The sequence below is a fragment of the Carlito syrichta genome, unplaced genomic scaffold (genome assembly GCF_000164805.1).
Source record: "Carlito syrichta isolate Samal-C Ts95f unplaced genomic scaffold, Tarsius_syrichta-2.0.1 Scaffold140504, whole genome shotgun sequence".
Lineage (NCBI taxonomy): Eukaryota > Metazoa > Chordata > Mammalia > Primates > Tarsiidae > Carlito > Carlito syrichta.
In genome coordinates, this window is record NW_007084600.1 from 172,688 (window position 1) to 304,195 (window position 131,508).

The 131,508-nt window shown below is 36.9% G+C and overlaps 1 protein-coding gene across 1 annotated transcript; it reads right to left on the minus strand.

Annotated features, from left to right (window-relative positions):
- Window positions 1–18,715: 18,715 nt before the first annotated feature.
- Window positions 18,716–121,531, minus strand: CUNH3orf67 (chromosome unknown C3orf67 homolog). The gene is made up of 10 exons (XM_021708505.1): window positions 121,456–121,531; window positions 110,850–110,986; window positions 110,015–110,177; window positions 108,512–108,628; window positions 107,255–107,377; window positions 104,169–104,503; window positions 93,694–94,071; window positions 75,502–75,705; window positions 65,276–65,337; window positions 18,716–18,864 (listed from the first exon to the last, which is right to left on the minus strand). Exons 1-10 carry the CDS (start codon window positions 121,517–121,519, stop codon window positions 18,717–18,719), a joined length of 1,731 nt encoding a protein of 576 aa, XP_021564180.1. The 5' UTR covers window positions 121,520–121,531; the 3' UTR covers window position 18,716.
- Between the last annotated feature and the right edge of the window lie 9,977 nt (window positions 121,532–131,508).

A 131,508-nucleotide genomic window follows, 5' to 3' on the forward strand; every position in this document is an offset into this window, starting at 1 on the left:
TCTGTAGAGTATCTGACATAAGAATATCAAAAATTTTTGAAATAATCAAATTGAAAAAGTATACTGTCCAGACTTAGATGCCTGGATAAATTTTAAAATTATCTACATATCAAAAGTCAAAGAAAATACAGGTATGAGGGGGAAAAGACATTCTGCTTAGTAAAATCAGCCCACAAGAGTATGCTACCAATTTATTTGACCAATCATAAAAAGTTTTAATGGAAAAAGGAAGTTCTCTTCAACTGAGTTGCCTAAAAGGGTTGTAAGTTTTCAAGGTTTGAAATGTCACAATCGCTTTTGCAAGTAGTAGGAAAACAAATGGTGAAATTTTGATGGATTTTCTTTAATTAAGATAATCTTTGGTTTAGGAAGCCATAAGGTAAAACTGGAGATGACTTTAATCCCATCTCTTGATTTATTTATAGATTATTGAAACTCCATCATTAATAGAAATTATATTTCAGAATGGCATATTATCAGAAATGAACCAAGTGATTTTTCCTCCTGGACTTCTTAAACCCAATATTCCTAGATGATTTTGCTTACCTCAATTATTAAGGTCCACCCGATGGCTTTGGAAGTATTCACTACAACAAATTAGAGGTAATTTCTCCTGATCCACATGTTAAAATGTTGACAATACTTATTACTATCAGGAGCAAGTTTATAAGCTTAAATCTTGCCAGGTTCAGCATAAACACTGACAATGATAAGTTGGGCTGATGAAAACCAATCGATACCATTTCCCACACTTCACTTTTGTAATGCCTCATGGAATTACAGGTGATTAACTACAGAAGAATATGTCAGCAATAAAAATTAGTGTTATCTCTGGCCCATGTTTATTGGTCATTTAATTCTTATAAGTCAAATTATTTTGACTTAATGTGATTCTAAATTATATTAAAACCATGCCACACCAGAACCAAAATATTCATTAAGATGTAAAACTCCAATATTCATGATGAATGAACTTTCACTTAGATTTATCCTATGTTATAAGTTAACTGTATTACTTACAGTTACAAGTGTGTATAATTTAAAATGTGAGAAAAAATTTCTCCATCTTAGGTAACCAAAGCCTCAGATTTAAGAAATGTTCAGGCTTCAACATAACTTGTTTTAGATGAAAAGTGTCTAAAAAACAATATTGTTACAGCCTAGTCAGGGATCTGTGAAATATCTGAGCAAAGCACAAAACAAAAAGCAAAAATAAAAAAAAACTCCCCACCAGACACTCCTACCCCTACCAAACAAACCACAAACACACACACACACACACACACACACACACACACACACACACACACACACACACACACAAAACCAAGCAAGCAAGCAAACAAACAAACATGGGGGACACATTTCTGTGACTTCTGGTGGAACCCAGGGGGCCCAGGCCATGGGGAAGTGATCTACAGCTGCATTTCTCAAAGCAGTAAGGACGGTGGATAAGACCCTTGAGATGCTCTACAGCAAAAGGGTCTGTCAACAAGTAAGCATGAGAAGTGCAGCATAGTCCACTCCTCCATCAGAGAGTCCCCATGCATGTGAGTCTATTAAAGCCATCAAGAACTTCCCCAATAATGACAAATGACCATTTCCACTTCTCTAGTACTTTCCACCTTTGTTTGACCATGGACCTCTTCCCAATTCCCACTGCGTTTGTTAACATTTAATAGAAGTTCTGTTTTAAGGAAAACATGTTGGAAAACGCTGATCCTTGAGGTGTTAAGGTTGCTAACCAAAGGAAGAAACAGTTTTCACATAAAAGAAAAGAGAGAGAAGGAAACACTAAGTGAAAATCAGAGATTCTGAACTCCTGGCAGGGTACGAGTGAATTCTAGTGACCTCTGTACAGGGTCTGTGTTGTCCATCTAAATCTGTCATTTCTTATCCTAAGTCCCTCAGGGTGGGAACAGAAGTGCTCAGAAGTGAGGAATCATGGGTTCTATTATCCCCTCCACTCCACAACTGAATACCTTTGCACAGTTAACTTCCCAATCTAAATTCCACTTTTCTCAACTGAAAATTCAGAGTTTAAAGAAATGATCTTCATTACCCTTCCTAGACCCAATTAGATGATTCTATCTCAACTAGTATAATGGGAGAAAAAGAGAAAATAGGATTTTCTTGACAAGAAGTCTCTTTATGACCAGATTTTCTGGAATGCAAAAATGAATGATGTATGAAACAAGCCTATGATAAAAGCCTATGTGACAGGTGATTCTTAATTTTCATTATTCTAGTCATTTTGATTGAAGATTGAGAGTCACAGGATGTAACCTAGAATAAACCAAGTTCTGGTATTTTGCTTGTTGTCGTTCCACAGTTTTTTGTTTTGTTCTGTTTGGGGTCTCATTGTGTCACCCTCGCTGGAGTACAGTGGTGTGTTAGCAGCCACTGCAGCCTCGACCTGCTCAGGCAATCCTTCCGCCTCAGCCTTCCAAGTAGCTGGAACTACAGGTGAGTGCTACAGTGTAATCAGGTGAGTGCTACCACAACCGGCTAGTTTTTTGACTTATTGTAGAGATGAGGTCTTGCCAAGTTGCCCAGGCTGGTCTCGAACCCCTGAGCTCAGGCAATCCTCTCATCTCAGTATCCCAAAGTGCTGGGATTATAGGCTTGATCCACCATGCCTTGCCTATTCCACAGTTTTTAAAAAAGAATAGTCCAGAAACTTCCAGCAAGCTAGATCTTTAATTAAAGCCATGGGGCAATTTAAAAATGAGTCCTTTAATTAATTGTGCTTCGGGTTGTACATTCTGTGACTATACTGTTCTTGGTTATTATACGTAGTTTGTACTTCAAAAAAACAAGATGTGATCAAAAAACTGATTTAAATGAAACTAATCTCAAAATACAGAGGAAGACAATAGGGCAAAGTGCTATTTTTGCATAAGTGTCTATGTATTATGCATATGTCAATATTTTCCCTTAATAGAAAATAAAATAAAATTAATCAGAGAGAGTAAGAACTTATAATTGCCAGGGAAACTAAATCATTGATCTGATGCCACATATTGCTGACAGTTGTTTTTCCACGATTCCCATTAACTGGGCTCTGTAATTAAATAATAATTTAGAGATTGATGACTTAAAGTCACTTGTAAGTTGCATCCTGATTATACGAACAAGAAACTGTTTGAATCAGTCCCAAAATTGATACCAAATTATCTTGAAGTGTATTTCTGTGTTGAATCAATCTATTGTTTTTAGTATGCTTTTGCAATAATTCCAAATATGAATGTTTGGTATACATTTGATAGAAAAGTCAAAATTAAGGTCTTGAAAATGGAAACTAATAACATAGACCCTTTTCCACAGGTACACAGGCCATTAGGCAAAGTTGCTGTCCTCTCATGATGCTGATCTCATTGATAGCAGCGGGTCTCAGCCTTGACTGCACAATATCATGGCTGGGAAGGTTTTAAAAATTCCTGATGTCCAGGCTGCACCTGAAACCTATTAGATCAGACTTTCTAGGCATGGAACCTAGGCATAGGTAATTTTTTTTTGAAACTTCCCAGAATAGAATATGCAGTAAAAATTCAAAACCAGTGAACAAGTATCACCCAGTTAATGAATTTCCAAGTAAACTGGCTATACCATTTTTCTATTTTCTCAACTTTCCTGTAGACATCTCAATAGAAATGAAGATACCCCTTTAAAAAAAAGCAAATGAAAAAAAGAAAAGGGATAATAAGATCTTATGGTAGACCCTTTTGGAATGTCTGTTTGACTCACAGGATTCCTTAAGTGGCTCCTTTCCTCATCTATGGAAGAAGGTACCAGTAGCCACTGGACCAAACTGAACCAACCAAAATTCCAACTCTGGAAATTCCTTCAGTTTCAATTTTTGAATCGAGAGTATTTCTGTATGGTTGGTGATTTGGACTTTGGAGTGGCTGAGTGTTCTGGCAAGTGCACCGAGTAGTTGAGAGAATTATAGGGAGAGAGAGAGAAGAAAGAAAAGAAGAAAAGAGAATACAAGAGAAAAGAAAAGAAGAGAGGAGAGATGGCCAAATGAATCTGAGATGAGCGGCAGAGACATTTCCAGACTCCCAGGACACATATATGTTGTTTTTCCTGCCTGGCATCCCTCCCCATTTTGTTAACCATGCCCTCTTCTCCTTCAGGGACTATCTCATCCCCATTCTATGTGGTCCTGGGGATAACTGACAAGGCAAGCCTACTAGCTTCTTGGTCCTCAAGCGGAGAGACCAGAGGCAGAAAAGTTGGCGTTGTCATTTTTATGACATGATAAAGCTGTTAGTTATTGCTGTAGGGATTCCTGGAGCTGCTCTGATCCTGAGCTTGATTGTTCAATAAGTCTTTACATTCTAGAATCAAGAATATCTGCTGCTTGCCATTCAAGAATCTCAACAGAGTTCTCTATGGTCCTCTAGGTCCCAGCTTGACTCTATTTAGAGGCATTGTAGCATTCTGTTTAGGGGTTCAGGAGACACTCTTGTATCTTAAAGTTTTTTTCTTAATATAGCTCATATATTTTTGATATTTGTAACTACAAACTTTTAATTGAATCACCTATTATGTGGATGGTCCTGAGGCTTTTTAAAGTAGGAACAAGCCCTTCCAGGCCCTACACCAATCAAGATAACTCCTTTATCATTCTGCATGCATTATGAAATCTCATTTATTCATTTTCATTTTGTAAGAAGTTCTTGAGAGAAATTCATAACAAAGGAATACTTTGTGAACAACAGGATTAAAAGCTTATCGAACACATATATGGTCCTAAATAATGTATGACTCTCTGAACAGGAGTCCAAACCTACTGCAGAAAAAAAGAGCTCTTATTTCCTCTATCAAGCAACATTAAATGAAATTATAGTACTACCATGAAATCCAACTGTACAACAATAATTTTCATTTCCAATGGTACTCTTCTTTATTAAAAAATCTTTATTAAATAACAAAATATGCCAGCCAATATAATAAGTACTTCCTCAAGCTCAGTTTAATATAGTTGACACACAATTCAAGGTCGTCTACTCAAATGCAGGAAGCACATAATTTTTTACTTGTGATGTAGCAACCAGAGTTACACTGACATAATCTTAAAAGCCAAAGAAAGCCTCCAAGATTTTTCCAGGTCCAACTCACAGTAGTGAGGTGGGGGGAGGGAGTGTCCAAGGGGTAAATTCTTGTTAAATCTGGATCCATGGAGCTAGATGTGGAACATACTATTAGAATTTGGAGATAATTGGTAAAAGTTTAACAACAAGAAAGAAAAGTACAGTGCTAAGCAGCTTAAATGATTAACAATGCTGTGATCCTTGGCAAACTCTGGATAAACTATAATGAAATGGATATAATGGGACTAGTGCCAATAAAATGTGATCATAAAGCCTGATTAGTTCACAATGTTTCCTTTTGTAAACGTCTAAGAAAAGAAAATATCACCTAGAAATATTCTGGTAAAGAAAGTAGGGTGAATGAAAAGAAACAGTTTAAAAGGCATTCTTCTGACAGTCATATTTTATTTTAATACAAATATGTCATAAAATAAAAGGTACCCAGACATCTTTTTTGAACAAGAATACATTTCTCTATATCAAGCCATCATTTACAGATAAACACGGCAACAAATTTGAATGAATAACTCGTAATTCTTTTAAACTAATATGAAATAAACAAAATTTTATGTAGAATGGCAACAAACAGATCAGAACCAGTTCAAAAACTTAAAATCTCGTCTCTGTCAATTCCTTCAGTTTCAAAATCACACACCTCTACAAAAAGAACATAGGTATTCTTGACGCTGAAGGTTATTTTACCAAATGAAGTCATTTCTCTCAGTTACTGGTGATTCTGCGGACCTGTCCAACACACAAGTTGTGGTGACTCCTTCGTGCCATTCTGCGCTGCTATCCTGTTCCAACTAGGATGGCCATTCTCTGCCCTGGAAGGAGGGATTATACCAACTCATAATATTTCCCAGTCTGAGGGTCAAAGTAACAGTTCAGACATGGGTCATACAGCAGAGTGAGCACTTCCTCGTCCTCTTCCACACGCAGGTCTTCCTCACCTGTGGGGAAGGGGAACCACAGACACATTAGCTGCTGGCCTGGCCCAGGGTTCCTAACCTGTAACACAAGAAGGGCAACAAAGCAGGAATCACCATCTCTCCCAGGGGATCTTCTTTATGTGGGTAGGATGTTTAGGTTGGAAGGGAGGAGCACTGGGAAGTGAGTAGACTCTACATGTGGTAGATAGAGATACAAAGGGCCAGCTTCATGATAAAGGACAAGAAAACCAAGTGTGGAGAACTGGCAGGGAGGGGAAAAAAGAAAGGGAGAGGGCCAACAGACTCAAGAGTTATGTCCATTAAGATTAGGAAACTTGGGCAGGCTTCAAAACTTAATTTTCACAGTTCTAAACTTCTTCATGAGCCAGAGCTGTATGAAATGGAAGACAGTGCTAATTAAGTGATAAGATAGAGAACTTGGATCTCTATTTATACATCCTAAAAAAGGTTACCAAACAAATATGAAGTAAACAAACAGAACTATAAGCTACATAAAGCAGAGAACACACATTAAAAACAAAATGTCAGGTCGTTTTTAGTTCTATAAGTGGCGGGAGGGTCTGTCAGGCTTTCTGTAGGTATAAACACAGCTTGATATTTTTTCTTGTGACAGCTATTTATATGGCTTGAACAGAGAGGACTCCTACTGTCTAAACATTCCTAAAGCTTGCTGGTTTCCAACAAATGGCATGAAATGAAAAAAACAAAAACAAAAAAACTGTTTCATAAAGATGTTTCCTGAGCACATTTTATGTGCCCAGTGTTGTGCTAAGTACTTTCAGATTCACAAGTGAGTCCATGTGATGAGTTCAGAGGCTGAGAGGCCAAAATCTTCCCAGAGAAGATCAGAATAGGCTCAGGAAAAAAGGAGTGAGTAAGACAATACTCCTCTCTTCATAGCACAGGCTTTAAGGACCAAAGAAAACCGAACCTTTGGCCTATGAGTTCACCATCGTGAGCCTCAGGAGGAATTGGACGGTGGGCATGGAGGAGAGTGCACACATAAATAGAGGCTCAGTAAAAATGAAATGTTTCTTGAATGTGTGAATAAAAGTCCATGATCTTTTTTTTTCTTTTTTCTTTTAAAGATGTGGGGTACAATTCAGGATTAGGTATACAAGTGGTCATCATACAGGTAAAGTTTGGGCCTTCCTTTAGTCACCATTTTGCCTAGTTTGAGATCAGGTACCCTTATTGATGGTGAGATCAGGTACCTGCCACCCTCACCTTGGTAGTATCCTGCTACTGCCAATCCTTTTCTTAAAGTATTATGGTAATTGTTCAGGGTCCACTTATGAGTGAGAACATGTGGTACTCCATTCTTTGTTTCTGTGATAGATCACTGAGTATCATAGACTCTAAATCCATCCAAGTTGCTGCAAAGTTCATATGTTTGTCCTTCTTTATGGCTCCATAATATTCCATCATGTATATGTACCACATTTTTTGATCTAATCCAGTTTCAATGGGCAGCACAGTTGGTTCCATGTTTTTGTGATTGCGAATAGTGCTGCAATAAACATGTGTGTGCAGGTATCTTTTTTGAGTTCTTCCGGATATATTCCCAGTAGGGGAATTGCTGGGTCATGTGGAAGGTCAATTTCTAGTTCTTTCATAAATCACCACACTGTTTTTCAAAGTGGTTGCACTAGCTTGCATTCCCACCAGCAGTGTAGAAGTGTTCCTTTCCCCCATATCCTCACCAGCATCTGTTGTTGTTTGTTTTATTAATGATGGCCATTCTTTCTGGGGTCATGTGGTATCTCAATGTGGTTTTGATTTGCATTTCTCTGATGATGAGTGAGGATGAGCACTTTCTCATGTGTGTGTTGGTTGCCCATATATCTTCTTTTGAGAAGTGCCTATTCATGTCTTTTGCCCACTTTTTAATGGAGTTTTTTTCCTCTTGGCATGTTTGAGTTTCTTGTAGATCCTGGATATTAGGCCTTTGCCAGATATACCAGTTAAGCCCATGATCTTAATTGTCATTGCCTAGTGTAAGGGAAGTTGTCACTGCCCTGCATAAGGGAATATGGTAGTAATGATGGTGAGATTTCATTTCACCTAGCCAAAATCAGATCAAGCTGGCACATGGACACTGCCAGGTCACTGAAGAGCTGGAGTTAAATCCAAGGGAGTGGTGCCTGGATGGTGGAGTGGGAGTTTGAAACCGTACCACAACCGTTCCTCTGCCTATCCTTCTTCTAACCATCCAAAATACATTGAACATAATTGTTTCAGGAACTGGGCACTGATGCAGGTGTTGGGAACATAATGGTTGTAAGCTGTTTTAATAGAGTGTGCAGACACTTGGGTGAAATGTTAAATCAGCTGACTCTTGTGAATTGAGTGCAGTGCTAGCAGTCCTTAAAAAGTGGAGTTTAACTGAGGAATTGTTCTGTCTTCCTTGCTCATTAATACCTCAATTGGTAGAGCCCTTGATGGTTTAGAAAACAGTTTTTCATGCAGTAGCTCATTTGGCCTCATTATCCTGTGAAATAGGAATTATCAGACTCATTTTATAGATAAGGAAACCAGGGTCTACAAAGGTAAATAGCTCATCTGAGGTCCCTTCGTGAGATAGATGTAGTTTTAAGACTGAGTTTAGTATTCTTTCTATCACACCATGCTTGAAATTTTTGTTAGGAGTGTGGTGTAATATGTTTCCTTGGGAGCTATTACATTAAATACATTTAAACAGGAAAGACTAACAAAAAATTTAAAGGTGTCCCAATTTAAAAAATCAGGAGTGAAAACAAAAGAAATTTGATTTCTTATAGCTCAAAAACGATTGGCAAAGACGAGACAGTCTATGGTCATTCTTACTGGGATTATGTGGTATCTCAATGTGGTTTTGATTTGCACATGTTTTGATGTGCAGAAGCAAATAACTGAATAAGCCCAAGAACTGGGTTTATTAACTCCAGAAAAGAGCTTAATGGAGGCGACAGCAGTAGCCCCTCTGGCTTCAAAGATCTGAAGGGTGGCATATGAGTGAGAAGATTCTGTGGGGTTCCAGGAGGAAGCAATAGGATCAACAGGTGCAAGAAGCACAAGAATTTTCTTTGCTTAAGAACTGACCAGTAAATGGAACATGTATTCTAGGAAGGGTGAAGTGAAGATTGGCAACTATTTGTGCAGAATTTTGTGAATGAACCCTGCCTAGGAAGGGGTCCAGATCCAAAGACCCCTGCGGTGCTTCTGATAAGCTTTTGTGATGCTGGTTGCAGTGGTTTATGTTCTTGAAGTATGACAGGACTTTGCTAACCATCACATTAATATTGGTAGCTGACCTGAGCACCCTGCACAGTTTTTCTAATTAAGAACAAGCACTCAGAGAAGGAAAGCTGCTTTCCTTATTTTCTTCTGTTGCCTTAAGAGTGGTGCCCAAGGCCCTGCTTCTACTCTTCTTCTGACTAGGAGAAGTTGAGAATGCTCTTCAAATGGTCATTCCATATCGAAGGTGATCACGTTTAGGTCACTTCTGTACATCAAAGGAGAGTATGTACATCCTTTGCTTTCAGATATTCATCATCTCTTTAGCATTTGGGTTACTTTAGAGAACTGAATAAAATCAGTTTATCGATAAGTATCTACTGTATGCCTGCTATGTATCCCTGCTAAGCTGGGCGCAGTCTAGCTGTGAATGTGACACATACACACACTGGTGAAACAAAAGCAGCTACTAGAGATGAACAGAGTCAAGCTGCAGAGTGCAGAGTGGCTAAGAGCACGCACAGGATCCAACACACCTGGGAACGCTCTGCTGCTCACTGCTCGAATGATCTAGGGCCGGCTGACGTTATATCATCTCATTGGACCTTGATTTCCTTGCTTATAAAATGGGAATAACAAAGCCTATTTCATAGGGTTTTGTGGAGGTTTAAATTGGACACCAGTAATATGGATAGCGTAGAGCACAGTAGCTGTTCAGTAAATGATAGTTACTAATTACTATTATGAATGATAATAAAATGAATCATAAACTATAAGCTGTAACTTTTCTAGTAACTCAAAACAGAAATATTAATATAGCTTAAAGTATGAAGACAAGGCTTCACAGAGGCAGGCAGTATGACATTTAGATAATGGAGTCAGACAGACCTAGATCCACGTCCCATTTCTACCACATTGCAGCTGTGGGACATTGGGAAAATTCACCACTCTGAGCCTCAGTTTCCTTATGTAAAATAAGGATAATAATAGTACCTGTCATTATTCCTGTGAGGACTAAATAAGATAGCACACACAGAATGAGTACTCAATAAATGATAATCATCATCATGGAAAATGCAGGATGTCTGAAGTAGACACAACAAAGGTACATGCATTTATAACCCCTATGCCAAAACTATATCTGTTTGATTTTTTACTACCAAAAGAAAAAAATAATGGATTTGAATGAAGCAAGAAGTTCCCAACTACCTTTATATAGGACATTATGCTGAATTCATGTTTATATAAAATGTATTCTTATACCAAAAATCATATATGTTTCAAAAAGGAAAACTAATTTTTTCCATCAGGTATAATGTTGAAATCACATATCTCTGAGGTAAATGATTACAAGCCAAACTCTTGTAGGGCAATGCCTTTTGATTTCTTGTCTTCTCTCTATAAACGCATGGGGGGAAACTCTGATGTCTGGCACATAAGAGTTACATGCTACATAATTGTTATAAGAGGTTGAGTACAGTGGCTCGTGCCTGTAATCCCAGTGCTTTGGGAATCTGAGGAGGAAGGATCACTTGATCCCAGGAGTTTGAGACCAGCCTGAGAAACATAGTAAGACTCCCATCAAAAAAACCCCAAAAACAAAACAAAACAAAACAACCCCAAAAAACAGAACAAAACAACAACAACAAAAAACCCAAAACATTTAGTGCATTCTGTGCCTGTATTTTCCAAACAGATACATTTTTAAGCTGGTGCTATGAAATTAGAAAATGTAATATATTTTACAACCAGCCAGGGATCTTTCAAATGAAAATAACCGTTGTAATGGGCCATGGGTCTTTATCATCCGACTGCAAAGGGATCGGGGTAGATCCAATTCATTAGTAGAGGTTTTGCTACATAATGCATACAAACTGGGCAATCACTGCTACATAAATGCATTCGTTCCAATACATATCACTATAGAACTGGAACCTCATGCATTATAACCACAGGGACTGAGATAGGTTTTGTGGCTTTTAGTACCAAAGCATTAAATGGATGAATTTTAAAGCTACCAATAATGACATTCATACAAAAATTGGGGGAGATTATGTATAATTTTATGTTGAAATAAGTGCTTTAAACTTACATAAAAGGTTTTGTTTTCATTGTTACTTAATTTTCAAAGCCTCCAACTTACATCATTTTGCCATTGTAATCCCTACGTAATGAAATTATAATATCATTAAACAATTACCACCATGATGTCAAGCACTGGGAAATGTTTTGAAAGGTAATTATCGTGCATGGGTATGGGGTAATTTTCAATTATATTCTTGGATAGAGCAGAGTTTGTTTCTCCTCAAAATGCAAAATTGCTCCATTTAAAGACTGGCTACAGAAACTCTAGAAGGACAAATTAACAAATAAAACCATTTTCTGCTACCAGACTAAGAGCATCTGGACAGGGGTCCAAATTACATTTTTACTCTTCTCCACATAATAAAGCCATTTCTAGTGAAATAAAATTACCTTTCAGATAATAATCTATTTACAAACTTTCAGCCTCATCCACTTTGAAATTGGTTAACAGCAATAACAGAAGAAAAACCAGTGGAGCCAGACCAAACGCAGCAATATTGGCTGCCCTCCTCTTGGCTAGATCAGCTCGGGTAAATCCCTTCAGTTCACTCTATGAAAGTCAATTAATAGAAATGTTTAATTATCTATATTTAATGCATTTTAATTGCAGATAATGGAAAACCTATACATGCAAGCAGTCTTCAAACTTGAAAATAAATGATGTGGCTCTCGTTTATCAGATTTAAAATCTCTGAATCAAGACACTGTACTTGATTTTCGATTTTCTGACGCTGCCATCTAGAGTTTTTTTTTAAGTTAATGTATTTTCTCTCCTATAGATCTTGAGAACTGATTGACTGTATTTTTATGTGCATACTAATACACTATTGTTTAAACAATTCAGCAGTGAAGGATCACCATTTGGAGCAGTCAGTCTTAAGATCAATGAAGATGACAGTTTAGATAAGCTTCTGCTGAGTATTAGGTGCTTGCAAACTCAAAATATCCCATAGTAGGACAAAATTAACTTGCATGAATATCTGAGACAGTCTGCTGTGAACTGCTGAATTCTGGTCCTCAGCAAACACATGCCCTCAAATGGGAGAAAGATAACCAACAATGGAATAAAAATGATGAAGGAGTACTTTCCACTAATCAGAGAGCTATATTGTTTTTGGAAGGCAGATAACATGTCATGCTTTCAGTTCAGGTTTTATTTGGGAAACAGGTCTATTGTTCCTTTTGTAAAAATCGGTGGCTATATTTTACTCAGTAAATGCCATTTTAAGGAACATGTTGAAGGACTTAGATGATTCATTAGGAATTATTGCAATTTCATTCTTTCCAGGTAGTCTCTACTTATGAATATGCAGTGATTCAAATGTGCACTTGTAAATGTGCGGTTTACAACTCTAAATGCACTTTGTTACACATAAATGAAGGTCTCTAGCCAAGAGATTGAGCTCTGAGGCCTACAGAGCCTATAGTCTCTGAAAAGCCCGATTTCAGGCAAGGTACCAATGTTGAACTATGGGAAAATGCACCCAAGTTTCAGCAAGGGAAGCTGTAGGGGCCAGGACTCCTTCTAGGTTGCACTGGGGGATAAGTCAGTGGGGGTGGTCCTGGAATAGGGGAGAAAGCGTCAGACACTAGCAATATGTTTCTATCTCTACCACAGAGTTCACTTCCAGTGCCCTGAAAAGAAGGCTTCTTTTGATACAGTGAAGCACCGATTTCCCTGCTCTCTAGTCAAGACATCCCCTGGACCCTTCTAGCTATATATGAGAGAATGTCACCCTACCCCACAGAGGAAAGCACAGGGGCTCTGCAATCAAGAATGTCTAAATATGATGAATCATTTTATAAGCTATGAGTAAAGGTGAGGGTGGTACAGATCTAAGGAGAGTACTAAGAAGAATACTATTTTATTGAAATATCTTCAAGAAAAGAGAACTTCCTAACTTAAAAAAAAATTGCGGAGGACATTTCAGTTGTGCAGTTCTTATTAACCAAATTAGGAATTCTGTGGTCATGTAGCATGGGAGTTAGGGTGGAGATCCAGGTTAGACAGGCCTGGGCCAGTGTCCTTATCTGCACTCAGTGTCTGTGACCCTGGCTAACCCCTTGCATCACCTGTAAAGTGGGGACATATCGCAACCCCACGCTGGGCAGCTGTGGGCGGGAGGGGTCCTCGTGAGGTAACGTGCAGAAAAATCCCACATGATACTGAGCACACAGTGATGCTTTATTAACGCTGACTTCTTATTTTTACACATCATCAATCTGGTTTTTTGGGGGAAGTGTCTCCTTTGCATCTTAAATCAATCTTCAAGGTGCAAGGAAGATCGAAAGAGTACATCAAATCGTTTTAATATTTCCCATGGCCAGGAGATTCACTCATTGACTCATCAAATATTTACAGAATGTTTATTGTGTCCTGGACACCACATGGCCATGCTAGGCACTGGGAGTACCATAGTTGTTCAGTGACTTTTAGAATCACAGTGTTAGATGAATGCCAAATAGTTATGTGGCAGAAAATAGGAGGACAGTGGAAGGATTCCTCTGTTGGAGAAAAGCAGGAAGCCAGACACCCCTCTCTCTGGTTACCTGTGGAGAGTATAAGATTTCTGTACATTCCTTACTGGTAATCTGGATATTACACCTATAAAATAAGCATCTGCTACCTACTTGTATTTTATGGGAGATTAATAAATGTTCATAAAGGAATATTCTATGTGGCTTTGCCATGAAAAAGTTAAGAGAATATTATTTTTACGAGATTCTGGCAACTCCAAAAACCCCTTTGAATACCTTTCTTACTCAAAATCTATGTAAACTGTAAGAGAGGTCTCCAGGCCTGAAGAGAGAGGTTATTATTATTCTATTTGGAAGCTGGTAAGCATGAATAATTTAAGGGTCATATCTGTAAAGGAACAAATGTCAAAAACAAATTGACAACTATTCTTCAAGCAAAGTACGGTTCATTTTCAAAAGGTCAGTTTGGTAGGTTTTTCGAGTAAGTTCTGAAATCTTAACTTCTCATTTTTACATTTCACACGAGCTCCAGGAAAACACATTTTAGTAAGTGTTAAGGGCACCATGCCCGTGGTAATTGATATTCAACAAGCATATTATAGCCCAGGAGGAACGGTGAAGAGCTGACCGTTCCCCATCCAGTGAGATGGCAGGGATCTGAGTGCAATGCTTTTCTCACTGCTGGCTGGCTCTGCTGGAGACGGGGCTGTTCACTTGAAGGTGGCATTCATGAACCTGAGACATTGTAGCTGAGCAGAAATTGTCACTGTGACACAAATTCCTACTGAATAAAGTTGGGATGGGAACCTCTGACTCAAGGACCAGATATAACTCATGTACCTATTTCTGTGCGGCCTGGTGCAAGTTTTCCAGAATTATGTATTGGTCAGGCTATCCTTCCCTGCTGTTAAAATGCAGTAATATTCCCAGCTGCACAAACGCATCTTGGTGTCTCCATGTGGTGTGGTGGTTCAGCACATCACTGTACTACTAACAGTCCCAGTGCATGTGGAAGATGGGGATAATAACCATACCTCAGTAGGCTATTGTGAGAACTCAAGTACACATGTATAAAGTACACAGAAGACTAAATAAACACTACCTTTTATTATTTTTATCTTAGAAGTCCAAAGATGGGAGATCGCTTTGTTCTGTGAACAAGCCCTCAGGAACCACATTCACATCCCAGTGAAATGGTTCTGCAGAAAGGGCACTGATGTGGAGGCAACCTGGATCCTAATCCTAGCTGAGCCTCTGATTGGTATTTGACCTTGGGCAAGTCGTTTACCTCTTTAGGCAAGTTGTGGGTGTTGGACCACATCAGTGCTTTAAAAAAATTTTTATATGTATTAACTTATTTTTTATTATAAAGATACGGGGTACAATTCAGGGTTAGGTATACAAACGTTGATTATGCAGGTACCCTTGCTGATGAGGTATGCCCCTCCCTCCCCTAGCAGTTTCCCTCAACTGCCAATCCTGCCCCCATCCCCTGACAGTTTTCCACTACTGCCAATCCCTTTCTTATAGTATTATAATTGTTCAAGTTCCACTTATGAGTGAAAGAACAGAGTACCATATGTTCTCACACATCAGTGCTTTTAAAGGGTTTATCAGAGCCCCAGGGTAGGATTCTGACAGCTTACCTCCCCCTTTAGCCAGATAAATTCTGCTTTTTATCTCTCGTTTACATTGGAATTCCATATGAGATTTCATTTGAAGGAAAAGTTTTCACTGCTTATAAATAAAGTTTAAAAGCGTATGGTGATGGTCATTGCTTTGTTAAACTCTGTATGTCTATACTGCTCTTTGAGCTATGGTCACAGTGTTTCCTAGGTTTGACCCCCTCCCCTACCTTGGGAAAGTGGTGAATTTCCTCTCTCTTTCTCTCTCCAATTTACTTTCTAAATATATTTTCCAATCTAAAAAAAGAAAAGCATAAGGTGATGCATAACTTTTTAATTGCTAAAATATATGGGTGTAAGTTCAATATTCTCATACTAAATTTTAGAAATATACTCAATCAACCTAATATGCCAAATTAGGTATATATATATATATGTATATATAAATTTTAGATATATACCTAATATACCTATTGTACTAAATATATCTAATATGCCAAAAAAATTGGAATGTAATATTGAAAAGTCAGATTTCAATGAATTGCTCTATTCCTTTTCCCTAAAGTTATAATTTTTTAAATGACCAGTTAAATAATATTTCTCATCACCCTCCCCTCCCTTTCTCCCTTCTTTGTTTCTTTCTAGTAAGAATTTGGAGGATCTAATATATGCCAGAAATTGCATAGGGTACCAGAGATCCAGCAGTGAGCAAACTGACGAAGTCACTGCTCTTAAAAACTCCTGGTCTACTTAGGAAGAAAGACAGTAAGTAAACAAATCAAGATTTACTAACTGTGAGGAAAATGTTGAAGGTGAAATGAGAGAACACAGTGAGAAGGAAACTGATCTACTTGAGAAGGACTGCTTGGGAAGGCCTTTAAAGAGACAGGCTACATGCAAATGCCCAGGCCCAGCAGATCCATGATCCACTGACCTTGCCCTTCATTCAGCTATTCATTCCCTTGGCCCTGCTCTACCTCTGGCCAACAATGGCTACTTGCAATTTCCAACAAGCATGAGTGGGAGAAAAAGGCAGGTCCAGGACTGAACCAGGCGATCAGTCTTTTTTAAAAAAGAATTTAGCCAATCAACTCTTGAGATGTTTTAATTTGTTTTTCCTGTCTGTCTCTCTCTCTCTCACTAAAATTTTTTTTTTCAATACTTGGTTTTACATATTATTATTTTTTGAATAGGTAATCTACTTTTCAAACCTTACAAAGCATAAGAATATAGTGATTGGGCTCTGGGGCTAGGTTGCTGGGGTTCAAATCCTAGCTCTGAGAGTTAGTAGTTGTGTGATCTTGGGCAAGTTATTTAAGAATTCTGTGCTTCAGTTTCCTTAGCTGTAAAACACACAAATACACCCACACCACACACACACACACACACACACACACACACACAAATAATGGCTTCCTACTGGTGGTGTTGTGAGGGCTGAGTGTAATGACTTAGCACAATGCCTGACATAAAGTATGTGCTAAATGAATGGAGTTGTGCATCAGGAAGCCAGGAAGAGTCCTCGACTGTCCACAATCATGCCTTACTTCCTCTTCTGATGATCTAAACTGGAAACTTTAGCCCATCATTTTTATTTTACAAACACTTTATAATAACAGATAGCAAGGCCTTCTCATCATTTGGTAATACTAACTGTTCTATGCTATCTAAAACTATGTCATCAACATGTAAAGATTAACCAAATAGGAAACCCTAATTATTGATGGTGTTAATTAACTACAAGCCACCCAAGCATATCAGAAAAGGGGAAGGTGGGCAAATAGGAAATACTAGTTTTTGGTGACATTAGTCAATTATAAACCATACAAGCAAGAGAGAAAAAGGATGGAGACAGCTGATAAAAATCTAGGGTGACAGATAGAAGGAGTGCTTAATCTGGTTAACACTGGCCAGCACATTTCTACCATCTTTGAATTTAGTTTGTTAATTTGCCCTCAATGGAAGTTCTGTTTACCTTCAAAATAATTGAGGTCCTGCTGTCAGAACCCAGCTTGGCAATGGTGACTTTAAGACATCCTTTCAGCCACTTCTCACTCATATATATCTTGGGTGCCTTTGCTCAAGGACCATGATCTTGGTTCCTGTGGCTTATTTAGGACACTTAACATAACATATTATTTGTTCCCTCACAGCAAGGTCTCCTCCTGACAGCCAAGATTCTATTTTTCTGTCATAAGTAATTATAAATGTACACCTCTAAAAAGATTCCCAATTTGAGGGGCATAATCTATTTCTGACAGTAAATCACAGAGACATCTCCATCCCTTGGGCGGCCAAAATGTACAACTCAGATGTATGAGCTCTCACTCTGAATACTCCATACCTGAAGAAAAATGGGATGCTCCACTTTTTTCCCTGGGGCAGTTAAGAAAAAATAAAAAACTGGCACTTTTGTTGGAGCAATTTATATTGGCTTCACTTTCACTTTTTTAAAGCTTCAGCTATAGCATTTCCATCTTCAAAATTCAACCCGGGAAACTGTCTCAGAGAGTCCCACTCAGGGGTTATTTGTCACTCCAATTATGCACTTGAGATTACCCCCTGCCCCTGCCATTTCAACCCCTCTGTTTTCACCAGAGATTCTTTTCTGTTCCTTCTCCATACATTCCTGACAGTCAAGTTCCCTGCTCACAACCAGAAACTAACAGTTCATCTTTATGGCTTGCGCCAACAAAGGAAACCCCAGGCAAATTTTCATTCCTGCTTCCTTCTAATTTTTATATTACTAATACCTATCGCACCTACATGACAGCCTTTGCTTTAATGAAAAGACTGTATCTCTGTATTAATGAAAACAGGTATTTCAGTGAAGTTGGAATACTGGGTCTGCTTTATAATAATGCCAACAGTTGGTATTTGGTAGGCACTATTCTAAGTGCCTCATATATGGCATCTCATTGAGTCTTCTCAAGAAACGACTAGGTAGGCACTATTATCCATATTATTTTATAGATGCAGTAATCAAAATTCATAAAGGTCACAGCAAGAATTGGTAGAGATGGAATTCAGATGAAGGTCAATTTGACATCAAAGCTGTACTCTTATGCCTTAAACTATATTTTGCCCTGGTATTAACCTTTAGAAGAACAAGGACAATTTCTCTCTTGTATTCTTTTTAGCTGTAAAGAACCCATCATCCTAAAATATGAGGCACAGGGTGCCTCACTTTGGGTGTGTAAGCCTAAATAATCAGCAGTTAATGAAAACAGTGGCATCTCAAAGTGACTGATTCTCTCTATTTATAGTAAATTATTTTTTATTTTCTTATGCATAGCATTTTTCATATTCCCACCTTGAACACTCAGACTTCCAGAGGAATCCGGATGTTGCTCAGCTGGCTGCTGACTGGGAGGAACAATTGGTGGGCTCAACATGTTTAACCAGTCCCTAAAAAGAAAACAAAATGGATGAACCACATGTCTGTAACTTCATACATTGATTTTACATTTTCTCTGGACTTTCAATTCCATAGGGCTTTCACAAAGAAACATTTTTCCTCCTTCATATTTCAGGAAGACAAGATGTCCAGATATTAATATTCTGCTTTATAAACTGGTTAATATGGAGTCAATCACTTAACTAACTAGTTGTTTGCTAAATACATAGACTAGATGAGGACGATTCCTCTTAAAAGTTTATGATTGCTGCTATTAAATTGTAGCAAAGTTCTTCTCACATAAAAATTATTTCAATAATGCAGAAGAAATGCAGTATGAAAGAATCTCCTTATGATCTTTGGGTAAGAAAGCTTGACATAGTCACATACCACCTGTCAGGTATGACAATGCTCCACTAAGTGACTCAGAGCAGAAGACAGCCTTGGACCTGTCATGGAACCACTGCAGTGTTGGGAGTAAGTATGCATTAACTGAGGGCTTTAGAGCAATGGAAGGCAAAAGAAGGGGACGTGAGGGCATTTCCCTATCTCTTTTCATCCTCCTCCATCCTTTCTCAGTCTCCTGATCCCTCAAGTAGATCACAAGGTGGGTACAATTCAAGCCAGTGACACCCAGAAGGCCCGAGTCACTGTGTGTTCTACTTCAAGTCCTTCTCATCTCTCAACCTGCTACTGAGCTTCTTTTAGTAGAAGGAAGCAGGCAGGAGACTACAAAAGATTTTCAAATGTGAATTCTATTTCTTGCATTGATACTAGTGCCTTGTATTATTTACTTTATTCTTCTCAACAGGAGCATTTCCTCATGACTAAATAATTTCTTTCTAAATTTCTGTATTTCCTTCCTACTGTCTTTATCTATAGTATGAGACAGTCCCAACTAACAGTTAAGAGCACCATGGCTCTCCAGGCCAATTCCAGCTCCATGTTTCCCACAGTAAGAACTTGGCCAAGTCACTTAATATTGCTAACTCTCATCTGTGAAATAGAGGTAATGACAGTGCTACAGAGCTTGATGTTAGGATTAAATAGAAAAATGGATGAAAAACATTTGGTATGGGTCTTGGTACAGAGTCTGCACTCCATAAATTCAGTCACGACCACTATCATCTTAACTACCAATGAAGATCATGGTGTGGTGGCCTTACCTACAATGATAAACCAAGGTGGGAACTAATTTTGTTGGAATTAAACCGGTAAAGGATGGCTAAATGGTTACTACTCTATACAGCAGAGGTTTTCCTTACAAGGCACTCACTCTTCCAGTATAAGAAGTATCTTAATGCACAAATTACCTAATTCCTATTTGTTATATTTACAGATACTTTCAGTCACTGCTTACCATAGCTATCATCAGATTACGGCTAGTGAAATAAGCAAGGTGAGCATGCTGTGTAATTGAATTTTGTAATAACACATTAAGGGCATCAGAAAGGATTTGTCACAGACTTCTAAGCTAATGGGGCATTTTCTGATAAGCACCTTTTATTTAGTCCACTTAATTATAGCAGACCCAAAAATTCCTACATTACAGAAAATTACAAGGTTATAGACAAATTACTAGCCCAGTGACCTCATTACTCACTAGGAGTGATGGAGAGCAAGAATGAACAGGAGAAAATAATGTTATCATATGATGACGCCCCAGCCACATGTCAGGAACTCTACATAATGGCAGTAGGAGCTCCTACTTAGGGTCCTCATAATGGGGGAAATGTGGGTGGGGATTGTTGTGTGAATGTTATTTGAAAAACAAGACATTCACTTCTTAGGACAATGATTTGATTGATGTTTTTCCTTCTCAGCAGTAGCTATGAGACGTACAGGGCTATTCTTTTTGTGATTTTAAAAAATGAGATTTATAGAAAAGGTACAAGAAGGATATAAAGAACTCCTGTATATCCTTCACCCAGATTTCCCAATTTTAACATTTTATCATATTTATTCTCTATCTCCAAATCTACCTACCTACCTGCTTACATATCTATCTAAACAGGGGTTGGCAAACTAGGGCCCATGGGTTAAGTCTGATTCACTGCCTGTTTTTGTACAGCCTGCAGAGTAATAATGATTTTACATTTTTAAGTGGTTAAAAATTAAAATAATGTTTCATAACACATGAAATTCAAGTTTCAGTGCCTATAAATAAAGTGTTATGGGAATACAGCCATGCTCATTTGTTTAAGTATTGTCTGTGGCTACTTTTGTGCTATAATGACAGAGTTAAGTATTTATTATCTGGGCCTTTACTGAAAACGTTTGATGACCCCTGATCTACAACTGCGCTCATATTGATTCTACTAATACTAACCCAATATCACGGATTCATTCTCATCTTTCTTTTTTCTGTATTTGTAACTCCCTTCTAACAGTGAGAAAACTGGCGCCTATTATCCTCAATAGATTTACTTATTTCCTGAATTACAGATTATACCAAAAGTAGCTTCAGAATTGCTGAGCAAAGCAAACAAACCAAAAACCCATCCCAAACCTATGTTGAGAGTTCTATATTTGTTTACAGCGATTTTTCTTCTTTAGTCAAAATTCCACATTCAAGATTAATTTGGGTTCTTTTTCCTTCTCTTCAGTGTGATTACATTATTCATTCGAAATACAGGTAGAATCATCTGCTTCTGTTTACATTACATTTTAGCTCTTTTTTCTATTCTTGTTGATTCGTATTACTTTTGTTGAGGTTGTTGAGTATATACAATGTTAACAATTAAAAGTCAAAACTATACAGAAAGGCACATTTAGGTAAGAATCACATCCTTTCATCCCTTCCACTCTGTCCCATGCCCTCATTACTTCTATTCCATCCCCACTCCTCTCCAGGTAATACATTTTGTTAGTTCTGGTATTGCTGTTCTGTGTTTTGCTTTGCAAAAAAATAAACAGATACATTTCTATTTTTTAAATTACCTTTCTTATGTGAAAGGGAATAGTTATTCTTTTGTACTTTTATCTTTTCAGCTTACAATAAATACAGGAAAGCACTCCATACTAGTTCATAGGGGATTTCTTCATTCTTTAAAAAAATGTTTTTAAGCCGGGCTCGGTGGCTCAGCCTGTAATCCCGCGCCTTTGGGAGGCTGAGGTGAGTGGATTGCCTGAGCCCGCGGGTTCGAGACCCGCCTGGGCAGGCGAGACCTCATCTCTACAATAAAATAAAAAAAAATTAGCCGGGCGTGGTAGCAAGCGCCTGTAATTCCGGCTACTCGGAAGGCTGAGGTGGAAGGATCGCCGGAGCCCAGCAGGTCGAGGCTGCGGTGGCCGGGAGCGGCCACTGCACTCCAGTCTGGGCGAAAGAGTGAGACTCCAACTCAAAAAAAAAAAAAAATGTTTTTATTTTATTTTAAAATTTTAACTTTAGGGGGTATATGTGGAGGTTAGTTACATAGGTATACTGCATGATGGTGAGGTTTGGGTTTCTATGAACTCTGCCATCCAAATAGTCAACGTGGTACCCAATAGGTAGTTTTGTAACCCTTTCCCTTCCTTCCCTACTTAGGAGTCGCCAATGTCTATGGGCCTCATTTTTATGTCCACGTGTTCCCGGTTTTTAGCTCTCATTTATAAATGAGAACATGCCATATTTGGTTTTCTGTTTCTGCATTAATTCTGTATCCATGTTGCTGCAAAGGACACAATTTCATTCTTTTTTATGGCTGTGTAATATTCCACAATGTACATGGACCACATTTTCTTTATCCAGTCTACTACTGATTGGGAACCTAGGTTGGTTTCATGTCTTTGCTATTGTGAATAGTGCTGTGATAAAAATACTAGTGCAACTGTCTTTTTGGTAGGACAATTTGTGTTCCTTTGGGTATATACCCAGTAGTGGGATTGCTGGGTCAAGTAGTAATTCCATTTTAAGCTCTTTGTGAAATCTCCAAGCTGGAGACCTTCCTCATTCTTTTTTTTCAGCTGCATAGTTCTCCACCATATGGATCACTATCATTTATTTCACCACTCTTCTATGTTTGGGCATGCTTTCAATGTTTTGTAATTATTGCAATTGAAAATACTTTAGTGAGTAACTTTGGGCATATCTACTTTTATATACTTAGAGGTATATCCTGAAAAGGCAAATTTCTAAAAGTGTAATTCCTGGAAAAAGGCAAATGCATACTTGGTTTTGTTAGATATTGACAAATTCCCTTTACAAGGGCTGTACCTATCTTCACTCTTATCAGCAATGTTTGAGAATGTTGATTTCTCTGGAGCAATGTTACAGGAATTTGTTGTCAAGTATTTTAGTGCTTTCCAATCTGAGAGGTGAGAACTGATACTTCAAATCAGGTTTGATCTGCATTTGTTCTCAGCATGAGAATTCTCTTATGTTTAAGGCCATCTATGTAACATACATGTATACATATATGTACACGCATGAGATATATATATGTTTGTTCACATGTTTTGCCCCTCTTTATCAGAAATTTTCTCTTTCCCTTACTCTGTCGTTTGTCTTTGCTTATGGTGGGTTTTTTGTTTTTGCCATGCAAAAGTTTTGTATTTTTGTGTAGTCAGATGTATCAATTTTTTTTATTGCCTCTGTATTTTGGATTATAGTTACAACCAGGTTCCACAGAAATTCACCCATGTTTCCTTTCAGTTACTTGCATGGTTTCATTTTTTACATTTAGACTTCTAATCCATTTGAAGTTTATTCTGATATATGGTGTGAGTTTATTCTGGTGCAAAATACATCAAATTTTACCTTTTAAAAATAACTACAGTGTTCTCTTGACAAGTGATATTATTTTAACATACACTTAGAAGATTGTATACAATTAAGAAATTTGTAATCAAGGCAACTCATTTGCTTTAGTTTTTTTACAAAGTAAGCATTTACAAAGTATAATTTTTGAAAGAAAGGTTTCCATGTTAACTAAATTATGGAAAACTTTGGACTAAACAAAATCAACCAGGTTTTTTTTCCCCTTACAGGGCTTTGCAGAGTCTTTAAAACATTGACTCTTCCAAGAGGAGGCCCCAATTTTTGCATCTAACCAACTGTTACATCTCTTGAGACCACAGAACACAACTTGAGAAATACTGCTCCAGGCTATACCATTTCCTCACACTGGTGGTTTTTTTTTGGTTTGTTTTGTGTTTCATCTTACTTTATGTATATTTTAAAATTTCATTTTTTCAAGAGTATTCTTTTTTGATGACTTGTTAATAAGCTGAAATGTGTAGTCTAGCATCTGCATCTTAGGTGTTTACGTTTTAACGTGTGGCATTCAATGCTGACCCACTGTCTTGATTCTTGCTCAACTCCTTTAAATCTCCATGCTTTCCCCCAGGTGAGCTGCAAACATTTAGCAAATGGGGAGCTCTAGCTCAGGCTCATCTACAACACATCACCTACTTTTCGTTCTGAACCATGTCCTTGGCCTAGCTATCTGTGCTCCTAAATCTGTTCTTATATGTTCTTCCACCATTTCCATCCCTGCCTTGCCCCTTGAACTTGATACCCTAGGAGGTTTCCTCAGTTCTGACTGTAAGCCTCTTATCCCAAGGACCTACTCTATCTGCTTGTTATGAAAAGCCTCCAACTCCTTTGGCAGCCAAGCATCCTTTTCAGTTAGGCCTGCCCTTGGAGCATGCGCAGGAGCTTCCTCTTCTTCTTCCTTAGAGGATTCATGCATGACTCCACCCTTATCTCTTCTCTTAAAACTGGAGAGAGAGGGCACCTAGGCACACCTGTACATGTTGAGCACTATCACCAGAAAAGGTGTTATATTCAAGAGTCAAGATAATGGGTTCGTATTAAACATCACATATGAAAATATAGTATAGATGAATAAATACTATCTTGTACATTTTTACAATGGCCAGATTGATTTAATATTCAAATCTTGGCCAAAAAGGCATACCATATTGTTTTCATTCAACCTGTGTGCTAGGCAGTGAACATTATCTGAACAGAGCTAAATCAGACATTTTTAGAACTGAAGACAATGTCCTCAGTTGAGATAGACTATGGCTTCAAGTTCCTTCATCTAATGATTTTGTTTGCAAGACAATTGTACACACATTTATTTCATTTTTACATACATTTATTTCATTAATGTGTTCTCAACTGCGGACATTGTGTTCAGTGACTCTGCCCTAGAGGTAGGAGTATGAAGTAGGCAATGATCAAGACTCTCATGCAAATTCTTGCCAATTTCCCTCCTAAATACTTTCTGAATCCATCTTTCTCACCACCTCTCCTTCCACCACCAAAGTCTAAGCAACCGTCTTGGCTTGTATGTCATCTGTAGCAAAAGCTCTTACTTGATCCCCTATTAACTCATCTTGGCTTTACTTCTTTGTTCTCCACATTACCACCAAAATTACTTCACAGCGTGTCCAACTGTTTAAAACTCTTCAACGTCATTGGGAAACCAGCCTATGTGGGAGAAAGACCAGCATCCTTACTATGGTCTCTGATGCTTTGCATAGGCTACTCTCGGCATGTGTTTTTCCAACTTTATCTGGCACTATGTGCCCTCTCACCCTCTAGGCCACAGCCACACTGCTATTTTCTCAGTTGTTGGAGTGTGCCACCCTCCCCTCTGCCACCAGTTCTCTGCCCAGGCTGTGCCCCCTTGTGTAGACCACTCTTTCCTTTTGTGTTCCTGTCCTCCCTTCGTCTGGTGAATTCACATCACTCCGTATTTTGGCTGAAGCATAACACTCTTGAAGTCTTCTCTGACACTCTCTTCAATCTAGCTGAGTTCCTTTCACTCCTTCTCATAGAGTAACTGTGGTCTTCTCCTTAAGAGCTCTTGTCTCAGCACACAATTACATCCTTATTTGTTTGATCATTTGTTGAATGTCACCTCCCCCACCAGACTCCAACATCTGACAGAGTGCCTGTCAGAGAATAGGTGCTCCCTCAATATTTTTCAAATGCATGACTACTGAAAGAGTCTATTAGCTTAGAATACTGAGTGCCACTTGGTATTGCAAGTTTTCGTAACAATAAATAATGCTGCTATTGTAACCCACTCTGTATTCTACCCCCATCTTGCTCTTTGTCCACTTGCTAGGAGCATGCTATTGTTTCCTCATTATGTGTTTGACACACACACACACACAATTTGGGGTGATTTAGGGACATACACCTGCTTCTTTATAGCTAAGAAGAAAAAATTAATTTTCTACCCTAGAATACAGAATGCTGATTCAGAAATTTGTTCACTAGTTTACAAAATTAAGAAAATACATGTTCCTTTAAAAATAAAAGTGTTCAATTGTGGCAATTTCTGAAAGAACTAGAAATTGACCTTCCATATGACCCAGCAATTCCCCTATTGGGAATATACCCAGAGGAATTCAAATTATTCTACGAAAAAGATACCTGCACACGTATGTTTGTTGCAGCTCTATTCACAATAGCAAAAACATGGAACCAACCGTGTTGCCCATTGAAACTGGACTGGATAAAAAAATGTGGTACAGATACACAATGGAATATTATGCAGCCATAAAGAAGGACAAATATATGGACTTTGCAGCAAATTGGATGGATTTGGAGTCGATCATACTCAGTGATTTATCACAGAAACAAAGAACTGGGTTCCATATGTTCTCACTCATAAGGTGACCTTGAACAATTATAATGCTATAAGAAAGCGATTGGCAGTAGCGGAAAACTGTCAGGGGAAGTGTGGGTGGGACTGGTAGTTGAGGGAAACTGCTAGTGGAGGGAGGGGCATAGCTCATCAACAAGGGTACCTGCATGATCAATGTTTGTATACTTAACCCTGAATTGTACTGCACATCTTTTTTTTTTTGAGTTGGAGTCTCACTCTGTCACTCAGACTGGAGTGCAGTGGCCACTCCCGGCCACCGCAGCCTCGACCTGCTGGGCTCCGGCGATCCTTCCGCCTCCGCCTTCCGAGTAGCCGGATTACAGGCATGCACTACCACGCCTGGCTGATTTTTTGATTTATTGTCAAGATGAGGCCAAGTTGCCCAGGCAGGTCTCAAACCCACGGGCTCAGGCAATCCACTCACCTCAGCCTTCCAAGGTGCGGGATTACAGGCTGAGCCACCAAGCCCGGCTTCACATCTTTATAATAAAAAATAAATTAAAAAAAATAAAATAAAAATAAAAGTGCTCAATAATATTTCTTCATAGAATTCTTCTCTCATTTGAAATAGGGAGCTTAAAATATTGGTTGGGAACTCCTGTATGTCTCTTAAGACACACTTGACTAGTATTAAGATGCTGGTGTTGAATTTTGGTTTGTTTTCCTCAGTAGGTCTCTAATCAGATTGTTAGTGTTGGAAGAACAACTCCCGTGTACATTCTGAAACCCTTCCACAACATTCCCACAAGCGGTTATCTAAGCTATATTCGATTACAATCAGTGACTGTGTACCTACTGCTTTCAAAAAATCACATTTCATCTTCACACAGCTTTGACTGTTAAAGAATTTTTCCTCATGTTGAGGCAAAATCTGTTTTCCTTTCACTTTCACTCACTTCTCCTACCTTTACCTCTTGGGACCAAAGAACAATTCTAATTTCTCTTCAAGGCATTGTAGGAGAGAGCTAAGGAACTGTTGTAGATGTTTTCCTCCTTGGCACAGTCACCTCTGTCCATGGCTTTCTGGGGGTTACCATATTCCCACATGCACTCACAACCTCAGTTGGCGGGCCCAGAGGCAGACATCTGGCCTAATATGGGCCAATCACTGTGCTTCTCTGGAACTTCTCAAATTGGATATAAAAAAAAGAGAGACAGCCCTACAATGAAGATGAAAGCCAAAATAAGTGAAACTCAGATGTCACTGGTGATCACATTTCCTGTCACAAGGAAGAAGCCAATTTGAAGAGGGAATGAGGAAGTTGAGTCTAGACTCTATGGGAATGAAACAGTTTTGGTATCACTGAATAATTTGGAAAACTGAGGAGAGGAAATCTGTTTGGGATGGTGGAAGTGCTTGGTTTAGCACAGGGGGAATCTGAGGTTGTGGAAGTTTCTGCATGTGAAGATGTGCTGGAAATATGTAGGGATCCATTATTAAGTCCTAGGCTTAGTTCTCCAATATGTTGACATAGCTGCAAACCCATTGTCATTATCCTAGCCAACAGTCTGGCACTTCGCCCTTGTTCGTTCCCTAGTCAATTTGGACTCCCTATAATCCAAATTTTGAACTTTGCTCTTAGGGTAAAAATTCCAAATCACTACATTAGCTTAAAGCTGTGCATTTTTTGGGTACCTTTCCCTTATAGTCACCACCGTGCTACACTCAGGCTTCGCAGCATAGCCACATCCTTAGTCCCTCTTCTCACAGTGGCCTAGTTGACTCTCTTTATCCTTCAGCCTTCAGGTTTCAGTGCAAATATTACTTTAGAGAAGACTTGCTTGCGTTCTCAGTTTACCACAAGTTCTCTAACAGTCAGCAATCCCGGCAGGAAACACTTGGTACACTCATATTAGTACGATTTGACAACAGTTTAAGAGAGGGCTTGTTACAAAGATAGGAGCAGGTATAGAGGAACCATAAGTGACAGTACAGAATCCTAGGGCTGTTGCCACTCCTAAGCCTCAAGAGACAAGAAAAGAGGAGTAACCAGACCCAGAAAGAAAAAGTCATGGAGAAAAGTCCTCCTTGAGTAGCTGCGACCTTGGGCCAAGTTTTGCAGTGAGCTTGAGTTAGTCTGATAGGAAGTTGGGAAAAGCAACCCTGACTTTCTTCTCTGATTTCCATTGGCTGAACCCTGTCAGAAGCCAGAGGCCAAGAGAATCTATTGATGTAGTTCATGTCCATCAGCTTCTCTGGGAGCAGAAAAAGGCTGAGAGACAATGTCTGCACAGAATCCACTGTGTCTTTAGAACAATCATCTCAGGGTGTAACGATCTACCCATTTATGTGACTAAGTCATATCTGCCTTTCCAGCCAATTGTAAGCTCCATAGAGCAGGTAGTCATTTCTTTCTTCTTCACATACTGAATTCTCAATAAATGTTTGCTGAATGAATGGATACTTGCAGAAAGGTCAGGGCTATAAGAGAAAGACACGCAGATAAGAGCAAAAGATGGGAAAACAGATGAGTTCTCTGAGGAAGACCTAGTAGAAAGAAGGTCAAGAGAACACTCTCTGAGAGCTGCGGGAGGAATAACAAGAGTCTGAAAAGGCTGCTAGTTGAGAATGACATGAGAATTATGCTTGCCAGACATTTCTTCTCCTCCCCTCCTAAAAATGCTCCCTGAGGATGTTTACATTATGGTGACATCTGGAATAGGATCATGTCTCTCCCATAGCAAAAGTTGGGAAACATACTGCATAAAGAAATGCTACTGTGTTTTCATCTCACATTAATCCAGGTTTATTTGGAGCTCTGCAACAAATACTCATACAAATGAGAAATCATACTCTTTCTTCTGGCCTGTACAAAATCTCCTCTCTTGCTTGTGTCTTCTTCAGAAAATCCATAAAACAGAGAGGATCCAGCTCCCTCCAAGTGCTCAGTGCTCTAAGAAACTACAAAAATCATTACTTTCTTTATATTCTGTTAAATATATTTTATATGTTTTCTGCAGAATATATTTCTGACTGTCTTTCTTGTTTGGTAGTATTCTCCTGTAGGTTAAGAAAATATTAATGACATAGCATCTTGGTACCATTTTCTAGACACTGACCTATTAGATACGGTAGACAATTCAGCTCTGGAGGTGCAAATTCAGATATCAGACATCAAATCAACTAGAACATGTGAACAATAATATCCTATCGACTTGAGACAACTTTGAAGAAGGCTGACATTCTTTTCCTTCTCTAGACTGTTATCAGTATAGTTGCTTTATAATTTACACTTAACAGGTATTTACTGAGCCCCTGCAGTACTGTGGATTTTCCACTGGGTACTGCAATAAGAAAGACATGGTTCCTGCCCTTGAGAAATTCTGTCTACCAGGAACAGATCCATTAGACCAACAAGAGAGTGAAGTAAGTGTTGTTAGATAGAGATAAGCCTAGGGAACCTCTTTTATTTAGGAGAATAGTACAACAGAATTCTGAATGTTCTCTAGCTGGGGCCTGGCTTTCTAGCCTGGCTTATCCTGAAGAATGATAATTAAGGAGCAAGAGAGTGAACAGATGGAAGAACATTCTAGAAGGAACTGTGGCAGAAATGCACGAGAGACCTTGGGGTACTTTTAGCAGTGTGAATGTGTGTGTGTGTGTGTGTGTGTGTGTGTGTGTGTGTGTGTGTTGAGAAGACTAGTCAGGTGCTGAAGAAGTAGGATGATGGACAGCAAACTAAGGAGTTCTTATTTTACTCTGAAGGCATTGGGGATCTAGTGAAGAGTTTAATGCTAGAAGAATCTGGGACTGTATTTTAGAAAGAACACAGTGATAGCTGTGTGGACAATGGATTGGTGGGGAACAACAGAGGGATCAGGAAGATCAGCTTGTTGTACAATCTAGGCAAGAAATAATGGTGTTATTCTGGAAATTAAGTACATAGGTGTATGATAATACATATAAGAAATAGCTACAGAACCTCCCCCTTGACAATGTTTATTTCCCATTGTGTCAAAATAAAGTTGTAAGAAAAGGGATCAGAACACACCATCCCAAAATATGTGACCGCAGCATGTTGATTATTTAGAGCTGGAGGTAGCTGAGAAACAGTAAATGCAGGAAGGGCTTGCTGACCTTTTACTTTCTACCTACCTAAAAGCAGGACATACATTTCCCCTGAGATATCTGTTCTCCTTGTACTAGGAAGAGGAGAACATTCTTATGACTAGAGATGGAAGGTGACACTGAAATGCATTTATACAAACAAACCTTACTAAACCCTTATCTTGCATTAGTTTCCCCCATATATTTCTAGTCACTTTCCCACAAGTTACTTACTGCCTGTAATCCAAATCTCTTTTTCCTTTGTCTTGTCACGTTTCTACAGTTTCTCTCTCTTTGTTAAAATGGTATATAGGCTCTGAACCTAGCCTTTCTTTGGGTCTTAATTTATTTTCTGTGAAGACCTCCATGCACATATAAAAATTAAAATATAAACATCAAATAAAATTTGCATGCTTTTCTCCTATTAATCGCTCTTCATCAGTTTGATTCACAGGCCCCAGTTAGGGAATATAAAAGTATAGAAGAAGTCTTTCCTCTCTTTCATAATAAAAGAAATTTCTCAAGAAAACATCTTGTTTTTATCATTTTGTGAGAGTGAAGATCTCTAGTGATGGGTGTTTTCCTCAAGGATATTATGCTGTAAACAGAAATATTTCAGATTCTTTCTGTGTGTCTCAAGTACTATTTAAGTTAAATTGAAATACTTTTTGAGTGCTATGTGCCCAATACTGTGTTGGATACATAAGGATACTGAACAAACACAAGACACAGTCGCAGAAAAGTAGGCACATATATGAATAGATGGGTCAGAAAATAATGTAAACTTCCCCTAAAATATGAAAATATGCTTGACCTTGTATATAATTATGGAAATGCAAATTAAAATAATGAAATACCATTGACACATAGTAGCATGGCAAAAGTTCTCAAGCTTTTAAAAAATGTGTGTTTTTAGCTGGGCTTGGTGGCTCAGCCTGTAATCCCGCGCCTTTGGGAGGCTGAGGTGAGCCCCTGGGTTCGAGACCCGCCTTGGCAACTTGGCGAGACCTCATCTCTACAATAAATCAAAAAATTAGCCGGGCGTGGTAGCGCAAGCCTGTAGTTCCAGCTACTCGGAAGGTTGAGGCGGAAGGATCGCTGGAGGCCAGCAGGCGAGGCGGTGGTGACTGGGAGTGGTCACTGCACTCCAGTCTGAGTGACAGAGTGAGACTCCAACTCAAAAAAAAAAATGTGTGCTTTTTAAAAAATTGTTTTGTTGCCCAGGCATGATCATAGCTCACTACAACCTCAACCTCCTGGGCTCAGGTGATCTTCCTGCCTCAGCCTCCTGAGTAGCTGGGACTACAGGCACATGCCATCATGCCCAGCTAAAATTTCTGATCTTTTATAGAGAAGGGGTTCCATTATGTTGCCTAGGCTGGTTTTGAATTCCTGGGCTCAAGCAATCCTCCTATCTCGCCTCCTAAAGTGCTGGGATTACAAATATGAGCCACCGTGTCCAGCCTATTTTATTTTAGATTCAGAGGGTATATGTGAAGATTTGTTATACAGGTATATTGAATGATAGCGAGGTTTGGGTTTCTTTTGTTTTTTTGTTTTTTTTGTTTTGAGTTGGAGTCTCACTCTGTCGCCCAGACTGGAGTGCAGTGGTCGCTCCTGGTCACCGCAGCCTCGACTTGCTGGGCTCCGGCGATCCTTCCGCCTCAGCCTTCCGAGTAGCCGGCATTACAGGCGCGCGCTACCACGCCTGGCTAATTTTTTGATTTTATTGTAGAGATGAGGTCTCGCCTGTCCAGGCGGGTCTCGAACCAGCGGGCTCAGGCAATCCACTCACCTCAGCCTCCCAAAGGCGTGGGATTACAGGCTGAGCCACCGAGCCCGGCTTGAGGTTTGGGTTTCTAATGAGCCCCACCCAATAGTGAACATGGTAGCTGACTGGTGGTTTTCCATCCCTTATTCCCCTCCTCCGTCCCCCTTTTACTAGTCCGAGTGTCTGTTGTTCCCATCCTTGTGCCCGTGTGTTCCCCATGTTTAGTTCCCACTTATGAGTGAGAACATGCGGTAGTTTTCTGTTTCTGTGATAATTCGATTAGATCGATGGCCTCAAGCTGTATTCCCGAAGCTGCAAAGAACATGATTTCATTTTTGTTTTTTGTTATGGCTGCGTAGTATTCTATGGTGTATATGTACTGTAAATCCTTTATACAGTCCGCCACTGATGGGCAACTTGGTTGGTTCCATGTCTTTGCTATTGTGAATAGTGCTGCAATAAACATATGAGTGAAGGTGTCTTTTTGGTAGAACAATTTATGCTCCTTTGGTAATATACTCAAAAAGATAGTGGGATTGCTGGGTTGAATGGTAAATTTATTTTACTTCTTTGAGAAGTCTCCAAACTGCTTTCCACAGGGACTGAACTAGCTTACATTCTCACCAACGGTGTATGAGCATGCCCTTTTCTCCTTAGCCCTGCCAACATCTGTTGTTTTTTGAAAAAGTTCTCAAGTTTGATAAAATACACTGTAAATTAAGGAGATAGAACACTAGAATACACATAATCTATTGCTAGAAAGTAATTGCAAACACATATTTGTCCAACTACATAAAGATATGTGAATGAGGATGTTTATTATAGCACTGTCTACAGTGTAATAAAAAGCTGGAAACCACCTAAATGTCTATTACCAGGGAACTGGCTGAAAAAATTACTGTACATGCAAATATGAAATAATATCTAGCAGTTAATTAAGAATGTGGTCAGTCTAAAAAATTTAAAAAGCAAGTTGTAGATCAGTATAATCATCCTTTTTATATAGAAAACATATATATAAAATATATTTTCTAATATATGCATAGAAAATTGCTTTAAAAGCTTTGCCAAAAAAAATGTTAACCATCACCACATCTGGCAGTAGAAATCTAGGGTTGGGGGCGAAAGACCCAGTTTTAACTTTTTACCCTGGTTAAGGCTTTTTTTTTTTCTAACTATTTTTAAAAAAGGAAGATTCTCTGTCTTTAGAAGCTTCCAAATTTGATGAGATCTACAAGAAACCCTTCTGAAACACAGTTTCAAAAGATCTTAAAAAGTGTTTTAAGTGACAAGTGCTTACTGGGCACAGGTGCTAGATTGGTCCCTCAACCAATGGAGGAAGAGAGAGGAACATGGGTTTCTTTCCTCACACCAACTTGCACTGAGTTGAACATAGCAGTCTTCCTCATCAGAAATATAAATTCCAATAATAAAAGTTCAACATTTTGGGTCTTAACAAATGTTGCTAATGTTCCTGGAAGTTGTCAAGTTTTCATTTACATAAATAACAGTTGCTTTATATACTGCTATAGATATGACTAAAAAATATAGGTAGTGTTTTTTTTTTTTTTTTTTTTCTAAACACATCATTCATGAACCTTGTCTATTAAAAAAATAGTTCCTGGGTTGAAATCTGATATGTCAGGTCTGACAATTCAATGATATAACTTGACAGAGAATGGTTGCAATGGCAAAGTTGGACCGCTCTACAACAGAGAAGAAGCCACGCTAAAATCTCAAAGGGAACACACAGACTTGTTTTCACTCAAGAAGACATATTCATATGAGTATGTGAAAAGAAGCTTAATATTATGTTTTTATTTTCTTTTCAAAATTTTTAAAAGTTGTTGGAGGATAAAAGGTCTGAGTCTTATGGAAAACTAGGCAGTGACTTACTCTTTACCTTTCACTGGAGGGGAATCATTTTGGGCTGAAAATTCTCAAGGAAGTCAGTTTATCTACTCAAAACAGAAAAAAACTAATCAAGCATTGTCTGATTAATTAGAGACACTTGGAAAAAAAAAATGCTATCACGGCCTACAGCTGTAATCAATTTAATCAACATGCAAAGAGCCAATCTACGGTTTTCTTGATTAACAAAGCTGAATGTTAAATGGAGAAGTGTGACATTGTAGTGCCATTAGCTAAAGCTACAAATTAAGCATTTTCCCTAAATATTCAAAGTCAGGTCAGGATAAAATGAAGAGTCTTTCATACTTTATTTCTTATGATGAGGGCCATGAGTATGAAAATTTCAATTCTTTCCCTTGATATTTCCGTGTAGAAAAAATAAGCTTCATTTAAGTAGTGGAAATGGGTTGTAACTTCAGAATGCTTTAATAAAGACACACACAAAAAGTCAACTACCTGGAAAGATCACACAATAAAAAATACAAGCCCAAAATGTGATGTGAGATTTCTTAGTTTAGTGCCATCCAAGTTGGTTATGGAATTCATCAGGAACAGACATGCCATACATAAAGAGATGAAATGTCCTTATTACATTTTTAAGATGTGAATGTGAACTGCATCTCCATCGTGTCTGATGAGTAAATCAGAAAATTCAATTTTCTTATTTTATTTGCATGAAGTCAATTGAAATGTCAAAACGTCTAATAAAAGATTGGTTTACTAATGGTTTGTTTCTTGCTCTTAAAAATCAGTTTAACTATAAAGTGATGATTATATTTTGTGTTGCCAATCTTTGCAACATTCTGGAGTTTTATCTATTAAAACAGCAATCATCAGTCTTTTGGAGAGTTAAAATACACCCTTTTTTTTGTTCTTGGAATTTAGTAAGAGCACAAATAAACCCTTGCTAACTGTGCTGCAATTATATATTACACATATTGCATGGATTGTTACCTCAAAAAATTTTATTATGGAAATATGCAAATAATTCACCTAAAAATAAATTGAAAATAATTCAAGATAATCTCAATACCATTCATATGAATGTATGCTTTCTTAAAGGGAAGTGGGAGGAAAGTGGAAAGTGAAGGATGTACATGACATATAGTAGTCACTCTACAAATACTCATGAAGTGAACTGCCAAAGAGTTAAAGCCTATCCACTGACAATATTTTATGGCAGCTGTGATTTGGGTTAGTCTAACGCATTTTTCCTTTCCCTCTTATGAGAACCTAGCTCGCTCTTCTTTCCTATGGGCAACTCATCTCAAGTGGTTTGAGTGGCTAAGCCCCCTTAACTCCCAGTATGGGGGTAGGCATGAGACTCAAACTCGGCAAGAGTCCACTCTTGGACTTTTGCTGGTTTTATGAGCAGTGAGCCTGATGTTGTGGGAGATCTGAATATGTTTCCCCCAAATATGCCTCTTTGATATAAGGACTGTTGAGCTGAAGGCAACTGAGAAGAAGCAGATGCAGAAAAGCTCCCCGCCAGTTCTCTATTTGCCTAAAAGCAGGACAGAGATTTACAAAGACATAAAGGATCGTGCCCCATGTTCTACCGGGAGGTGGGGGTGGGGTGGTGGGGTGGGGGTGGGTGGGGGTGGGTGGGGGGGAGGGCACAGAAGTTAACCACTGAAAACAACTTTAGGCCTTACTGGCCTGGAGATGGCACCAGAGGAATCAACATGAACAAGTGTATCTAATTAGCCTTTATTTGCCATTTATTTGCCTCCCCACAAATTGCCGCCCCTAGAGATCCAAGTTCTTTTCCTTTATCTTATTGCTTCTCTAAAAATTTACTGTTCTTTGTTGGAGATAATACATAAGCTGGAACATAAAGCTACTTCTTTGAGAGCTACTAATTTCCTGGATTTCTCCTATGCATATATGAAAAAATACATGTTAATAAACAACTGTTTTTCTCTTGTTAATCTTTTGTTACAAGGGTTCATTCCAACTAAGAACTTAGTCTTTTGTTACAAGGGTCATTCCAACTAAGAACTTAGGAGGGCTGAGGAAAAAAATTATTTTTCCTCCCCTACAATGCAAACAGGAATTGCCCAGATGCCTGGTTAGAAAAAAAGGCAACAGAAAGAGAGCAGCAAAGAGACGAAGAGACAAGTTCCCAGCCCATCATTTGAGTTCTGGGATCCAGTCTTGCTTGCTGATCAACCTCTGGGTTCTTCCTGTATGGGAGCCTATAAATGTCTCCCCTTTCTAGGCTAGTTTGAGTTGAGTTTGCGTGACTTGCAACTAACAGGGTCCATCAAAGTGTGCACATGTGAATGACATCTATTGAATATATTTTCCCAACAGAAAAATAAAGTTGAAGAAAAACCGTATGAAGCACTGATATTTCTCAAGAGGTCCTATACAATCTCCAGACTTAATATTTTGATCTTTTTTTCTGGGTGTCTAAAGCAGCTCCCTAATGTGGGAAAAGAGTAAGTAGAGACCCCCACTGGTCTACTTTCCTGCTCAGACCCCTACCATCCTAGCCATTGGTGAACCCCTCAATCCTTGTGGGGCCCTGACACTAACAAAGGAAGCTGCCTGGAGACTGTGCCAAGGCAGAAAGAGAGAGAGAGAGAGAGAGAGAGAGAGAGAGAGAGAGAGAGAGAGATCACACTGGGTCCTACAAATCCCTGAGTCCTAAGGAACTCAGGTGCCATTTTGAGAGCATAGCCCTTGCTGAATTGTGTCCTTTCTTGCCCCTGGTGCCGAGGTGGGAGCCAAAGGCAGGTTCCTGATCCTCTCCAGCAGAGGGGGCTATACATTTTTACATGCCTGGAGGACAAATTCCACTGCTCACGGATGCTGTGGAAAGCTACAGGACTGAGGCACGAGTAAAGCCTGCAACCCCACAGCTGCCTTCCTAATGGCTGCCTCTATATCCCCCAGTAGCTGGGCCACAGTGCAACTGTGACTGCACCCACCTGAGTACTCCATTGGTAGTGTGGGGATCACCCTGCCTTTTCTTATCAGAGTTAACATCTGCATGCATCTGCAAGCACCACTGGTTACATAACCTGAGGGCAAGTCTGCCCAACCTGGTTCTAACCTTCCTCAGAAGCCAAGCATTGTTGGGAGCTGGCCACGGAGGCTCACTGAGCATTAGAGATCAGGAAGGGCCATTGACCCCGAGACCACTAGGATGCATTCGGGAGCTATTGACCCCATTTCCTCCCCTTTTCTACTTAGCACTATAACCAGAAAAAGCTCCTGTAAGTTCAAACATAAAAACTCTGAGACTGGGATGAACACAAGCTAACTTTAGAAGCTCATTATTCCCATTCTTCCACAAACTGTGGTTTTGGCTTTCACACAACTTACAGTTCAAACTTGGGTCACATCTAAGAGCCTTAGTATTGGTCACAGCCTTCTGGGTCATGATTTTAGGATTTACTGAAGTTGAGTAAGGTGTAAATTGTAGAATATAGTTTTAGAAATATAAGTTTAGACAGTCATTTTGTTGAAAGAATGTGGCAGGTTACTTGCAGGTAGCCCACTGTGAACTTCGGACTGGGCCACATTCCAAACATTCTGGGATGGGCCACTTTAGGTTGTAAAGTAAGTATTTAAGTCTCTATAGAATTGTTTAACTTGGTATTAGTATAAATCAGCATAGGATGAAAAAGGTTTATAGGATAGGTCAGTCATGGATTAAGGTTAACATCTGTTATGGAATTTTCTTCCTCATACCTGAAAGAACATCTGGTGGGTGGGGGACACCCCTTACGCACCTGGCTTTGTGTTCACATGAAAGACATGTGAGACTGACTGTGCAAAATTTGGGGATAAAAGACCCGTTGTAATTTCCAATAAATGACTTCTGCACTAGACAGGAGTCCAGCCTCTTTCTTTCTCTCTTTCTCTCATTCTCACAATCGCTAACACCATCTCCACCTTTGGGAATCTCTGGACTCTGCAGGAGCTGGACTCTGGCAAAGCATACCTTCTAGGGGCTTGAGGATCTCCCAGCCCAATCCATCACTGGTAGCACCTGAACACTTCTCCTAGAGTTTGAGGTTGGGCCACTCAACGTGACACTATCACCACAGCTGGCACCCACTTGCATGTACCACCTGTGGGTCTGGGAACTTTCTTCCCCCTCACAACTTATCATACCAGCATGGATCATTTGAGTCCTACGGGGTTATTCCAACACAATACTGACACTGCCCAGGACATGCCTACTACCCAGGAGTTTGAGAATCCACCCACTTGCCTGACCCACTGCTGCCATTCCCAGCACCTGAGCAAGCCATCTAGAGGCCCCAAAATCAGCCTGCCTGGAACCACTAACACCAAGTATAAGGGTAAACTACCGAGGAAATCTCAGACACCACTGACACTGTTTGTAGCTGAAGAAATCATACAGAGACTAGACTACTGCATGTACCCAGAACCAAAACCAAAGTACCCTACATAATCAGCAGCATAGATACATTTTCAGAAAAATGTCCTTTGTTATGAAAGCAAATTCAAAAAATTGGAAGAAGTGACAATTATAGCAGATATGCAGATATCAATGTAATGGTATAGAAAACATGAAAAAGCAAGATGTTATACTTCCAAAGAAATACAATAATTTTCCAGCAACAGGTCCCAATAAAAAAATAAATTCATTAAATCCTGAAAACAGAATTCAAAATATGGATACTAAAGAATCTCAATGAGATACAAAATAATTTTGAAAAACAATACAAAATATCAGAAAAATAATTCAGAATATGAATGAGAAATTTACCAAAAAGATAGATACTAGCCAGGCATGGTGACTCATGCCTATAATACCAGCACTTTGCGGGGCTGAGAAGGATTGCCTGAGCCCAGGAGTCTGAGACCAGCTTAGGCAACATAGCAAGACATTATCTCTACAAAAAATAAAAATAAAAAAATTGCTTGGGTATGGTGGCATATGCTTGCAGTCCCAGTTACTCAGGAGGCTGAGGTGGGAGGATCACCTGAGCCCAGGATGTTGAGGCCACAATGAACTGTGATCATGCTACTGTACTCCAGCATGAGCAACAGAGTAAGATATAGAACCCCCCAAAACCTAAATAATATAAAAAAGAATTAAATAGAAATTCTAGAACTGAAGAATTTGATGAATGAAATGCAATAGACTAGATCAACCAGAAGGAAGAATCTTAGAAATTAAAGACAGCTCTTTTGAAATAACCCAATCTGACAAACACAAAGGAAAAATAATAGAAAAGAATTAGCAAAACTTTGGGGCCTATGGAGCACCATAAAACAAATAGTCAAATTTTTGGTGTTCCAGAAGGTGAATGGAAAATGAAAGCATTAGAAAATCTATATAATGAAATAACAGTTGAAAACTTCTCAAGTCTAGCAAGAGATTTAGACACCCAGATTCAAGAAGTTCAGAGATCTTCAAACAGATACAATTCAAAAAGTTCTTGTCCATGGCATATTTTAGTCAAAACTCTAAAAATCAAAGACAGAGAGAATTCTAAAAACAGCCAGGGAAATGCAGCTAGTCATTTAGAAAGGGAATCTCTATCGGACGAATGGTGGATTTCTTAGCAGAAACTTTATAGGCCAGGAGAGAATGGGATGATATATTCAAAGTGCTAAAAGAGAAACAAAAGCCCTGCCAGCCAAAGATTACTATTGCCAGTAAAATTATTCTTCATAAATGAAGGAGAAAGAAAGTCTTTCCCAGAAAAGCAAAAGCTGAGGGAATTCATCACCACTAAACTGGCCCAAGTAATGCTTAAGAAAGTCCTACCCCTGGAAGTGAAAGAACAATTGCTACCGTCATGAAACACATGAAAACATAAAACCACTAGTAGAGCAAACACACAAACAAGAAAGAAAAAAACACTCATATGTTATGTCTGCAGAATACCACGAAACCACAATGATAAACAGTAAGAGAGAAAGAAAGGCACAAAAGCTGGAGGCCTGGAACAGCATCATATGTCTTGCATTTGGCATTAATCAATGCAGATGTTAGTTGGGCCAGAAAGAATAATCCAGAACCCTGAAGCAAACTGGGTCCCAATAATCAATACAAGTTCTACTCAGTAAATGTGGGTTGCAGCAAACTGAACAAAGAGGGTCAAGCCTTCTAAATGAAATGTTTCATTATAAAGCTGCTAAGAATGAAGGTCTTTCAGAAGCTATTTGCACAATTTTCCACTTTAGAAAATACTTCTCCTCTAAATGCATGAAATCATGTTAATGTATTGTGCTAGGGATTACACTGATTAATACATATCTGAAACTTGAAAAAGACAAAAAAACCTCAAGATGGATTGAAGACTTAAATGTAAGACTCAAAACTATAAAACTACTAGAAGAAAACATAGGGAAAACACTTCAGGACATTGGCCCAGGTAAAGATTTTATTGTGCAAGACCTCAAAGGCACAAGCAAAAACCAAAATAGACAAACAGACAAAGGGTACTACATTAAATTAAAAAGTTTCTATGCAGCAGAAACAAAACAAAATAAAGCAACAGAGTGAAGAGATAACCTGTTATTTGAAAGAATATATTTGCAAACTATTAATCTGACAGAGACTAATATCCAGAACATACTAGACTGTCAAACAACTCAACAGGAAAAGAAAAGTTACACTAAAATGTGGGCAAAGAACATAAATAGACATTTCTCAAAAGAAGAAATACAAATGGGCAACACATATATGAAAAAATGCTCAACATCACTAATCATCAGGGAAATGCAATCAAAACCACAATGAGATATCATCTTACCCCAGTTAGAATAACTATTATTAAAAGACAAGAAATAACAGAAAATAGAAAAGAAATGGAGAAAGGAACTCTTACACTGTTGGTGTGAATGTAAATAAATACATCCACTGTAGAAAACAGTATGAAGATTTCTCAAACAACTGAAAACAGAACTACCGTACAATCCAACAATCTCACTATTAGGCATTTTCCCAAAGGAAAATAAATGTCTATCAAAGAAATACTTGAACTTGCATATTTAGTGCAGCACTCTTTACAATAGCAAAAGTATAAAATCAACCTAAGTTTCCACCAATGAACAAATAGTTAAAGCAAATATCACACACACACACACACACACACACACACACACACACACACACACACACACACAAACACACACACACACGTGCGCGCGCGCGACTACTATTCAGCCATAAAAGAGAAGGAAATCATGTCATTTGCAGCAGCATGGATGAAATTGAAGGTCAATATGCTAAGTGAAATAAGCCAAACACAGAAAGACAAATTTCACATGCTTTCACTCATATGTAGAAGCTAAAAAAGTTGATTTCATGGAGGTAGAGAGTAGAATGATAGATACTAGAGACTGGGAAGGGTGTATACATGAGAGAGGGAAATGAAGAGAGGTTGGTCAATGGGTATAAACATACAATTAGATAGAAGGTATAAGTTCTAATATTTGAAAGCAAAGTAGAATATAGCTAGCAACAATGTGCTATATATTTCAAAGTAGATAGAAGAGAGGACTTGAGATGACACCAAATATTCAAGGTGATGGATACGCAACTAGCATGATTTGATCATTACACATTCTATGCATGCAAATAAAATATCACACGTATCTCATAAGTGTGTAAAATATTAGGTATCAATAAAAAATATTTTTACCAAACAGAAGTATACACATAGAATGAAGACTTCTCAGATAAACACGGTACCACTGAAGATGCAGTGGAAATAACCTCCTTCCACATAACAGGTTTATCTTCATACTGAAGGAAACCAAAATGTTATCCCAAAATATGCCTCTTTATTCTAAAAATTATTTTTGAGCTGATGACAATGAAGTAGAAGCAAACACAGGAAAAGTTTCCTCTATCCTCTCCCTTATCTGCCTAAAGGTAGAATATAAATTCTCCTTTACCCTAGACAACTCTAGACTGTCACAAGCTCAGAGCTGCCATGCAAGGAACCTGCAGTAAAACCTTACTCCATTCGTTTCTTCTCATAATTACCTTCTCGCAATTTCTGGCCCTTGGAAGCCTACAAGTGCTTTTCTTTGTCCTGTCATTTCTCCGCACATTTGCTGTTCTTTGTTGAAGATGCTATGAAAGCCAGAGTTCTAAGTCAGTGCTTTGAGTAACTTTTCAATTGAAGTTTCTCCCACATGATGTGTGCTGCAAGTGTTACTAAACTTATTTGTTTTTCTCTTGTTAATCTGTCTTTTGTTAGAGGGTCCATCTCAACTAAGAACTCATGAGAGTTGAGGACAAATTATATTTCCTCTCTAACAATATTTTTGAAGAATATTAAAGAAATTACTTGAATGTCTAACTCTATGCTACTTCATACCTATGTTCTGGGTATTGACAATAGAGTGCTATCCAAAAAACACAGAGTCCCTGCTCACATGGAATTTACAATCCAAAGGTGGAGAAAGACAATAACGACAGTAATCATCCCTTGCCTGAAAAGTGGGCCATCCTCATACATGGGTTTTGCCTCCCACAAATACTGTGTTTTCCATCCACATTTGCTTGAAAAAAATCCATATATAAGTGGACCCATGCCGTTCAAACCCATATTGTTCAAGGGTCTACTGTAATATAATATACATAAACTCCACACAGTGTCACACAGTAAAACTCACCATACAGATGTGATAGTAGTTATTATTTGAAATTAGTAGAAATTATTTGAAAAAGTTTCACTCACAAGCAACTTTATATAACACCTTTTAAAAAGTTGTAAGACAACCACATGTTAAATACTTTGTAACTAAGTCATTAGCAAATCAAGAGCATAAAACGTTGCAGCCTTTTCTAGCTTTAACTAGAGAATAATTACCTTAAAATTAGAATACGGAATAAAACCATCTACATCTATCTATGGAATGATGGGACTTAATGGTACAGAAAGTGTAGGTGGAGTTTAATTTAATGCTTTGATTTAGCTTTCTGGGTCTTTGTAAAGAATAACTACAGGGTATCATTTTCATCATTAAATGTGTCAGATTATCAGATACCTTATTTATGTACTGATTTCCATTTTCTTTTCAAACTTTGGTTATACCTTTATGTTCAGTAGTCAAATAAAACAATGATAAGCTAAAAAGAAGCATATCATTTGTGAGGCGAATGACAATTTAATTTCCTTCCACTGTTGGCTGGCTGTACAAGAAAATAAGGAACTGGAGCAAGATGACAGAATCTTTAGTTGACTAAATTTATTTCCCAGCAGTTGCAGGGTATGCTAATTGTAATGTTTCAGTTAATAAAAAATATTGTGATAGAACACTGATATGGGTGATAAACGGACTTTTGAACAGATGCAATGGTAAAATATTGTTTTAAAAACATTGGAAGGAAATAATCAAAACTCTTTTGTTACTTGAACCATTCTTACACATAAATTGAGCTCATCAGGAGGGCAATAATTTTGTCAAATTTCCAAGCTACCATCATCATCATGACTATTCACGGTGCTACTACAGCTGCTATTCAACTTAAGTATGGTCCTCATTCTACAGAAAGCTTACATACTTTATAATTAAAAAGGTAGAAAGATACAGAAACACTGAAATATCAGAGAGAACAAACTGACTATATTAGGCTAAGAATTATACTAATTATCCTTATTAAAATCTTCAATAAATTATAACATACATATAGAAAAGTACACAAATAATAACTGTAAAGCTCAATGAATGATCCCAAATTGAACTGTAACCACCATCTAGGTCAAGAGATAGATGTTTCCCTTCCTTACCCTTCTAATCATTACATGCTCATCTCCCCAAGGGTGACCCAGTTGGTGACTTTTAACACTGTGAATCAATGTGCCTGTTTTTGAATTCTATATAAAAGGAATAATACAATATGTATACACACATGTATTACATTTGCAAAATTCATTCATGGTTTTGAGTGTAAATAGTATTCCATTGTGTGAATATATCAAAATTTACTTATCCCTTCTACTACTGAAGAAGAATGGGTTGTTTCCAGTTTGGGACTATCATGAATGTGTTTATTTAGGGAGGAAAAACTTTTTCCTCTTCCAACTTGGGTCCAGTGGTGGAGAGCATGAAAACAGTTGACAATAGACCAAGTAAGAGGAGAAAAGAAATGTATTTACAGTGAATGTGGGAGTTTCACAGTTATGAATAACTCACTGAATAGCCAGATATATTATATACTAAACAAAGAGAGGGGTAGTGTTTTAGAGCTTCAGTGGGGAAATATGGAAGGTTCTATTGGGCTTTTCGATGCTAATACAAATGGGTAGTCTGTCTCCATGCAGCTGAATTTTCAGAAATCTCCCTTAGAGAAAGGTTAATGGCAGTTGTATTTTTGGAAGGCTCTGCTTTAGTCAGATAAGGGAGGTTCAGATACAATTTCTTTCTGCATCTTCTGTAGCTCAAATGCTTTCACTTTAAAATAATCTTTATACACATTCTGGGGTTTGGAGTGGGTCTTCACGGTTTATATATAATGTCGGATGTATGAGGGAGGACTCAAAAAACACAGAATTATCTTTTGGAGGGTGAGCTCCTTATAATACAGGTTTCCCCCACTAGGTAAGTGTTTTTAGAAACCCATGGGCATCAGTGTACTAGCTAGAGTTGTTGTCAGAGGCTGCATTCGGCTTCAGTGAATTTTTTTTGGAGAGTCAGCGTGTTTGTTTGTTTCATGATGGGTGATTTACAAGCGTACCTGCCCATACCACACTGACTGTTCAGTGGTTTTTGACCAAAAACAGTATGACTCCCGTGCCTCACCCTCCCTATTCACCTGATCTCACCTCAAGTGATTATTTTTTGTTTCTCTGGATGAAAAAAGCCCTCAAAAGAGAAACATTTTGCTGATGTGGAAGAGGTGAAACAAAATAACAGCAGAAGCCCTAAAAGGCATCAAAATCCACGAGTTCAAAAACTGTTTTGAGCAGTGGAAAAAGTGTCTTGATAGATGTATTGCATGGAATGGAGAGTGCTTTGAAAGTGACTGAAGCACATAAGAATAAATACACACAGTTTTATAAGTAAATTCAGGGTTTTTTGGGTTCCCCCCATATAAATATGTATGCATTCTACTGGCTATACATCTAGGAGGGTAATTTTTGGGTAAAAGGATATGGTATATTTATCTTGTATAGATACCAGCTAAACAGTTTTCCAAAGTATTTGTATCGATTTACATATCCACCTGTAGTGTGTGAGCCTTTCTGTTGCTCCATATCCTCACCCAAATTGGAGTCTTACCTCTTAGCCATTGTGATGGGGGTGTAGTAGACTCACAGTGTGTTTGTTATTTGCATTTCTCTAATGCTTAATGAGTTTATGCACATTTTCATATGTGTACTGGCCTTTGGATATCTTCCTTTGGGAAATGCCTGTTCAGGTCTCTTGGTCATTTTTGGTTTACTTTGAGTGGCCTCTTTTTTTCTTACTGATTTGTGGTTCTTTATATTTTCTGAACATGAGCTTCTTCTGTGTTGCAAGTATCTCCTTCTACTTTATTGTGTACCTTTTTATATTCTCAAGTGGTGTCCTTTAATATGTTCCTTATGTATATGTGTATGTATCTATTTATTTATTTAGAGTCGAAATCTTACTCTCTTGTAGTGGCATGTTAATGGCTAATGTACCCTCAACCTGCTGGGCTCAGGTGATCCTTCTGCCTCAGTTCAGTAGCTGGAACTACAGGCACACACCACCATGTCCAGTTAATTCTCTGATTTACTATAGAGATTAGGTCTTGCCAAGTTGCCCAGGCTGGTCTCAAAACTCTGTACTCAGGCAATCTTCTTGCCTCCGCCTTCCAAAGTGCTAGAATTATAGGTATGAGTCACTGTGCCCAGCTAAATTCCTTATTTTAATATAGTCTATTTTATCAATATTTTCCTTTATAGGTAGTGAAATTTCAGACCTGTTTAAGAAATCTTTTCCTACCCTAAGTTCATGAAGTTATTCTTCAATGTTATCTTCTAGAATTGTATTGTCCAATAGAATAGTTGCTAGCCAGAAGTGGCTATTAAGCACTTGAATTGAGATAGGCTGTAAGCTTAAAACACACGCTGGATTTAAAGGCCTTAATATGAAAAAAGAATGAGAAATCTTATTCATAATATTTTATATTGATTATGAAGGGACCAATACACCACTAGAATGGCAATAGAGACTACTTTAAACTGAAAACATCTGGACAAACAGCACATGCAGGAAGAAATCTTATCTGAATTTCTCTTATCTGACTACAGTAGAGCCTCTTAGAGTCAGCTGCTAAAAACCTCCCCTCTGGCTAGGTCTCTAGTTAGGGAGGCAGGTGACCTTTATTGCCTGGACATTCCAAGAAATTGTGTAAACAAGTCTTATCAACCTTTCATCCTTTCCCACTGAAGCCATATCCCCCAGCCCCTTATTAAGGTGACATTCAAACCCTTACCCTAGTTGTTTGGAGAGATACTCCTTATAGAATGCTGCCTCAATGCACATGTAATAAACTACTTCTCCTATTAATTTGTCTGTGGCCAATTAATTTGCAGAGCTCTGATCACTTAAACTTAAGCTGGTAGATAAAACATTTTCCTCCCAACAATTAAATGTTGGAATCAATATTATTTAGTTTATAATGAGTTAAATGGTGAAATGACTGGGAGGGGGGCCAAAATATCCAGAATTTACTGATAAAAAATTGTGTATTTATTCTTACATGTTTAAACTTCAATCACCTTCAAAGTACTCTCCATTTGATGCAACACACTTCAAAACAGTGGAAGAAGCATCTCAGTTGCTGAGCATAGCTGTCAGCACCTCATGAGCCTGGGGCTCATGAAGAGACGGGGCAACAGTAAGATGCTTCTTCCACTGCTCAAAACAGTTTTTAAACTCGTCAATTTTGATGCTTTTTAGTGCTTCTGCTATTTTTTGTTTACCTCTTCCACATTGGCAAAATGTTTCCCTTTAAGGACTTTTTTCATCTGACCCTCTCCCTCCAAAAAAGTAGCTAAGGATGAGTTTGGGTGAATAGGGAGGGTGAGACATGGGTCATGCCATTTTTGGTCAAAAACTGCTGAATACTCAGCATGGTGTGGGCAGGTGTGCTCATAAATCATTCATCATAAAATAGGCAAATGTGTTGAAAGAATCTCCAAAAAAAATCCACTAAGCCAAACACAGCCTCTCATAGCAATGCTAGCTGGTACACTAATGCCAATGGGTTCCTAGAACACTTGGGTTTCCCTTGTATGTAGATTATACTGAATGAAACAAAATTCATTACTAAAGTTAATGTTACCTGTTTTTTACTTTTTAAATGTGGTTACTAGAAAGTTAAAAATTACACATATGGCTCACATTCAATTGGACAGTTGTTCTAGATGATGTTTTCTTCTCCCAGATGAAATTTCTTTGCTTCTGGCAGACAACTGAGGCAGAGTCAGAGTGCTCTAATCCAATCAGCAAATAAGATGATTCAAAATGTGTCTTCAATCCTCCAAAGAGCTGGTCTATTTCTGGTTCACTCTTTTACCTAAGAGGTAGTATGTCGAAACTTACTATTGCCCCATCTCGTCATGAGCCCCAGGTTTATGAGGTGCTGATGGCTATGCTCAGCAACTCAACTCCTCAGTTACTGCTTTCTGAAATGGCATTTTTCTTGAGAAAAGTGGCACAATGTATAAGGCTGTCTTTCCTGGCTTCCCTTCTCTCCTGGATAGAGGCCCCATAAATACTCATAAAGACTTGGAAGCTCTCCAATGGATTCAAGCAGATGATTTTCATATTTTGTCTGGCTTTCCTGGTTGTTCTCAGATGGAAGTTTTGTGTGAAACAACCAAATCTGCCATTGCTAGAGGCAAAGAAATCATATTAATTAATTTAAAAATGTATCATGCTCATCATTTAATGCTATAAGATTTCAATCACAGTTGATGTGGAAAACTGAGTCGGGGTGTGAAGAAGGAGCAGTCTTAATCTCACTTCAGTCAAGGGGGGTTTTACAGAGGAGGGTGGATGACTTTTAGATTAAGAGACATTAGCAAAATAACTTCAGGGTTAGGGAGTGTCATGTATGGCTAGGAATAAATTCCATTCCATTGCCTAGTTTATTAAATGAATAATGGAAATTCTAGCTCAAAGAAGACAAACAGGTTATAAATCACAGCTAATTCTACTTGGTAGTACTTCCTGGAGTACATTATTGAGAAGGATTTTAAAAGTTCAGTGAGCAAGAGGATTGTGACCCACCAGCAAAATCTGTCATGGACAGAGAATGAGGGAGAGCTGCACATGACTGACTCATAGTATCCTGGAAATTATAGGCTAGTGACTGAGTTATCATGCATCAAATGTGCAACAGGATTGGACTGTTTATAAATTAAAATTATTTAGATTCATCCTATTACTTTAAATTGGCTGTTGATCAGTATAAGATCTTGGCAGAAGATCTTTAATGGAGGAACAAAGAGCTCTATCTTCAAATACGATCTATCTAAGGTTATCATCAAGGTCCTATGTAAGTGAACATGCATTTCAAGTTTGTGGAAGACACTGGGGTGAAAGACAGAATAGGCTGAATGACAGAACAGAGATTCAGAATGATCTTGATTGTCAAGAAAAATGGTTTAGACACCAATATTTATTTCACAAGTATTAACCATGACCCTGGCACAAAATGCAATGATGAGTTAAAGTAGATTTCCTGTCCTCTTACAGCTTACTGTATAGAAGATGAGACAAACATCAATCGGATAATCACACAAAAACGTACAAATGCAGAGAAGGCAAATTGTGTGATAACACATGAACTCCAGTGTTCTCTAGGGGAAGTGATGTTGAAATTCAACCAGGCAAGGTATAGGAAAGGTAGAAGGAAAGGCATTCTAGGATGAGGGAATAGTGGGCAAAAGTTCTGAGGCAGGCAGGTTTGAGAAAAGAAAAGAAGACCAGTATGGCTAATGCCCAAATCTCCAGAGGCGCAAAATAAGGTTGGACCGGAAGGCATGGGTCAAGTCACTGAACTCTCAAAGGCCATTAAGATTTTGGTTTTTATCCTATGAGCAAAGGGGTGCCATTGAAGGTTTTAATATGAGTGTCAATGTTAAATCTGTGTTTAAAAAAGGTTAATCTGGTTGCTCCATGGGGGAAAAGCAAATGTGGTAAAAAGCAGATGTAGATGCATGGAGACTCCTTAGGAGGATTCAGAAGTAGTGCAGTAGAAAGACTGTGATTGTTTTAGGTGACCAAAAGCCAAAGATAAGACAGTGGGATATCAGTACAACAAACAGAAATGTGATTCAAGCTACGCTAATATATACAGTGTCCTAGTCAATGATCTAACTGTAGTCTGACTTGTTTGGACTACATCTAGATTATTTTGTTCAATTTAGAGAACACCGATTTAATAAACTCAAAGGTGTCTACAGGAAGGTGATTAGGACTATGCGGGACCAGGAATGGCAAAGTAGACTTGAGGTTAGAGTGAGAAAATGTGAGAGACTGAAGGGAAAAAATAGAACAACCCAGAAGTGACATAAACAAATTTCAAGGGTTATTATGTGAAAGAGTAATGGGTCAACTTATTATTCTAAAAAGAGAACTTGGACCAATAGGAAGAAGTTATAGGGAAGCTTATGTTAGCTTATTGTAAAACAGGATTTCCCATGGCTGGAGTTGCCCAATCTTGGAATGGACCGTCTTATGCTGCACTGAGCCTGTTACCCTGGCAAAGATGTGTCGAGTCTGAAGAGATGCTGGGCTAAATCTTCTCCATAATCACTTCAAACTCTCTAAGATTCCCTGATTCCCTCCAAGCATGATTTTTTTTCCTGAGAAAATGTATTCCTAATATTACTGTTAATATCCCTACCACCACTATCATCACTTTCTATCATTTAATGAAAATACATATGCCAAGTCCTGTGCAAACTTTTTACACATATTATCTCATTTAATCTTTGGAATAGCACTATAAGTAGGTATTAAAATACAATCTCTATTTTTAGATAACTTAATTGAAGCCTGGAGAGGTTAATTAATTAATTTCATACGAATCGGCCCAGCCTTTTGATTCCAGACTGTGCTTTTAACTAGTGCAGTATACCACTTCCTAAAATCACTTATTCTACTATTTGCCAATGAATCTCACACTGAGTTCAACATTTTAGCCAATTTCTCACCTTTAAATATAAAAGTACATGAAATTTCACATTCCCAATGACAAAATATGTTCAGTGTTACAGCTAGTAGCTGTGTCAGTCAGAATAAAGATAGGTTATACTTGATAACAAATAACCCTCAAATCCTAGCAGCCTAAAAACAATAAATGTTTATTTCTTGCTCATGGTAAATGTCCACAACAAATCATTGTGGGAACTGTTTTTATCATAGCCATTCTCACAGTGTCAGAGGAAAAGAGAATCTGAAGGGTTTCATACCTGCAATTAAATGCTCCAACCAAGTAATTATATGGGCAATTTTGCCCCTAATTAATTGGCTAGAACAAGCTGGGCCAATTGGCTCCACCTCAAACCAAGAAAACTGATAAGTGCATGTATTTGGAATCTAAAGAGCTGGGAATATTTGGCAAATAATGTCAGTAACTACTGTTGATAATAAATATTCAAGGAAGTCAGAAAACATGCAAACAACTTCTACTGCATATATTTCAGAATCTCTACCAAGAAGAATATGTACTACTACTTTACATTAGCTGTTTACTTATCCCAAGCTGAGAGCATTAATGTTAGAAGAGAGGAAATGTACAAAACATGCTGAATTCTAGTAAAATTCTTCACTGTTTATGTAAAACATAATTTGAACCATAATCATGTCTGGATTGAAGCCCTGGGCATGTTATAGTGGTATATTTATTTGCATTTGGGTGGCTAGATACGCATGTTGAGGCAGTAAATGTAATATTTTATTCCCTTACAAGTTTCATTGTACCTTATTATGTAAAACTGAGAGAAGATAACATGAAACAACCCGTCTTTCATTAGGTTTAGCATATTAAGATATTAGAATAAAAAGTATTTAAATGCATCATAGAAATTTTATTCTGAAAATTCAAGTCCATTATTGTAAATTAACTAAAAGTATGTGATTAAAATCTCAATTTTATTTATATAAAATATAAACCTTTAAAAAGGTTTTGCCTGCCGGGCACAGTGGCTCAGGCCTGTAATCCCAGCACTTTGGGAGGCCAAGGTGAGGGGACTGCCTGAGCCCATGGGTTTGAGAACAGCCTGGGCTCCTTGGTGAGACCTCATCTCTACAATAAATTTTAAAAAATTAGCTGGGCATGGTAGCATATGCCTGTAGTTCCGGCTACTTGGAAGGCTGAGGTGGAAGGATTGCCTGAGCCCAGCGGGTCGATGCTGGGTTGGCCATTAGCGTGCGTGCCAACTGCACTTCAGCCTGGGTGACAGAGTGAGACTCCAACTCAAAAAAAAAAAAAAGAGTTAAAAAAGAAAAAGTTTTGCCTTCTGATAAATATTTATAATAATACAAAATAAAACAAGCAATTCACCTTATTTCTTGCAATAAACCAGAGTATCCAATTCAAATTTGAACTACTTTTACCCACTATCTATTGGAAAATATGGTAGTTTATTCATAAATATGCTATGATCAATTAAAAACTAAAAACTTACAATGAAACTATAAAGACAAATCAGTGGCATATTTGAAGCATTTTAAGGGAAATAGTTGTTAGAAGATAACAATTTCTTGTAAGCAATTTAAATACCTGAAGAAAAAGTACATATGGTGTTACTATGCTTAAAATATAATTAAACCTTGTATTGTAAGTGCTAGTTTAGGAAAAAATTTATTTTATTTTATTTTTTACTTTTAAATTTTTTATTTTAAAGATGTGGGGTACAATTCAGGGTTAGGTATACAAATGTTCATTATGCAGTACCCTTGTTGATGAAGCGGACAATTATCATAATACTATAATAAAGGGATTGGCAGTAGTGGGAAACTGCTGTGGGGGGTGCAGACACACCTCATCAAGAATTGATTTTAAAAGCCAATGGTGTTTTCCTGTAAGGATATTAGCTGTGGTATTTTAGATGATACCCTTTCTAATTTGAAAGCTACATATTTTAATAGAGAATGGCTCAAAATGTTTTTAAGGTCAATGGAAACATGTTGATGATTTAAAAATGCAAGCTAAGTGCTTTATTATATTATACTACCAGAGTGTTATTGTAGTTTAAAAATATCATTAAATCAGCACAAACCCACACTTATCATTTTCTGCACATTTTTCACACCAAGCTGCCTTCTGACTATGAGTAATCTGTTAATCTACTCTTCGCCTCACAATCCGTCAAAGTGACAGATCATTCCTTCACTAATACATAATATCTTCATTTACTGTATGCTTTGCTGTAACTTTCTTTTTTGCTAGCCCTGAAATTTAGAAATTCACAAGCACATTTAGTGAATGTCACATGGGTGGTTGTTCTCCATTTCTTTTGTTATCCCAGCAGGAGAAACCAAAACTTTTCTGGATTCATAATGTGAATTAATAGTAATTCCAAAATGAAGACAATTTCAAGTTTCAACGAGTGTTGTCAAAATGGTTGGAAGAGGATATATGGTAAAAAAAAAAAAACAGTGAGTGTATCCCTCACTAAGTCAAAACACTGACATGACAGAATTTTCTTCCAGTGCCAGTGGTCAATGAATAGATTCTCACTCTTCACCCTTAATCCTTATTAAGGTACAAAGGAAAAGGTATTATTCCTTTGGTAGTTTGGGAATGAACTGCCCTGATAAAAGATAGTTTTATTAGCATAACATCACCACCTAATTGAAAGCAATACTGTGATTTTATTTAAGATGAGAATTTCATTTGATCAAAATGTTGACTGATTTCAGGCCAGGCTAGATCTCAGGTTTCTTGTTCATTGCTATTTTGATAATACAAATGGTTCTACTGCTTAAAAATTGCTCATTACTAATTCAACAGAAAATATCTTGCTCTTCCTTTCTTGCTTTGATTCAATTGCTTATTAGTTCTTCCAATAAACAAATTAAAGACAAAATATATGAGAGTATACAAAATTCTAGCTCACACTCTCATCTTAAATAAGAGATAAAGTACATCATCTACAAATCATCATTTGGCTTTTCTTGTTATGGAGCCAAGTGTCTACACAATAATCCAAAGATTACTATTGTTGTTAACCTCAAAAGTCAAAAGCAAATAGGTTGTTCACAGCAAAATATGAGAAGTGCTTTCTAACTAGTCTTGTTTCAGAATATATATAGTTTTTTTCTTTCCATGCATACCACCAACACCCAACAGCATTTTCTTGTCCCAAGCACCAAATTGCATCTGATTTGTCTTAATGAATGGCAAAGGAGCTAAAGGCTTTCAAAAACCAATGGGCAAGAAAGAGTCAACAGAACAATAATGACAGTGCTAATTCAATCAAATCAACTAAAAGTTGTTTGCCTTTTCACCTTCAAGTCATTTAAAACGGGCTAGACATTTGACTTGTATGGTATTTATTATACTGAGTAGGTTTTTATGCAGTAATGATCAGCATAATATGAAGCTACAAATGCTAGTAAACATGATATATTGCTAGAGTGAAAAATTATGTTTTAACTTTAATCAATTTCAAGATGTAATGATTTTCATTAACAAGAGAAGTAAAAAATTACAGAAGTCACCAACCGCCAAGAAAACCAGAGTCCATGAGTGGGCACAGGTTGTAGATTCTCCTGTGCCAGGCTTAGTACTTGCTTCCACTCCCGTTGGCATCTTCTCTAAAATGCTCACATACCACCTAACAACATGCAGTGTGGACTTACCTCTGCTGGAAGCCCACAAGCTCATTGAGGAGAACATGTTAAAGTCACACAGTAGGTACTTCAAAAATACTCATTGAGTATTGCTGAAGGTATGAGCTACAATACTCTTAAGTCATTTTGTGCTTTAGGGGTTCCTTGTTTAAACAAGGTACACTATTCTGCATTCGGTTACAAAATGATTGATGAGACAGTGAGTCTATGGATGAGACTGGCTGTGGTTATTTAACAGTGACTATGGTCTGCCATTTCTTAGGTTCATGCCATTCTCCTGAACCTCAGCCTGCATCCTCTCCCCTCCAGACAGAATGAAGGTGAATATTAGAAACTAGAATCAGCACTTCAACTTTTTAAACATTGTCATTACTCTAGAAGGGGGAGCTGAATCTTTTAATTAAAAGCTGAAACTGCAAAATGTTAGAATGGTAAATGATTGCCTTTGGTAATTACCTTCTTTATACTGGACTGTGGGCCAAAGGTAATCTGAGTTTGGATGGATAACAATTCCTGGGGAGGCCTGAGTAATTTCAGGAGCCCCACATTCAGCTAGTTAAAAATGCTAAGATTCTTCAGGGATCTGTCTTTTCAGACTAAGAAAGATGCTTTTGGAAGGTGCAGGGAGAAGACACAATCTTTTGCTCTGAGTTTCCTGTGGAAATCAGTTTCACGAGTTTTGGAAAACATGACAACTAAAATATTGATTAGTCCTAGTTCTAATGCCTTCAGATTACCTCAAGGAGTACAACAGAAAAACTAGAAGATTCAGGTGGAAGCGCTAAGCCCCAGGAAAGACCTGGTGAGAGAGGAGGCAGACATTTCAGCTGAGGAATCTGGAGACTGGGGATTGCTGATGCTCAGGCAGGCAGGTCTGGGATGAACAGTGGAGAGAGTGAAGAAAAAGGAATCTTGGGTAAGTGGGCAGGGTTGGGCACCAAGTCTTCTGTTGTGCTGGCTAGTTAGAGCCTGGGACAGGGTAACTGAAGCAGGGGTACAATCTGTGCACACTCAATCAATGAACAGAACAGGAGTCAAAGGAGGCTGGGCAGGACAACAACTGCCAAGAGCAAAAGAGGACAAAGAAGTGATGGGGCAGGGAACCACCAGCTGCTTGACACTGTCCATTCATATTATATTGCTGGTGAATTGCTGGGCCCCTGGAATTGTGCAAGGTGTGGTCCTGGGTGACAAGTGGTCAGAGGTGAAAGGCAGGATGATTCTTGATGAATTTGCTTTGCTACTAGGAGTGCCTAGTAAAACTGGGACTTTCTCTGAGGTAGGGTTAGAGAGGCTAGAAGAGTCATTCCATGGCCTGGTTTCTGCTGAAAGAGGCCTAGTTGGAGACTTTTTGTACCAGGTGTTTTAAAAGTATATTTTAAAGATAGAGCAGTGGACTAAGGGCCTCTCTAGGAGTAGAAAGGGCAAAGAGTCACTTAATTTAAGAGTATACTAGCACCATGGGTTTTCTCTCTCTCTCTCTCTTTCTGTCTCTGTCTCTCTTCTTTCCCCCTCACACACCTTGTTTTATTGTGCTTTACAGATATTGCATGTTTTACGAACTGAAAGTTTGTGGCAATCCTGTGTTAAGCAAGTCCACTGGTGCCATTTTTAACATCATGTGCTCACTTGTCTCTTATGGTATTCTGGCAATTCTGTCAGCATTTCAAACTTTTTCATTATTATTATGTCTGTTTTGGTGATCAATGCTCAGTGATTGTTGATGTTATTATCGTACTCGTAATTGCTTTGGGCACCATGGACCATACCTATATAAGATGGCAAACTTAATCAGTAAATGTTTTGTGTATTCCAACTGCTCCACTGACCAATCATTCCCCATCTCTCTCCCTCTCCCTGGGCCACCCTATTTCCTGATATACAAAAATATTGAAATTAGGCCAATTAGTAACCCTACAATGACTTCTAAATGTTCAAATGAAAAGACACATCGTTTACTTTCAATCAAAAGCTAGAAGTGATTAGGCTTAGTGAGAAAGGCATATTGAAAGCTGAGATAGATCAAAAGCTAGGTCTCTTGCACCATAATCAGCCAAGTTGTGGATGCAAAGGAAAAGTCTTTGGAGGACTTTTTTTTTTTTTTTGAGTTGGAGTCTCATTCTGTCGCTCATACTGAAGTGTAGTGGCACAATCATAGCTACCACAGCCTCGACCTACTGGACTCAGGCAATCCTTCCATCTCAGCCTTCCTAATAGATGGGGCTACAGGTGCACACCACCATGGCTAGCTACTTTTTTGATCAATTGTAGAGACGGGATCTCATTATGTTGCCCAGGTAGGTCTCAAACTCCTGGGCTCAGGCAATCTTCTTGCCTTGGCCTCCAAAAGTGCTGAGATTAGAGGTGTAAGCCATTGTGTCTGGCTTCCTTGGAGGCAACTGAAAGTCTACTCCAGTGAACACACATGTGATAAGAAAGTAAAACAGTCGTAATTGCTGATACGGAGAAATTTTAGTGGTTTGGATTGAAGATCAAACCAGCCACAACATTCCCTCAAGCCAAAGTCTAATCCAGAGCAAGGCCCTAACTCTCCTCAATTCTATGAAGGTTGAGAGAGATGAGAAAACTGAAGGAAAGTTTGGAGCTAGCACAGGTTGGTTCATGAGGTTTGAGGAAAGAAGTCAAAGCCATCTCTATAATATAAAAGTGCAAAGTGAAACAGTAAGTGCTGCTGAAGAAGCTACAGCATATCCAGATCTAGCTAAGATCATTGATGAAGGTGGCTACAGTAAACAACAGATTTTCAGTGTAGAGAAAACGTTCACTTGTTGGAAGAAGATGCTACCTAGGACTTTCATAGCTAGAGTGAAGTCAATGCCTGGCTTCAAAGCTCTCTTTTTAGGGGTTAATGCAGCTGGTGACTTTAAATTGAAGCCCGTAGTCATCTACTGATCTGAAAATTCTAGATCCTTAGGAATTAAACTAAATCTAATCTACCTGTGTTCTAGAAATAGAGCATCAAGGCCTGCTGATGGCGCATCTGTTTATTGCCTAATTTATTGAATATTTTAAGCCTACTAATGAGACCTCCTACTCAGATATGAAGGTTCCTTTCAAATATTACTACTCATTGACAGCGTACCATAACACCCAAGAGCTCTGATGAAGACATATAAGGAGATTAATGTTTCCATGCCTTCTAACTCAACATGCAGCCCATGGATCAAGGTGTAATTTCGATTTTCAAGTCTTTTTATTTAAGAAATACATTTTGTAAGGCTACAGCTTCCATACATAGTGATTCTTCTGACAGATCTGGGCAAAGCAAATCGAAAACCTCTAGAAAGAATCCACCATTCTAGATGTCATTAAGAACATTAACAATTCATGGGAGGAGGTCAAAATATCAACATGAAGAGGAGTTTGGAAGAAATTGATTCTAACCCTCAAGGATGACTTTGAAGGGTTCAAGACTTCAGTGGGAGAAGTTACTACAGATATGGTGGAAATAGCAAGATAATTAGAGTTACTAGTGAAGCCTGAAGATGTGACTGAATTGCCGCAATCCCAACTTGAACAGATGAGGCTTTGCTTCTTTTGGAAAAGAAAAGTGTTTTCTTGAGACAGAATATACTTTTGGTGAACATGCTGTGAACAATGTTGAAATGAAAACAGAGATTTAGAATATTATCTTAACTGAGTTGATATAGCTGCAGAAGGGTTGGAGAGGATTGAGTCCAATTATGAAAAAAGGTCCACTGTGGGTGAAATGCTATTAAACAGTATTGCATGCTACAGAGAAATCTTTTGTGAAAGGAAGAGTCAACCAATGTGGGAAATGTCATTGTTACCTTACTTTAAGAAACTGCCATAGCTTCTTCAACCTTTAGCATCCACCCCTGGATCAGCCGGCAGCCAGCATTGAGGTTAGACCCTCCACCAGCAAAAATATTATGACTTACCAGAGGTTCAGATGATTGTTAGCACTTTTTGATAAGAAAGTACTTTTAAATTAAGGTATGTACATTTTTTAGACATAATGTTATTGCACTTATTAGACTAAAAATAGTGTGAGCATAACTTTTATATGCACTGAAAAGCAAAACAATTGTGTGACTCACTTTATTGTGATATTTGCTTTATTGCAGTGGTCAGAAACTGAACCTGCAATATCTCCAAGTTATGCCTGTGTACATATAATGTGTATATATGTATGCATATGCATATAAATAATGGTTTTATTTTTTTTCATTTGCTTATTCAGATTCTGTTAGTCTAGTGAGGGTTGAGGACACCTTCTGCAGCAGTGGCAATCGTAGCAGATTTCTAGTAAGTGACTCCCTGACTCCCTAAAATGATTGTGAATAAGCCAATTCAAATAAGCAATTGTCAATAAGAATATAGGGTGAACACACAAGTCACACAAGTTCAATTTTAGATCACTGTCCCTATTTAAAGATTTTGAATGATACATTTACCAGAGACTTTAGATGGTGGATATCTTCTAGGGATTCCTTTAAAACAAATTCATGAAAGGGGCTTCATTTATTACAAATGGGAACAGAGCCAGGTACAAGATACCCTCAAAGGAGAAAAGTATACAGGTGCTCATGGGATCCAGCTAGCAGCTAAATACACAGTGATGTAGCTAGTGTATAGAAACAAGGGAAATTCATTTTTGTGACGTGAAACTCACTGAATTCAACATATTTTTTAAAAAGTGTCTCCTCTGTGCTGAGCACTGTTTGAGGAACTGGGGCTATATTGAACAAGTGAGATAAGATCCTCATACTCATGCAGTTTACATGCTAGAAGTATTTGAGAGGCAGGAGTGTGTGTGTATGTGTGAGTGTAGAAAATAAACAAACAAAAAATATCAGTTACTGAAGAGTACTATGGTAAAAATGAAAAAGAGAATGTATTAAAAGTGCCTGAGGGCTATTTTAGGGTGGATACTAGAAAGGGCCTTTCTGAGGAGTGGACGTTTATTTAGGTGGAGATTCCAGTGACAGGAAGAGGCAGCTATGCAGAGACCTAGGATAAAAGAACTCCAGGCAGGATTCCTATGCTGGAGCCAAGCCTGAAGTATTTGAGGAAAAAAGAAGGAATCATGATGTTTAGTATAAGGTGAGCAAGGAGCACAGTGGTATAAAACATGGTGTGAGAGGTGGACTTCCAGGGCCTCAAAAAACAGAGTAAGAAGTGCAGTTTGATCCTAAGAGCAATGGGAAACCACTGGAAAGTTTTACATGGGAGAATGCCTGGATCTGATTTAGGCATGACAATACTACTCTGACTACTAAGCAGAGAACAGACTACAGGCTCAGACAAGCAGAGAACACAGTTGGGATGTTATGGCATTTGCCAGGATAAGAGATGATGGCAACCTAGACTTGGATTGTAGCAGAGCAAAATAAAGAAAAGAGGTTGGATTTGGCACATACTATGTTTGGAGGGAACACCAATACTACTTGCTGAAGCTAGACATGGAGGTGGCTCAGAGAGACATAGCAGAGATTGACCCTGGTTTCTGACTTGAGTGAAGGTGAGGGGATGTTAGTGGCATTTTCTGAGATGAAGAATAATGTAGAAATAATAGATTTGTAGAACAAAATCAAATTACCTTTTGAATGCTTGGATCTGAGGTATGTTGGTAGCTAGGCAGATGAGTCTGGAATTAAGGGAGGGTAAGACTGGAGATATAAATTTGAGAGTTGCTGGAATGTAGAAATATTGGAAGCTATTATTAGTTATTATGCCTTAAAGATTAGGGCCATTCCAAAGGTCACCAGTGTCTATGGATCTCTGGATTGGCAGGGAATGGTGCATGCATGGAAATTAGAAGGGCCTCTCATAAAGACACAATTCTATCTGATTGTGAATAAAGAAATATCAACATCCTCCTATTTTCAGGAAAGGAAAGGACAATTCTTGCAAAGACATAGAAAAAATCAGAAATATAACTGGCTAACATTCAGGATGAAGATTTTTTTTTGTTTTCCATGAAGTATATACCTACTCACACATTCACTCCTCCACTCAACTCAAAAGCTGACGAAGCTCCCACCCTTGCCATATGTGTGCTGAACAACACAAGGAGGGGAGAGAGAGAGAGAGAAAAAAAAGTGAGGGAGACAGAGAGATATCACCCTTCCCTAGAGGAACTTGGAGAACAACCTGACCAGTCTTCAGTCCATGAGCTTTGAACCAGACCTGTGTGCTCTAAACATGGAGAATCAGCGTTCTTAGAAGAGCAGGTGTGCATCTGTGGGAATGGGATAATGAAATGAGAGGTACTGATATCTTTTGCTAGTTAAAGTTAACAAGAGAAATGATAAAAATAAAACCGATGTCTTCAGTTTTATAGTCAAATCATGATTTAATGCAAAAATCCAGATAATAGGAAACGATAGCAACATTACATTTAGAGAAGCGAAACATATGCTTAGTTAATAAGGATCTCTTCTGTCATGTCTTGGTCTGAAGGAGGAATATTTGTTAAAAATCCAGCTTACTTGTTTTAAAATGATGCAAATTTAATCATTCAAAAAGGAACATCAAATACAAGTTCTGTATTTTATTTTATTTATAAATTTTCTGTCTTTCATGCCTGGAAAATAAAAACCTTAAGCAATAGAAGAGAACTGGCAATTGACAATTGAAGAGGAAAGAAAAACGATGCCACTATCATCAGTCTAGAGTAGCCATGTAGATTACGATGACAGGCCAGACTGCCTCAGCCAGGCCAGCTGAGCCAGCGGAAACTGAGGTCAGTGGTTATTAATCATTTGTCAAAGACTGTAAGGCTTTATCAGATACTTACAGTTATAAGTATGTTTATGTTACACAAATATGTGGCAAAACTGCAAAGGAGTCAGGCCCTAACACAATCCGCAATGACATTTTAAAAAACTACGGATAAGCGATAAATCATAAAGCAAACACTTTAGAAAATCATGCCATTTATTATTCCTTGGGCATTCTAGAATTCTTTTCTATGTTATTTATTTCTATGAACATTAAGAACCTTACAAAGCCTTTAGCTACATTCCTTCTTCCCCCTGATTTTCCAATGAGTTGTAAAAATAGCGAGGATCATCAACATTTGAAATGAATGACTGGCAACTGACTCCATCCATACGAAGAGACAACCAGAACATAATCTCAGTTTATTTCATAAAACCTATTCCTGAGCAGAAATATCTTATGCTGTTCTGAAGAATCTACATAAACATATAAATAGATATGCCTAAGGGACAGCCCTAAACCTTGTAAACCAATAAATGGCATTTTAAAATAAATGACTTAAGGCTACAAACAGCATCCATTTTGCTCTGTTTGGCAGCATGCAAGTTTACATGCTAGGAAACATTTCTCAACATGAATGAACTGTGAAATTGTTTCCTACTATCCCACGCTTCTCTAAATTGTGTGAGATTATGTTAGCCATTTCTGCACCTTGCCATAGAGGCTGTCAGTGCCCTGAGAGGCAATGCTTGGTATATACTGGAGGCAAGAACCCTAGCATCTGAGATGCTGCTTAAATATCAGCGTATTAGGAAAAAATAATGAAAAATATCACCCCATGCTTAATAATGCAAGGGAAAATGGCTTTGTTGTAAATCTAGACACACAAGAGAATATGATGAGGTGAACCATATATATTTCAATTCTTAAATTGTACGTCGCAGGAAAATGATTATCATTGTATTCCACCTTGATCCAATGTCAAGTACTTCCCTATGAGTGTAAGTGAATTATTTTACCACGAGGAAAACAATATATGAATATATACAGTGTTTTAGCTATTTTCATACTAGAGCCAACTCTTTAAAACCCAAATTTACCTGCTTTGTGGACTGCATACTGTCTTTAATTTTAATCCTACACTCACAGAACTAAGAAGGCAATTATGTTGCAGAAATAAGAATCTTTCCAGAATAAAAATGTGAATGAGTCTGCATATGATGGCTCATGTCTGTAATCCCAGCACTTTGGGAGGTCGAGGTGGGAAGATTGCTGGATCCCAGGAGTTCAAGGACAGCCTTGGTAACATAGAGAGTCCTTGCCTCTACAAAAATTTAAAAAATATTAGCTGGGAGTGGTGGCACATGCCTATGGTACCAGCTACTCGGGAGGTTGAGGTGGGAGGATCAATCACTTGACTTCAAGGTTGCGGTGAGCCTCTGGGATTGTGCCACTGCACTCTAGCCTGGGCGACAGAGTGAGACCCTGACTCAAACAAAACAAAGCAAAAACAAAAAACAAAACCCAAAACAGAAAAACCCTTGGGTTCTTAGGTCTCCGGAGTAGTTGCAGATATTTCACTGAAGCACATGTGGCTATTTCACTTCTCAGAGGCCACCATCATGCTCTTCTCCCTGTGGAAGTGCACACACACACTGTCCCATCTCTACCACGCTGGAATTACTCTGGTCACAACCACACTTCATTCAAGAAATCAAGAGCCCGCCTGATTTTCATGTGTTGTTCAGAGTCTCCACATGTGGAATTTTCCATTTAGGATTCATGTTACATGCTTGTTTAACCAAGAGGGCAGGTTTTAGAGACTTAACTTCTCATTTTTTGTATCTTTTTCATATAAATTATCAGTATCCTGTAACTTTAAAGCTTAATTTTAAAGTTCTATATTTTAGGGGCTAAAGCATGGAGTACTACTATTAGAAAATATAATAAATATGAGTCTTAAGAAGAATCAGAACTTTCAATTTTATGTTAAATTACATGTGTTACATGATTCAATTCATCTCATTTTTATATGATGATATATGCTGACCTCATAATTTTATCATCTTCTGTATTTATGGCCTAATAATGCCTTCTTGCCAATTCTCCAAGCTGCTGAATTTATGAGCCAGGAGCCAAGTCATGTAATCTGCAGGTTTTCTGAACAGATATATAATAATTTTTCGGAAACTGGTAGATAACCTGCTGGCAAATGGGGCTGATTTTTTTTTCTTTAGAATTTGGCTTTTTCCTTTCACTATGTAGAAATGTAAGTTAATTTTTCTTAAATAAATGAACATTTTATTGGTTGTATAAGATATACTGTCTGTTTAATTGGTGAATTATCTTATGTTCTATCTTTTTGATAGTCTATCCTTGGGGATTCATTTGTAAGGCAGGTATCTAAAATTGCATGCTACCACATTTAAATATTCATTCACTCATTTACCCATGCAATATTTGTGGAGTATGCTTTCTATGCAGGACAGTGAAATAAAAGTAGTGTGATCCTTCAAAGGTAGGACTGATTTTTCAAAGTGAAATCTATAATGAGTCACATAAAAGTCACAGAATCATAAAATTGGACAGAATGTATACAACTCAAATCTTTTACATATGAGGGTATTCATAGTATTAAATAATGTCTGAAGAGGTCAAGAGGCTCGCCTAACTTCTCATACTAGGTTAGTGGCAGAATCAGGATAAGAATTAGGTCCCTTTTCTCCTTTTATTGAAACAAAAGCCTCTGCTTTCTAACATATCTCACTATCATTTTCATTTTTTCAGACTACAAATTCAGAATTTGTTATAATTTGGACCAAAGTTGGATTTCCAGTTACCTTGAAAGCTTACACACATAGAAAAAAAGAATTTGTTAGGCAAATCTAGATGAGCTGTAAGATTATAAGTGACATGTTCACCTATCAAGAGACAACTGGTGCTATGAATGTTAAAATACCTTCTTATCTATATTGAAATTCCACCTCAATTTCAAACATATCTATTTATAATAGTGGCAGTTCCTCCGACTAGGTAACATAAAAGAATGACCAGATCAGGTGTATGGAACAGGAACACTTAGAAGAGTTTACTAATAAAGAACATTTACTCTACCCATATCATGCATATTCTGGACGCCAATAAAAGTCCTATAATTCATTTAGGTGGTCTCCTACGAGCTATGTTAGTTTTGACTTGGTTAAGTGTTCTTTGCTGATTGGATCAGAAGTGATTACGTGACCCAAGCTAGGCCAATCACATTCTCTCCCTTGGAAAGTAGAAACTGGGATTCAGACATAGCCTGCCAGTCTTTGAACTGTAATATGTAAATTTGAGAGCTGTCAAGCAGCCATATGTGGACAGGGAAGCACAGAAAGCTGTTGCTTAGAGAGAAAAATGGAGCAGACGGGAGGAAGCAAGCAGAGACGGAGTAAGGAGACTGCCCTCCCTGCTTTCTGCTTCCTAGTTTCAGACCCATCCTGAGGTCTGGCTTCTCCTGGGTTCTAGGATACAACCTGTATATTATTTAGCAAATCCCTCCTGCCCCTCTCACTTTCTCCCTCTCTTTGTCTGTCTGTCTTTTAATACTGGCCCTATTGTTTTTTATTATGTGTAACTGAAGAGTCTTAATTCAGTCACTATGTAACAGATAACACACCCTTGAGCAAGAGCTACAATGCTATCCTTGATTTTGGACCATTCCATGGGACTACCCACAGCACAGGTTAAATAGCTTGATAATGAGATGCATTTGGATAATGAGATGGATAATGAGATGTATTACAGTAACTAAGATCTGTGGATGGAGTTCACAATAGACCAATTTTTCAATGAATAGTGATAAGGTAATATTGATTTATATGGATAAACTAGCTTATATAACTATTTATCAGAAAGCCACATATACTACATGTATTTAAAAACTCAAATTCAGATTTGCTTATTCCTAATGAGCCTAAAATAATGAGGTTTTCCTATATTGACAAATGACTTATAGGCCATTGACATTTTAAAAATAATGAAATAATTTCGAGATTATGAACTTTTGAAATTATTAAAAAAGAGAATGGCCATGTGAACTCATATATGTGATCTTGATAAATCACCTGAAGGTACCAGATTATATAAAAAAGATTTATATCTAAAATGTATTAAATATTAAATACCTATTAAAATGAAATATTTATGCAAATAAAATACAATGAGCAAATTAACACTTAAAGAGAGCTCACTATGTGCTAGGAACTGTGTTAAGAATTTGTCATGTATTAGTGCATTTGAACCATCCCAGAACACTGTAAGGTAATTATTATGCCTGAATTACTTTGAGCTAAATGACTTGCTCAAAGTCCCATAGTTAGTAAAAGGTAGCTGTCTAAACCTATGTAGACTATTACTACTACTTCACAATCTGAATAAGAATGGATGAACTAAGACTCTGAAAGAAAGAAACTTTGGAAACTCTTTGGAAGTTTTGGAAAACAATTTCATGAAAATTTCATGAAAACAATTTCAAGAAAAATGCGCAATCTTCTAAATAACTTGTCTACAAAAAAATTTATACTATTAATGAGTCTTACCGGGGATTAGAAGGAGAAGGTGGATGCATTTCTTTCTGATAGTGACGACCCTGGTTAACAGGCTATAAAAGAAAAATCATTTGTGAGTTATTAATCAGCATAATGCTGTATACATATATTTTCACATTCAATTTCATTACTGTAATTTTTTCCTGAGACACAATCCATAAGAAGAGGATGACTTTATTCTACAGACAAGTCAAAGGCTCTTCAGGAGATCCAGCAAACAGCAGAGTGGTGTGAATGAGAAAACACAGGTTATTTTAATGACCAGTCACTGGACTTGATAGCATTTGTGATGCAATTAAAGTTCATGTGTTGAAATCCTCCTCCTTGTGGAATTTTTATGCTGTTAACATTGGTTGATATTTCCAGATATAGCAAAACAAAGCAAGACAGCTCATGGAAATAATGCTGCATTGCAAGCATTGGTAATAACCCAGAGATACAGAAAATATATTTATGTCTCAATGTTGGTACATTTGCAAGGATAATTTCTATTACCACTACTGAGAATTACACATGTAAATCTTAGGTCAAGGTGGTCATTTTCCTCAAGTGTATAATACAACCTCCAGCATTAATCAATGAACTAAAAAAAGTGATGCCAATACCTCACAAAAATGTGAAATCTAAAATTTTCTTACCACAAGAAACCTTTAAGTTACTATCTATATCAAAACATAGCTAAATAACTATACCCCATGTAGCCTTAAACACTTGCCTTCAATAGAACTTGATCTTTTTCCTTTATTGCATAAAAGGAGATGATTCCATTCTGTTTCTGAACATTAGTGCTAAGTATTTATGTGGTTAACAACAGTGCAATTCCAATATGAAATCATTGTTAACATTCTCATTTTATTACAAGTTAGAGTTTGGTATACATTTTAAAATTGCACTTAAAGGGCTTTAGCTACTTCTTTACCCAATGGGGCTGGTGTTAAGGCTTTCTCAACCATAATAATGTGGCCCCATAGTGCTGAGGAAAACAGTGGTGCTGCTATATAGAGAGTCCATATGCCTTATTTTCTACATATTCGTTATTTTAATGGGTCCTAAAATATTAATGACATAGGTGATAGGAATTCTTCAGAGTAAACTGTCTTCCTCTATAAATAATCTTTTGGAAGTGCTCCTTTAACTTAAATCAAACACCCCATCTGATAATCACAGTCACTTAGCTTGACTACCTGTGATGCACCATGAATTTAAATGTACTCAGATACTTTGGTAATTGAACCAATATCAATGCATCACCATTTCAGTAATAAGAAACAACAGCTGGGAGAACAGTGGAAGGAAAAACATGTCATAAGACATATTTGATCTCACTAGAGAAATAAGACTTTCAGCAATTTGCAAGTGAAATTTGGTTCTATGATTTAGGCTTTATTATTTAGCAGCAAAAAAGAAATTAGCAAGCACAGGGCCTAACGGATTCTCTGGACCAACTCACACTGGTATAGAAATACTCCTGATAATAAATTCATTGGTATTCGTTGAGTATTTCAGCTGTATTTAGGCCTCCAGTGAATGGACCTCTGCCTATTTATTTTCAGAGGTATTTCCATAAATCTACATGCATAACCCATAACTCTATAAGCATAACAGTCCTGATATTCAGTCAAATTTCCATTCTTTAATTTTATACTATTGATTCTATTACCATCATTCCCAAGCCCCTATTCCAAATGTCTTACTCTATCCCTTGTGAAATGGAAATGGTTACAGAATCCTATCTTGTTTGTGACTCAGCTCTCACTTTAGATTATAGAGACTGGTCCCTTTCCATCTTTGCTCACGTTGATATAAAACAGCTTCAGTGATACAAAGAGTAAAAAACACAATCAATAAAGGAATCACATTCATAGTGATTTTTCAGTGTTAGAAATAAAAAAATAAACAATGGAAACTTTCCAAAGGAGGAAGAACTATCAACATGAATAGATGCAAAGGTGAACAACTGGTTGTCTGAAGCCAGATGTCCCATCCACAAATGATACCCATTGATGGAGTTCAGGACATACTACTCCAAAATATGACATCTGAGTATGTGAGAAAACGGCAGCAGCAGGAAGGTCATTCTCACATCCCTCGTTCTTCTCCCCTGAAACTGGTTATAGAATCTATTTGGAAAGATTTTTCTGACCTTCTCCTGGAGCAGGTCATAAGACCCTCATTTGAAAGGTGCCCTCCCTATACCTGGAGGGAAGTTTCCCCCAGTTTATTACCATTAGATCATATTCCCTTTGTCCAATCCTACTTCTCCATGACTTCCCACTCTTCATCAAACCTAGCATAAAAATATACAGGTTGAACTATTTCTCTGGTTTCTTCATTTCCTTATGTGTCACATAAAACTTACATCAAATAAATTTGTATGTTTTTCACTTGTTATTCTGTCCTTTGTTATAGGGGTCTTGGCTATGAACCTAGGATGGGTGAGGAAAGTATATTTTTCCTTCCCTACAATATGTTTCATACATATGTAGCAGTAAACCCATTTCTAGGTAAGTAACACTGTGTAAAAGTACCAGTGAAAGCAGTATAATTTATCATTTGATTTTGGAACTCAGTCATATCTAGATAATACTGCAAGTAGAGGCAAAAGGATGGCAACCAATCTCTACAAATAACTATGTCCATCATCATATCTGTGGTGACTGATATTTATTGAGCACTCGCTCCCTACTAATTCTTGATAGATATGATCTCATTTGATCCTCATAGCAATTCTATGAGATAGGATGAACAAATCCGTATAACAGAAGAGGAAATTCAGACACTGGTTGTTAATCCAGGATCTTGCCCGCCAGGAAATAGTGGAGCCAGGATTTGAATGCAGGCCTTCTGATTCCACAGCTTATCCTCTTAAACACTAGCCTGAAGTGTTTAATCCAGCTTGGGAGTACATCTATAGTATTGAATATCTAAGTTTTTGAATAACAATATGGCAAAATCAGTTCTGTTTGTGGAGGAAAAAAGTGGTCTTGAAATACACTTATTTGAAATATATATGACTATCTTCTTACCATAAAGTAAATCCATCTGATTTCATTCTCATGACATGTCACTATACATTTAAAATTGATGAAAATAAGTTTTGCCACATTACTACACTTAGAAGAAGCATAAGATATAATAGAAAGTACTCTGAGAATAAAAAAAGCATATGTCATGGGGTGACTTTCATAGTCACTAAACACAGAATAACTTGCACATTTCAATATTTTCTCCTGACAGCACAGATATTATACTGACTTTAATATCAGTTTTAGTATATCATTTCTATAGTTGTATAAGAACATCTGCTCATCTGATTTATCTGCAGCTTAGCATAATCAACTACTTACCTTTTTAATTCAGGAGGATTAAGAGAAAACTCATTACGCCAAAAAAAAGCTGAGAAGTTAATGAATCTGTAGATCAGAACAATTAAAACCTATTAACTATGAAGAGCCTGAAATGCCAATATATTATTTTTTTTGAATACCCAGCAGCCAGGAATATCAAGCAAAATGCTGATATCCTATTGAGCAAAGAAAAGAACAGATCCTGGAAACTCAGGACCTTGTCCTTTTGGTGGCGCTGTTGCTATGCACTAGTGCCAGGAAACCAGCACTCATGAAATTAACTACCACTGAGCACAAGAGAAGCTTTTCCACGATCAAGCTACTAGAAATTTCAGGGTGAGGGAGAGAAATGAAAGCTAAATAAAAGAAGAGGAGATAAGATAATCCTGTCATGGTAAAAGGTAAAGACAATATTTTTATCTTGCTATGTAAAACCTATGAAAATGGCAATAATGTTGTTGCAAGGTTAATCAAGACCATAAATAACTTGTCTGAAAAACCTCACCATATGCTTGTAATTTTATTAAGTGTATTTTCCCTCATTATTCTCCAAATATTATGCTCTGTAACATGCCATGTTGATGGATGTATGCAATGAGCTTTTCTCCCCCCCCCTCCACAAGCTGAGGAGACTTATGTGCTTCATACTTGGTTATGATAATTCTTTCTTTCTTTTCTTTTCTTTTTTTAAAGAGATGGGGTCTCACTATGTCATCCAGGCTGGCCTTGAACTCCTGGGCTAAAATCCTCCCACCTTAGTCTCCCAAGTAGCTTGGACTACAGGCGTGTGCCACCACACCCTGCTCAGGTTATGGGGATTCTTAACTTGAAAAGAATGACAGCTTTGGGGTATCTGATCACAGGGTGGCTGCACATTAGCATGCTTTTCTTGAATCTAGGTTTGAGGAGGGAGAGAAATAATGAAATAGTGAGAGTTTATTTGTAAGGCTCTGAGAGGGTCAGTCTGAATGCCAATGGTTGAACTCACATCAAAACAGGCACAACAGAATCTCTGCCCACTCTTACAGGCCTCAGTAGGCATAAAAGAGGAAAACGTCCAGAAATCTTTTCTGATCATTCCAGTGGCCCTTTGAGGAGAGCAACCTCAGGGGAACAGTGGTTTACAGTCAGTGTGAGCCTACTCTGCTAAGCACTGGGCACATGAATTCTATCTACTCATTCACTTGAGGAAGACCCTGTTCCTATTCCCATTTTATAGATGACTGTGTCAGTAAATGGCAGAGCTGGGATTTGAGCTCAAGTTTGCTGATCTAGAGTTAATATTCATTTGGTCATCACAAAAAGTAGTGTTACTGATAGTTATTTCTTTTCCTTAAAAGAAAATCACACACACACACATACACACACACACACACACACACACACACACACACACACACACACACACACACACGGCGTAGTTTTATGCTATTGTCAATCAAAATCCCTCACCAAGATAAAATTCACTTAAAAATCCATTATTACTAACTCCTAGCTCCCTTCCTAAGGCTGCCTAGAGCCCAGTTTTTGAATAAATCTCATGAGGGCTACACCTAACAGAAACTCTCCAAAATTGATTACTTGTAGCCTGGTTTCCACAGAAGTTGTAAAGTATTGTTTTAATTGAATTTGGTTCTAAGTTAGAAACTTTGAAAAATTTGTCTGTCAAAGGCCAATAGATTTCTCAGTAGGCTTGATTTATTTAGCAAGAGATGCCCGCAAAAGCCAATTTGCTATGAGAAATATGGTTACATTTAATTACACTTTTAAATGACTAATTTATTATATCTAAACACCTTTTAAACAGTACATATTATTCTGAAGTGTACAGATGCTGAGGAAAGCTGAGGAATCAAAGCTTGTGGTAAACAATAGATTTTGCTAAAGACTTCGTTTTACTCTGTATGGGCTTTCTGGTTTCAGACTGCAATGTGTACAAAGTCACCATGTGAAAAGGCTAAACTGAATGTGACCTGACTAAATCTCTTTTTCTTACTATTGGTAATCAGGCCTTGTTCAGGAAGAGAGTTTTCTTTTGGGTGTATATTTAATATTCATTTACCAAATCTTGAGTATAAAATATTGCCGGCATCACTCAGAATTTATTTAAGCAAAGCAAAGCTGATGTTTATTTTGGAATTTTGATGAAAATTACCGTATTTAGAGTAAAAAAGAAGTTTTCAAAAATATAACAAACTGATTCATTCAACCAATGACTGATAACCAGCCATGATGCCTCATGCCAGCCTTTGAGCTCAACATAGAAAGTATAAAAAGGTGGGGTTTTGCCTTCAAGGAATTTGTAAGCAGGCCTGGGGGATGTTAGTAACAGAGGTTAATTGATGTTATAAGTGTTATAATTGAGCCAGAAGATAATAGGAATCCAGAGAAGGAAGCAAATAATTCTGTGTAGGGTGAGTTGAGAGTTGAGAAGGGTTTCATGAAGCAGTGACGAGTGAGTTGGGCCTTCAAAAACAAGTAGAGGGATTAACAGGCAGAGCACAAAGGATTTCCATGTCAGTGGATAACACCGGTAGATACTTATCATTATACATCAGTCCAAATCCACAGAATGTGCAGCACCACAGTTCACTTAATGTGAACTATGGACTTTGGGTGATAATGTGTCAATGGAGGTTCATTAATTGTAACAAATTACCACTCTGGTTAGTAGGGGAGGCTGCCATGTGTTTGCAAAGGGTACATGGGAAAATCTCTAAACTTTCCTCTCATTTTGCTGTGAACCTACAACTGATCTAAGAAAATAAGGTCTTTAATAAAAAATATTGTGGCTCAGCCTGTAATCCTGCACCTTGGGAGGCTGAGGTGAGTGGATTGCCTGAGCCCACAGGTTTGAGACCCGCCTGGGCAACTTGGTGAAACTTCATCTCTACAGTAAATCAAAAAAATTAGCCGGATGTGGTAGCACGCGCCTGTAGTTCCAGCTACTTGGAAGGCTGAGGGGGAAGGATCGTCGGAGGCCTGCAGGTTGAGGCTGCAGCGGCCGGGAGTGGCCACTGCATTCTAGTCTGGGTGACAGAGTGAGACTCCAACTCAAAAAAAAAAAAAATCAGCCAAAAAACAAACAATACCCCAAACCCAAAAGCTGTGATCTAGGTAGAGAACAGAGATGGAGGATCATGCCAGGTAGAGAAAGGACATGAGTAATGGCATGATCTGAACAAAGGGTAAGGCTCACCGAGTGATGGGTAAGTCACACAGTGTGGCTAGAGGAGAGAGTGGTTTTCCTGTACATGTTGGATGGGGAGGGGGTGGGTAGTGATGGTGAGACAAACAAAACTCATTTCAAGTCCTCTTCAGGCTGATGGAGAAACAAGGGCACTAAGAAGAGGTTATCTTGCTGAGGAGAGACTCTACCGTCCCCTCCACAGACTTAACTCTGTTCCTTTTCAGAACTTGGAATTCCTTTCCCCTCTTGTCTTCACGGTGAACTTGAACTTATTCTTGAACTCTGGCTTACTGGTCACCTTCTCTGTGCAAGCATCCCTGAAACTCACCGGTAGAACAGCTTCCTCTCATGTGCTCCCTTAACTCCTTATTCTCTCATCACTCATTACCCTGAGTTACAGTGAGCTGTTTGCCTCTGCTTCCCTCCAAAACTGTATATATCTCAAGATTGGGCAAAACCTTATTTGCTCCCCTGCATCCAGTCTAGCTCACTAGCCATTGTATCAACTCAAAAATATGTATGGGATGAACTAATGTGAGACAGATAAGCAAATTGTTGAGAGAGTTATTGTGGAGCTATTCCTGGCTCTCGTGGTAAAGAGAAGGTGTGTCCCTCACAGTTAGGCCTGGAGAAGGGCTACAGTGGCTTTGCAGTTGAGTCTTAAGGATAATCAGGTGCAAGATACAGGGCTATGTGCAGAGTGCATTTAGGGAATTACAAGTGGGACTAAAGCATGGAGTGAAAGGTGAGAGATAAGTGAGAGATGGGGCTGAGAAGGGGCGGGTCTCAGATCATGGGATCCCTGTATGCCAAACTAAAGAGGCAATGGGGAATCACTGAAGGGCTTCACATAGAAAATATATCAGATCAGATCTGGGCTTTAGAAAGATCACTAAAATGAATAATAATGACAGATAACCTTTATTTATTAAATGCTTACTATGTCTCAGATACAATGTCAAGTGTAAGGTCACAGCTTGAATCTGAACCATGGCAATTTGATATTAGAACTGACGCTCCTAACTACCAGGCTATGGTGCTCGGACTAGAAGCACAAAGATGTTAAGGGACAAGAAAAATAAAGTGCATAATCTGTCATGGGTTAAGGAGGAAAAAAGTGCCAAGGTTGTATTAGGGATTAGGTAGGGAGGTTAAGAGGTAAAACGGAGAAAGGATTCTCAGGATGTGGAGACCAATTGGATGTGGGACGAAGAAGTGAGAAAAGTAAACATGTCTTCCAAATTTCTGGCTAGAGCACCAGGGTGGATGGTGACACACTGAGATACAAGAGAGCAGATATCATTGTGATAAAGAAAATTATGAGTTCTTTTACTTGTTTTTCACTTTTTGTACACTTATAAAGAGAAAGTCATGATTTCTTAAAAAGACCACAACAGTGCTTGTAAAATTATTCTATTTAAACCCTTTACAAGCAGCAAGATGTAGAGTTCTTTAAGGAATACAATTTTCCATTTGGTGATAGTTCTAATGTTATATAGACTGAATTTGATGCAGTACTAAACCTATCTTATGAATACCAAAGGTAGGCTTTTCAATATTTTCTCTGGCTTAAAAAAATAGACTTTTTAATTTCTCATTTGGTCAAATAGAGGGGTTATTAAGTTCATTACCTGGTGTTATTTTGGGCTGTACACTTTTAGAGCAGAGTAGTTGTCATGCAGAAGACTTCAGTCCTTGCTAGAACAGGACAGTGATGAGAACACGGTATCCAGGGCAACCAAGAGTTCAGCCTTTTCAGTCCATAAATAATCATTCCTCAGCTTGCCCTTTGTAATGTTGGTCTCTGAGCTACTTCATGACAGAATGAGCTCGATCAGGAGGCCACTGTTCTCTTTCTTACTTGCAGTTGAAATGACTGCTGAGGAATATTTTATAAGGAAGGCAATGCTTCAATCTATTGCAAACTGTGTTGGCAAAAATCTGCAACTGACTCTTATGATCTTAGCTCTGGCTACAAGGATAGTTACTCTGTAACCAGAGTAACTAGAACTCAGATATTTTTCCGGGGGCGGGGAGAGTGGTGGTGGATGCTCTTTGGCATCAAGGCTACTAAAGGTGTTATGTATGCTTGATAGCTGTGTTTAGTGAAAGCACAAATGAGGCAAGAGAAACCTGTAGAGCGTGCAAGGCAGGTATAAAAACACTAAAGAAAAACTGGTATCAACCCCCACCCCCCGCCCATCTCCTTAGAACCAATTTGAATATCTCCTCCATGAAGACTTGTAAGTTTTTTCCAGAGCACAGAAATCTCACCTTCCACAGGATATCTGGAAATCCAATGGACAGCACTAATTTGACAACTGAGTCATAAATGAAAAAAATCACCATATCATGGAGGTTAGGAGCTCATACTCAGGAGTCAGGCCAAATTAGGTCTGAATCACCTTACTTATGAGCCTCAGTTTTCTCATCTGGAAGTGGGACTCTAACAGTGCTTACTACACAAAGAAGCCTTAGATAACACATGTAAGGCATTAGGTGCTAGGGCCTCTGAGATTTCCAATATCTACAAAGATGCTGGAGACCTGGGAAAAATTCGCTTTAAACTACAAAAACAATTGCAAATTATATTTATTTAATTACTTAAAATCTAATTTATTCACTGTCAACTACACTTCAACTAAATCTTTATATATAGTTATATATGAGTCAAAATTATATGATTTTATATTTCCTTTAAAAATTATATAGTAAAAAAGTTATATTCATTTTTAGATGAAAGTATATTTTAGTCTGTCTGATATGATGTTGAATGTGGCCTTATAATTACATGTTCTTTGGGCTATGGAGGTAAATGGCTAGAGGTGCTTAAAGAAATGGTAGCTCTAATTACCATTTTAATAGCAATGATTTTATTATTTTGCTTTATGATATTTCTCATGCTGTCTCAGATTGTTCTGTTGGTGTTTGTACTTTGAGTTTCCAGTTAAGCTGTAAGATCCTTGAGGACTGTATTGTAGAGAATGGACATGGGGCTCCGCTTTGGGTTCCACTACCAACTAAGTGTGGAAACTTGGATCCAGGCTTCAGTTACTTCACCTGAAAAACAGGAAGACTAAGACCTGTTCCAGCTCCTCTGCTGGGCCATAGTAAGGGTAATGGGCCATATTTTAAGTGCTTTAACTATGTGAACATACACGAATGTAAACTTCTGAAGCATCCACAGTGCCTATCAAGGCCCCTCACACACTCACACACAGGGATGCGTCAGCACACATCTGGTGACTTCTACAGAAAGTGTTTTCTGCCTTTATATCCAGGAAATAGTATATCTAGTCTTTCCCTTTTTATTTATTTATTTAACTAATATTTATTTAACAAACATTGGGCCTCTTTTATGTGTCAGGGGGCTTATGCTAGGAACAGGGAATATAATGATATACCCAGAATCTACAGTGAAATTATTTTTTTTCCTTTCAATTATGGGTTTATACACCACCCTATATACATTTTCTGAAGGTAAATAAGACAATTTAAGACAATGTCATCTTCTAATTTCTGAACCCCATTCTAAAACACAATTTCAGGATGGCCTCTGAGCATTCTTATAGAGAATGTTTTCACTTTGGCCCAGTTTTCCCAGGCAAGGCTGCACCTTGTTAGAAGAAGCTTGCTTCTTGTTAAATAAATGAAACAAAGAGGTAAAGCCCAGGACTCACAGGTGGCAGGCAGGAGTTCCAGGTGGTCGTGTCATCACTGCTGGTACTTATGCTGACATTACAGTTGTCAACCTGGGATGCGCTCAGGCCATGGGAAGCCCCAGCATCCTCCAGTTCTTCATTCTGTTGCCGTTGTAGGCTTGCCAGCATCTGCAACTCAGATTCACTCATCTGGCTGGGTTGATAGTTTCTCCAGTCATATTCCTGACCAAAAGAGAGGAAATGTCAGAGCAAAGGTCACCCGCCCTTCTTAATTCTAGAGCTACTCCACAGACTTAACCCCTGGAATGACTCACCACTAACAGAGATCCAAATTCTTAACATGCTTCATGCACTACTTACCCGATCAGCTACATCTTGTCCTTTTGTTCCTGACACACCAGCCACACTAAGGTCCTCAAAAGCATCAAACTCCTGTCTGCCTTAGACATTTTAGCCTCCTCTGCCCTGTGTTCTGGCTAACTCTTAGGTGCCTTTCAGGTCCCAAATTAAGTGTCACTCCCTCAGGTAAGACTTTTCTGACAACCACAAACTGGGTCAGCTCATCTATTATGGACTCTCACTTTTGGCATTTATCACCTCTGCAGTTATGTAATTGTTTTTGGAGCTCATAGGTATCTACAAAGGCAAGTACCATGACTATCTTACTTCCACTGTATTTCCCAGATCTGGTGCCTGGAAGGTGCTCTGGACTGAATAAACAAGCAAAAATTCAAAGCAGTTTTTTAAAAAGAAAAATCACTTTCCATTAAAAAAAAGCCCAGGTTATTGGGGACTTGATGAATTTCATCATTGTGAACATTATGACCAAATATATTCAATTTACAGTAAGATTGAGAATGACTTCTTTTGGTAAAAGTCACCAAAAGTAATCTGAATGTAAGATGGCAGCATGTAAGGTCTGAAAGTTGAAAGACTTTGTAGCTGCAACCGAGGTGGACTATACTATATATGTAATCTGTCAGACATATTTTTTTAAAAGATCACAGCTATTTAGGTGCTAATATAATAAATATACGGTTTCAATGTACAGGACTGAAATTGGCATATGGAATTTTCAATTTTTTTCTTTTCTTTCTGTCTGACCCACAAGGTTTGATAGCAAATGTCAATTTCTACATTGTTAAAATATTAGCATCACATAACAGCAGTGTGATTTATCCAGAACTGGCATATAACTTAAAAGCAATTTGGAAATTTTCTGGTACATCTAGAAAGGCTTGTTGTACTCACAAATATTGTTTTCTAAGACACAAGAATGCTTAGATATTCATACTTCTACATATACTTTCTTGGAGGACCCTTTGAGACAACTACTGCCTTCTTTTGCTTTTTTTTCTGCCTCACAGGGATGTAAAAAGAAAATACAATTTTGAAAAAAATTCTTGGCATTCCTTTGCCATTAACTGCTTTTTAATAAAGCATTATCATCGTCATAATTTGAGGTTTATAAAAACTTGTTATCTGATAATCTGATGTGATGATTTTCTGGAAAGTTGCCAGTGTAAACTCAGTTAAAGCCTTATATTATAGTTCATGGTGCCAGCAGCTTGGCACCAGGAGAGGCCACGCGATTTTTAAAAAGATATTTCATGAGCTATGCTTTGAGAGTTCTTGGGCAAAACAGATACAACAACAAGAAGAACAAAATTTACATTCCAATGAAAAATACTAAAATGAAAAATGAAATAGAAATAATTTAAATTCAAAATAAGTAGTTGAGGGGACAATAAACACATAAAAAAGATGCTCAACATCTGAAATGCAAATTAAAACCACAGTGAGATATCACCTCACACCAGTCAATTACTATTAATAGAAAGTCAAAGAACAACAGATTTTGTATGGTTGCAGAGAAAAGGGAATGCTTATCCACTGGTGGAACTGTAAGCCAGTTCAACGTCTATGGAAAATAGTATTGAGATCTCTCCAGTAACTAAAAATTGAATTACCATTCAACCCAGCAATCTCACTACTAGGGATCTATCCAAAGGAAAAGAAATCAATATCTAAAAAAGATACCTTTACTCATATGTTCATTGCAATCCTATTTACAATAGCAAAATCATGGGACAAACTACCCACACACAACTAACTAGATAAAGAAGATGTGGTAGATATACACCATGGTATACTACACAGCCATAAAAAAGAATGAAATCATGTCTTGCAGCAACATGAAAGAAACTGGAAATCATCATCCTAAGTGAACTGACTCAGAAACAGAAAACCAAACATCGCATGTTCTCATGTATGCGAGAGCTAAATGGCAACAAAGATGGAAACAATAGACACCGAGGACAATAAGGCGCAGGAGCAGGGAGGGGAGTTAGGGCTCAGAAATTATCTATTGGGTACAATATTCACTATCTGGGGAATGGTCCATCTGAGACCCAATCTTTACCACTACATAGTACATCTGTGTAACAAATGTACACATGTGCCCTCTTAATATAAAAGAAAAAAAAAGATGCTTTACATCCTCGTCATTAAGGAAATACAAATCAAAACCACAGTGAGATAATCTTCACACCCACTAGGATGGTTATAATAAAAACAGATAGGCAATAACAAGTAATGGCATGGATGCAGAGAAATTAAAATCCTCATACATTGCAGGTGGGAATGTAAAATTTTGCTGCTTTGAAAAATAGTTTGGCAATTACTAAAAATGTTAAGCATACAGTGGCCCAGCCATTCACTCCTAGGCATACTCCAAGAGAACTGAAAACACATGTTCACACAAAAAATGGTACATAAATGTTCATAGAAGCATTATTCATAATAGCCAAAAAGTGGAAACCCCGAATGTCCATCAACTGATGAAAGGATTTTTTTGTTTATTGATATAATGGAATATCATTCAGCCATAGAGTAATAAAGGACTGATGCACGCTACAACCTAGATGAACCTTGAAAACATTATGCAAACTGAAAGAAGTGAGACACAAAAGGCCATGTAATTTCATTTATATGAAAAGACCAGAATAGTCAAATACATAGAGACAGAAGGTAGATTAGCAGATGCCAGGAACTAGGAGAAAGAGGAATGGTAAGTCATTGCTAATGGGTATATTCTTTCTTTTTGGGGTGATGAAAATGTTCTGAAATTAGGTCATGATGATTACAGAATCTTGTAAACATACTAAGAACTCTTGAATTGTACACTTTAAAAGGGTAAATTTTATGATATAAAATTATATTTCAATTTTAAAAAGTAGTGTGGTAATCAGATGTGAAAATGAGAATACCAGCTACTTCACTTTGGATGCGACAGTATACAAGTGACTTGATGTCCATTAGTTTTTCTGTCAAGAAATGGAACTAAACATTCTAATATGTCACATAGGTATGTTATTTGGCTTGTCATTGCAAATATATGCTTTACAATAAAAAGACACTTTATTTTAATTTTCACAATTTTTCTTAAGAAGAAAGCTTTAATATATACTTAGTATGATTAATTCTTCCATTCAATTTATTTAACCCACAAAGTCGTATAGTGCAGAACAATCTTGGGTGCTAAGATAGAAAAATAAGAGAGGATGTGGCAGTGAAATGAAGTGTGGGCCTTTCATTCCACCATTTACCTGTCATATCCGACTTGGAAAACTACCTAAGCTCTCTATGGTTCAGTTTCTTCATCTTTAAGATGGGGACCATAGCATGGGATTTTTGGTGATCTAAATGAAACAATATTACAGCAAATGCTTAGCATAGTATTTTTTTTAATTTTAAGGATGTGGTGTACAATTCAGGGTTAGGTATACAAATGATCATTATTCAGGCACCCTTGTTGATGAGGTGTGCCTCCCCTCGACAGTTTCCCACAACTGCTAATCCTGGCAGTTTCCCACTACTGTCAATCACTTTCTTATAGTATTATAATTGTTCAAGGTCTGCTTATGAGTGAGAACATATGGTACTCTGTTCTTTGTTTCTGTGATAGATCACTGAGTATGATAGATTCTAAATCCATCCAAGTTGCTGCAAAGTGCATATGTTTGTCCTTCTTTATGGCTGCATAATATTCCATTGTGTATTTGCACTGCATTTTTTTATCCAGTCCAGTTTTATTGGGCAGCACAATTGGTTCCATGTTTTTGCTATTGTGAATAGATAGTACAGTATTTGAAAAACAGCTATAATGAGGGCTCCAAACTTAAGATTTGTGCCTTTAATAGTAAATGTTTGGATATGTACCTTCTAATATGCATTTATTTATAAATCAAATACATGTACAACTATATTAAAATAGTATGTATAGTACAAAACATACACAAATAATAGAAATTAAAATGAGATTTTTTAAATGGAAGTTGTTTTAAGGTTTTCTTCCTGAATCTGACTCAGTTACCTTTGATCCATGCTTTCTGGAATAGGCACAATCCTCTTCACATATCATGAGTTGGCAATCAATACATGTACTCTCTGGTATTTTTTTCCTCTCATTTTCTCTGTCCCCCTCCTTTTGGTCTTTCATCCATTCTATACCATGCTAGGTACTGGGAGCACAACAAAAGCAATGAAACTGGGAAATACCTCTGTTCTCATGGAGCTCACAACCTAGAAAGGGGTTTCCCTTTCTCAGGAAATTATGATGTACTGTGATGAATAATACAACAGAGACAGAACTAAGATGTCGAGAAATGCAGCACAGATGTGACTAACTGCGCAGCAGAATTATAGAAAGTCTCACAGAGGTCTAAGGTGGCATTTGATAGTAATTACATTTGTTGACAAGTGGAATAATTGGCCTTCGAGGGACTCCTCCACTGGCAGGCAACCCTGAAGCAGAGGCTGGGGGAATAGCTAGATGCAGTAATCTGCAGTAGTGGAAATTGACCGATTCATTAATTTATTCCACAGACACTTACTGAGACCCTATTATATGCCAGGCACTGCTGGTGCTAAGTTTGCTTGGAACTCTATATTTCCATGATTTTATTTGATACAACAGTAAAATATATTCTGACAACACCCTGGAAAAGGAAGCCAAAAATGAGAAGAGAGAGGAAGGCAACTTTCTCCAGGGTCATGAATAGAGCAGCCAGTGGAGGAGGCTGGTAATTAACTTAGGCCTCTGAAACGTTTTTGATTTGCAATCTCTTAAACCATTTCAAAATCACCAGAAAGCCTAAATCATTTATTAGTTTTTTTTTTTAAAGAAGGCTTGCAATAAAATCTTCACATTAAAGTGGACTCAGCACAAGATATCATCTAACTAAATTATGCAACTGCTGAGAGGCAAAATGCCTTATGTAATCCTATCTCTGAAAGGCTTGAAATGTTATGTATAACTCAATTTCACCTCAAAATATCCTTGTAGGAAAGAGGGGGACATTATCAATCAGATATGTTTTAGAAACAAGGCAATAGGCTGCAGGCTATACAATTCAGCTGTGTTCAGACTCCCAGGCAAGTCCTTGCTCACTAAGTCATTCAGGTTGCTCATTTTCACTGATTTTTTTTTTAAAGACATTATTTGGGGCCTAAGCCAATGAGGATACAAAAACAATTAAGATCTAGCCCTTGCTCAAATAGACCTTACATCTAGCAGGGCAATTGAGAGCAACATAGCAATGACTCTATGTATATGTTGAGGTGTGGTATTAATAGTCACACAGAACCTTGATAATGATTAAAAGAAAATCAGGTAACTCTAGCAAAAAGATAAAACACAATACATGAAAATAATTTTACAACTTGATGTCCTTTGCCCAATCTCTATTCTCAAGATTTTAAAGACAGAATCAATCAGATATCTGCCTATAGAATTTTGTGAGTCTCAGATAAAACCAGTTACGTTGAACTGCAGGTGACATGAGGCTAAATCTACAGCGATGGTGTAGAGAAAAATAATATATGGCCACAGGATAAGATCAGGAACACCATTCTGTTCTTTATGAATGGGAAGAGAACAGAACCAGGAGGAAATTGGGATGTTACATTTTGGAGCCTATAAAACCTGAGAGACTCTCAAAATCAGAATTGCATTATGACAGTTCCTAATCCCATGGCACAGGAGACATCATGTTGCAAAAACTTTAAATAAAAGGACTATCAAACAATCCTTGTCTCTTTGCATTCCTTTAAAAGTGTAACTTAAAAAAAAAATACTACTACAAAGGGAATGGTGGTTGTTAGAAAATAATAGAAAAAACAACGGGAGAAGGAAAATATACAAAATTGTCTTTCATTTCAGAAAAGAAAGAGAAGGAAAATAAAATTGTCTTTCATTTCAGAAAAGAAAGAAAGCTGCTTATGTAGGAACAGCTAAGCCTTCAGGAGGAGATAGTCCCTAAGCTGGGGTTCGAAGAAGAAAGGTAATATGGCAGCATAGTCCAAATGCTGGGCAAATTAGTAGAAGGGAGCTATGTTCAAAAGATATCACTAAACAGACTAGAAAGTAATACGTATACATTACTGTTTTAAAATGAGATCAGTAATACTACTCTAAAGTAACAGGGATGAGTCACCTATAATTTAACTAAACCTACGTGACCAGATGACTTCTCTTTCCCAGTCCTGCCTAAGTCTTATTAAAAGTCTAAGTTTTACCAAAAAGTATATTCTTAATAGCTTCCAAACTCTCATCAACAGTAGAATGGATAAATGAATGATATTATATACACACAGTAGAACACTGCACAGCGATGAAATGAGTGACCTGTGCTAAGTGGGAGGAGCCAGACACAAAGGAGTATATGCTGGTAAAACTAACCTTGAGGACAGTTAGTTGTGAGGAGACAGTGATAGGCAAGAGTAAAAAAAAAGGAATAGTGACAGGGAGGGAGCACAATGGGGGGGGTTCTGAGGTGCTAGTATAGCTCTTTTTTAATCTAGATGATGGTTACATGGGTGTGTCCAGTTTGTGAAAATTTATCAAAGTATATGCTTATGATATGCATAATTATCCATGATCAACAACAAAGAAGTCTAAGGCTTAAAAAAGATTTCCTAGGGAGTGAATCATTGGCAACTTACTCTGGACAGTCTCCGTGGGAAAAAAAAATGCATTTTGTAAAAGTAGCTGGGGAGTTAGCATCACGGGCAGTTTCAAATGTATATTTATTATGAAGAGTTTATAGCTGTAATTAGGAAGTTTTGGCAGTTTTTTTGGACCCCCACATGACAGCAAGAAAAGTACTAGAAGTCCTTTTTTTTTTTTTTGAGTTGGAGTTTCACTCTGCCACTCAGACTGGAGTGCAGCCTCGACCTGTTGGGCTTCAGCGATCCTTCCGCCTCAGCCTTCCAAGTAGCTGGAACTACAGGCGCGCACTACCATGCCTGGTGAATTTTTGATTTATTGTAGAGATGAGGTCTCGCCAAGTTGCCCAGATGGGTCTCAAACTCGCGGGCTCAGGTAATACACTCACCTCAGCCTTCCAAAGCGCAGGATTACAGGTTGAGCCACCGAGCCCGGTTAGAAGTCCATTTTCCAAAGCTAATTTTAAACTTTAATTGCCATTTAAATTTGAGGATTAATCTCCTCTCTATTGCTATTTTCAGACAGTGTTTAATCTCCACATTGACATTTTAAATAACAGCTGATGGTAAATTAGTATTCTAGGGCATTTTTTTTTATCAACTAGCATTCCTGAAAACTTGTTTCAAATTCCTAAGCTACATATTACCTACAAGAGTTTAAGCTAATTCACTGGGGATGCAGGCCTACTAACAATAAGAATGAAGACAGTAGCCACAAACATGAGCTATAAGTGACACATATTTGTGCACATAGCTCTTTTGCAATTTATGGTAGATTTCAGAATGTGTCTTTACCATGCAAAGGGCTAAATTAAAACTTGAAGACAAAGTCACAGCACAACTTGAAAAACTTTGCTAAACTTAAGGAATTCTGTGTTAACTTACATAGCATAAATCAGAAGTTAGGTCATTCACAAGAACCAACTAGTCAGAATCCAGTTTTATGTCGATGGTGGTCAGGTGGATTTGAGACAAAATCAGACCCAATGCTACATTTGAAATGTCTATCACAAACATTTCAGCATGTGACAGGGGAGACGCTTCATTACCCTGACTCAATTTGTACTTCATTATCTACACATATCAATCCCTTAAGAATGTCTCAGGCGGCTAGGTGTGATGGCTCAAGCCTGTAATTAGCATTTTGGGAGGCTGAGGTGAGGGGATTGCCTGAGCCCACGGGTTTGAGAACAGCTTGGGCAACTTGGCGAGACCTCATCTCTACAATGAGTCAAAAAATTAGCTGGGCATGGTAGTGAGTACCTGTAGTTCTGGCAACTTGGAAGTGCTGAGGCAGAAGGATCGCCTGAGCCCAGCAGGTGGATGCTGGGGTGGCCGTGAGCATGCCACTGCACTCTAGTCTGGGTGACGGAATAAGACTCCAACTTAAAAAAAAAAATGTCTCAGGTAGAGATTTCTTAGGTAATTTAACCCAATAATGGCAAAATTCCTTGCAAAGAGATAGATAACTTTCCGTCTCATACAGGTATGTCTTTTTTGGGGGAGGGACATTAGAGGATTTTTTAAAAGACCTTTATATTAATGCCTCATACTTATTTAGAATAAATTTTTAATCCAAGACCTAAATAGAAATATACTTCCATACATTTTGCCTTGACAATCAGCTTGTTAATTTTCAGAAAGAATTCCCTGACAAATGGAGCTGAACTCTTATTTTTAACCTTAAAGTGAGTTGAAAAACAAATTTTCCAGCATCTATCTTCTGAGTTCAGGTACTTCTCAAATTTAACAATTAACTATATACTAGAAAGAATCTAATAAAACCAAGTTGAGCAGGTTTCCTATTATATTCAAGGATATTCTAGTTAGAGGGCAACTGTAGCCTTGTACATGGGCAAATACAGTAGTCATTTAATAAACGGTAGTTTAAAGTATTATTTAAAGAACCAGGAGGAAGATAATTACTGAGACTTTATAGAAATAAAAATAGCAGAAGTCAATTGATGTTTCTGGAGTGGGAAGATAATAACTAAGTAAGCTTGAACTGTTTTAGAATGTAAAACAGGTTGGTTGCAATACAGTAATGACAGCTATACCGACATTTCTGTGTACTTTTGCACATTAAAATACTTTAAAGCTTAAAGTGGCAATAGAAGTTAAGTTGCCACATGATCATGACATTTTCTCAATGTTCCCTAGTCAGGAGTGGTGGCTCACTGTGGTGAAAGGTGCATGGGCTGTTCTGGCCCAAACTCTTGGGTTTGACACTTTGCTTTGTCAATTACTATATGTGAGCAAGGTAAAGCTTCTCTGCTTCCTTGTCTGTCAAACAGGAATAATAGGGCCTCTTGTGAGGGTTGGAGATGGCCACTGGAGATCAAGTGTAGAGTATTTCGCAGAAGGCCTGCCATATAGAAAATACCTCAGATGACTAAAACCACATAAAAGGTTCTTCGTCAAAGACTTTAGATCTCAGTTTTTAGAAAATACGGTGAGGCTTCTGCCGCTTCCATAAAACAGGTAAATGGCAAATATAGCTTGCTCCGATTTAACACTGAGAAAACCAAGACATAAGAGAATATAAACTTCAACAAACATTTGATGAGTAGGATGCTAACCTTGGCATTAGAATATTGAAGAATTGACCGTAAACTTTGAAGAGCGTTTGCCTAAACAGTCAATGTATTTTCATTGACTCATACTTCTGATAGTCCCTTAATTTTGTCAAGTCTTTCTACCTGTAATTTCTAAAACTTCTGGGAACTTGAAATTCCTCCTCTTCATTAGAGTAATTGGCATATCAATTTGTTTGCATACTGAGCTACTCATCAATGAAGACATCAAAATGTCCTAATGACTTCTGTAATTCCATATCATTGCCCAAATTTTGGATCATAATTGCATTTTACTCAATTCAAAATGCTTCTACTCCAGATCATTTGCCTTGTCAACAACTAAACACTAAATACAAAGAAAGTGATAGAAACATATCACTCTGTAGCAACAGCAAGCATTTAAGACTGAAAAATATTTAGAAAGGAGGCAGAGAGCTAGGGGCAAGTTACACCTGGGCAATTTCTATGACTTTTTTACTGGCAGGGCAAATGTTATTTAATCACCAATTTCTGTAGTTTCAGCAATATTCCCAGAAGTATATTGATAGGACTGATATAATGACCTTGTCTTTTCAGAGACAAGGAAAGAATGTAGTTCTGACAAAAGATCAAATATCAGACTGTTTTTCAAAAACTGTTAGTTAGTAGAAGTGTCTAATTTAGTAAATGAAACATCTCACCATGATTAGTACTATGGTTTATTAAATGATGCTAGTTTTGCCCAAATTCAATTCAATCCATCAACCGCAAAGCCACACATTTATGATTTAGCTCTGTGAACAAGAAAGACTCAAAGATGGTGGTCTCTGGGGAATGACCAAAGAGATACTACCACTTCTTGCTTAGAAATATTTTTCTCTCTTCAGGGTATCACTGAGAACACGCCTGTATGTTATCTGGCAGAAGGGGCACAGTAATTCATTCTGTGTTAGCATTTGATTCAGTATAATTGAGAATAAGAAACACATAACCATACAGCTACCACTTGTCAAATACTCTCTATAATTGATTTCTAGAGTTTTATGAATTTGAAAAGAATTTATTTGCTTTAGCATTCTAGGCATACTGGTTTACATTTCTTTCTTTTTTTTCTTAATTTTTATTTTAAAGATGTGGGGTACAAATCAGGGTTAGGTATACAAATGGCCATTATACAGGTAAAGTTTGGGCAAACTACTTAGCAATAAGTAGAAGAAAGTATCTTTTGGGTTGTGGGTTAGGTACTCTACATGCACTATCTCATTTAATACTCAAAGCAACGCTATGGGATAGGTATTATTTTCCCTGAGTTTATAGAAGAGATAACTGAGGCTCAGAGAGGTTAAGAAGTATGTCCACGTTCACACAGGTAAGAAAGAACAAAACCAGGAATCAAATCTAGGTCCATCTGACTCCAGCTGGTGCTCTGAGCCATGGTGTTCACTGCTCTCTATTTTTCAGTTTTGAAGAATGAAAATGCAGATAGCCTTGACAGAGGGTCCTGTATGGGGAAGGCTGTTCCCCAGGGCAGCATGAGGCCAGTGGGCACATGTGGTGAAAACTGCCAAAGGAGGGAGAATCACCTCTAAGTGAACCTGCACAGTTGGGCAAGGGAGCTGAACACATGTCCAATACACGGTGCAACCTGACCCTCAAACAGGTGTTTCAAAACAATGAGATATTGTTGTAGCTAAAGGAAGTGAAAGGTCAGAAAGACATTTATGAATTCTTCAAACTATGAAGTACTGTTGGAAAGACAGCTGCAAATGGCATATTTAAGTGGTAAACTGAAAGAGAAACAGATGGCTTCCCTTTGAACCAAGAATGATATATACCCTAGAAAATGCAGAACTTTATATATTGGAACAATGCCTTTAAAATTATAAAATAATTTACAAATTTATTTTCCTTTAAGCTTGAAGAACACAAATTGCATAGACTTTTATTACTTTATAAAAATATAATGATAGATATTCCCTCCTCCCATACTGGGTTCAAATATATCAGGGGGCAATGAAACAAATTCTTTTACATTAGCCAAAGGAAATAGCTTGATAATTAAAGGGGAAAAAATTGCCCACATTATACTATGGCATAAAATATCTTTAAAAGTGTCCTTCCATAATTTAGTTTTGATTTCCAAAAATGGAGATGAGAAGATGATTAAAGTCAAAAGTTATATGATTCATTTTATAATTCTTTTCCTATAAAATGTCTTGTTTTTTTCCTAAAGAGAATATTTGAGTTTGTAATTGGTAGTATGTTTTGTCTTTCTTATGAAACTAACCATTCTTCAATAAACTCAAACTTTTTCTGGCACTACAAAGACTGTTATATAAATATTTTGTTTGTTTATTTGCTCAAAAAAGCACATAATGACGCTTGCAGGTTTAAAATGATTCATTCAAAATTGTTTGAATGCAGTTATATACGTGTGAAAAAGTTTAATTACCAGCTATCTACATGGTTGCAATATTACCCAGAGGGTTGTACTTCATTCTTAATTAAAAATATTTGAACCTAATAATAGAGAACTCTATTAAAATATGAATAAAACATTGCAAGAAAGAAGTTTACCAAGCAGTTAGCAAATCATTTTAGTTGGCATTCCTTAAGAATTACTGGTACTCTTCCATATCAGGGTATTAGAAGGACAGTTCTCTTGTACCTCCTTTTGTGAGAGCCTTTAATTTTCCTTTGCCATTAAGTCGCTTCACACTGACTCTTTGTGAGGGCACAGATTATCACTGGTATGTCCACTTAGAAATCCTGATTGTAGCACCTTAATGGCTAAGTTCCTTCTGTGGTCTTTTATAGTCCTTTTCATGGTTTATAATTATTTTATGTACTAGCTTTACTGGACATCTCCCAACAGGTATGTAAGCCCTAAAGAGAGAGATCTTATCTTAGTCAGTGTTGTATATTATGGCACCTGGGAGAATATCTAGCCTGGTGGTACTCAACAGAAAAGGGGAAGTCCTACTTATTCAGAAGTAGAGCCAAATTAGCTGTATTCCATCACTTGGAGGGCCTTCATTTTAGAGACAAGGCTTAGGTAACAGAAATCCCTAACATGTTAGTGCTCTAAATGTATAAACTACAATGCTAGTCAGCACAGGTAATTTCACATCTGTATTCATATTAATATTGTAAGGACTTTTAGTCCAAGAATAATTTTCAAAATTTTCTTCTTGCACCAAATACATTTCCTATGAGTCATACTAACAGTATTCTTCTAGGCCTGACTGAATTAATCATGTCTTTGCTACAGTTCAATACTGGGGACATGATAATTAAAGCATTAAATCTTAACTATCTTGAAATAAGCAAAAATTTCCACTGAAATTAAATTCATTTATGGGATTATTAGTCAAAAAAAAAAAGGCATTCAGATTGAAAAATAAGTAAAACTATCCCTATTTGTGATGGCATGATCTTGCATATAGAAAAAAATAAGAAACCCTCTCCCCCCAAACAAATTACTAGAAGTAATAAGTTCACCAAGGTTGCAAGATACAAAATCAACATACAAAAATCAATTCTATTTCTATACATTAGCAATGAGCAAATCAAAATAAAATTAAAAAAGCAATTCCATTTACAATAACACAAAAATAATAAAATATTTACAAATAAACTTATTAAGAGAAGCACAGGCTTTATGCAATGAATATAAAACATTGCTGGAAGCAATTTAAAAATGCTTAAGGCTGGGCTCGGTGACTCAGTCTGTAATCTCAGCACCTTGGGAGGCCAAGGCAAGTGGATTGCCTGAGCCCGCGGATTCGAGAACCACCCGGGCAACTTGGCGAGACCTAATCTCTACAATAAATCAAATATCAGGCTGGCGTGATAGCAGGCGCCTGTAGTTTCGGCTACTTGGAAGGCTGAGGCAGAAGGATCGTCAGAGCCCAGAGGGTCGAGGTTGTGGTGGCCGGGAGCATGCCACTGCACTCCAGTCTGGGCGACAGAGTGAGACTCCAACTCAAAATAAATAAATAAAAATAAATAAAAAGTGCTTAAAAACTGAAAAGACATGCCATGAATTGAAAGGCTTAGTATTATTAAGATGACAATTTTCCCTAAAGCAATCCTTACCAAAAATCCCAGCTTTCTTTCTTTTTTTTTTTTAAATTGACAAACTGATCCTCAAATTCAGATGGAAATGCAAGGGACTCAGCAAAAGCAAAAACAATGAGGAAAGGAAGAGCAAAATTGAAGGATTCACACTTCCTGATTTCAAAGCTTACTACAGAGCTACAGTAAGCAAGGCTGTGTAGTATTAGCATATACGGATTAATATACAGATCAATGGAACAGACTCAAAAGACCAGAAAAAACTCTTACATATATGGTCAATTCGGGGGAGGAAAGAAAAGTCTTTTGAAAAAATGGTGCAGGGACAAGTAGACATTCATGCAAAAAAAAAAAAAAAAAAAAAAAGTAGGTGGATCCCTATCTCATACAAAAAATTTGCTCAAAATAAATAATACAACTACATTTAAAAGCTACAATTATAAAACTCTAAGAAGAAAACACAGAAGTAAATCTTGTGGCCTTGTAGCAGGTAATTGTTTCTTAGACATAAAACCAAATGTATAAGAAACAGAAAAAGGACTTCATAAAAATTAAAAAACTTTTGTGTTTCAAAGAACACTATGAAGAAATGAAAAGACAATCCATAGAATGGAAATATTTGCAAGTCATAATCTGTAAAAAACTTTTATCCAAAATAAATATAAAGAATTCTTGTGCTTGAGCAATAAAAAGACAACCCAATTTAAAAATAGGCAAAGGATTTGAATAGGCATTTCTCCAAAAAAGATATACAAATGGCTAAAAAAGCACATGAAAAGATGCTCAATATTATTAGCCATTAGGGAAATGCATACCAAAATCACAGTGAGATACTACTTAATATTCACTTGGTTTACTTTAATACAGAAGACAGATAAGAAGTATTGATTAGGACATGGAGAAATTGGAACACTCATACCTTGATGGTGGGAATGAAAAATAGTACAGCTACATTGGAAAGCAGTTTGGCAGTTTCTAGAAAGTTAAATGCGGAGTTTCATAAGACCCAGCAAATCCACTTCCAGGTGTATATACCTGAGAGTACAGAAAATCTGTGTCCACATGAAAACTTGCATACACATGTTCCCAGTAATGTCACTCACAACAACCAAAAAGTAGAAACAAGCTAAATGTCCATCAACTGATAAATGAATAAACAAGTAAGGCATGTTCATACAATGGGTTCAGGCATAAAAAAGAATGAAGTGCTACAATATGGATGAAACTTGTAAACACTATGCTAAGTGAAAGAGGTCAGACGTGAAAGGCCACATACTGGATGTGAAATGTCCTGAACAGGCAAATCCATAGACACAAAAAGTTTGATTAGTAGTAGTCAGGAATTTGGGAGCAGGGGTAATGGGGGTATCTGTTACGTCTTTTAGGATGAAGAAAATGATCTAAAATTAAATAGTGGTGATGGTTGCACAACTCTGAATATACTAAAAAACCACTGAATTGTATACTTTAAAAGAATGAATTCTATATTGTGTGAATTCAATCTCAATAAAGTAGTTATTAAAGAAAATCAACCCATAGTCTCTGGGATCTGGGGGAAAATCCCTTTGTTAGTAAGCATACTCATTTTCATAGACTCTTGGTCGTAAATACTAAGTGGAGAAAATGCCGATTATTGGAACCCTTTCTCTACAAGCATGAACTTCCTTTTTAAAGATGTCTCTGGAAGAATACTTCATTCCCATTGTAAAATCACTTTGAAATGAGGAAGACTGCCTTATGTCTTTCATAATTTTATTCTTATTAAACTAAGATGATCACATTCATAAATGTAAGTCATAGATGGTAATGATCATGTGGATTATTAAAGATAACAAACTTTTTTTTTTTTTTGAGTTGAAGTCTCACTCCGTCACTCATGCTGGAGTGCAGTGGCTCACTCACCGCCACCCCAGCATCCACCTGCTGGGCTCAGGCGATCCTTCTGCCTCAGTTTTCCAAGTAGCCTGAACTACAGGCACACACTACCATGCCTGGCTAATTTTTTGATTTATTATAGAGGTGAGGCCCACTAAGTTGCCCAGGTTTTTCTCGAACCCATGGGCTCAGGCAATCTCCTCACCTCGGCCTCCCAAAGTGCTGGGATTACAGGCCTGGAGATACAACATTTCTTAACTCTGAGTTTTGACACAGGTCAAACTTCCTTGCATGAATTTTTATCTGTGCCTTTATCCCTCACCAAAGCTAAAGCTCCTATCTTTTCTTCACTTCTGTGAAGTGATTGTTCTAAGTCAGTCTCTTTAGCTATAAAATGGAATTGTAATTTCTTCCAGGGTTCCTGTGAGGAAGAAGAGACATGCCAGGCTTGTGTTTTGTAATTTGCAGTGAGCAGCTATAGAAAGGCTCTCCTGAAATAATCCAAATGGCTTCTGGGAACTGTCTTATCCTAAAAGCTTCTTCTTTTTTTTTTTTTTTTTTGAGTTGGAGTCTCACTCTGTCGCCCAGACTAGAGTGTAGTGGCTGCTCCCGTCCACAGCAGCCTCAACCTGCTGGGCTCTGGCGATCCTTCCGCCTCAGCCTTCCAAGTAGCTGGAACTACAGGCATGCGCTACCACGCCTGGCTAATTTTTTAAAAAATTTTTTTATTGTAGAGATGAGGTCTCGCCAAGTTGCCGACACGGGTCACGAACCCGCGGGCTCAGGCATTCTACTCACCTCAACCTCCCAAAGGCGCGGGATTACAGGCTGAACCACCAAGCCCGGCTCTAAAAGCTTCTTAAATGAAGAGAATGGGTGAGAGCAAGTCCCTGGCTCTCCATCCAAACTTTGGTCTCTTTATTCCTTTTATTATTTCTGGTATGATTAGAGAGCACTATTTTATAGGAAATGTACTTTGTTGAGTGGCTATGTAATTCAGGCTCATTTGCGCCTGAAGTTTCTAAGCTTACTTTTGTGTATTGGTTTCATTTCTACAGAAAAATTAAAAAATATTGAAATAAACATTTTTTTTTTATATGTAGAATGACAGACTCTACCTAATAGAAGCTGGTAGCCAAGAAACAGGGGGAAAACTGAGTGGAATAATTCCAAAGACTTGCTTTGGTTCTGTTTTTGGCAGCCCAGTATTAGCTGCAGTCCAATGAAGCAGCAGTGTAGAAAAAAAACCCCAAAACTATAAGGCTAGTTTATTAGCTACATTCAAATACTTTAGCACAGCCAAAGAGAAAAATTACAACTAGGTGGAACAAGAACATTTGTTTGTTGTAAAAATATCTTCAAAAATGAAAAACATGCAAAAAATTAATGACAATTTTCATCCTAAATCACCACAAAGCAAATCCATTTTCATTAGGTTAAGTGATATACTATTTTCTTGTATATACACACACATACACAGGTGCACACACGTATGTGGTATAAAAAAAGTTCCATTTTATTTTTAGATGTTTCCATTTTATTTTTAGATGTTTCTTGAGGAGAGGACATCACTTTTATAACACTTAACACGTTTATGTTGCATAGCCATGTTGGATACAGGCTGTGTAAGTTCCAGAGTCAGACAATCAGTTGTACCTCCCCAACTATCTAGCTGTTGTCCTTGAACAAACTGCACAACCAAACTACATAGTGGTGATATTTGCATAACCCTGTGAATATACTAAAACCTCAGTTTCCTCATCTATAAAATGGTGATAATGATAGTCCTTATCCCTCAGGGTTGTTGTGAGAATTAAATAAAATACTCCATGGAAAAGGGCTTTTTACAGTGACTGGCACAAGATAAAGTTTAAAAATAATTAGCTATTTATTTTCCTAATGATAATGATGTATATGTCTATTACTTGTGTTAGATAACAATGAATCCACCCTAACCTGCTTAGAACATTAACTGGACTAAAGCTTTACACTGTAATACATACAGAATATTTGGGACATGAAACATAAAGAAAATCTTTAATGTTTAACAAAATGGAACATATGTGTCATTTGTTCTGCATAGTTTCATTTATTCTCGAGTTTCTCAGTGCAGTTTATAGGGGAATTGAAGGAAGAAAAGCATTAACACAGGAAGGAAAAAAAATCAATCTGATGGACATGAATACTGCCACCAAACTAGCCTAGGGATTTATTCGATGACACTGCTTTACTGTTAACCTTCATCCATATCATTTATTATTTGGGGGAACTGCTGCAGAGAGACCAGAAAGAAAATAGAATAATAATGTTTTTATGGCTCCTAATGTAGATTGTTATTGAAAATCTGTCAATTTCACTGGCAAGCTTTTGGCTCAAAAATAAGATCTTCATTTATAATTTGCAGGCAGTGATAACTAAAATTATGGGAAGTAACTAGGAAATAAAAAATATTGTGATGAAAATTACATAATTATCGTTCTCATTAAAAACATGAGGTATTCTATTATTCTTGGAATGTACAATATACTCTTTAATAGCTGCTGTTACCAAACTAAAACACATCAGAATGAGAAATAAAATACACTACTGATCACTCAGATGATAAAAAAAAAGTACTACTAAAAATGTGTGCAAAGTGGAAGAATAGAACCTAGCAGGGTGTATTGCCCACATACGTAAACCACAAACCACTTACAGATACTTCAGGGATTGGTCTCAACTTGTCCCCTGAGATTTTTTTAAGGGAGGTTTTGTTTAGTGAAGCTGGCACTTGATAGGCTGGTAAGTCCTTCGCTTTGATTAGGGGCTCTGGAGTTTTCTGAGTGGATCCACACCTTCGTCCAGGGGGAGAAAGACATGCTGTAGGCAACCAATTTGTTTGAAAGTTGTTTCTATCTATTTGCTTCACCAAGGAACTCTGGCTTTCTGCGGCTCCTGCTTCTGTGTAGGCACTTTTTAGATATCCTTTACTTGTTGGCCTTACAGCGTTCCCCGGCATGCTCTCTAATGTTAACTGAGTTAACCCTGAAGGACTAGTTGTTGGGCCTGGTGAATCCTGGATACTGTGGTTACCCTACATTGGGGAACAAAGTAAAAATTATTTTGAGCAAAAGTTTGTGGTTACTAAATACAAGTTCTCAATAAGTTTATATATTCTACGAATAAAGCAAAAATATATATGTTTTTTACTTTACTCTGCAAAGAAAAATATGAGTAACTAAAAATAGCAATGCAAATAGATATAAATCATTTGCTAAAATGTCCTGCTACATGGTATTTGGTCTGGATATACCATATTTTTTACCCATGAATAACAAGACAATATTTAAGAAATAGTTACTCATATCATTCTAAAAGATATATCATACTCATGTCTAAAACAAGAAAATCTATAGGAAGTTACCTAAAATATCCAAGAGTAACGTATTTTGATTTCTTGATAAGATAACTCCATGGGAAGAGAAATAAGTAGAACTTATGATATTTAGAGAAACAATACTGTAGAGAAACAATACTGTAAATACAATTGTGGCTAGCAAAGTATTTTGCCTCATTGTAGGGCAATTTTATTGTGCAAGAGCAATAAATAATGGAACATGTTTTATATTTTTTTTGCAAAATATGAACTTCATTGAGTATAATTATTTGGAAAGCTGAGGAACTTCATTAAGTATAATTATTTGGAAAGCTGAGAAAAATTTTACAAGTGCATAGTTCTGTGATTACCCATAGAACAGTAAAGTTAAAATTTTTAAAATCTGAAAAAAAGAAATCATATACATAAAATCAATGGCCATGAAAGTAAATAATGGGAATGATAAATGTAGGGCCATTTCAATTGGTAGACTTTTATGCTGTAAAATAATACACTTAAAGAAATAACTGTGTGACTATTGCATGTACTTGACATGGTAGATTTTCGCAGTCTGACACATCTATTTAAATATATAAGTAAATGAGTGTTAAACGATAAACTTCAAATAGAGAAAAAACAATAAAAGTAGAGTACATTTTAAAGACAATATTTGGTGTCTGACAATGTATATCTTAATGTGATGTTGGTTGACAATGTATATCTTAATGTGATGTTGGTTCTTGCTTCAATTTTAGCAGATGGGTGTTGTGGCTCATGCCTGTAATCTCAGTAGTTTGGGAGGTCAAGGCAGGATTATGACTTGAGCCTAGGAGTTTGAGACCAGCCTGGGCAACACAGAGAGATCTTGTCTCTACAAAAGTAAAAAAAATTAGCTAAGCGTGGTGGCACATTCCTGTAGTCCCAGCTGTTCTAGAGGCTGAGGCAGAAGGATCACCTGAGTACAGGAGGTTGAGGCTGTGGTGAACTGTGATCATGACGCAGCACTCCAGCCTGGACAACAGAGTAAGATACTGACTAAAAAAAATTTTTTTAGCAGAATGCATGTTGCTCTGATTGGGGCTCTTTTCAAACTGATGTCTTATCCTTCTTAGCACCTCAAAGTAGATCCTGTTCAGATATGTTATAAGAAATTAGTTCAAGTTTATTTTGGTGCAAACAGTTTTTTGAAATCATAACACATATTTTCCATGGACTTTTTGAAGTCCCTTTGTACACTTGGGTCTTAAAACCTCTCCCAATAGCTTATATATAGTAAGGGATGAGAACTGCAGACTGTTTAAAGATCTTTTACTAACATTTCTTTTTAATACTCATTCTGGGCATAAATTTTCTTTGCCTATGTTAGCTTTTTCTTTTGATACAAAGACAAACACCCCCCCAACATATTTATTTATTTATTAATAATGGAGAGATTTATCTTTCAAAATCCCAGACAGAGTAAAGAAAAGATGGTGATTGGGTGTCAATTCATGGGCTCTTACTTTGTGGCTTAAGTGAAAAAATAAGAAGGGTAAGAATATTCCTGCATTTGCAACAGTCCATGTGGCCTCAGTTGCAGGCTTTGGGCAGTTTCTCTGCTCTAGGCCATTTACTGAGTGAGCTCATTCTTCTCCATCATTCTGGGTACCTCAGTGAAGTTCATATGGTTGAAAAACTTGCCTTTAGGCAGAAAACTGGAGAGACTACCAGAGATACTTGGAAAAATGCCCAGTGTTCTAAATTACTAGGTAATAGTGTGGTGACTCTTCTAATTTTTTCAGAGATAAATAAAGAATTAAATTTTATTGTTGTCTAGAGGAGAAGGTAGACAAAAAATAGAGAAGACATCCCACAAACCTTAGTTCTAAGAAGGCATTGGTGGGACTAGCATATATGTTTTTTAAAATTTGGTCTGACTGCTAGACAGTGCTAGCTCTTCTCCAATTAAAAAAAAAAATTCCAGTTTAATTTCCTATAATTGTTATATACAATTAGCAGTGGAATTTCTTAGATCAAAGACTCTCTACTCATTCATTTCCATCATATTTTCCTAATAAAAAGGGACATACTTGATACATGACATAGGAAGAAATTGAAAACTTTTACAAAAAACTTTAATTCTTTAAGCTTCCACTCTGTGAAAGGCATTTTTAAGACACTACAGAAGATAAACAGGTGAGAATGACATAGACTCTGCCCTCAAGAGGTATAAAGTCTAATGGCAGAGAGAAGATTCCTGAAAAGTAATAATGTCATAAAGTAGAAGGCAGTAAATGTCATTTAAAGAATTTCAGATGTACTATTTTGGGAATTTGAAGGGCTTTATGGAAACACTATATGTTTGCTGCATCATCCAGAAAACATCTTAAAAATCAATCTATTTGGTAAGAAGTCTATTTGTCTATCTGTGATGGGTCAGAATATAGCATTTTCTTCCAGTAGTTTACTCAGGTATAAAGTATTTCTCTCTGCCTGGCATGAGCAGTGGTTATACACACAGAGATATTCATGAGTATGTATATGGACATTCATCTTGCAGTTTTCTTAAGATATATTCTGGTTTGTATGTTAGGCGAGAAGCAGATGGATTTAGTTGTGTATCCTGGTGAGCATTCTCCTGGTTGTATTGCTTTCCATGGCAATATTTTTCCATGATATTTTAAATATATAGAAGGGACAAATAATTGAAGAATCTGGACAGGGTACAAAAGGCTTGTTTACCTTGCCCCAGAACTATAAATTCTGGTTTACCTCAGCTTCTGAAAGAGGAGTTGAGATGAACAAGAAAGGCAAGATGATACACGAAACTAAATTTAAGTAGTATTTTAATTGCATTGGATCTGCTCCTCATTTAGAAAGGAAATAAATGGAGAATAAAAAATACTATATACAGTATTTACTAGTGCACTGGCGAAACTCTGTTCCTTTCTTTAGTTATACTTTTGCTTTTTAAAAAATAAAATAGAGATGATGTTTACTGATTGCACATATGTAATTCATTTCAGCTCAACATGTTTTTGAATGAATTTTCTTCCATATAACATATAAATTTGTTATATGCACGAAATGTTAGCTTACTGTGATCTGATTGAAAAAACCAGTTTTTTTCCTTCTGGTTTATCATTTAGCTACTGAAAACCTGTATAGCAATTGAATATAATTTGTCAGAGTAGCAAAGAAATTGTCATGCCATTTTCACATTCCAATCATCTGTTCATCTGTTTCTCAGAAGAACAAATATAAAATGCTTTTGATTTAACTTAATATATTTTTTTAAAAGTCCCAAATCTCTTGAACCATTTGTCTTCTGGGCTCAGAAACTTTTGTTTGTTAAATATTCAATCACGCCCCAGTGCCAGGAACATCAATAGAGTTTGCCTGATTAACTGTAGCACAGCATATGTACGCCAAAGATGAGAATGATTTCCCCAAGGAGCAGCACTTCCTCTGTTGAACTACATTTCTTAAAAGGACATGCAGATGGGCATTTGGACAATAATTTCTGGCTGCACAAAATGGATTGCTCTTGCTGAGATGTAATTTTAAAAAGATAATTTTAATGACTCTTGAGGGCCACCTACTTGGAGCAGATGGGACCCAGTCTCTTTGTACCATAACTTTAATGTTGAGAGACTCAGGATAAAATTCGATTTCAGCCTTTGTAAAAATGGACAATCATATTTACTTATATTTCAATTGAGTTTTTAATTCAGTCCACCACGAAAAAAGTTTTGTGTAACATTCTTAAAAGCTCCATAACAAAACACATCTGCAATATTCAAAACACACTTTTGATGGTGGTTTTGAATTTGTAGTTGAGATTAAGTTAGGAGGAGTTTTACTTTTACTTTTGGCTATCATTTTATTGACAAAACATGTGAACTGACAGCACCTATTAGTTGGACAACAGCATTTGCAAACAACACAGTACAGGTAAACTTCTGTCAACTAAAGAATACAGTTATTTTCACAAATACAGTTCAAGAAAGTCATACCAGATTGAAAATAACATTTATTCTCTGATGATAACAAGGCTTATCATTCAAATGTATCTTAAATATATTCATAACTTCCCCAAGAAGTACTTGTACTTCTGTCTCTTGAATGTTATAGTGAAAAGTCTGAAAAATCCATGTCTATATAGCCTATAGAAATCTATACAAGCTTGCTAGCCATTTTAAGTTACTTGCAGTTGCCTGCTTGAAAGAACACCCTCCCCCACCACATAACCACAACTGTTCTTGGCCTTTGAACTGTAACTGATAGCTTCTTCTTTGAAATCCCTGACCCCACCTGCATCCTGTTTCAAAAAATATCTGTTTTGCAAAAATGTCCCTGGCCAATGGCCAAGTAAGTAAACATAAAACAGCAAGATTAGCAACAGGACCCCTTCCCTATTTTCTGTTCCTTTTCGATATGCAACCTTTAGTTACTATAGTTACAGAAACTGTGTTTTTCAGAGCTGTGTTACATATATAAACCCCCTGCTTGCTTCACTTGGGGCTGAGAGATTTTTGGTGGCATTAGCCCTCTCTTGGTCGCTGGCTAGTAAAGGACCAGAATCTGACTCTCTGTGTCTGTTGGCAATTCATTTCTCACACTCCGGTCATGACAACAGGAAACTATGTGAGAGGACATACATGAAATCAGTAAAGCCAAAGAGCAGCCATTTTAACATTGCTTAGCTTTGTCATGATTTTCTAGCAGTTCACTTTAACTTGTCTTCTAATTACTAGCCAAGGACAGAACTGGCTTCTCCGAGGTAGCTATTGATAATTGTTTTACAACCTCTCCCCAGCTTGTTTTGTAAACAAGTTAACCTAATCAGCCCCTCATTACCTTCATGACACAGACCCCAACAACATGGCAACCATCCCATCTGACTGCTGTCCATTACCTGACATCGGTTCCTGTGCTTACTTGCCCTCCTGTGATGACATGGAGCAGATCACCACAATACCTTAACGACCTGCCCCCATTAAAGGGAACGTTTAAAAGGATTCCGCCTGAAGCAGCCCTTTGCCATTGCTTTGCTAAACTCTGGTGTGGTCATGTGCTTTTTAGAGCTATGGCCACTGCCACATTTTCCTAAACTTTGGCCCCCTCCCCTACCTTGGGGAGGTGAATCTCCTTTCTCTTTTCTCTCTCTAATTTACTTTATAAATAAACTACATTCTCTAATCTAACTTCTGTGCAATTCTTTGCATCTTTCAAGCAGCACTGGATCACAGACCAGACACACCCCAGTGGGCCTGACCTAACATTTGGAGGCCCTAATGGGATTTTAACCTAACATTTTGGGAGGTCTCACCAAGATTCTGGTACCTAACACTATGAAAGTAATACAATTCTGTCTGGGTGGCAAAGATGAATGGGGGATTTTAAATGTCTATAACTATAAATGAAAGGTTTGTAGGCAGACATAAAGATAGTTTTTCTAATTATTCTATAATTTCTATATAGAAATGATTTGTATGTTTTTACTAACCTTAAACTTGACTATATTCTGCTTTTAAAATAAATTTTTCCCCCAAAATATGAATGGACATCATTAAAAATAAAGCTATAGAAATTTCACACATCAGTTCATTTTACATGGGGAAAAGTTATCATAATATATTAATTTTAAACAAATATTTCCCCAAACTATATTCAGTTTGATTTTTAGTAAATTTTTTACCTTTTAATGAATTTACTAATTTATAAGTTATATTTGTATTCTAATAATTCCAAACAGAAAGCCTCTTGTAAGGCAAGTCCCAATACTAATCCATGATTCACTATCTAAACTTTAATTGGCACACCTCTTGAAATTCTGGGACCATATGCACTTTACTAGTTTGTAAACAAATAAAGTGAAAGGAAGATGTGGCAGTTTTTAACAAACAAGTAACCTGCAGCATGCCTAACATTAAAAAGCGTTGGCCAAATTATTTTTTGCAATATCTTTACCTGTAGCCAATGATGCTTTATAGACAAATCATAGCAGAGGTTATAGGAACTGTATTAGACATGCAAACATCATTATATGAGTGTTAAGGACAAATGATGAGACTCCGCTAATTATTCAAGACAAAAATATATGTTTCTATAAGTCAGACTTAATGCTCTTTTAACTGACAACACTTTAAGATTACTTGCAAAGACTTCTATCCACAATCAGATGTTTATCTTTTAGCAAAAATGGTGGAAAGGTAAGATTTCAAGTAGATAAGCATTATGTAGCCTTATTCACCTGCCATAACAATGTAAAGCCAAATCACAGGGACCAAGAGACTTGTGACTTTTTCAGAGGACATGTAGATGTAAAAAGCTTAAAAGGATTATTCATGTAGAATAAATATTAAATTTGCCTGGCAAGTCTAGAGGGTATATTATGTTATAATTTATAAATACAGGAATAAAAATGGAAGGAGAAATATTCAAAATACAGTCTGTCCATTTTTTCCAACACATTCACTGACATTTAAAAGTATTTAAAGGCTACACGGCAATATAAGAAGCCTCATGTAGACTAAACATCCTTTCTAGTAGAGTATATAAATGTGTGTGAGAAAGCAATAAAAAATCATTAGTCAAGTATAAAGGGGTGAATGGGTAATAGTTCAGAGACATATGCTATCAGGGAAAAATAGAAAATGAAATAGTTTAACTACTGAGTGCGAAAACCTTGAAAGCAACAACACCAGGAAAGCTGGGAGGCAGTAGCTATAGCAAAAGAAAGCACATTAAATAATTCCTTTAATCTGTTGTTTGGATATTTGTCCTTTGAAGGCTTCCATAGAGTTAGATGGAGGGAAGAGATGTAAGCTTTCTAGCTAATCTGAATATATAGGTAGTCATTCCACATAATTTGTGTCCTAATATGGTTAGTTTTAGGGGTCTAAATGCTCCAATTTAAACTGGCCTTGCAAATTACCTGACCTTGCAAATAACTGCTTCAGCATGTAAAAGAGAGTTCGGGGCAATATGTTATATTTTTATAAAAGTAGTAGGTTCTGTTGGGCAGATTCACAGTAATTTTAGATTAAAAATTAACATAAAATATAAAATAGAGTCAATAATGTAGCATGCTTTTGTTTCAGATGCTGCAATAATGTTAAAGGCACTTTGTTTTAAAGGTTTTCCTAAGGTAATTCATTTTACATGGTAATCTTGATTTTATAGCTCATTATTACATATTTCTGTAATGTGCTTTTCAAATAAGAACAACTTCAAAATTAATTAATTGAATATCAGAAATATTTAGTATATACAGCTGCCTATGGAATAAAATATACAGTAAAACAAAGAATAAGACAAGAGCATATGCAAAAAATGATACTTTTGAGGCTTCTACATTAAGATTGCAGATGTGAATTAATTATTAGCAACTTAAATTACAAAGACAATATATCACTGAAAGCTTGTTTTCATTAACTGTTACTATTGTATGTTGTATATTGGACTTTTCCCTTATCATAATAACATGATTTGATTTTGCCTAGTTTATACGCTACTAAATACACTTAATTTCCCTTTAAAAATACTCAATGGTCTAACATCAAATAAAGTCTCTTATTACTCATTTGTCCACCATTATTTACCAACATGACATTATATTTGCCTTAAGTGCAAAAGTATAAAGATATAACGTTCTAAAATAATATAACTAATAGTGAGGATGTCTCAATTATCTAGATTGATTTTTCTTCAAAGACTATGTGAATAAATATTGTAAATGTATAGCCCAATATTCCACTGATTTATACAGTTATTAAATGGGAGAAGTTATCCTATAGGAAAAGAAATCACCAAAAATTTAAAAAAAGAGGAAAAAAATTCTTTGGTAAAGAAGAGATCATTACAAATTCTAGAACTTTTTAAAATAAGCCTAGCATTTTCTTTGGTCCTATTTTTGTATCATAAGTTTAATTCTTGTTAGTCTCTCTAACAGCAAACCCCCAAAGTTTAATAATGTGGCAAGCTTCTGCTCTCTCTCTCTGGCTACCACTCTTAGTAGGCTCTGACTAAAGATGGTCCAGGGCAAGTGTTAGCAATGAGTTAGACTTTAGCCATATGCTACTGATCACCTTGATGGACATGGCACAGGGGTGACCAAATAGCTGTCAGTGAAAGCTTGGGCAATGCATGATAAATTTGTTTTCAATTTTATGTAGTTGGTAATAAGTACATATCTGCAAAGTAAATACTGAAGGATGTCATAAGTAGAGTAGTTAATGCAAAATAAAGCACATTAAGAGATACCAAATTAAAACATTCAGAGTTGGTATTCTTCATTTTCCCATGAAACTCTATGGCTGCTTCTCAAGGATTATTCTTCCCACAGATGGAAGAGGTAAGTTCCTCACATGGTGTTATTTAAAGGAAAGTTCTTCGAAATACTTCCCTCTTAGTTTTCCAGAGAATTTCCATTTCCCAGCTGCCATGACATTTCCAATATTAGAATTCTTTTGGGTTGGGTATGAACGATAGGAAGGGAATGATATGAATTAATAAAATGTTATGAATTAGTTGATCAGATTAGCCAATTTATACCATGAAAGAATTAATAGCTAGGAGGGAGACACTTCTAGATGCTGAAGACAAATGTCCATTTTAGCAGTTTTCACAGCTTAACATCATTAAAGGTGAAAGGGACAAATGTATCCATCAGCAATATTAAAAATACTGGCATCAAATGGACTATTTATGTATTAAGGGGCTTGCAGTAGGTTTATGTTTGGATATGACTAATTGTTTCATCACACTCAGAAGCAAGGATACTGTGAAAAAATGATACTCCTTGCATTTAGTTAAAGAAACTTATTAAAAGTTGCACAAAAACATAATTACTGCCTAAACTATCCCACTATATTCTCAACTGGTTCTGAAGGTCAGAGCTGTGTTCTTAATCTGTGTCCCACTGTCCAAAGGAGGATTTTAAATGTCTATAACTATAAATGAAAGGTTTGTAGGCAGACATATAGTTTTTCTAATTATTCTATAATTTCTATATAGAAATGATATGTATATTTTTACTAACCTTAAACTTGACTATATTCTGCTTTTAAAATAATTTTCCCCCCAAAATATGAATGGACATCATTAAAAATAAAGCTATAGAAATTTCACACATAAATTCATTTCATATGAGGAAAATTTATAATATATTAATTTTAAACAAATATTTCCCCAAACTATATTCAGTTTGATTTTTAACAAGCTTTTTACCTTTTAATGAATTTACTAATTTATAAGTTATATTTGTATTCTAATAATTCCAAACAGAAAGCCTCCTGTAAGGCAAGTCCCAATACTAATCCATGATTCATTATCTAAACTTTAATTGGCACACTTCTTGAAATTCTGGGACCATATGGAAAATAATGAGTCCTAATAGGTCTAAGGTGAAAAGATGGCAGGAGAGTAAGGAAGCCAGAAAACCATCAATTCAGAATGTTTAGCAACTGCAACACAATTTCCCCAGAGATTTAGAACAATGTGTGTTCTCAATGTTTTATTGGTCTTGCTATCAAATAAATAAACTGCATATTATTTCTCATTCTATAGGATAAAGATTAAAATGACAAAACAGAAACAAACCAAAAACTGGTTTCCATAATTAAAAATGAAATTGGCTGACTGTTAATTTTTAAAGAAGACAGCAGTTTAGAGTTACCATAACAACCTGATGCAACTGTTGACTGACATGGCAATCTGTTATATTTTTATAAATAGCAGTTGATTTCTCTGCTTTCATTTCAACTAGTTTTAGTGCTTATTGGGGCTAATGGAACAACTGTGCTTTAAGACTATTTCACTCATCAGTGTACCTCTTCGCTGCTGTCACTGCTATAAAAATCATCCTCCAATTGAGTGTCTCTCCTTGTCACACTGTTATCCTCTTTTAGATCCAAAAGGAATAGGAGCCCCTCTGGGGACATATTCTGAGTTTTTCCATGAGGTGCTGATCGTGGTCTTGATGAAAAAGTGAAAATATCCTTTGGAACAATCTGTGTTTCTTCTGCCTGTTGGTCATATTCACTTTCCTTGCTGGCTTCTAGCAACAGGTGTGAAGTGTTGCTGGAGTCATCATCCAGAAGTAGGGATTGTCTCCTGGATGCCAGACGGGGAACGTGATAATCATTTCCAGGAAATATCCACTCATCTGACATTTGGGGAGAAATGACAAAAATTAGAATAGTGTTCCATAAAAGTGTTATTTTAGGTAAGTAGTTGGTTTAGGCTAAAATTTCTTGTTGTTGAAACAGATTTATCAAATAATGCAAAAGCCAAGGAAGGCAATGTATCTACCATCTTCTAACCTGCTAAACATTCAACCCATTGATCAGTGCCTATAGCTAAGGGCAACTCATTTGCACTTCCTCTCCAACTAAGCTGAAACACTGGCCAGGACATTTATAAGTCTGAAATAATTATCACCTGTCTTGCAGCAAGTTTTTTATAGCATAACCTCATTAATTTGACATTGTGGAGGAGCATCTTCCACATTTAAAAAGGGTTGAGTTATTAAAATCTCCTTCAGGAGGACAGAGTACTTAACCAGTTTCTTCAAATAAAATGTCTGGTCATTGTTTGGATTAGAAATTATGGAGAAGAGAAAATAATGAAAAGGTTGAAAGTCTTTTTCTCTCTATTCTACTGACTGAAACAGGATAATTTACAGACTAAACTGAGTAGACTTTTCAAGTAATAGTAAATCCACAGAAATATTTGTTTATCTTAGTAGTGAATTCTGCTGGATGAACAAAGACCTTTATGTTTTAACTTAGAAAATATTTTGACATGAAAATCTTTTTGCACATCTTTTGTTTTCTTTAAAAATATTGTATGCTACCACCAAGATATTTTTATCAAAACTTCTTAAGATGTCAATCTTTTATACCAAATTGAGAGATTTTATAATTATGTGACCCAGGCAAGTTGGTATAGACAGATCTTCATAATGATATCATTAAAAATCATGTGTTTGGCCAGACGCAGTGACTCAAGCCTGTAATTCCAGCACTTTGGGAGGCCGAGGTGAAGGGATTGCCTGAGCAACAACCTGGGTTTGAGAACAGCCTGGGCAACTTGGCGAGACCTCATCTCTACAATAAATAAAAAAAAATAGCGCACACCTGTAGTTCCTTGTAGCTACTTGGAAGGCTGAGGCAGAAGGATCGCCTGAGCCCAGCAAGTTGACGCTGGGGTGGCTGTGAGTGTGCCACTGCACTCCAGCCTGGGCGACGGAGTGAGACTACAACTCAAAAAAAAAAAAAAAAATTATGCGGGCTTTCTTCTAAAAAATGACAGTAGGAAAAATTCAGCATTTTCTCAATTTAGTCTATTTTTCTTGAAATTTACTTTTGTTTTTGCTGCATTTTTCAGCGGCAAAGTCTTGCAGAAATCAGTTCTGCAGATCCATAATGTGAACATGTAATTTTACACCTGATTCTTGCATCCTATTATATTTATGATCATGATAAAAGTAACAAAGAGAGATCTAAGATTTGCCAACTCTAAAGCCTATACTGCAAAGCAAAAGCAAAAAACAAGCAAACCCTTCCCAAATTATCCTTGATAAAAATAACAGTTATCAGCAACCCCCTCGGGTCCCCTCCCACTGTGGGAGCTTTCCTGTCCTCTCAATAAATCCTGCTTAAAAAATAAGTAAATAAATAACATTGATGGCACAAATAAAATATTTTATAACCTTCATCAGTTTCTTAGCCCAAGTTACCGTTACATAACTTGCCTGTAAAAAGTGTGATCAATGTACACTTCTTAGAGAAAAGTCTACCAAGGACAAGGCCTTCATATATCCAGGGACAGTTTGTAGGTATATGCCCAGTGGTTGACTGAATCTACTACTTTGCAGGGGTTGTATCTGTTCCTGAGTTATTGTAGCTGCAGGCCAGTGAACTGCACAGATTCACTAGGCGCTCCTATTATGGACAGTAAGCCGTTTTGCTTGGTGTTAGGCATATAGCAGGTGCTTTATAAATACAGTAAGTACTCTATAAATGCTTTTAAAAAAAGGACTAGAAAAACCAAAGCGTTGCATTATGTACATGGATATGTGAAGAAAATTGGAGGAAAATATACTGGGATTCTTCGTTAGGCATTTAGATAATTTGTATGACCTATTGCCAAACATATTATTAACTGTCAGAAAGTCAAAGTAGAAGGAGTGTTTTACACCAAACTAACTCTAATCTCACTACCACATGCATTTTTGGAATTTGTAGTTTTACCTCAAGTATTTCCATATCAATTGTAATGAATAATTTGGTGTGTTTTCTCAGGAAAATATGTAAATTACTATGTAATCACAATATTGCAGCAAACAAGATAAATGCAAGAATGATCACCTAAACATCTAATTAGTTTTTCTACACAGTCAGATTTATGCTAGAGACACTAATTGCACCTAACATTTTAATGAAGGTTTCAACATTGCATAAATAAGACTGACAAACTACAAACAATTTTCATTTATTTTCTTTTTTCCCTTGCTCAAAAACAATTCGCCTTTGTAAAAGTAGCACACACCTGCTAGGCAAGATATGTTGATGGGCTCAATGCTCTCAGTTCCAACTATCTCCATTATAAAGAGGACTGGAGAAATGCAACAACAGATTATCTCTGGGGAAGGTAACAGTGTCATGGGAAAATGGCAAAGTTTTAAACTTCTATTCTGAGCAGGACAACCAGTGCATTAAAATTTGAAAATAAAAATACTCTTTCATCCATTAAAGTTTGACATAAAATTGAGGTTAAATAAGGAGAATGACAAAAACTTACACATTTTAGCAAATGGCTGTATCACAACTTTTCAGAAGGACTGGATTTGATATATTTGGCATATTTATATTCTATGAGTTATGAACAAATATGGTGTAATAAAGATGCCAACCTGCTTGATCAGGAGACGGAAGACCTGGAGTGCTAGGGTTAAATGTCTTTGCTTCTTGTTGGGACACAGTGGTGAGGACAGTTGTTGCTTTATCTTCATTCCTGTTATTTCCTAAAGAGCAACCTTGATGGAAATAAATATTTTCCACTCTTATTACATCATTTGAAATTTATAAAAAGTAATTTTTGAAGAATAGTTTAATTTGGTTTACTTTTCTATCTAATTTCTTAAAAACAGATTGGAGGTAATGATGTAAATTATATGTAGGTTTTTTTTCCCCAGTAGAATGTTTTAAGATGAACTCAGCTGCATTTTGATAGAGGTTCATTTTAAACTTCTTTGATATTTGCACAGGGGCATTTTAGATTTAAGTTTTACAATATGTGATAAAAATACCAAAACCCATATAATTTTTAAAGGGTCTTATTTTTTTCTTAAATTCCACATAAAATTAAGTGTGTTTTCTTTAAATTATAATTCTTACTCAATGTGACTCATTTCAACCAAGCTCTTTCCTTCAGCACCTTAAGAAAATGGATGCATGCATTATTGCAGAATTAAATTTTCTATCTACTCTTTAATAAAAATAACATGAAACGTAGCAGGCTGAATTTCAGCCAACCCAGGAACCTTGCATTTTTGAGAAATTATGGTAATAGATGTGTGCATGATACACTTTCAGCTGGATTCAGGATAGGCTGATATATATGTATACAAATCTATACATACATCCCTCAAATCCAATATTTAAATAAATAACTATATTTTTTGAATGCTTTACTGGTTGCAAAGAGTTTAATTTTTAACCTACATTATATCATCTGGCAAAGAACCCAAAGGAAGAGACAGTAAATATAAACAACAATCTGAAAAGAGCTCAATTTAAAAAGAAAAAATATAAATGAAACACGAAGAATTATAATAAAATTTAATTTTAGTAAAGTCTGCAAGCAGGAAGTTTTTCTATCACATTTGGACCATTTTTAAAAAACAATAATTTAAGCTTATTCAGCCTTTGAGAGTAAAAGTAGGAAGTCCTTTATTTCTGTGGTACTGTCTATTTAATCCAGCAAATCTCTGTTAGGGCTCTAGAGCAATTCTTTTGCAGAAAATTTGATTTCCATAATCCCTGTAGAACAGGCATTTATATTTTAAATGAATTGGTTCATAATCCTTTGAAATTTACAACCTGCAGAGAGAGATTCCATTGCCCTGAATAATATACAGATATAAGATAGGATTGAAATAGTGCCATACCGCTGGGTGTCTCTGTCCTTTCTCTGCTGGTGCTTTTTAACCGTAATCTTCTTCTGTTATTATTCTTATCTGCTGATAGTTCTTGAGGGGGATGCGGATGCATAATATGTAGATTGGCTGGTACATTTTCATATCAAAGAACAAAAGCCAGAACAGAAAGTACTATATGGCTTGAAGTAACTCAGCAAATATAATTATTGCTATAATGAGAATATTCATGTATCATTTTGAAATAATGGGAAGATGTATCAAAAACACAACTTATTCCTTCATAGAAAATAGGCATTTATTCCTATTCCAATATTAGGATTTTATCAGATTTTCAAAATTACTGATACATTTCATTCATGTATTATAACCTTATACAGAGCTACAGGTAATTTGATTAACATTAATCACACAACATACTATATTAAAATATTTTTTAAAAAATGAAAATGACAGACAATACAGAAAAATTACTTCTTCCTCCAAAAGAGGAAGTGTGACTAAGTATGCTTTCAACAAGAGCTTAGAGAGCAGCTTCTGAAAGAACCCAAGTCAAGCCTGTAGAATAATTTTTAAGTATAATTTAACTCTGTAGTAATAATATTTATAGCAGTATTTACATTTACTGAATGTTTAATTTATTGGTGCAATACAGAACACTGAACTGGTTTTTCTCAGTGAATTCTTACTCTTTGAGATAGCTGCTATGTATTATTAGTACTAATGCAAGTAGTAATAGTGTCCTCATTTTCAATAAGGGGAAACTGAAGGTCACAGAGTTTAAGAAACTTGATCAAGGCCTCATAAATAGTCAGCTGGAACTTGATATCTATGCTACTTGCTTCCTTATCTAAGCTTCATACTCCATGGAGGATATTGTCTATAATAGTGATCATTAATTTCTAAATCAAATCAAATGAATTCAAACGGTCCCCTTTTCAACTCTCACTGAAGTCAGGCCAGTGAAGGTAGAAAAAATGACAGGGAGTTCTAAGTCTTGAGTTCTGGCCTTAATTCTTTCTAATGATTACAAACTTTACCTATTTGTTAGCCTTGAAATCTCTCTGTAAAATGGGACAAAAGTCCTTTCTTCACTCACAGGGTTGCTTTTGTATCAATGAGAGAAACGAAAGCATACTTTATAAATGGAAAAGATTAATTAAAAGATAAAATTAAGCTAAAAGATAAAATTAAGCTAAGAACACTTAAAATACACATGGAGTTTACAAAATATAGTGATAATGAGATGCTATTTTATTTTTGTATCAGTTATCATAAAGCCATAGGGCACTATAGCAATTTGAAATAGTGGGGTAAATAGAATGATAGGTTCCAGAAGCTAATATGTGAATAAGAATTCTAAGTATATTTTGAAATCTACCACCCTTTTCATTATTAAATGATAACTCTCTGGACTTAAGATCTAGACATAAATATAACGGCTGATTTATCTTAATAAGAACATTTCTCACTATTTTCACTAGTTATCAATCTTTATGTATGATTCATTCTTACCATGAATAGGTACTGCCTGCTTCATTTGGCAAATATTTTCCTTATCTCCTTGCCCCTCAGACTCAGCTATCAGCAAGGCTGACATTTCTGTACTGTTAACACACTTTTCTATGGTGGATTGCTGGCATGATCGGTTATTTTTGGACCCAACAGGTCTTATTGTCTGTAAGGAAAAAAATTTAATCAGTACATTTAAAAATATAGAAAATATTTTCTGTAGAAGCTACATAGGAAAAGTATTATTTCGATAAATAAAGAGTAAGAAAAAAAGTAGAGGAAAAAGATTAAAAGTGATGGAAAGGGAAATTATTACAGGAAATTAGAAATGGAAGGATAAAAATAATGAGATAAATTAGGAGATAAACCAGCCTCCTAGACACATAAGTTAAAATGTGCTTATTTGCTACACTCCATCTTCAGTAGCTAGAAGTGGAATTAAAAATTACAGTATATGTCAGAAAATTCAGAGAAAATTTAAAATAAAAAAATAACATTTGAGAATTTGTTCATTGTAAGGGGTCTGATCACAATCCAACTCCATTTTTGAAGAAGATGGCAAAATGTACCCACTTATATTTGCCTATAAGTTTTGTGAACATTTTTAATGACAAGAATACTAAGAATGCTAATTATGTTGACATGACAAATATGAAACAGTTTTGAAGTCTTTTAGAATCCAGAATTTCTGTTCCAAATTTATTCAAGCCTTCTGCTTTGGCATGTAGTGTCTGTCTGTCTGTCTGCCCGCCCCTCTTGCTCCTCATACACAAAGGGAAGAAACCTTCTCTTACCATGTCACTCATGTTTAGATAAGATCTTCAAATCTTGCTCCTACCTCGCTGGATATCCTCATGTTATTCCTTCTGCCAGAGAGAGGTGGTGGCCCAAGAACTTTGGATCCAAAGGCAATATGACAAACATCTTGATTTTTACTGTTTCGCACACTACTCGTTCCTCTGTTAATGAACTGATCTGTTTTGTTAAGGGAAGGTAATAACATTCCATTAATGGGCGTAATGACAAGCACTACAGGGCATTCTTTCTGAAAGTACAGTTCAGGAGCCATGTGATCCAAATTCTCAGCACTTATTAAAATGCAGATACCGGGTCCCAACATCAAAGCTATCAGATTTATAGAATTCAAATATTGAGGGAGGAGCCAGAAAACTTTAAAATTCTCCCAAGTAATTTTTATACTCACCATAATTTGAGAACCACTACCACAAATGTTCTTCTTCAAAAAAAGAAAGTAAAGCTACTAAAAATACATCTTATTTCCTCTTTAAGAAAATAATTTAAATAAAATTAATTCACTTAACTGAACAAATATCTACCTGAGTATTCTCTCAGGCATTTCTAGAGGTTGTTAGTGACATTAAATGCATAAGACCTATATTGCTTGCCCTCTGGAAGTCTGGAGGGAGGTGACAAGATAAGTAAACAGGTTACTAACATAATATGGACCAGTGAGAATGGAGAAAAAGTGACCTCTTGATGGACCTTATTGAATTGAATAACTGGTAAGATTTTGAGAATAAGAGGAAAGTGCCTGAGTAAAGGCTTGGAAGAGGGAAAGAGTAGGGTAAGTTCAGGGGTAATACAGTGACTAGCTCAGTTGGAAGGAGAGGCTAAGATCACACTGAAAAGAACCTTAAAATGTGGAGAGCCTATTCTAAATTTGCTATGCAACAGGGAATCTCCAAAGGCTTTAGGAAGAAAGCGAGCAAACTAGTGTCAGCTTCAGGAAAGGGCATGTGTCCTTACAAAATCCTGCTGCCTTTCCTTCTGCACATACAGCTAAATTAGGTTTCCGAGCATTCCTTGCAGTTATATGGGTCATATGACTGAGTTCTGGCTAATGGAATGTGAGAAGTGTCAGTCAATTCCTGGCTCCTAAAGCCCCCTGCAGAATCCCCTATGCTCTCTATTCCCTCGTCTCCTGATAAAATGCAGACGATCTTATGGTGGACTTTAAGGTCCTCAGGGAAGCAGCTAGATGAAAGGTCTCTGAATGGCCACATAGAAGGATGTTCAAGGAACTCCTGATTGGACTAGGACTGCGGGGTTCTTTGTGACTACAATTAGTTTCCTGATGGCCCTTAACTCAAAACACTACCCACTATCTGGAAATCCTTCTGCTGTGCCCCACTTGCATGACAGGACCAATTTAAATATTATGATGATGACCCCAAATAAGTCCACATTTGTCTAGTCCTGGACATATATGAGTTACTGACCACTTCCTGCTTGACTTACTCCCCACAGAAATTTCTGTAGTTAGCTAGTTGGACTCATTAGTCTCTGCTGTGGAGCTGTAATTTTACATGTGGTGGGATTAAGAAACACTACTATGTAATAGGATAAAAAAGGCACACAAGTTTGTGAAAACATACAATACTCAGGAAGCTTCAAATATTTAGTTTTCAGTGGAAGTAATGTGTGTGGATGCTTGGGTGTTATTTGGGTCTGTTTTGTGTTTGTAGTAAATAAAACTGAAGAGATAAGTAGGGGCTAGACCATTGAACTGAACTGAAATAATTTTTGCTGAATAGAAGATCTGAGGGAGATGATTAAGTGGTGAGGAGGTATATACCATTTCAATTTTCTTCAAATTCCTGAAGCCCTGTTAGGTAGAAGACAGATTCCATTTGTCTGAGGGGCAGAATCAGAACTAATGAGTATAATTTGCTTCAGGAAGCTTTTAGTCCAAACATAAGAAACATCTTTCTCTAAACATGTCTGGTTGTCGAGGTGGTGAATTTTCTGTCATTTTGAAGGTGTTTAAGCAGAAGTCTGGATACCTAGTCTGGATATTGTGATGACTCTGATGTATATCTCTTACCCTAGTCCTATTTTCTGAGCTCTACTCTTTATAGTGACCTTCTTGACCAGCTCCTCTTCAACGTCTCAAGGACACTTCAAATTGAAAACATGGTCTAATGAATCCATCTAGTCTGAGAAGTCAGAATCTAGGAATCATATGTGACACCTTCCTCCATTCTCTCCATATTCAATCCATGTCTACTTCTTTCCATCTACTTCACCAGCACTGACTTTCAAGTGACCATTCTCCTTCTCCTGGATGACCACAAAGCCTCTCAAGTGATTTACTGTCTCTACTCTGGTATCCTGTTCCATCCCTCCTCCATAAAGCAGCCAGAGAGGTCTTATACAAACAAAAATCCAACTGAGTCATTTCTGATCTTTCTCTTAGAGTTCTTCAATGGCTTTCCTGCTGCTGTTAGGATTCAGAAGAATGCCCTTAACATTGCTTGCAAAATCCTTCATGTTCTGACATACCCCAACCCCTTATACCTCCCGTTTTGCTTTCTTAATAGACTGGCATTCTCAGTTCTTCCTGCTTACCAGCGTGTTTGCACCTGCTGTTTCCTATGGCTAGAAGGCTTTTCCTTTCCTAATGGCCTTTATGTCTAAGCTCACAAATCACTTCCTCAGACAAGTCTTTGCAGACCTTCCTGATTAGGATAAGTTCCCTCAATAGAGGCATTTCCATAAACTCTCCCTTATCTACAATATGTCAGAATACATTAGAATTGAACTTTGACATGTGACTATGAGATATTCTAATTAACACGTGCTTCAGTAGATATAAACTCAGTGCCCTGCTTTTGTCACCCTGAACTGTCAGCACCTAGCTCAGTCCTTGACATAGAGTAGGCATATAATAGATCCTTGCTGAGCAAAATGAATGAACTATTAAATGAAAAGAATCAGAAGGGGAGTTGAATTAAATGACTCACGTATTTCTAACTATCGTTAGAATCTCATTTGAAAAAAAAATATACCTGGGGGTTTTATGTGTGAATTGAGAAGGAAGACTGGACAGGGATGGTATAAAGATGGAAATAATATACACTGGGGATACTAAATTAGGGAAGGCGGGGAGGTTAGGGTTCAGAAGTTACCTATTGGGTACAATGTTCACTATCTAAGGGATGGGTAAACTGAAGCCCAATCCTCACCAGTACACAATATGTCCATGTAACAAACATGCACTTATACCCCCTGAATCTAAAGCAATAATAAAAAAAATCTGCCTGAGTGTTTTATGTGTGAACTGAGAAGGAAGACTTCACAGGACTGGACAACTCCAGAATGTGGGGGATGAGAAAGAAAGGTCAATAATATTCAAGATGTTGATATTCATATAAATGGTGACCCTTTCAGCAGCAGTGCTATGGCACCACAAGCAGATGCCTATTCAGGTTATGTTTGAAATTTCCTAGTGTTACCAAATAGACTTGGCTATGTGTGCATCTATATTTTCCCAGTCATTTATAAATATCCACTTGGAGTAAACAAAATACTGTTAGTACCTCAGGATTGATAATAGGAAAAAATAACACTCAAATTCCAGGCTAACTGGAAAAACCTATTATAGACATCAGTTGTGCCTTTTATGACTACGTAGAACAAATTCAAGACTATTTATTTTGTTCTCCAACATTGATTTTTTCATAGAAAATAACCAATAAAGATATGGAAGGGTTGTATGGGTTATGGCGTGGGCTAGATGGGAATTCTATACCAGCACAGGATCTTTTTTTCCCTCTTCCAATCTTGGGAATTATTCAGCGATAAACTATTTTCTTATGCAAATACTTTACAGGGACAATTTCCTTGATACATTTTCACAGTCCTTATCTGTATGCAGGTTCTTTCTCAACCAACTTAAGTTCTTTTGAGTAGAGAGACCATTTATTTGGTATTATATGTACCCCCAACTGCTAGGCTTAGCATATGGTAGACAATGAATACATCTCACTAAAATTGTGTATAATATTCAAGATTTAAAAGAGAATTTTGGGGAGGAGGGAGTATTTTAGAAATCATATGGACACAGTTCCAGCTATAATCTTGAACAAAATGAACATATTGACTAGTTCATAGCTATTAATACAATTATAACTCCTAAATACCTTACATTTCTTCCTTACCAATGGATATCCAGTGACTATTACACACTTAAACTTGGTATGCTACAGTGTCCTAAATCACAGAAAATAGATACTTTATATTTCATAAGAGGATCTACTATAGAATTTCTTTAAAGAATCATCTACCACAGTATATTAAAATTGAAGTCTGTTTTTGAAAATGTTACATATTTTGGTACTTTTTTTTCAACAAAGTATACCAATTTTCTACTATTTAGTATCTCTTTAATTAATATACTTCTTTAAGCTTGCTATTACAATAAACAGATCAATTCTTAAATACTGTTTCACTTTAATAATTCTGTTTATAATCATATTAATTGTCACAATTATCCCTATAAACATTTATTATGCTATGTATCTACTATAATAGGATCCTAATTAAAACCTACTAAGAAAAGTAATTTAGAACTCTTGTTTCTCAAATAAAAAGTAGAAGGGACAGAGTTTCTATAATGAGAAAAATCTTAATAAAAGAAAACTACAAGCAGAAATGCATGCTTTTGAATTCTAAAAGGGGATCTTTTAAAAGCTGATATCAATATGCATAATATAAGGTTAAAAATCAAGATTAGATTAAAGTCATGCTCTAGGCATTTCATTTTCTTGAGTTTGTGGAAAATGAACTTGGTGTAGGTCAGAGATGTTACCATTAATTATTTTGCTATTTTACTGAGGGGTACATGCCTTTGTAGTTAGATTGTAAAACCTGAGGGTCTACTCTCTAATTGTCTTTTAGAAAAATAAACATTCATTTTTGTCTTACGCTACAATGTTCTAATTATTACAGTCATTTAAGTTTGTAGGATTTTCAAAGCTTAACCAGAAAAACCTGCTGAATTTTCAACTCTAATCACTGAAGGGTCACGCTCAAGACTTACATCTATTATCTAGCCATCAAATCAGAATTAAAGTCATACCAAAACCCAGACTTTGAATTGGATTACTTTTTATTTTATATGTGTGTTGTTATAAAGAATGTAAAAATAGAAAAAAGGCTGATCTAGTATAGCAGCATTATTTTAGACAAGGTACTTCACCTTTCTAAGCCTCACCTTTTTTATCCATAAGACTGGGATAATAGCAGTACTTAATTCGTGGCATTTTTGGTGAGAGTATATGAAACAATGCATGTAACATGCTAAATGCTGTGCCTAGTAGAGAGCAAATGCTTAGTAAATATGTTATTAATACCTTCCATCTTGAGCGGTATTTAACAGTTATCAATGTTCATTCACAGTCATTTTTTCCTTTCTTCATTCATTCAGTAGTGACTGGGTATTTACTCTGGGCAGGCACTGCTCTAGGCTCTGAATAAGACAGAGAGCCACTGCACTCCAGTCTGGGTGACAGAGTGAGACTCCAACTCAAAAAAAAAAAAAAAAAAACCAAAAAAACAAACAAAAAAAACAGTAAAGTGGACAAGGCCATCTCCATTAAGGAGCTCACACAGTCTCATGGGACAGATAAATGTTAAAGTAACTCATAAAATAATTACAGGATTACAACTGTGATAAGAGCTATGAAAGAGATGTCCAAAGTGTTACAAAAATGTTTAACAGGGGCTTGGTATCTAGTCTTTGGGGTCAGAGAAATAACATTCAACTTAAGACTTAAAGGATGATGGATATCATGATACATACTTAATCTCTATGCAATTTCCAATCACCCTATGTGGTATTATTATTTCATCTCCACATAAGATAAATAAACGACAAAAGCAGGAGGGGCCCTGGACAATTAAAATCAGTGTTCAACTTTTGCAAATAATTAAACCAGAACTTAGCCTTTCATCATTAATAAAAAGTTTAAGACAATTAAGTAGGACCTTAGACAATATATAAACATCATTTGTATGTAAAGTTAAAACATTTCGGAAAGATTAAAAGTAATAAAGCACAGGATATTACCTTTCTTCATAAACTCCTAATTTGTTAAAAAGTCAGAATTACATTAGTTTTTGTCCTTTACTCTTAATGAGCAAACCCCCCCCTTTTTTAGGGAAACAATTTTATTATTTCGAGAAAACTTTCCATTGTGAATAACAAGTACAACTTATTTATGAGTCCTGCTAGATAATTTCCATCACTTGGGCTTGGAAATAGGGCAGTTTTCTAGAGAGAAGAAGAAAGCTTCCCAGGAAGAGAATGCTTGAAACTAGTAATGAGAAATTGCTTAAAGAGAGTCGACTAGTGGTAACACAAAAAACTGATTAAATGTATTTTAATATTTAATATTATGTTTTATATTATGAAAGTTTTTTCAATATTTGGCAGAAATTTTACAGAAAAATTAAAATTTAAAATTTACTCTGTAAGTAGTTTGTGACATCTTTGCTATAATAGATTTCATAGAAACTGATCAATATCCCTACTAAATTCCTTTCATACTTAAAAAATTTTTAAATGAAGGTATGTGACTAGTTACATTTCATTTTTATTAAAGATGAAAAAGTGTATATAATTTAAATGTATGAGATGACTGAGTTACAGTCACACACTGGATATAAAAACTGTAGAATCTTTTTACCAATAATCCTAAGACAAGGCTAACCAAAATTCTGAGGTTTAGAAAAGAAATTAAAGAGTGTCTTGGCTTTTTTTTGAAGTCAGAATCCAATTCCTTTTCCTTTTAGGTTCTTCTACTTCACAGCAGATACTGTTTTTTGATTTTAATCTTTCTTTCATAATGTGGAATCCAAGGAATAAATTTTAATAAGGATCTCACCAATGCCAAAGATAGTAGACGACATTTTCATGGTTTTTGCTGGATGCATTAATTTATCCATTTGCAATTCTGCTAGGAAGTAGGGATGTCAGTCTCTTATTATTTAAAAGGGAGTAAAAACCCAATCCAATAAGGTTGCTGTCGTGGAAAGCAGGACTCTTGGGAAAACTGCCTTCTAACTTTTAAGTAAATTACTAGTTTTGATTTGTGCTTAGTGGACCACTGCATCTTGTCATTAGTAGCTGAATGCTCAACTTCAATAACCAGATCTGATTCTCTGGTTCAATTGAATTGGAGTTCCATTAATGAAAATAAGATCATCATATTCCAGTCTTCTGCAGACTAACAGTCATTAGTTAATGTGCACTGAGAATTGACAAAGTGAATAGTGTGAATGTGTGGCTTTTTGGAAACACTGTTATTTTATTAATTTCATTAAATGTTCTTCATTTAGTTACATGACATTCCACAAAATGTACCCCCAAACAGTTACAAGTTTCAAGGTTTTCTTTTGCCTTGTGTGAGAACAACAGAAAGCATCCATAAAAAATGCTACTTTTATTTCTAGAGGCTTCATTGGGATATCTCAATATGTGCCTTTATAATAAAATATCACAATTTACATGAGTATCCCACAGTCAATTATAAGAGCACATGTTTTCTCATGAAAAAATCTTATCACAGAAAGTCCACTTTTCAGAAAGACACAAAAACAAACAGTTCAAATGAAGAAGTATCTCTTTAATCATATCTCCATGATTAAAAAGTCTGTCTGTGGGCATTATTCATTATCTACTCATTTCAAGTAAAATATCTTACACATAAAACAATGATTATTATTATATTCACTTATAGTAAGCTTCAAAACTCATAAATGTAAAAATCAGCACTTGAAAAGGATTTGTAGAAAAAGTACCACAAAGTGTAATGTATGTTCATGTAATCTTAGCTGCCATACATGTGCAATAAAATTTATTTAACAGGAACAATCAAACGTTATGGCTACAAATGAATATAAATACAATTGGGATTCACAGGGCAGAAGAAATAAGCTATTAGATGGCAATTATCCAATTATCACATTCTGTATAAATGACTCAAGTTGGTCATTATTATGCATTGAGAGTCCATTTATGGAATTTACAAAATGTATATTAATATTCTTTTCTATTAGTGGGGCTGAAATATGGCCTATGAAAGGTTTCTGTTTAATTATAATACTGAATTAATGATGCAATTAATATTTATTCGAATTCCTCTTAAATCTTACACATTATAAGTGTCCTTGAACTTTAAATTTTAAAAGACACTTAAAATATCTGGATATAGACTCGCACTTTCATTTAAAGATATAATTAGTTCTTAAAACATTAAGCTAGAGAAAAGAAAAAAGAGCATTTCAATTGCAAGTAGTTATCTGATATGTTTTACAGCTTAGTCATTTGTTACTGAAAGTTATCACAGCATATTAGATATAGTTTTTGTTATCAAAAACACTCTTATTCATTTCATTCTATGTTGAATCTTCCATTAAGGTAGAATTGTGACCTGAAGTGCTTACAGTGGCTGTCTGGGTAGTGAGATCTTTTTCATACTCTTATGTATACGTTTTCTAAAGGCTCTCTAATGACCACAGATTGTATACAGTTTCCTCTTCCTTTCTCTGTCTAAATACAGTATATATCAGAAATCTACAAATTCTCACTATGTATACCCTCATTTCAATTAAAAAAACCTCTCATCTAAAGTTGGTAGTTGTGGAAGCAGGTGATGAATGCATGGAGGTTGTTCATCATATGTTTTCTCCACTTTTCTATAAGTTTGGAAATGTTATAATAAAGGGTTAAAAAATGTGGTGTCTATCTATATACATAGTCCTATGCCAGAGGTTATATTGAAAATGTTACAAAATAGGTCCTGATTCTCTAGGAACATACAATTTAGGACCTGTAATGCCAATGAAGACTGACATATAGAAAATGCTCTAAGAATAAATGCACATGGGGTAAGTACAGAGAGTAAAATGAGTTCACTTTTGCAACTTTCATGATAGTTATCTTCTTTCTCCTGTTTCTCCTTTGACCTCCCTCAAATTTTGACGACTCTCTTGTTCCTATCTGTTAGTTGAGAGCCACCAAGTCCTGCCACTTTTCCTAGCAGTTTTTCTGAGGGCCACTGCTTTCCACTGTCACAGCCACTGTCAACCTGGACCCTAGAAATTTTTTGCCTAGATTTCTACAGAGACATCTTAGTTGTGCTCCTTAATTTCTGGTCTCACCTGATTTCAAAATTCACTTTGAATCCTGCTGTCAAATTCAACTTCCAAAAACAGAACTTGTCAATCCTTTATTTCAGGAACGTGAAGCCCATTCCTCCTGTACTATTCCAACACAGCCATTCTGCCTACTCAGGCTGTACCTCTTATCAATCCCTTAGGAAACTTACCCACACATTCTCCTGTCTCCTTGTCTTTGTTCAGTCTTCTGCCTCAGCTTACACTTCTATAAATCTCGCATCTATTTATTTATTATAAACACTTATTTACATAAATATTTTTTGGATACTTTCAAGATCTACTTCTTCCTCCATAAATGTCCTATTTTACAGCCATGATTTTACCTTCCTCTGAGTTACTTCAGTATTTGTGAGTGTCATCTGAACCACATGCGCTTTGTGGGCTAAGTGATTCAGTGGGTTCTAATTTTGACTGCCCATTAGAATCACCAGTGTTTGTGAGTGATAGCTAAGGTATTTATTACAGAGGTAGAAAACTGGCAGCCCTGGCATGCTTTGTTTGGCCCACAGAGTGCTTTTGAAAAATTTTAGAACATAATAAAAATTGTCAGATTTATCATAAAGAGCCAAATATGCAGCTCCTTTGAAAAAATGGGAGATCTACTGTATTCCTGAAAGGCAACACTGGCAAGAACTGAATTGCAACTATCCCTTCTAGACTGAGAGTAAGTTTCCAGCTGGCTACGGTCCCCACCACTCCCTAGCTCCCTCACAGGTGCTGAGTGTTATTTGCTATTTATTGTATCATTTGCATAGTTATTATTATTATTTTTGAGTTGGAGTCTCACTCTGTCACCCAGACTGGAGTGCAGTGGCATGCTCCCGGCCACCGTAGCCTTGACCTGCTGGGTTCTGGAGATCCTTCTGCCTCAGCCTTCCAAGTAACTGGAACTACAGGCACACGCTACCATGCCCAGCTAATTTTTGATTTATTGTAGAGATGAGGTCTCACCAAGTTGTCCAGGCGAGTCTCGAACCCGCAGGCTCAGGCAATCCACTCACCTCAGCCTCTCAAGGTGCGGGATTACAGGCTGAACCACCAAGCCTGGCTTCATTTGCATAGTTATTACAGTTCCTTTCAGTAGTAGGAGAACCACATCTTTGAAGTACCACCTCACTCCTCTCCCTTAACTACCATCCTCTCCTCCCTCAGTAAGGCTCACTGTTAAAGTGGAAAATGTTGCTGTGTCAAATATCCACTCAACCAACCCACTTTATTCATTTAAGTTATCTCTCTGGCCTTATTAATGATCTGAATTTGTAGCTCCTTGCCTGGCATGTGGCAAGTACTGTGTTAAGTGATAAGGATATAGAAGAATGAGGTTAGTGCCCTCAAGTACTGTGTTAAGTGATAAGGATATAGAAGAATGAGGTTAGTGCCCTCTTTGGAAAAAAAAATCACATTTTTATTGGGGAGATGCAGACATTTGATGCTTATAATTTAGATGCCTGAGTACACACCTGATTCTGCTGAACTTAGAGGATGACCTCCAAATTTTATTTCAGTTTGGCGAAGTATAGTCATGTTTAGCACCTGTGTGACATGTGGGACATCTGTCGTTAGCTGACAGGTTCGCGGAATAATGTCTGTTGGCTCATCTGTTGAAAAGGGAACACCATATACAGCTGGAAATAAAGACAAACATTCATTCTCAAAATGTAAGCTATTTCTGTCAAATGGACATACCTTACAAATGAAACCAGTAAAATAAGATATTTTAGAGTATGACTTTGGATGAGCTATTCAACCTTTCAGCCTTGATTTTCTCCTCTGTAAAATGAGCACAGCCATTTTAATGCTTACTTCCTAGGGTTGTAGAAAGATTAATGAGATAAGCATACAATGTGTGGAGCAAGTTCAGAGAACTGTGCAATAAACAAGAGCATTAATTGGAAATATTTTATATTTGCTTTTCAATACTGCAGGTGTGACTTGAAAGAACTGTTTAGGCATATTCCATTTAAGATTTCTGAGAGTACATCAGCTCATTTACATGAGATCAATAAGTACAATGACATTATTGAATAGTCTAAACACCCACAGCCATTTACATGAGTAAATTAATTTTTTAACTTATTTTAAAATAGTTTTAGGTTTACAGAAGTTTTTAAAAAGTACAGAGTTTTCTATATACTCTTTACCTAGTTTCCTCTGTTAACATCTTACCTTTTAATACTTTCAAAAAATACTTTATTATAATTACAATAGCATTTAATTTTAATTTCATTTACATATATTTAAATGAATATTTTAATTTTCTTTAAAAATTTTTGTATTTTGTTTTTAAAATGACAAATAATAGTTGTACATATTCATGGGATACATAGTGATGTTTCGATACACATAATGTATGGTGAATAGAGCAGGGTAATTAGTATCTAGTAGAGTATATATAGTATATAGCAGGGTAATTAGTATAACTCCAGCATCTCAAACATTTATAATTTCTTTGTGTTGGAAATATTCTATTCTCAAATAAAAAACATAAAAACTCAAAGATCTATACAAGCAGGTATTTCTAATTTCTGAAAAATAACTTAAATTTCTAGTTCTTGAGACATGTTAAACACATTATAGTGTTTTATGGGATGAGACAGAAAAGAACCACAATTAAATTGTATTTATGAAGGTGTCTTAATGACATGGGAAAGGTTCAAGATAAGTTAAAAGAAAATAATAGATACCAAAAAACTCTATCACAGCTGTAGAAAATAAATATATAAAATGAATGAATGACAAAAAGAATGAAAGGAAATATACCAAAATGTAAAATAACTTTAGGTGGTTAGCATAAGCATATTTTTAATTTTATTCTTCACAATAATTTCTATCTATGTTTGATTTATATGAATAAAGTTTCTATCCTTAAAATCTACTGGGAAAATGTGTGTGTGTATGTGAATATGAGTAAGAAAAAGTCAACCAATCATCCTTCAAAAAACATCCCTATGTAAGAATGCACTCTCACCAAGTTTATAAATGCAAAAGATGTTAGGTTTCTGTGCATTCTAGCTATGGCATTTTCTTTTTTCTTGAGTTGAGTCTCACTCTGAAGCCCAGACTGGAGTGCAGTGACATGCTCCCAGCCACCACGGCCTCACCTTGCTGGACTCCGGTGATCCTTCTGCCTCAGCATTCCAAGTAGCCAGAACTACAGGCATGTGCTACCATGCCTGGCTAGTTTTTGATTTATTGAAGAGATGAGGTCTTGCCAAATTGCCCGAGTGGGTCTCAAACCTGTGGGCTCAGGAAATCCACTTGCCTCGGCCTCCCAAAGTGCTGGGATTACAGGCTGAGTCACCGAGTCTGGCCGGCATTTTTCTAATTAGATCCTAATGACTTAATCTGAAAAAGGAAAATGAATCATTTAACTAAAAACTTAAATACTCATCTGCAAGGTAATGGTTTCTAAATGTCCCAATGCGCCAGTCACTAAAAATGCACTAGATTTACAAATTTTAGTTCTCAGGTACTCTTTGTCTGTCCATTCTTTGTCTCAGCATTTAGAAAATCAATATAAAACACCTAAGTAAACGAAGTTTCAAATGAAGTCTCAAACTAAATGAAGTAAAGACTTGGAAAAAACAAACTAACTCCAGATATGTATTTGACATATCATTCTAAAGTACTCTGAGGCAATAAAATAATTTCCACATCAATGTCAATATTGATAAACTAAGATTTGATGTTAAAAGATAATTCTGGAGGCTAGTAAGAACCTGAAATAAAATGCCATATTTTGAATCTTATAAAGAGAATCATGGAAACTTTAGCTTATAGGACTTGCATGGCTAGTACAGGATACAATGGCCACAGAGTTTGAAATGTAAAAACACAAAACCTGAGTTTCCAACTAACAAGAGACAGAGCAAATCTCCGGTAACCATAAATTCCTAAGCTTTGTGGAAGACAGAACCAGGCAGACACTATTACAAAACTCAAATCCAAATCTTACGGGAACATGGTTGACATACAGATCAGATCTCACATTCAAAGATTCAAATTTCCTCTGTGAAATCTTTCCTTTCTGTATATCTACCCTCCCTTGTCCCCCAAAGTGTCTCACTATTATTGAATTATTCTTTGAGGAAAACTATGAGCAGTATAAAACTTGCAAAAAAGGAGAAAAAAAAACAAAAACAAAAAAACCCTACTGGTAGACTGTTTTAAAATAAAGACTATTAAGCTCATTTAACAACTACCATCTCTAAAACTTTTTCTGAGACTTCGTGGAGGAATACTTTGAAAGAGGCTTTAGTTTCATTTGTGTGAAATCAAACTTTGAAGGAGTTTTAGGACCATCTATTACCTGGCAACTGGATATTCTTTGGCACTAAGTGGAAATTAGCTCATCTCTCCACCACCCACCTCACCACTAACCACCCCCTTCTCCATGTCCACTTTCTAAGTCATTTTATTACACATTTTTGAATTTACAGTTTAATTTAAAAATAAGGGTTAAGGCTGAAAATAGCATAATCCTACATGAAAATTAAACTGTGCTGAATTGTGCATCCATAGATAGCATGGTTTGTCTTCATTCATTTACTCATTTCATCATTCAGCAATTATTTATTGAGGCTCTACTCTGTGTCAGGCACTTGTCTAATGGCTGGGAATCTAATAATGAGCGAACTTGTCCTTGCCTGCTTGAAGCTTACACATAGCAGAGAATATGAAAAAAAAATCAAATAAGAAATAATTATGTGGCCGGGTGAGGTGGCTCATGCCTATAATCCTAGCACTTTGGGGGCTGAAGTGAGAGGACCGCTGAGCCTATGGGTTTGAAACCAGCCTGGGCAACTTGGCAAGACCTCATCTCCATAATAAATCAAAAAATTAGCTGGGCGTGGTGGTGCGTGCCTGTAGTTCTGCTACTTGAAAGGCTGAGGTAGAAGGATCACCTGAGTCCAGCAGGTCGAGGCTGCAGTGGTTGTGAGCATGCCACTGCACTCCAGCCTGGGCAACAGAGTAAGACTTCCACTCAAAAATAATAATAATAATAATTATGTAATTATAATTTTATTAAGTAATCTGAAGAAACTTCAAGGTGATTAAACAGCAGAATGGGGGACTCTAACAGCATAGACTGTCAGGGAAAGCACTATCTAATAGAGGCATTAAGTAGAACGTTGCCTGATGAAATGGTGTGAGAATGATCATTTGGGTGAAAGGAACAGAACATTGAAGAATGTGAAGACAGAAGGACTCTGGTGCATTCTAGGAACTGAGAGACAGGCAGTTATGTCAAAGGGTTGCAAGCCTGTGAGAGAAGGGTGGGAGAATTCCACTGATATATTTAGTACAGCACCTGGCACAGAGGGGATGCCCAGTAAATAGTCATGGACAAAAGTCCCTAAATAGCAGTCTAAACTACATTAAACGCAGTTGCCAAGTCTTCCGTTTTTTTTCTTTGTTTAGTCTTTGTTCAGTTATATCCTAAAAAGTACTCCATGCATATTTTATTTGGGTATCACAACTTTCTCCCCAGATGGCAAATAACACATCAAGCTGACAGTTAGATACTAAGGAACCAGGGCATGTCTGCATCGTTCTTTCAGACAAGTTCTATCTTCTGGAAGGGACTGTGTATGGAAACACAGACTGTCTGATTAACGTCTAGATAATAACACAGTCAAATCTAAACTGCGTTTACTAACACATTAGGTTGGCTGGAATGGTCAGTTCAGAATGGCAAAATGGTACATGAAGGAGAAGACTATGGAGAAAGCGGACAGATTTGCTCATATAGCATCATATAGATGGTGTTTTTCTTTTCTTTTCTTTTTAAAAATATCTTTGTTCCTAATATGAGTTAGTGTATTATTAGAATGTTTGAGTGACTTTGTAACCCTGATTGCCTTTCTTTGGCCATAAAACCATCATAAAATGAACAATTTTGTAGGTGTTTAATATCTGATGAGGATCTTAACTAGCATTAAAAATTAAGTCATCAATTTTAATACATATATAAAGCACTTTATGCATTAAAAATCATCACCCCTATTTTATTAGGGGGAAATGTCTTGTAAGGTATTGAGACTTATAGATCTGCTTTGGTTTATGACTCCTCCTAATTCATATAGCTTAAATAAGGACTAATTTTGTAATAGTTCACTAATCCCAGACTCATTTATAGTCATCTTATTTATTTGGTAATAGTCTGCAATGCCTAGTATAGTGCCTTAGTTATATCAGATTTCACTTCTCTGAAACACCAATGAGAGAAAAGCATAAAACACAAAGGTCTCTTCTAAGATATTGCTATACAGTCTGTTCATTTTTTGTTCATTCACTCATTCAGCCTTATAACTATTAGATTTTCTCTGGATCTGTCATGGATGCAAATCCCTGCCCTTATGGAGTTTGCTATATTATGCAGAAAGATATTAAGAAGCAGTATGTTACAGTGGTTAAGAACACAGGCTCTAGAACAAGACATTCTCGGTTCATATTCTGGTTCCACCACTATGTGAGCTTGGCACAGTAATTTATCTCTCTATACTCTGTTCTCCTTATCTGCAAATCATAGATATAAGAATATTACTTACCTTATAGGGTTATTGCAATGATTATATAAGCCTTCAATAATATTGAGCTGGGTGCGGTGGTTCAAGCCTGTAATCCCAGCACTTTGGGAGGCCGAGGTGAGAGGATTGCCTGAGGTCAGGGGTTTGAGACCAGCCTGGGCAACTAGGTGAAACCTCATCTCTACAATAAATAATAATAATAATAATAATGATAATAATAATAATAATAAAAGCTGGGTATGGTAGCGCATGCCTGTAGTTCCAGCTCCTTGGAAGGCTGAGGCAGAAGGATCGCCTGAGCCCAGCAGGCCAAAGCTGTGGTGGCCATGAGCATGCCACTGCACTCCAGCCTCTGACTCAAAAAAAAAAAAATTGTGTTTTGTCTCTTGGATTTGCTTATCCTGGATAGCTCATATCAATGAAATAATGTAACATATGACTGCATATATCTGGCCTTTTTCACTTAGCGTAATGTTTTGGAGGTTCATCCACATCATAGCATATATTGGTACTTCATTCCTTTTTATAGCCGAATAATATTCCGTTGCAGTACATACAACATCATGTTGTTTGTCCATTCAACTGTTGTAGTACATTTGAGCTGTTTTCACATTTTGGGTATTGTCAATAGTGCTGCTATGAACATGCATGTACATGTACTTGCTTACATACCTGTTTTCACTTCTTAGGGTATATACCTGGGAGTGGAAATGCAGGGTTATATGGTAATTGTATGTTTAACTTTTTGAGAAATTGCCGCACCGTTTTCCACAGTGAATGAAACATTTTGTGTTATACCCATAATGTACAAGGGTTCTAATTCCTTTATATCCTTGCCAACCTTGTTATTTCCATTAAAAAAATATAGTCATCTTAGTAGGTATGAAGTGGTACTTCACTGTGGCTTTAATTTGCATTTCCTTAATAACTACAGACAATGAGCATCTTTCCATGTGTTTGTCTTCCATTTGAATATTCCTTTGGAGAGATGTCTGTTCAAGTCCTTTGATTATTTTTTAATTGGGTTGTTTGTCTTTTTGTGTTGAATTTTAAGAGTTCTTTATTGGTCACCCCCAGGTATCTATAGGAGTTGGTTCTAGAATTCCCTGTGGATATAAAAATCCATAGATTCTTGTGTTCCTTATATAAACTAGCATAGTATTTGCACATAACCTATGCATATCCTCCTGTTTATTTAAATCATCCCTAGATTATGTATAATTCCTAGTACAATGCAAATGCTATGTAAACAGTTGTTATAATGTATTGTTTTATTGTTGTATTGTAGTTTTTATTGCTTTTTTCTCAAATATTTTTGATCTGCAGTTTGATTGAATCCAGATATGAAGGCTGACTGCATATTCAAAGTGAAGAATATATCAGAATATTCTTTCTCTATATTTACACATACAGAATAAGAATATATATCTTATCGGATATATGATTTGCAAGTATTTCTTTCCTATAAGTTGTATTTTCATTTTTTTTTTTTTTCTGAGTCAGGGTCTCACTCTGTTACTCAAGCTGGAGTGCAGTGGCACAATCACAGTTCACTGCAGCCTCAACATCCTTAGTTCAGGCAATCTTCCTCTCGCAGCCTCCCAAGCAGCTGAGATTCCAGGCGTGTCCCACAACACTGGCTAATGTTTTTGAGTTTTTTGTTGAGACGAGGTCTCATTATGTTACCCAGGTTGGTCTCAAACTCTGGGCTCAAGAAATCCTCCTACCTCGGCCTCCCAAAGTACGGGGACTATAGGCATGAGCCACTTGTGCCCATCTCTTCACTTTTTGATAGTGTTCCTTGATGCACAAAAGTTGTAAATTTTGATTAAGTACAACTTATCTATTTTTAAAAATTTTGTTGCTGTGCTTTTGGTATCATATCTAAGAACACTGCCAGATGCAAGATCATGAAGATTTATTTCTTTTTTTCTCTAAGAGTTTTATGACTTTAGCTCTTGTATTTAGGTTGCTGAAGAAAGTCAAGTTAATTTTGTATATGATGTGAGATAGAGTCCAATCTCGTTCTTTTGCATGTGTATATACAGTTGTGCAGAATCATTTGTTGAAGAGATTATTCTTTTTCCATTAATTGGTCTTAGAGCCCTTGTTGAAATGAAATGCACAGTTATTTTTCTGGACTCTATTCTATTCTGTTTGGCCATATGTCCATCTCTATTCCAGTACCAAACTGTTTTGTTTAGTACAACTTTTTAGTAAGTTTTTGAAATTGGGAAGTGTGACTCTTCCAGCTTTAATTTTCATTTTCAAGACTTTTTTTTCTAGCTATTTGAGTCTTCTTGTAATTCCACAAAAATGTAAGGATCAGGTTTTCCATTTCTGCAAAGAAGGCAATCGAAATTTTGAGAGAGATTTCACTGAATTTGTACATTGCTTTGGCTATATTGACATATTAACAATATTAAGTCTTCCAATCCATGTGGTCTTCTATTTAGGTCTTTAATTTCTTTCAGGAATTTTTTGTAGTTTTTAGTATACAAGTCTTTCACCTCCTTGGTTAAATTTATTCCTTGGCATTTAATTATTTTGGATGTTATTGTAAATGTAATTATTGTCCTTAAAATTTTTGAGATATGAGGTTCTATTATAAATATATTTTATAAGTGCTTAATTATAAAATATAAGAGACATTTTAATCAGAATAATTATGAGGCTTGACTTACAGATATTCATGACCCATTTTTGTGGGATCTATTATTGACTGCACCTCTCCTATGCTTAATGCCTTTCTTGCCCTGGAGTGATTTGTTAGGTAAGAGCATTTTATTTCAATCCCACTGTAGGAAGGGGTTAAAAATACAACCTTAAAGTGATGAGATAGGGGTATTACGTGCACTCATCTGATCTGGAGATGAAGAAAGAGGTAGGGCAACACCCAACATAAGACTTAAATATCAGCCAGGCTCGGTGGCTCAGCCTGTAGTCCCGTGCTTTTGGGAGGTTGAGGTGAGTGGATTGCCTGAGCCCGCGGGTTCGAGACCCCCTGGGCAACTTGGCGAGACCTCATCTCTACAATAAATCAAAATGAGCCGGGTGTGGTAGCGCGTGCCTGTTGTTTCAGCTACTTGGAAGGATCGCCGGAGCCCAGCAGGTCGAGGCTGCGGTGGCTGGGAGCGTGCCACTGCACTCCAGTCTGGGTGACAGAGTGAGACTCCAACTCAAAAAAACAAAAAAACAAAACAAAACAAAAGACTTAAATATCATTACCTCTACTAATAAATATGAAAAACACCAAACCATTCTGGTTACTAGAGAAGGTAAACTTGTGTACTGTTGAAGAAAGAATAGTCAGAGGCTCTGTCTTGAGTTCCACCCTGTGTGATTTCAGCACAAGACACCTCATTTCCATGGGCCTCAGTTTCCTTATTGTATAATGAAGACATTGGATTACAGACCTCTAATGCCTTTCCCTGCTCCATGAGTCTTTTAAGTCTTTTTTTGGTCAGTATTTCCAGATGCTTTTGCGGCCTTTGAAGGAATAATTTTCTTCTCATTGCTCAACACTCAATAAAGGTTTACTGAATAGAGACAGAAGGGATGAATAATTGAAAAAATAGCCAACCTTTAATTCATTAATTCATCAAATATTTATGATGTTACCACTGCCAGGGCATGTGCTAGAGATAAAAATGTGGAGATGTGGTCTATGCCTTTCAGGAACTCTCAGTCTGAAACCATACTTTTAATTCTTATTTTCTTGCATTTCTGAACACAGAACACATACTTCCCAATATTGATATCTGAGAAAGAACTCTAAACTGGGGGGCCAAGAGAACTGCAAAATCATCACTGGCTTAGCCTAAGTTTCACTTAACAGATCATCATTTGATCTTCTCTCGTTTTCTTGTTTCTCTCCTGTTTTTCTCTTACTTAACTATCTACACATATATTCTGGTTTTTGTTTTAAACATAGAATGCTACGAGTTAATCAATAATTCAGTCATGCAAATGCCTAAAAATGCCAGTTCGTGTCCCCTAAGGAGCCATAAAAGAAACAAACTAAATTGAATGAGTATGCTTTTACTATTTGTCCAGCAAAAGTCATTCCCCTGGGCAAGTAAAAACTGGGTAATTGCTTGTTACGAGGTTCCAAAAATTCACTTTCTAATATATCCCGCCGTATTAAAAGAGAATAGCAAAGGAATTAGGTAAAATCTCCTGGCTTGGGTGAGTTTAAGAAGTTCTAGAGTAAAATAGTAGCAGTTTAAATAACCCAAGGACAATAAAGTGCTGAGCTCAAGTAAGCATTTAATACAATATTTTAAAATCAAAACCCAGTATAGAACTTAAGAAACAGGGAAAAAAGTTTTCTATGATAAAAGTCTCAAGACTGTGACTAATCTGTCTTTGCAGAAGAAAGACAAAAGGACATTCATTGTTTATTGTAATACAGACACCCTCAACACAGCCAGTCACTAAGTCTTGGCATTCCTACTCCATGACATCTCTTGTATCTTTTCTTTTAAAATATTCCTTCTCTTCTACCAGTCCATGAGAGGCAGTACAGTACACTGTAGTAATTATGAGTATAGACACTGTAGCCTCACTGCCAAGATCAAATCCTGGCTCTACTACTTAACAGTTGTGTGACACTGGGCACATTACTTAACTTCTCTGTGCCTCAGTTTTCCTACCTATAAAACAAGGACAATAGTACTAAACACCAAATAGGATTGTTGTGAGCCTTACTTAAGTTCATATCTGTAAAGTGCTTAGAACTCTGCCTAGATCATTACAAGAGTTAATGCTGCAATAGTTACTGTTGGGAGCTGGCCACGGAGGCTCACTGAGTGTTAGGGATCAGGAAGGGCCGTTGACCCCGAGACCACTAGGATGCGTTTGGGAGCTATTGACCCCATTTCCTTCCCCTTTCTACTCAGCACTAACCAGATTAAGCTCCTGTGAGCTCAAAACATAAAAATTCTGAGACCGGGACGAACACAAGCTAACTTTAGAAGCTCA

Coding starts and splice junctions, on each gene's coding strand:
- CUNH3orf67 (XM_021708505.1), bottom strand. CDS start 121,519: ATGACTATACTTCGCCAAACTGAAATAAAATTTGGAGGTCATCCTCTA. Junction 108,629..110,014: donor GCAGGCAGTACCTATTCATG/GTAAGAATGAAT, acceptor AAAATGTACCAG/CCAATCTACATATTATGCAT. Junction 18,865..65,275: donor CCTTCTCCTTCTAATCCCCG/GTAAGACTCATT, acceptor TTTTCTTTTTAG/GGACTGGTTAAACATGTTGA.